The 124868-nt window shown below is 43.6% G+C and overlaps 1 protein-coding gene across 1 annotated transcript; it reads left to right on the top strand.

Annotated features, from left to right (window-relative positions):
* The first annotated feature begins 3325 nt into the window (after positions 1-3325).
* MSTN (myostatin) lies at positions 3326-107059 on the top strand. The gene is made up of 3 exons (XM_040439838.1): positions 3326-3764; positions 84750-85117; positions 106024-107059. Exons 1-3 carry the CDS (start codon positions 3380-3382, stop codon positions 106402-106404), a joined length of 1134 nt encoding a protein of 377 aa, XP_040295772.1. The 5' UTR covers positions 3326-3379; the 3' UTR covers positions 106405-107059.
* The last annotated feature ends 17809 nt before the right edge of the window (positions 107060-124868 follow it).

Here is a 124868-nt window from a genome sequence, read left to right as displayed (position 1 = left end):
AGACCTACTGGATCTTCAAGAACCAAGTGGGTCTGGGTCAAAAAAATGTAAAAAAAAAGTGAAAAAAGTAAAGATTAAAAAAAAAAAACATTTATCACTGAATAAAAATTAAAAAAATAAAATACACTACACATATTAGGTATTGCTGCGTCCGTAAAGACCTGATCTATAAAACGTTCATGTTACTTTCCCTGCACGGTGAACGCCTTAAAAAAAATAAAAACTCTATGAGGAAATTTAAATTTTGCCCACCTTACTTCCCAATAAAGGTAATAAAAGTGATCAAAAAAGTCACATGTACGCCAAAATAGTACCAATCAAACAGTCTTATCATCCCGCAAAAATCCTACCCTACCCAAGATAATCGCCCAAAAACTGAAAAAACTATGGCTCTCAGACTATGGAGACACTAAAACATGATCATTTTTGTTTCAAAAATGAAATCATTGTGTAAAACTTACATAAATAAAAAAAATTGTATACATATTAGGTATCGCCGCATCCATGACAACCTGCTCTATAAAAATACCACATGATCTAACCTGTCAGATGAATGTTGTAAATAACAAAAAAAAAAAAACGGTGCAAAAAAAGCTATTTCTTGTTACCTTGCCTCACAAAAAGTGTAATATAGAGCAACCAAAAATCATATGTACCCTAAACTAGTACCAACAAAACTGCCACCCTATACCGTAGTTTCTAAAATGGGGTCACTTTTTTGTAGTTTCTACTCTAGGGGTGCATCAGGGGGGCTTCAAATGGGACATTGTGTCAAAAAAAAAAACAGTCCAGCAAAATCTGCCTTCCAAAAACCGTATGGCATTCCTTTCCCTCTGTGCCCTGCCGTGTGCCCGTACAGCAGTTTACAACCACATATGGGGTGTTTCTGTAAACTACAGAATCAGGGCCATAAATATTGAGTTTTGTTTGGCTGTTAACCCTTGCTTTGTAACTGGAAGAAAAATATTAAAATGGAAAATCTGCCAAAAAAGTGAAATTTTGAAATTGTATCTCTATTTTCCATTAAATCTTGTGCAACACCTAAAGGGTTAACAGTTTGTAAAATCACTTTTGAATACCTTGAGGGGTTTAGTTTCTAGAATGGGGGCATTTTTGGGTGGTTTCTATTATGCAAGCCTCACAAAGTGACTTCAAACCTGAGCTTTTCCTTAAAAAGTTGGTTTTTGAAAATTTCTGATAAATTTCAAGATTTACTTCTAAACTTCTAAGCCTTGCAACATCCCCCAAAAATAAAATGTAATTTCCAAAATGATCCTAACATAAAGTAGACATATGGGAAATGTAAAGTAATAACTATTTTTGTAGGTATTAATATGTATTTTAAAAGTAGAGAAATGAAAACTTTGGTATTTTTTTATAAATAAAAACGAATTTTTTTGACTCCATTTTACCAGTGTCATGAATTACAATATGTGATAAAAAACAATCTCAGAATGGCCTGGATAAGTCAAAGCGTTTTAAAGTTATCACCACATAAAGTGACACTGGTCAGATTTGCAAAAAATGGCCTGGTCCTGAAGGTGAAAATGAGCCTGGTCCTTAAGGAGTTAATTTTTTTGCGTTGGAAAGGGTTATATCTGTGATTAAATCCACAGTATAAATGGGCATGCTGCAGAATTAAAATTTGCACCACAGGTCAGTTTCTGCTGCTAATTTCTTCTGCCCAAGTGACTGAGAATTGCTAAGAATTTGCTGGTACTGTACAACATTGCAGATTTACTGCACAAAAATACGCAACAGCAAATATAAAGCTACACCAAGCTCAGGAGTGGAACCTACATATGGAAAACTAGAATCATAAGATTAAGGCCTCTTTCACACGGGCGTTCCGGGTTTGCTACGGATGCATTGCGTGTGTATTGCGGGAAAACCGAGTGAGTAGGCACGCAATTGCAGTCAGTTTTGACTGCGATTGCGTTCCGATGTTCATTTTTTTCCATGCGAGTGCAATGCGTTTTGCATTCACGTGAGAAAAAACTGAATGTGGTACCCAGACCCTAACTCGGACTTCTTCGCTGAAGTTCGGGTTTGGGTTAGGTGTTCTATTAATTTCATTATTTTTTCTAATAACATGGTCATAAAGGAAAATAATAGCATTCTTAATACAGAATGCTTACTAAAATGTGCCTTGAGGGGTTAAAAAAAATAAAATAAAAATTTATTCACCTAATCCACTTGTTCGCGCAGCTGGCATCGTCTTCTTTCTTCATCTTTCAGGACCTGCAAAAGGACCTTTGATGACGTAATCGCGATCACCACGTGGTGACTGCGGTGACGTCAGCGCAGGTCCTGCTGAATGAAGATAGAAGATCCTTCTATCTTCATTCAGCAGGACTTGCACTGACGTCATCAAAGGTTTTTTTGCAGGTCCTGAAAGATAAAGAAAGAAGACGATGCCAGTTGCGCTAACAAGAGGATGAGGTGAGTACATTTTTTTTTAACCCCTCAAGCAACAGTTTAGTAAGTATTCTGTATTAAGAATGCTATTTTTTTCCTTTATAACCATGTTATAAGGGAAAATAATACAGTAAATTGACATCATCTCCTAGCAACCATGAGTGAAAATCGCATTGCATCCGCTCTTGCTTGCAGATGCTATGTGATTTGCACGCATCCCCATTCATTTATATGGGGCCTGTGTTGCATGAAAAACGCAGAATATAGAACATGCTGTGTGAAAATCACCACTCATCTGCACAGCCCCATTGAAGTGAATGGGTCCGAATTCAGTGCGGGTGCAATGCCTTCACCTCACACATTGCACCAGTGCGGAATTATCGCCCGTGTGATAATGGGCCTAATACTTTCTCCTGTTCTGGATCCATTCATAGGTCTGGTTAACAAAGACTGATGCAAAATACTGACCTCACTAGTTCTGTGTGAAACTGGCCTTAGTGTGTTTTGGAGCAGTGATTTAAATTACTTTTTTCATGAGAACGTTTAAAAAAAATATAAAGTATTCTAAAGTGTTAAGAAATATTTCTGATAAAGTAGCGCAGAGTTAAGAGACTTTTATTTAAATGTAATGATTTTAATTCATAGCTCATAAAAAATGCATAAAATTTCATGAATGGCTCTGCATTTTATGTGTTCAGTATGATTAAATAATTTTATGCTGTACTGAATATCTATCTCCTGACAGGAAGAATCTAAGCTCTGCCAGTTAGATTCATTGTCTGTGCTGCAGCCAATCACAGTCTCTGGTGAAAAAATCCTAGCCCAAGTTGGAGTATAAAAGTACACCTAAGAAATACATGATTTAACATTGCAGATAATTTTTTTTATTTTGCTGAATTATTTTTATTAGGGTCATTTGTTTTTCTAATATATCAACTAAACATATAGAACAAAACAAAATATGATATTGCTGAAAAGGATGATGATAAAGGCACGTGCTTGTAGTTACATTTACTTATGTATTCTGGTAGTACTTACTCCGGTGGATCTCAACGACAGCAATCAAGCATCAGAAAAGGACACTCTCTGCAGTACTTGTAACTGGAGACAGAACAGCAAATTTTCAAGATTAGAAGCTATAAAAATACAGATCCTAAGCAAACTAAGACTGGAACAAGCACCTAATATCAGTAAGGATGCAATAAAACATCTTCTGCCTAAAGCTCCACCGTTAGAAGAGCTGATTGATCAGTATGATGTCCAAAGTGATGACAGCAGTGAAGGATCTTTAGAAGAAGATGATTATCACGCCACCACTGAAACCATTATCACCATGCCCATAGAGCGTAAGTAAAGAATGCCAGTAACTAACAAGAAAACTTCCAGTTCTTTCATTAGACCAGGCAAATCCTGTGATTTCCTCTCTCTATACAACCATGCTTCTTTCCTAACATTGCATAACTTCACAGTGTTGAGAAAGTAATACATTGTTGTGGATTATATTACATATGTGTGTGCTCTAAAATCCTATTTGAAATCACTAAAAATCACATGGGAAAACATTTAGAAGTCACAGGATATAATATACAAGTTGCAGATTTTTTCAAGCAGATGGCTTCTTCGGGAAAACAGGTTGGTGTGTGCAGTTATTCTCCTATAGTTATGAATGCTGCAAGGCTCTTCATGTCAAGGTTCTTCATTTTCAAATGTAATTAATTGTGAAAATATAAACCCTGAATTCTTTTTTGCCTGTGAAAATAACATGTCAGTGTGTATGGTATGTGTGCCGAATGCAAATAGATTGCTTCTGGAAATGCTGCTGTGGCTTTTATTTCAGGTGGATAGTTGTGATTAATGACTGCGGTTTAGGGCTCATTCACACGACCGTGGCTAGGTTCCGCATCCGAGCTGCATTTTTTGTGGCTCGAGTGCGGACCCATTCAGATCATGTCCTATTCTTGTCTGTTTTGCGGACAAGAATAGGTATTTCTATAATGGGCCATCCATTCCATTCCGCAAATTGCAGAAGGCACACGGGCAGCATCCGTGTTTTGTGGATCTGCAATTTCTGGACCCAAAACATGGCACGTTCGTGTGAACAAGCCCTTACAATGCAAAACTTCCTGGTCCATTCTCAAAATGTAACATAAAATCGAGACATATTTTATTGAAAGACGTTACAGGGCATAATCTTTAAGTAAGAGCATAAGTAAAGAAACATTAAATACTGTGACCATTCTGTGGCTGAAATCTGTTATATATTAGGGCTCCCTTCAGGTTTCTGTTTTTCATGTGTGCTGTCTGCATTTTCTGCGGACCGCATGCATACCCATTGATTTTAATGGGGCACATTTGCTATAGTGTCTGCACCTGTTTTCAGGAGTAAAAAAGTTTTACACTGTCTCATTGTCTTATTTTTAAGTCTCATTTACCAACTAATTTTGCACCTGTTTATTTTCAGACTAATTTTGGAGTTGTCTTAGTTTTGCGCCTTATTTCCGATGGATTTGTGTTGATGCACTTTTTCCTACACCTCTATTAGGCTGCGTTCACACTTCAGTTATGTGATCAGTTATTTCCATCAGTGATTGTGAGCCAAAACCAGGTGTGGGTCAAAAACATAGAACAGGTGCAGATCAAATCCTTACACCTGATCTCTGTGGAGGCTTCACTACTGGTTTTGGCTCACAATAACTGATCGAAATAACTGACCAAATAACTGAAGTGTGAACGCAGCCTTAGGCATATAAGCAGTCTTAATTTCTACTCCATTCCTTACCAGGCTTGTTTTTCCTGTCTGTGTTGAGGTGGAACTTGCACAATTTTTAGCACTGAAAGAGATGGAGTTGATTTTTTCTTCAGGTCATTTGTGCAATATTTTCATGCGCAAAGCAACAACCACTTACAAGAAAACAACCACTAGAGGTCAGACTTATACCAAATGTGATTATGATTAAGCTGATTTATTAAGGGATCATAAATTTGAGGCAATTTAAAGACAGATGCTTCTAATACCTCTTTAGGTGTCTCAGATTTTATCATATCAGAGTGAGGACTTTGTCCATATATAATGCTTGCATCTACTTTATTAAGTGGTATAGAGCAGAAGGAGTCAAGCAGATTGATGCAAAGCTTTGTGGGATAGGATTCTTTATAACTTGTATTTTATTTATTCAGTGGGTTTGTGGCATGTTGAGGATAGGGGATAACTGATCCATGAGGGTCTGAATGCTAGTACCCCCACAATCCCAAATTTGAGGGTCGTTTCCCCCAGAGATCAATTATCTATCTCCTATACTGTGGATAGGGGATAGCATCAAAACTTGTCACAGCCCCTTTAAATCCCTATTTATTGCAAGGTATGAAATCAATGCCAGAAATCTCCAGCATACGTCAACATTCTTCAGATCTACAGTGCAGGTCAATTTATGCTGGAGATTTTTCAGCAGCATTGTGCTAAAATGTAATCCACTTTACTATTAGGCCTCTTGCACACGACCGTATGTATTTTGCGGTCCGCAAAAAACGGATGACATCCGTGTGCATTCTGTATTTTGCGGAACGGAACAGCTGGCCCCTAATAGAACAGTACTATCCTTGTCCGTAATGCGGACAATAATAGGACATTTAACCGACGTACTGTATATAGTGGCTCACTTCCCCCCCTCCTTTTTGAACTATGGTAGAGGTGCTCTGTTTTTTGGTGACTCACCATCAGAGAATACAGAAAATGTTTATAAAAGGAAAAAACAGGCACTCACGATCTGTATCACAGGTATAAAATATACAAATACATTTATTATAAACCACATCTAACAGTAGGAACCATATATTAAAATAAAATACTCAATAAAATGTTATTTTGCCACAGGGTAGATTATATCTATTCGTTCATCCAAAACCGTATTAAATCCAAATACACGTTTTTACGTTCACTAAATAGTGAATAGTAGACCCATATATCTTATATAATGTTTAAAATTGCATGATAATGATACTTTTTCAAAAACATTTACCTTTTTAAAAGATAATGGAGGATTTTTCCAAAAAAATAATGGAGGATATTTCCAATCCTAAGCGGTAAAAGGTTTAGAAGACAAAATGTTCCAAAGTGACAGTAACAAGATGGAGGATAGTCTCGTGTGTGATATTAAATTGTGATAAACACGTGACTTTATGTTAGCTGAATACATAAAAGCTGGATACATAAACGCTGAGTACATGAGAATATTTAGGGGTAATTATAACCAGATCAAGTTGTCCTCTTGTACTTGATCAAACTGAAGCAGGCCAATGTAACTTTAAATTGGCTAACTCAGTGTATTTAGGTATAATCTTTTATGATTATTTCAAGATATACTGTGTTCCAAAGTGACCGTGACAAAAGGAAGATAGTCTCTTGTGTTCTTATCAGATTATAATAAGCACATGTGACTTTGTGTTCGCTGATTATATAGAAGCTGAGTATATACACGCTGAGTGCATAGGGATATTCAGGGATAATTGTGACCACATCAAGGTGGCCTTTTTATAATTGATCAATCTAAGGCCAGCCAATGTGTCTTTATATTGGCTGACTGAAGGCTGAATATATGCAGGTCTAGTCTTTGTGATTAAGAATCAAGGATCGATGTATACCCACAGCAATATAAGGACAGATTCTCTGTCGTACTGAGAGTTGTTGATAAATTGATTATAAGTCTCTACTCACTAAATGACTGTTACATATATAGGCTAGCAGCGGGGGAGTCCCACCCGTTGTACAGCCACTCACTCGACCGTGGTGTTCCGTGAGGCAACACTTCTCTATGCCGGTCAGTCTGTGCTGCAGATCCTGCAGCGGGGATGGCGTTCCACGTGGTTTGTAGTGAGTCTCGTGATGCGGGGGTAGGTCATTTGATTATCCTACTCGTAGTATGCAGCGAGCAAGTAGTTTGTGGAATTTTCAAAAGAGAAAAAGATTTGCGTGAGAACTGACATCAGATGAATTTATGTTAGGTAGTTCCGTCCTATGGCTTTGCCAGACACGTTTTCGAGGTATTCCAACCTCTTCCTCAGTGGCCATAACGAGGACTGGACCTACCCCCTTTTTATACTTTTTTATCACAGGCTGTGTATAAGATCCGGAATGGATTTTTTGATGGGACATTAATTGTTATTTTATATTCATCCCCTTTTCCATTGATTGCTTGAATTTCACTATATCCCGGACATGCAAATGAGTAAATGAACAAATACATATAGAATAAAATAAACTAGAATAAAATAAAATTCCTCCTTATCAAGGTATCAAGGCCTCAATATATCTCATTTAAAGACATACGTACATAAAAGAAGAAATATAAAATGTAAGACCAAACTAAGTGTCCATTTTCCTAGTTTCTTTGGAGTTCTTTCTGAAGTTTGAACTTAAAAAGTGATTGTTCTGAAGTTTTGTTGAATGTAAAGGTTATTTCCCTTATAACACTATATAAAGTGAACTCTATATATAGCTAATAATAAGAAGAATCTTTATTTATATAGCGCCAACATATTCCGCAGCGCCTTACAATTCAGAGGTTCATGTACAAACAGTCATAAATAACATAGCAACAGACAAGTCGATTATTACAACAAGAGGAATGAGGGCCCTGCTTACAATCTATGAGGGGATAGGGGTGACACAAAAGGTAGAAGTGCTTGTTATGTACGATAGTCCAGCCATCTTGGAAGAATAGGGGAGCAGATATAAAGCCACATGAGCCGGTCAGCAGCCAATATACGAAGTGCTTCTGGGTGCAGTGGAGGCTCAGCTTCAGGGAATGATAAATGGGCTATGCGAGGTTAGATTAAGTGAGGTGATAGGCCACCCTGAAAAGATGTGTTTTTAGCGAACGCTTAAAACTGTGCATGTTGTGATTAAGCCTGATTTCTTGGGGTAGGGCATTCCAGAGAACCGGTGCAGCTTGGGAGAAATCTTGGAGCCGGGAGAGGTAGGTTCGGATTTTTGTGGAAGTCAGTCGTAAGTCATTGGCTGAACGGAGAGCACGGGTAGAGTGGTAGACAGAGATGAGGGAAGAGATGTAGGGTGGTGCAGCACTATGGAGGGATTTGTAAGTGAGGACGAGCAGTTTAAATTGGATTCTATAGTGTATGGGTAGCCAGTGCAATGACTGACACAAGGCGGAGGCATCAGAGTAGCGGTTAGAGAGATAGGTGACCCTGACTGCCGCATTAAGAATATATTGGAATGGGGAGAGTCTGGTGAGGGGGAGGCCAATTAATAGTGAGTTGCAGTAATCAAGGCGGGAGTGGATCAGGGCAACAATGAAAGTTTTTGTTGTTTCCATAGTGAGAAAGGGGCGGATACTAGAGATGTTTTTGAGGTGCAGGCCACATGAGCGGGAGAGAGATTGAATATAGGGGGTGAAAGAAAGATCAGTGTCAAAAGTCACCCTGAGACAGCGGACGTGCTGCTTAGGAGTGATGACGGTGTTTCTCACCGAGAGGCAGACATCAGGTTTAGGTAGGTTAGTAGATGGAGAGGACACAAGAAGTTCCGTTTTTGAAAGATTTAGTTTCAGATAGAGAGAGGACATAATGTTAGAGACGGCAGAGAGAAAGTCACTGGTGTTCTGTAACACAGCAGGTGTGATATCAGGGGGTGAAGTGTATAGTTGTGTGTCATCAGCATAGAGATGGTACTGGAAACCAAATCTGCTGATGGTCTGTCCAATTGGTGCTGTGTACAGGGAGAAGAGGAGATGGCCTAGGACTGAACCCTGAGGAACTCCAACAGTGAGGGGGAGAGGTAAGGAAACGGAGCCAGCGAATGATACGCTCAAAGAGCTACCTTAGAGATTTGAAGAACACCAGGAGAGGGCGGTGTCCTTTAGGCCGATGGATTGGAGCATGGCGAGTAGGAGATGGTGGTCTACAGTGTCAAAAGCTGCAGAGAGGTAAAGGAGAATGAGCAGAGAGTAGTTACCGTTGCATTTTGCTGTCAGGAGGTCACATGCTGAGTGAATAACCCAAAAAACACATTTAAAAAAAACTGCATAGGAATCGCGATAAAGACGCAATATAGTTTTTTATCCCTCAATGCAACCCTTTTTACTGTGGGTCATTGTATTTGTTCATTTCCTCATTTGCATGTCCGGGATATAGTGAAATGCAAGCAATCAATGGAATAGGGGATGAATATAAAATAACATCATCAAAAAATCCATTCCGGATCTTATACACAGCCTGTGATATAAAAGTATAAAAAGGGGGCAGATCCAGTCCTCATTATGGCCACTGAGGAAGAGGTTGGAATACCTCGAAACACGTCTGGCAAAGCCATAGGACGGAACTACCTAACATAAATTCATCTGACGTCAGTTCTCACGCAAATTTAAAGAGATTGGAAATATTTTTCTCTTTTGAAAATTCCACAAACTACTTGCTGGCTGCATACTACGAGTAGGATAATCACATGACCTACCCCTGCATCACGTGACTCACTATAAACCACATGGAACGCCATCCCCGCTGCAGGATCTGCAGCACAGACTGACCGGCATAGAGAAGTGTTGCCTCACGGAACACCACGGTCGGGCGAGTGGCTGTACAACGGGTGGGACGCCCCCGCTGCCAGCCTATATATGTAGAGACTTATAATCAATTTATCAACAACTCACCATACGACAGAGAATCGATCCTTATATTGCTGTGGGTATACATCGATCCTTGATTCTTAATCACAAAGACTAGACCTGCATATATTCAGCCTTCAGTCAGCCAATATAAAGACCCATTGACTGGCCTTAAATTGATCAAGTATAAAAAGGCCACCTTGATGTGGTCACAATTATCCCTGAATATCCCTATGAACTGAGCGTGTATGTACTCAGCTTCTATATAATCAGCGAACACAAAGTCACATGTGCTTATTATAATCTGATAAGAACACAAGAGACTATCTTCCTTTTGTGCTCGGGTGCTCGTGGGCTTGGTAGATATAATGGAAGTCAATGGGATAACCCGAGCATTAAACCAGGCACCCCCTGCTCTGAAGAGGGTAGAGTTCCTGGTTCATAGGAAAGGGTCAGAAAATGATGGAAACACCACCTAAATGGTTCGGAAACAGGATGGGGAGGATGTCTGGATGCATTTTGGACTCCCAGGTTGCTCCTGTGAACGATGTTGTCCGAGTAGTACGCCACTTTTGCAGACTGATAATAATGCACACCAAACCTAAGATAAAATCGATTTTAGAGGATTGTGGTACAATTGTTCATGTAGTCGGACTCCTACACTCATAAAGCCTATGAACTAAGTAAAAGGGCTGCCAAAAATGACAAGGAACCGGCACTCCAATAAACTCTTTGTCACACAGCCTTGAAAAATTATGATTGATGGCCTGCTGGTGACCCTCAAAAAATTTTGAAGCAAGTGCCTGCTGATCTCACCATCTAAAACATTATGGGCGAGAGCCTGCTGCCGCTTTGGTGACTCTAGATAACCTGGGGCCGATCGCACGTCTCCGTGATGGCGACGATCCATTCGGATGTCTGCACTATCAACATTCAATGTTATTTTCAGTGCAAACCATGGTGACAACGGGTAACGGGGGAATCATGGTTCGATTCCGGAGAGGGAGCCTGAGAAACAGCTACGGCTACCACATCCAAGCAAGGCAGCATGCGAGCAAATTACCTATTAGGTATAATTAGGTGCGGGCCTGCAGGTGAGCTGGCCCTGTAAAAGATTGTAGGTGAAGGCCTGCTGGTGAGCTGACCCTGTAAAAAATTATATGTGAGGGCCTACTGGTGAGCTGACCCTGTAAAAATTTATATGCGAGTGCCTGCTGGTCAGCTGACCATGTAAAAGATTTTAGGTGCGGGCCTGCTGGTGAGCTGACCCAGTAAAAGATTTTAAGGGGCAGGTGAGGGCCTGCAGGTGAGCTGACCCTCTAAAACATTGCATGTGAGGGCCTTTAGGTGAGCTGACTCTGTAAAAGATTTGAGGTGCAGGCCTGCTGGTGGGCTGATCCTGTAAAAGATTTTAGGTGCAAGCCTGCTGGTGAGCTGACCCTCTAAAAGGTTGTAGGTGAGGGCCTGCAGGTGAGCTGACCCTCTAAAGCATTATATGTGAGGGCCTGCTGGTGAGCTGACCCTGTAAAACAATATATGCGAGGGTCTGCTGGTGAGCTGACCCTCTAACAATTATATATGAGGGCCTGCTGGTGAGCTGACCCTGTAAAACATTGAAGGTGAAGGCCGACTGGTGAGATGACCCTGTAAAACATTATATGTGAGGGCCTGCTGGGGAGCTGACCCTCTAAAAAATTATATGTGAGGGCCTGCTGGTGAGCTGACCCTGTAAAACAATATATGCGAGGGTCTGCTGGTGAGCTGACCCTCTAACAATTATATATGAGGGCCTGCTGGTGAGCTGACCCTGTAAAACATTGTAGGTGAGGGCCTGCTGGAGAGATGACCCTTTAAAAAAAATTATACTGTATGCGAGGGTCTGCTGGTGAGCTGACCCTCTAAAAATTTATATGTGAGAGCCTGCTGGTGAGCTAACCCTGTAAAACATTGTAGGCGAGGGCCTGCTGGTGAGCTGACCCTGTTGATATGTTGGAAGAGGAGAAGGAGGATGAGAAAATGAAGATTCAACCATATACCCTTGTTTGTGGTGGAAGGGGTGCATGGGAATACAGTATATCCAGTACATTATAAACAACACATTTAAAGTGCCTTTATGTTCAACCGCTTTCCTCTGGTGGAGTCGAGAAGTCATGGTCAATCCAGGCCTTGTTCATTTTTATAAGTGTCAACCTGTCAGCATTTTCAGTTGACAGGCGGATACGCTTATCTGTTATAATGACACCAGCAGCACTAAATAGCTGCTTAGACAAAACGGTGGTGGCAGGGTAGGCCAGCACCTCCAAGGCGTAGAGCGCCAGTTCGTGCCACGTGTCCAGCTTGGACACCCAGTAGTTGTAAGACACTGAGGGATCATTGAGGACGCTGACACGGTCTGCTATGTACTCCTTCACCATCTTCCAAAATGTTTCCCTCCTTGTGACACTAGGCCACTCATCAGGGTGAGGGTGCTGGCGGGGTGCCATGAAACTGTCCCAGGCTTTGGAAAGTGTTGCCCTGCCTCTGTTGGAACTGCTGTGTGTTCCCCTTGTTTCCCCTCCTCGGTTGGCCAAGGAACTATGGATTCTGCCACCAGCGTTGTCAGATGGAAATCTTTGGAGCAATTTTTCAACAAGGATCTTCTGGTATTTCCCCGTTTTGCTCATCCTCATCACCCAAGGAATGAGAGATAAGAAGTTATCTTTGTAGCAGGGGTCCAGAAGGGTGAACAACCAGTAATCCGTGTTGTCTAAAATGCGTATAACGCGCAGGTCGCGGGACAGACAGCCTAACATGAAGTCAGCCATGTGTGCCAGAGTACGAACAGGCAAGAAATGTAGCGTCCCTGTGTTAAGGGTACCTTCATAGTAACTGCGTTGTTCAGGGCACATGTTATGTTAAGTGACATATGTTGGTGTAAGGCGGGCACGGCAAACCTTCAAAAATAATAGTGGCGGCTGTGGACTGCGTAAAGCGGGACGGCCGCTAAAATCAGGTTGCGGAAGGCCTCAGTGTCCACAAGCCTAAATGGCAACATTTCCAGGGCCAGTAATTCGGAAAGCTGCGCATTTAGTGCTATGGCCTGTGGGTGGCTGGGTATTTTCGCTTGCGTTCAAAGGCTGGGGTAAGGACATTTAGATGCTGCGCTGGGACACAGAAGTGGATGTGGTCGCTAATGGGGCTTGCGAAGGTCCAGGTGCAGGGGAGGAAGGCATCCGGCCCTGCGCCTTCGACAGGGGTATTCGCCAACAAGTAACATAGGGGAAAAGGAGGCAGTGGTGTGACCAGCAGACACTTATTACGTCTGCTTGGATGCCATGTGGCGGATCATGCTGGTGGTGGTGAAGTTGCTAGTGTTCACGCCCCGGCTCATTTTCGTATGGCACAGGTTGCAAACTACTATTCTTTTGTCGGCCGCACTATACTCAAAAAAGCACCATACTGCAGAACATCTACCCCTTGGCAAGGAAAATTTACGCAAGGGGGTGCTCAGTGGAACAATTGCGGGCCTGTTTGGTATGGCCCGCCTTCTCCCTTTTGGCACCCCACTGCCTCTTCCAGCCTGTTGCGGTGCTGCAGATCCCTCTCCCTCTGTACTGCTGTCCTTGCTCGGCTTTCTACCTTCCCAGGTTCGGTCAGTGACCTCATCGTCCACCACATCCTCTTCCACTTCCTCACTCTAATCATCCTCCTGATTTCTTGACCTAACCACAACCTCAGTGATTGACAACTGTGTCTTATCCTCTTCATCAACCTTTTGAGACAGTAATTGCAGTTGACTCATTAGCAACTGTGTCTCATCATCAGCCACCTCATTAAACACTAATTTCCATTCCCCATCGTCATCTTCTTGTGACTGTGGATGCTCAAGAGTTTGGGAATCAGGGCACAAGATCTCACATCTCTCTTCAAGCGGGCTTGTCGAGAGGCCCAAATAAAGGAATGGCTCTGAAAAGAGCTCCTCTGAATATCCGAATGTGGGATCACTTGTTTGGCAAAACTCTCCATGGTGGGAGGAAGGAGGATCAGGGTGAGGATTGTGTTGACCAGACTCTTGGCTACTGAGACTGGACTTGGTGGAGGACAGGGTGGTGCTTAACCGACTGGAAGCATTATATGCTGCAATCCAACCGACCACCTGGTCGCACTGGTCTGACTTTGAGAGTGTTGTCCTGCGCCGCCCTACAAACTGAGACATGAAGCTAGGTATCATGAATGTTTGTTTTTCTTGTGCTCTGGCGGCAGGCACAGTTTCTCCGTGTCAAGGGCCATGGCCTCTGCGTGCACCATCAGCATCACGGCCACTTCCCCGTCCCTTACTGCTCGCCTTCCTAATTTTAAATGTGATATATGCTTGAAAGTATGTCACACGTACAGTAGGATTTGAAAGTGTATGCGCAAAGAAATTTACAATGGTATTTGTGATGAGGAAACGTTATACAGGACTAGTACCACAGGTAATGTCACTGTTCGCAGTGTCTACAGAAAAAGTACACTAGATGTCACTGATATTTTAGGGATGCGCGAACTTTAAACAGGAGATGTGGCGCGGATAATTTAGCTGTCCGCAGCGGACACCATCTACGGAAAAAGTGCACTGGATTTCACTGATATTTTAGGGATTCGCACACTTTAAACAGGAGATATGGCGTGGATAATTTAAAGGGGTTGGCCACTCTTTAAATACTCTCCACTACAGTGTGGCAGGCAGGAAAAAAATGAAGTCCCTAATATACTTCATTAAACACATCTGCCTGCTTTTCTTTCAATTATAAGCTATGCCCCCTTATATATATATATATATATATATATATATATATATATATATATATATACAGTGGGATGCAAAAGTTTGGGCAACCTTGTTAATCGTCATGATTTTCCTGTATAAATCGTTGGTTGCTACGATAAAAAATGTCAGTTAAATATATCATATAAGAGACACACACAGTGATATTTGAGAAGTGAAATGAAGTTTATTGGATTTACAGAAAGTGTGCTATAATTGTTTGAACAAAATTAGGCAGGTGCATAAATTTGGGCACTGTTGTCATTTTATTGATTCCAAAACCTTTAGAACTAATTATTGGAACTCATATTGGCTTGGTAAGCTCAGTGACCCCTGACCTACATACACAGGTGAATCCAATTATGAGAAAGAGTATTTAAGGGGGTCAATTGTAAGTTTCCCTCCTCTTTTAATTTTCTCTGAAGAGTAGCAACATGGGGGTCTCAAAACAACTCTCAAATGACCTGAAGACAAAGATTGTTCACCATCATGGTTTAGGGGAAGGATACAGAAAGCTGTCTCAGAGATTTCAGCTGTCTGTTTCCACAGTTAAGAACATATTGAGGAAATGAAAGACCACAGGCTCAGTTCAAGTTAAGGCTCGAAGTGGCAGACCAAGAAAAATCTCGGATAAACAGAAGCGACGAATGGTGAGAACAGTCAGAGTCAACCCACAGACCAGCACCAAAGACCTACAACATCATCTTGCTGCAGATGGAGTCACTGTGCATCGTTCAACCATTCGGCGCACTTTACACAAGGAGATGCTGTATGCGAGAGTTATGCAGAGGAAGCCTTTTCTCCGCCCACAGCACAAAAAGTGCCACTTGAGGTGGGCTAAAGCACATTTGGACAAGCCAGCTTCATTTTGGAATAAGGTGCTGTGGACTGATGAAACTAAAATTGAGTTATTTGGCCATAACAAGGGGCGTTATGCATGGAGGAAAAAGAACACAGCATTCCAAGAAAAACACCTGCTACCTACAGTAAACTATGGTGGTGGTTCCATCATGTTGTGGGGCTGTGTGGCCAGTGCAGGGACTGGGAATCTTGTCAAAGTTGAGGGACGCATGGATTCCACTCAGTATCAGCAGATTCTGGAGACCAATGTCCAGCAATCAGTGACAAAGCTGAAGCTGCGCCAGGGCTGGATCTTTCAACAAGACAACGACCCTAAACACTGCTCAAAATCCGCTAAGGCATTTATGCAGAGGAACAAGTGCAACGTTCTGGAATGGTTATCTCAGTCCCCAGACCTGAATATAATTGAAAATCTGTGGTGTGACTTAAAGAGAGCTGTCCAAGCTCGGAAGCCATCAAACCTGAATGAACTAAAGATGTTTTGTAAAGAGGAATGGTCCAAGATACCTTCAACCAGAATCCAGACTCTCATTGGAACCTACAGGAAGCGTTTAGAGGCTGTAATTTCTGCAAAAGGAGGATTTACTAAATATTGATTTCATTTCTTTTTTGTGGTGCCCAAATTTATGCACCTGCCTAATTTTGTTTAAACAATTATAGCACACTTTCTGTAAATCCAATAAACTTAATTTCACTTCTCAAATATCACTGTGTGTGTCTCCTATATAATATATATAACTGACATTTTTTATCGTAACAACCAACGATTTATACAGGAAAATCATGACGATTAACAAGGTTGCCCAAACTTTCGCATCCCACTGTATATATATATATATATATATATATATATATATATATATATATACACACATATACAGTGGAGGAAATAATTATTTGACCCCTCACTGATTTTGTAAGTTTGTCCAATGACAAAGAAATGAAAAGTCTCAGAACAGTATCATTTCAATGGTAGGTTTATTGTAACAGTGGCAGATAGCACATCAAAAGGAAAATCGAAAAAATAACTTTAAATAAAAGATAGCAACTGATTTGCATTTCATTGAGTGAAATAAGTATTTGAACCCTCTAACAAAAAAAGACTTAATACTTGGTGGAAAAACCCTTGTTTGCAAGCACAGAGGTCAAACGTTTCTTGTAATTGATGACCAAGTTTGCGCACATTTTAGGAGGAATGTTGGTCCACTCCTCTTTGCAGATCATCTCTAAATCCCTAAGGTTTCGAGGCTGTCTCTGTGCAACTCTGAGCTTGAGCTCCCTCCATAGGTTTTCGATTGGATTAAGGTCCGGAGACTGACTAGGCCACTCCATGACCTTAATGTGCTTCTTCTTGAGCCACTCCTTTGTTGCCTTTGCTGTATTTTTTGGGTCATTGTCGTGCTGGAACACCCATCCACGACCCATTTTCAGTTTCCTGGCAGAGGGAAGGAGGTTGTCGCTCAGGATTTCACGATACATGGCTCCGTCCATTTTCCCGTTTATGCGAATAAGTTGTCCTGTGCCCTTAGCAGAAAAACACCCCCAAAGCAAAATGTTTCCACCCCCATGCTTGACGGTGGGGACGGTGTTTTGGGGGTCATAGGCAGCATTTTTCTTCCTCCAAACACAGCGAGTTGAGTTAATGCCAAAGAGCTCTATTTTAGTCTCATCAGACCACAGCACCTTCTCCCAGTCACTCTCTGAATCATTCAGGTGTTCATTGGCAAACTTCAGACGGGCCTGCACATGTGCCTTCCTGAGCAGGGGGACCTTGCGAGCCCTGCAGGATTTTAATCCATTGCGGTGTAATGTGTTTCCAATGGTTTTCTTGGTGACTGTGGTCCCTGCTAATTTGAGGTCATTAACTAACTCCTCCCGTGTAGTTCTAGGATGCTTTTTCACCTTTCTCAGAACCATTGACACCCCACGAGGTGAGATCTTGCGTGGAGCCCCAGAGCGAGGTCGATTGATGGTCATTTTGTGCTCCTTCCATTTTCGAACAATCGCACCAACAGTTGTCACCTTCTCTCCCTGCTTCTTGCTAATGGTTTTGTAGCCCATTCCAGCCTTGTGCAGGTCTACAATTTTGTCTCTGACATCCTTGGACAGCTCTTTGGTCTTTCCCATGTTGGAGAGTTTGGAGTCTGCTTGATTGATTGATTCTGTGGACAGGTGTCTTTTATACAGGTGACTAGTTAAGACAGGTGTCCTTAATGAGGGTGACTAATTGAGTAGAAGTGTCTAACCACTCTGTGGGAGCCAGAACTCTTAATGGTTGGTAGGGGTTCAAATACTTATTTCACTCAATGAAATGCAAATCAGTTGCTATCTTTTATTTAAAGTTATTTTTTCGATTTTCCTTTTGATGTGCTATCTGCCACTGTTACAATAAACCTACCATTGAAATGATACTGTTCTGAGACTTTTCATTTCTTTGTCATTGGACAAACTTACAAAATCAGTGAGGGGTCAAATAATTATTTCCTCCACTGTATACACAGTACAGACCAAAAATTTGGACACACCTCATTCAAAGAGTTTTCTTTATTTTCATGACTATGAAGGCATCAAAACTATGAATTAACACATGTTGAATTATATACATAACAAACAAGTGTGAAACAACTGAAAATATGTCATATTCTAGGTTCTTCAAAGTAGCCACCTTTTGCTTTGATTACTGCTTTGCACACTCTTGACATTCTCTTGATGAGCTTCAAGATGTAGTCACCTGAAATGGTCTTCCAACAGTCTTGAAGGAGTTCCCAGAGATGCTTAGCACTTGTTGGCACTTTTTGCCTGCACTCTGCGGTCCAGCTCACCCCAAACCATCTCAATTGGGTTCAGGTCCGGTGACTGTGGAGGCCAGGTCATCTGGCGCAGCACCCCATCACTCTCCTTCTTGGTCAAATAGCCCTTACTTTCAAAGTTTTCCCAATTTTTCGGCTGACTGACTGACCTCCATTTCTTAAAGTAATGATGGCCACTCGTTTTTCTTTACTTAGCTGCTTTTTTCTTGCCATAATACCAATTCTAATAGTCTATTCAGTAGGACTATCAGCTGTGTATCCACCTGACTTCTCCTCAACGCAACTGATGGTCCCAACCCCATTTATAAAGGCAAGAAATCCCACTTATTAAACCTGACAGGGCACACCTATGAAGTGAAAACCATTTCAGGGGACTACCTCTTGAAGCTCATCAAGAGAATGCCAAGAGTGTGCAAAGCAGTAATCAAAGCAAAAGGTGGCTACTTTGAAGAACCTAGAATATGACATATTTTCTGTTGTTTCACACTTGTTTGTTATGTATATAATTCCACATGTGTTAATTCATAGTTTTGATGCCTTCAGTGTGAATCTACAATTTTCATAGTCATGAAAATAAAGAAAACTCTTTGAATGAGAAGGTGTGTCCAAACTTTTGGTCTGTACTGTATATACACTCACCTAAAGAATTATTAGGAACACCATACTAATACGGTGTTGGACCCCCTTTTGCCTTCAGAACTGCCTTAATTCTACGTGGCATTGATTCAACAAGGTGCTGATAGCATTCTTTAGAAATGTTGGCCCATATTGATAGGATAGCATCTTGCAGTTGATGGAGATTTGAGGGATGCACATCCAGGGCACGAAGCTCCCGTTCCACCACATCCCAAAGATGCTCTATTGGGTTGAGATCTGGTGATTGTGGGGGCCATTTTAGTACAGTGAACTCATTGTCATGTTCAAAAAAACAATTTGAAATGATTCGAGCTTTGTGACATGGTGCATTATCCTGCTGGAAGTAGCCATCAGAGGATGGATACAGGTTCTCATTCTGTTTATGCCAAATTCGGACTCGAATTGAATGTCTCAACAGAAATCGAGACCCATCAGACCAGGCAACATTTTTCCAGTCTTCAACAGTCCAATTTTGGTGAGCTCGTGCAAATTGTAGCCTCTTTTTCCTATTTGTAGTGGAGATGAGTGGTACCCGGTGGGGTCTTCTGCTGTTGTAGCCCATCCGCCTCAAGGTTGTGCGTGTTGTGGCTTCACAAATGCTTTGCTGCATACCTCGGTTGTAATGAGTGGTTATTTCAGTCAACGTTGCTCTATCAGCTTGAATCAGTTGGCCCATTCTCCTCTGACCTCTAGCATCCACAAGGCATTTTTGCCCACAGGACTGCCACATACTGGATGTTTTTCCCTTTTCACACCATTCTTTGTAAACCCTAGAAATGGTTGTGCGTGAAAATCCCAGTAACTGAGCAGATTGTGAAATACTCAGACCGGCCCATCTGGCACCAACAACCATGCCACACTCAAAATTGCTTAAATCACCTTTCTTTCCCATTCTGACATTCAGTTTGGAGTTCAGGAGATTGTCTTGATCAGGACCACACCCCTAAATGCATTGAAGCAACTGCCATGTGATTGGTTGACTAGATAATTGCATTAATGAGAAATAGAACAGGTGTTCCTAATAATTCTTTAGGTGAGTAGACATTCAGGGAGTCTCCCGCTATTAGATAGCGGCTCCCTGACGGCCGCATGTGAAACATTATATCCCAGAAAGTGATGTCCGGTTCATGAATGAATCGTTCTTTTGAATCGATTCAGTTCACTGAACCGGAGGAGTCGATTCCTCTGACTGAGCTGATCCATGTGAAACAGCTCAGTCAGATAGCAGAGCAGAGAGATGCTGGCAGCAGGGAGGATCCTAGAGTGGAAGCCAGCCCCTTCCCTCCCCGGCCTGCAACCAATCAGATGTGAGGCAACCAGCTCTGAGTCTCAGGACACAGTACAGGGAGTCTAAGAATCTAATGAGTCTACAGGTTAAAAGACTCTAAAGATCCGACTTAGAGACTCATTCGATTCTTTGAGTTAAAAGAACCGTGAGTCATTCGAACAGTTTAGGCCTCTTTCAGACGGGCATTGCGGGAAAAGGTGCGGGTACGTTGCGGGAACATGCACGATTTTTCCGCGCAAATGCAAAACATTGTAATGCGTTTTGCACTCGCATGAGAAAAATTGCTCATGTTTGGTACCCGAACTTCTTCACAGAAGTTCGGGCTTTGGATCGGTGTTCTGTAGATTGTATTATTTTCCTTTATAACATGGTTATAAGGGAAAATAATAGCATTCTGAATACAGAATGCATAGTAAAATAGCGCTGGAGGGGTTAAAAAAATAATAATAAAACTCACCTTAATCCACTTGATCGCGCAGCCGGCATCTCTTCTGACTTCTTTCTTTGCTGTGTGCAGCAACAGGACCTGTGGTGACATCACTCCGGTCATCACATGGTCCATCACATGATCCATCACCATGGTAAAAGATCATGTGATGGACCATGTGATGACCAGAGTGACGTCACCACAGGTCCTGTTGCTACACACAGCAAAGAAAGAAGTCAGAAGAGATGCCGGCTGCGCGATCAAGTGGATTAAGGTGAGTTAAATTATTATTAATATTATTTTAACCTCTCCAGCGCTATTTTACTATGCATTCTGTATTCAGAATGCTATTATTTTCCCTTATAACCATATTATAAGGGAAAATAATAATGATCGGGTCTCCATCCCGATCATCTCCTAGCAACAGTGCGTGAAAATCGCACCGCATCCGCATTTGCTTTCGGATGCTTGCGATTTTCTCGCAACCCCATTCATTTCTATGGGGCCTGCGTTACGTGAAAAACGCACAAAATAGAGCATGCTGCGATTTTCACGCAACGCACAAGTGATGCGTGAAAATCACTGCTCATGTGAACAGCCCCATAGAAATGAATGGGTCGGGATTCAGTGCGGGTGCAATGTGTTCAACTCATGCATCGCATCCGCGCCGAATACTCGCCCGTGTGAAAGGGGCCTTTCACTGAGGCAGATGACCAGGCTGCAGCAGTGATGAGATTAAGGGACAGAGGGCAGTCAGCAGAGAGATAAGAGAAGTGACATGACACACAGTTTAGATTACAGGTTGAATTAACCCTTTAGGATTCAGTAGTTATATAACTAAGGGTGGGTTCACACTAGGTATTGTCCTGTGTGATGTCTATGCGGACTATTTTATTGACAATGCATTCTGTCCTGAGTCCTGTCCCCTTCCCTTCCTCACTCAGTCAGAGCTCAGACCAAGTGCCAAGAGCTGGCTCAGCTAGTCAGCAAGTGAATCGAAGCATCCGCGCATGCGCACCACCTAAGCTCTTCGATTCACTTGCCTCTCAGCTCAGCAGTCAGTAGACTCAGCGAGTGAACCGAAGATTCGATTCATGAAATGGTTCATTTGAATGAACTGATTCAAATGAACCGATTCATGTGAAAGATCCAAACTTCCCATCTCTAATCCCGGAAAGGTTTACTCGCAGTAAACCTTTCCGGCAACCTGTAGCAGTGTCCCCTTCTCGGCGCGTGCACACAGTGCAAGAAGAAGCCGATGCCAGCAGTCTGCAACGGCGCATCAGGCTGAGCCTGTGCGCACGCGCGGGATCTCAAAGCGGGAGGAGGGGGTGAGAGGGAGAGGCGGCACTGAGGAGTAGAAGGCGGCGCTGGGCACGAACAGCGATGCGTGCGGCCAGGCACCATGCATCCACAGATCTTCCCTGCTTGGGCACCTTAGTTCAATGATTGACAGGTTAGTAAAACCTGTTTATCCGCAGAATAAAGCCACAAATAGCTTTTATAAGGCCACCTTAGAAATCAGAATGCTACCCTGGACATGAGCATATGTTTAGCTCACAGGACTTATAGGTGGTGACAGAATCCCTTTAATCATATACATAAATATGATAATTTGGGGCAGGGTAATGAGCCCAGTCCTCCACACTATAGAGCAAAGTGTGCAGATACTACATATGTTTGGAAAATGAAATGAGTTTTTGCAGGTTGGGATGTCTGTATACATACACCTTTACCTTGGAGTGCTGCCTGGATTATAATTATATATATATATATATATATATATATATATTTATTTTTTTATTATTTATTTATTTATTTGTGGTCATGGCTACGGCCAAGAGGTATCCGAAGAACCCTAGGGAGAGAAACAACGGGAACAACCTAACCCAGCTAGGCGTGTCTTAGCTGACCTGACTAAATGGCTTGTTGTGTGCCCTAAGCCATGATCGTGGGTAGGCCTATAAGTGGGCAAAAACCAAGCCAAGTAGGGTTGAAAAGGAATTCGAATGGCATGCGCAAACTAATCCCCAAGCCAACTGCAAGGCGTCAAAGATCTAGAGCGAAAATTCGGGGTGTATGAGGCAAGACCAGTAGGAGACCTACAACCCATCTTGTGGATGACAAGGCCAGAGACATGATGCTCAATATTGCGGATACTGCCCCAAAGCGGAATGGAGGACCGGGAATACGTTGTGAAATGGATCATAAAAACCAACTGAAACTTGTAAAGTTTGGTTCTAGTGCGAGTACTGGCAATGTCCTAGCCTCAGGAGATCGTGGGACCGCAACCTAACTGCCTAGACTATGCAGGAATGAGGGCCAAAAAGAACCATGTAGATAGGAAGAGAATCCTTGAATAGTTCCCCAGACAACAGCTAGCTGCTAGCCATGGTCCACGCGTTGTTCTATTGTGTGCCCCTGAGAATTGTTTTTACGCTTGAGACGTGAAGACCGACCTACTATCTGAATCTTCTACCGTGAGGAAATGCTGGACCTTGTCCAAAATACGATTCAACGTGGTGGTAGGGAGTACGAGGTTAGTGCGGCAAGAAGCTACGAAGCCATAATATACAAGATTCTGTTTATGCCCTCCCATGAGTGAGGGAATGCAATGCAATGAAGCTACCGGCGAAAATGAATTCCTCGTCGTGGTAAAAAGGCAAAGACTTTGCGCGGGGACCTGGTTGACAAGATATGATCGACTACGATCAGAGACTGAAATGTTAGAGGGAATTGCCCTACTTGTTCTTCCTCTGGCCAACCTGAACGATAGCATGAACAATGAAAGAAAGACTAAATATCTGCGTAAGACATGACAATGATGCTGTAGGGCGAACCGGACCAGTTTGCGGTCAAAACATAAAGTGAGCAATCAACATGGATTATTAGGGAAGCATTTGCGATACATAGGGGCCAAATCAGCCCAGATGCACAGATGGATAACCAACCAGGGAATCAGCCCAGCGGGACTGAAAACAGTCATCGGGCCCCCGAAGCCATGGGGCCGAAGCTGTCATCGGGCCCCCAAAGCCATGGGGCCGAAGCTGTCATCGGGCCCCCAAAGCCATGGGGCCGAAGCTGTCATCGGGCCCCCAAAGCCATGGGGCCGAAGCTGTCATCGGGCCCCCAAAGCCATGGGGCCGAAGCTGTCATCGGGCCCCCAAAGCCATGGGGCCGAAGCTGTCATCGGGCCCCCAAAGCCATGGGGCCGAAGCTGTCATCGGGCCCCCAAAGCCATGGGGCCGAAGCTGTCATCGGGCCCCCAAAGCCATGGGGCCGAAGCTGTCATCGGGCCCCCAAAGCCATGGGGCCGAAGCTGTCATCGGGCCCCCAAAGCCATGGGGCCGAAGCTGTCATCGGGCCCCCAAAGCCATGGGGCCGAAGCTGTCATCGGGCCCCCAAAGCCATGGGGCCGAAGCTGTCATCGGGCCCCCAAAGCCATGGGGCCGAAGCTGTCATCGGGCCCCCAAAGCCATGGGGCCGAAGCTGTCATCGGGCCCCCAAAGCCATGGGGCCGAAGCTGTCATCGGGCCCCCAAAGCCATGGGGCCGAAGCTGTCATCGGGCCCCCAAAGCCATGGGGCCGAAGCTGTCATCGGGCCCCCAAAGCCATGGGGCCGAAGCTGTCATCGGGCCCCCAAAGCCATGGGGCCGAAGCTGTCATCGGGCCCCCAAAGCCATGGGGCCGAAGCTGTCATCGGGCCCCCAAAGCCATGGGGCCGAAGCTGTCATCGGGCCCCCAAAGCCATGGGGCCGAAGCTGTCATCGGGCCCCCAAAGCCATGGGGCCGAAGCTGTCATCGGGCCCCCAAAGCCATGGGGCCGAAGCTGTCATCGGGCCCCCAAAGCCATGGGGCCGAAGCTGTCATCGGGCCCCCAAAGCCATGGGGCCGAAGCTGTCATCGGGCCCCCAAAGCCATGGGGCCGAAGCTGTCATCGGGCCCCCAAAGCCATGGGGCCGAAGCTGTCATCGGGCCCCCAAAGCCATGGGGCCGAAGCTGTCATCGGGCCCCCAAAGCCATGGGGCCGAAGCTGTCATCGGGCCCCCAAAGCCATGGGGCCGAAGCTGTCATCGGGCCCCCAAAGCCATGGGGCCGAAGCTGTCATCGGGCCCCCAAAGCCATGGGGCCGAAGCTGTCATCGGGCCCCCAAAGCCATGGGGCCGAAGCTGTCATCGGGCCCCCAAAGCCATGGGGCCGAAGCTGTCATCGGGCCCCCAAAGCCATGGGGCCGAAGCTGTCATCGGGCCCCCAAAGCCATGGGGCCGAAGCTGTCATCGGGCCCCCAAAGCCATGGGGCCGAAGCTGTCATCGGGCCCCCAAAGCCATGGGGCCGAAGCTGTCATCGGGCCCCCAAAGCCATGGGGCCGAAGCTGTCATCGGGCCCCCAAAGCCATGGGGCCGAGTTTTTTTTTTTTATAATTATAACTATAAAAAGTGACCTGAATAAGGTGCAGGTGAAATTAAACCATGAGCCTGACCAATGTGGCAGGCGATACCCAAGATAAACTACGTCGCCTGAATAACATGCAAGGCGAAATATCGTTAGAAACGAGACCTGACCGACGTGAAAGGTGACCCCAATATGAGTTCAACTGCATGACCTGAAAAGACGAAGGGAAATGTGACAGGAAATGGAGATAATAACGGACATAAACTAAAATTAAACCTGAATAAAATGAGCTGCCAAGCAGGTAAAGATATGAGTCATTCAAAAGCATAGCTGCACAGGTGGACAGACATCCATTGGTCGGACCCCTGAAGCCATGGGGCCGAAGCAACCACCAGGGGCCCATGGGACCGGGCAGCCGCCTGGATGCGAACCTTAGAATTAAGGACGGCTGGGGAAAATATTGGGGCTTAACCCAATGGGTTTAGTAATCAACCGGGACTCTTTAACCTAGAAAGACAGACATGGGGTAAAGCTTCTTAACCCCTTAAGGACTCAGTCCTATTTCACCTTAACCACTTACCGCTAAGCTAACGCCGAAAGGCGTCATCTCTGCGGCGCCCCCAGGCTACGCTAACGCCAATTGGCGTCATCTCGCGTGAGCCGAGATTTCCTGTGAACGCGCGCGCACTCACAGGAACGGAAGGTAAGAGAGTGGATCTCCAGGCTGCCAGCGGCGATCGTTCGCTGGCAGGCTGGAGATGTGATTTTTTTAACCCCTAACAGGTATATTAGACGCTGTTTTGATAACAGCGTCTAATATACCTGCTACCTGGTCATCTGGTGGTCCCCTTTGTTTGGATCGACCACCAGAGGACACAGGTAGCTCAGTAATATGTTGCACCAAGCAACACTACACTACACCCCCCCCTGTCACTTATTAACCCCTTATTCACCCTTGATCACCCCATATAGACTCCCTGATCACCCCCCTGTCATTGATTACCCCCCTGTCATTGATCCCCCCCCTGTAAAGCTCCATTCAGATGTCCGCATGATTTTTACGGATCCACTGATAGATGGATCGGATCCGCAAAACGCATACGGACGTCTGAATGGAGCCTTACAGGGGCGTGATCAATGACTGTGGTGATCACCCCATATAGACTCCCTGATCACCCCCCTGTCATTGATTACCCCCCTGTCAAGCTCCATTCAGACGTCCGCATGATTTTTACGGATCCACTGATAGATGGATCGGATCCGCAAAACACATACAGGCGTCTCCCTGGAGCCTTCCAGGGGGGGTGATCACCCCATATAAACTCCCTGATCACCCCCCTGTATTGATTACCCCCCCCTGTCAGGCTGCATTCAGATGTCAGTATGATTTTTACGGATCCACGGATCGGATCCGCAAAACACATACGGACATCTGAATGGAGCCTTATAGGGGGGTGATCAATGACAGGGGGGTGATCACCCCATATAGATTCCCTGATCACCCCCCTGTCATTGATCACCCCCCTGTCATTGATCACCCCCCTGTAAGGCTCCATTCAGAATTTTTTTTGGCCCAAGTTAGCGGAAATTATTATTTTTTTCTTACAAAGTCTCATATTCCACTAACTTGTGTCAAAAAATTAAATCTCACATGAACTCACCATACCCCTCACGGAATCCAAATGCGTAAAAATTTTTAGACATTTATATTCCAGACTTCTTCTCACGCTTTAGGGCCCCTAGAATGCCAGGGCAGTATAAATACCCCACATGTGACCCCATTTCGGAAAGAAGACACCCCCAGGAATTCCGTGAGGGGCATATTGAGTCCATGAAAGATTGAAATTTTTGTCCCAAGTTAGCGGAAAGGGAGATTTTGTGAGAAAAAAATAAAATAAAATCAATTTCCGCTAACTTGTGCCAAAAAAAAAAAAAAAAAATTCTATGAACTCGCCATGCCCCTCATTGAATACCTTGGGGTGTCTTCTTTCCAAAATGGGGTCACATGTGGGGTATTTATACTGCCCTGGCATTTTAGGGGACCTAAAGCGTGAGAAGAAGTCTGGGATCCAAATGTCAAAAAATGCCCTCATAAAAGGAATGTGGGCCCCTTTGCGCATCTAGGCTGCAAAAAAGTGTCACACATCTGGTATCGCCATACTCAGGAGAAGTTGGGCAATGTGTTTTGGGGTGTCATTTTACAAATACCCATGCTGGATGAGATAAATATCTTGGTCAAATGCCAACTTTGTATAAAAAAAATGGGAAAAGTTGTCTTTTGCCGAGATATTTCTCTCACCCAGACTATCTTTATTGCCCTGACTCTGCCGTTTACAGAAACACCCCATATGTGGCCGTAAACTACTGTACGGGCACACAGTGGGCAGGGGCGTAGCTAGAAATGCATGGGCCCCATAGCAAAAAAAAATTTATGGGCCCCCCCCCGTGCCATCCACAGATCCCCCTCCCCTAAATAGTGCCATCAACAGATCCCGCTCCCCTAAATAGTGCCATCCACAGATCCCCCTCCCCTAAATAGTGCCATCCACAGATCTCGCTCCCCTAAATAGTGCCATCCACAGATCCCCCTCCCCTAAATAGTGCCATCCACAGATCCCCCTCCCCTAAATAGTGCCATCCACAGATCCCCCTCCCCTAAATAGTGCCATACACAGATCCCCCTCCCCTAAATAGTGCCATACACAGATCCCTCTCCCCTAAACAGTGCCATCCACAGATCCCCCTCCCCTAAATAGTGCCATCAACAGATCCCCCCCCCTCCCCTAAATAGTGCCATACACAGTATCAGGTGCCTCCCCCCCCCCCCCCCAAGTGCCAGTCAGTATCAGGTGCCAACCCCCCCCAGGTGCCAGTATCAGATCAGGTACCAACCCCCCTCCCCCCATGTGCCAGTATCAAGTGCCCCCCGCTCCCTTCATGGCAGTAAAAGTCGGGTATTAAAAAATAAAAAATAAACACTTCTACATCGCTGCATCAGCGATGCGATGCAGCCTCTTCCTGTGTCCCTCCCTGTATGTCCATATATGGAGTCACTGCTTGTATTTTAGAAAAGGTTTCTGCTGGGATTCGAACCTACGACCTTCTGTATCAGAGGCAGATCACCTAACCACAAGACCAAAAGAGCTGCTTTGCTGCTGACTGAAAAATTATGAGACTTCTACCGTTATAGCTGGCTAAGTGTACATCTATACACATGACAGCTGCTCATATATTGAGATATAGCAGAGCTGAGTGTGCTGGGATAGCTGTCACATGGAGATATAGCTGTGCTGGGTGTGTTGGGGCAGCTGTCATATGTATAGATGTACACTTAGCCAGCTATAACAGTAGAAGTGTCAAATTTTTTCAATCAGTTGCAATGCCTCCTTTATGGTTGTGAGGGTAAATGCTTTGCCACTGATACATTGGAGGTTGTGGGTTCGAATCCCAGACACATTAGGAGACTTGAGAATACAGTAAGATTAGATCACATTAGCGAGGGGGCCTGAACATTAAGACCGCTGCTGTGAAGGGGGCCCTGAACATTAAGACATCGATATTTAACTAACTTGAAAATAAACTGTCGGGCCCCGAAGCAGCTGCTTCCCCGGTAGTTACGCCACCTCCTGGCTGCCTGTGTGTGTGTTAATAAAAAAAAAATAATAATAATATGAATGCGGTCGGACGGGCCCTATAGCCACTGCTATGGTTGCTATGGCGATCCCTACGCCACTGACAGTGGGGCGTAGAGGGAAAGGTGCGCCGTATGGTTTTTGGAAGCCAGATTTTGCTGGACTGGTTTTTTTACACCATGTCCCATTTGAAGCCCCTCTGATGCACCCCTAGAGTAGAAACTCCATAAAAGTGACCCCATCTAAGAAACTACACCCCTCAAGGTATTCAAAACTGATTTTAAAAACTTTGTTAACCCTTTAGGTGTTGCACAAGATTTAATGGAAAATAGAGATACAATTTCAAAATTTCACTTTTTTGGCAGAATTTCCATTTTAATATTTTTTTTCCAGTTACAAAGCAAGGGTTAACAGCCAAATAAAACTCATTATTTATGGCCCCGATTCTGTAGTTTACAGAAACACCCCATATGTGGTCGTAAGCCGCTGTACGGGCACACGGCAGGGCGCAGAAGGAAAGGAATGCCATACGGTTTTTGGAAGGCAGATTTTGCTGGACTGTTTTTTTTTGACATCATGTCCCATTTGAAGCCCCCCTGATGCACCCCTAGAGTAGAAACTCCAAAAAAGTGACCCCATTTTAGAAACTACGGAATAGGGTGGCAGTTTTGTTGGTACTAGTTTAGGGTACATATGATTTTTGGTTGCTCTATATTACACTTTTTTGTGCGGCAAGGTAACAAGAAATAGATTTTTTGGCACGTTTTTTTTTTTTGTTATTTACAACATTCATCTGACAGGTTATATCATGTGGTAATTTTATAGAGCAGGTTGTCACGGACGCGGCGATACCCAATATGTATACATTTTTTTTTATTTATGTAAGTTTTACACAATGATTTCATTTTTAAAACAAAAAAAATGTTTTAGTGTCTCCATAGTCTAAGAGCCATAGTTTTTTCAGTTTTTGGGCGATTATCTTAAGTAGGGTCTCATTTTTTGCGAGATGAGATGACGGTTTGATTGGCTATTTTGGGGTGCATATGACTTTTTGATCGCTTGCTATTACCCTTTTTGTGATGTAAGATGACAAAAAATAGCTTTTTTTACACAGTTTTTTTTTTTTTTTTTTACGGTGGTCATCTGAGGGGTTAGGTCATGTGATATTTTTATAGAGCTGGTCGATACGGACGCGGTGATACCCAATATGTATACATTTTTTTTTATTTATGTAAGTTTTACACAATGATTTCATTTTTGAAGCAAAAAAAAATCATGTTTTAGTGTTTCCATAGTCTAAGAGCCATAGTTTTTTCAGTTTTTGGGCAATTATCTTGGGTAGGGTATGATTTTTGTGGGATGAGATGACTGTTTGGTACTATTTTGGCGTACATGCGACTTTTTTGATCACTTTTATTACCTTTTTTGGGAAGTAAGGTGGGCAAAATTTCAATTTCCTAATAGTTTTTATTTTTTTATTTTTATGGCGTTCACCGTGCGGGGAAAGTAACATGACCATTTTATAGATCAGGTCGTTACGGACGCGGCGATACCAAACATGTGTAGGGAATTTTATTTTTTTCATTTTTAATTAGTGATAAATGTATTTTTAGATTTTTACATTTTTTTCACTTTTTTTCACTTTTTTTTTACCCAGACCCACTTGGTTCTTGAAGATCCAGTGGGTCTGATGTCTGTATAATACAGTATAGTACAATATATAGTGTACTGTACTGTATTTTACTTACACTTGTCTGAACAGATCTCTGCCTTTAGCACAGATCTGTTCAGCACCATGGACAGCAGGATGCCTGAGACGGCGTCCTGTTGCCATGGGAACCTTCCCCGTCTGCTCAGTACTGGTCAGAACTTCGCAGACGGGGAAGGGTAAGGACGGGGCTGTCGGGGGGCTGTCTGGGGGCTCTCTCCCTCTCCATCGGGGGGCTGAAAAGGCACAGCAGCCCCACGATGGGAGAGGGAGGGAGCTCCCTCTTAACTGTTAACTTTTTCTATACAGCGGTCCGTGGTATGGAAAGGGTTAAACGACTGACATCTGCACAGATGTCAGCCGTTTATACCAGGGTGTCAGCAATGTGCTGACATGCTGGTATACCCACTAGACGCCAACGAATTTTCAAGAGGAGGCGGGCGGGGGATCGCGATGCCATGCGTGAGAGACCCTTATGGCGGGAGCCATGCGTGAGAGACCCTTATGGCGGGAGCCATGCGTGAGAGACCCTTATGGCGGGAGCCATGCGTGAGAGACCCTTATGGCGGGAGCCATGCGTGAGAGACCCTTATGGCGGGAGCCATGCGTGAGAGACCCTTATGGCGGGAGCCATGCGTGAGAGACCCTTATGGCGGGAGCCATGCGTGAGAGACCCTTATGGCGGGAGCCATGCGTGAGAGACCCTTATGGCGGGAGCCATGCGTGAGAGACCCTTATGGCGGGAGCCATGCGTGAGAGACCCTTATAGCGGGACAAGTATCAGATGACCGTGCGAACTACGAATGACGATGCCAGTCGTGAGGTCCTATAAGCGAAGAGCCACTCGTGCGAGCCCCTTATGATTTTTTTTTTTTTTTTATTATATATATTTTTTTAATAAACCACTTATGCAGCACCAGAATGCCTTGGGGACTCACATAACCATGACCCCCTCCAACAGCAAACCTGGAACACTAACCAGCCTACAACCATGTCGTACCCCTAACAAACAAAACATGAAAAAACGGTTATGGGGCCCCTGGAGCCATGAGGCTGGATCAGTCATAAGGCCCCCGAAGACAGAGGGATGACGTTGCGGTGACGATATATAATTAAAACGTAAGCCGGACCTGATGGCATATGAAGTGACTTGAATGATTGGATTGGCTAGAAGGTGGCCTAACTAAGATGACTGCCAACATGCGTTAAAAATATAGACATTAGTAATCCGAAGCACGTGCATACATAAAACACTAACCACCGTGAACCATAAACGTAAACATGAAATTGAAACAGAGATGGGAGAAAAAACAAGAGCCTGAGGCATTGCAAGTTTGCTAAGAGAAGTCTCATATCGTGACAAACAAACAGCTTGTAAAAACATAGCAGGAAACTTACTGGCCCACTGACCTCTGCTGAGGAGCTGTTTGGTGAACTGGGGCAGGAGACCAATCTGAGTGAATATGAACCAGAAGTAAAAGGAGACCAGTCTGAGTGAATGTGAACCAGGATTAAAACAGAAAGTAGCCTGAAAAGAACGCAGTTATGTTTGTCGGGAGAGAGGTACCAGAGCGGTGGGTGCAGACTGCCCAGGTGGGATTGAGCAAAACCATGACGTAGCAATGAACAGGAGAATGCAGCTTTGAGTGGGAGCAGAGTACAACACATGATGTAACAACAAATGGGTGAATTCAGCTTTGGATGTGAGTGGTACCTAAAAAACATGGTATGGGCACAGCTCTGAGTATAGGTAGCACATGAAAAGCATGGTATAAAGCATACGTATAAATGCAACCTGAAAGTGAGCAGAGTATTGACGTGATGCGAAAGCAGACACGTGGACGCAGCTCTAGTAGTGAAAGGAGTATAGGACAAGATGTGAAAGCAGACATGCGGACGCAGCTTTGGATGTGAACAGAATATTAACTTGATGTGACAGCAGACATGGAAAGCGGCTTTGGTGAGTGGGGTATACGACCTGGTGTAGCAGTAGAAGTGTGAACACAACTTTGGGTATAAGCAGAGCATGAAATTTGGTATAAACGCAGTTCTAGTTGTGAGTGGAGCAAGGTGGGAACACCAGGGTGGTGCGTCTAGAGCATGAAAACGGAGTAACAGTAGCAGCTATGGCTGTAAGCCGAGTATACAACATGTAATAACAGGCGTGTAATACGGATCCGGCTGTCGGCTGGGGACGGAATGAGATGTAACAGCCAACAGGTGAATGCAGCTTGAATCTAAGACCAATCTGAGTGAATACGAACCAAGAGTAGGAAAGTGCAGGACAGTAAGGACGTGCGGATGCAGCATAAGACATGAAATAAAATCCGAAAGTGTAAATGCCGCTCAGGATAACAGCAGAGCATGAAAGTGCGGCAGGGTTTTTAAGTACATGGAGCAGTGAAATACATTAAGTCTAAAGATGGTGGTAGCAGGGGGAGGGGGAGACACATGGCAAGAAACAGCTACAGCAAGAGGCCTAAACAATAACAGCTGCGTCCGATCTCCAAACATGACATCACGTGCAGCCCGGATAACTCTTTCTTTACAGCAAACCGGCTGAAGTAACTTTTCATACGAGATGAACGAAGCAAAGTGAAACTTGTAAGATTTATAGGAACTAACTCCTATTACCAACAAACAAAGTTAAAGAAAATAGAAGTATTTAGGCCCAACAAGCAAACCTGAGGTAGCAGATTCTGAGGCAAAGCCTCCCGTTTACTAGGAAAGTCGGTTCCGACCGGCCAGGAGAGACGGCCCCGGCCCAACCTACTTACATAGTATGGCGCGTGCACACCACGGTAGCAGAGAGCAAAATAACAAGCTCCATGCTGCAAAGAAAGACTCCTACCACCAGAGAAGCTAGTTTGCTAATGACACCCAGCAGCAGCTGTGCGCCTGAGAGTGAGGCTGTGGCTCGTATATGAAGAGCCTCCGCCCCTCCCACAAATGCAGGCTGACTAATCAGCCTTACCAACATATATATATACACAAACATCGCGTCCACATGGGTGAATAATCTTTTTTCTATTTTCATCTAATGAGAGTCCTGTTGTTTTGCTTTATATATATATATATATATATATATATATATATATACATATATACACATACATATTTATTTATCCACAAAATATAACACACGTGTTTAATATATTTATATGTGTATATATATGTATATATGTGTGTATGTATCTATATGTATATGTGTGTATGTATTTATGTCTAAGGGTCCATTCACACATCCGTGTGTGTTTTGCGGATCCACAAAACCCGGCCAGCGGCAATGTGCGTTCCGCATTTTGCGGACCGCACATTGCCGGCACTAAGAGAATATGCCTATTCTTCTCCGCTATTGCAGACAAGAATAGGACATGTTCTATTTTTTTCAGGATCGGAATTGCGGACCCGGAAGTGCATGGGTCCGCAATTCCGTTCCGCAAAATGCGGAATGGAATTGCGGATGTGTGAATGGAGCCTAAGTATGTGTACATATAAATATATATATATATATATATATATATATGAATATACATACACATATGTATATATACATATTTATATACATATATTTACACACATGTGTGTGTGTGTATACATTGCAATGCATGGGCGCCGACACTGTGTCCACTGTCTGCAGACATGAACCCATTCATTTAAATGGGGTCTGCAATCTGCATCCGACAGTACTTTTTCGCAGTGCGGAGGCATAGACAGAAAACCCATGGATGCACTCCATAGGTTTCCGATCTGTGCTTCCATTCCAGACCACACTGTATCTTTCGGATTTCAGACCCATCAGCCGTGCGCACACGGCTGGTGCATGTATATTGCAGACCCCCTGTTCGATGGCCACAAAACAGGCACAGGCAGGCTATGGTCATGTGCATGAGGCCTAAAGCATTCCAGTATCCGGCAGGACAGTCCCGGATTTCAGTAACGGTCCTGGTACGGGGGAGGTATGTCGAAAATTGATCAGTTTTGCCCTAATGCATTCTGAATGGAAAAGGATCCACTCAGAATGCATCAGTTTGCCTCCGATCGGTCACCATTCCGCTTTGGAGGCGGACACCAAAACGCTGTCCGCCTGATGAAACTGAGCCAAACGCATGAGCACACAATGTAAGTCAATGGGGACGGATCCATTTTCTCTGGCACAATAGAAAACGGATCCGTCCCCTATTCACTTTCAATGGTGTTCAAGATGGATCCGTTATGGTTATAGAAGACCTAATACAAATGGATCCGTTTATGACGGATGCATGCGGTTAGATTATGGTAACAGAACCGTTTTTGCAGATCCATGACGGATCCGCAAAAAACACAAGTGTGAAAGTAGCCTTCGGCACGTAGTATCCCTCTTCCTTCTATTCTAAAGTTGGGAGGTGTAAGGCAATTTGGACCCTTTGCTTATGGTATCCCTGATACCAGATTCTCGGTGGTCAGCTTGGATTAAATCTATCTGGCGCCAGGAGAATGAACTTATCAGATACAACAAAACACGGGTCTGTACAAATTCACTCTAATTTTATTGCCCCTTAGTTCAGCCTTTTAAAGAAGCAGAGAGTATAATTTACATAGTAACATCATTAACCAATCATGTGTAGACACATATATGCTTAGTATGCATTAAGCCGGGATGACCTTATAAGGTGTGACTGTTTTGACTCAGGAATTTCAAGGGTCTCAAGAAACTGTCCAAGGACAGAGGAAGTCTCCCAAATTCCAGTGCGGGGGAACTTGAAACAGTGCATTGACCAAGATATTATCACAATACACATTGTTAAAGCAGACAAAATGGAGTTACATATATCCCTTAAATCACCTCTTAGAACCTTATATATCTTATACTATATGGTTCTTTCTCTTTTCTCCCTTAGTTTGCTTGTAAGCCTTTAGGTATTCCATATACCCTTCAGGAGTACACTGCGTGCAGAATTATTAGGCAAATGAGTATTTTGACCACATCATCCTCTTTATGCATGTTGTCTTACTCCAAGCTGTATAGGCTCGAAAGCCTACTACCAATTAAGCATATTAGGTGATGTGCATCTCTGTAATGAGAAGGGGTGTGGTCTAATGACATCAACACCCTATATTAGGTGTGCATAATTATTAGGCAACTTCCTTTCCTTTGGCAAAATGGGTCAAAAGAAGGACTTGACAGGCTCAGAAAAGTCAAAAATAGTGAGATATCTTGCAGAGGGATGCAGCACTCTTAAAATTGCAAAGCTTCTGAAGCGTGATCATCGAACAATCAAGCGTTTCATTCAAAATAGTCAACAGGGTCGCAAGAAGCGTGTGGAAAAACCAAGGCGCAAAATAACTGCCCATGAACTGAGAAAAGTCAAGCGTGCAGCTGCCAAGATGCCACTTGCCACCAGTTTGGCCATATTTCAGAGCTGCAACATCACTGGAGTGCCCAAAAGCACAAGGTGTGCAATACTCAGAGACATGGCCAAGGTAAGAAAGGCTGAAAGACGACCACCACTGAACAAGACACACAAGCTGAAACGTCAAGACTGGGCCAAGAAATATCTCAAGACTGATTTTTCTAAGGTTTTATGGACTGATGAAATGAGAGTGAGTCTTGATGGGCCAGATGGATGGGCCCGTGGCTGGATTGGTAAAGGGCAGAGAGCTCCAGTCCGACTCAGACGCCAGCAAGGTGGAGGTGGAGTACTGGTTTGGGCTGGTATCATCAAAGATGAGCTTGTGGGGCCTTTTCGGGTTGAGGATGGAGTCAAGCTCAACTCCCAGTCCTACTGCCAGTTTCTGGAAGACACCTTCTTCAAGCAGTGGTACAGGAAGAAGTCTGCATCCTTCAAGAAAAACATGATTTTCATGCAGGACAATGCTCCATCACACGCGTCCAAGTACTCCACAGCGTGGCTGGCAAGAAAGGGTATAAAAGAAGAAAATCTAATGACATGGCCTCCTTGTTCACCTGATCTGAACCCCATTGAGAACCTGTGGTCCATTATCAAATGTGAGATTTACAAGGAGGGAAAACAGTACACCTCTCTGAACAGTGTCTGGGAGGCTGTGGTTGCTGCTGCACGCAATGTTGATGGTGAACAGATCAAAACACTGACAGAATCCATGGATGGCAGGCTTTTGAGTGTCCTTGCAAAGAAAGGTGGCTATATTGGTCACTGATTTGTTTTTGTTTTGTTTTTGAATGTCAGAAATGTATATTTGTGAATGTTGAGATGTTATATTGGTTTCACTGGTAAAAATAAATAATTGAAATGGGTATATATTTGTTTTTTGTTAAGTTGCCTAATAATTATGCACAGTAATAGTCACCTGCACACACAGATATCCCCCTAAAATAGCTAAAACTAAAAACAAACTAAAAACTACTTCCAAAAATATTCAGCTTTGATATTAATGAGTTTTTTGGGTTCATTGAGAACATGGTTGTTGTTCAATAATAAAATTAATCCTCAAAAATACAACTTGCCTAATAATTCTGCACTCCCTGTATAATCCTCAGGCTTTGTTGAGGTTGTGTTTGCCTCTTCCATCTCTACCGGAGTATAGAGGAATGTTGAGTGTACCCCTCTTTCGGCCACTTTTTGACATATGGCAAGAAGGGAGGGCACACACTGTAGACAACAACAGAGACACACTATTGCAGCGACCACGGCGAGTGCCACTCCTAAAACATACCTTTATTTGACCAAAGTCAGGTATCCAGCCAAAAAGCCAGTCCCACCATCCTTGGTCAACATCTTGTTTTATATGTTTAATCATCTCTTCTAGTTGGCCTATTTTATCTTTTATTCCACGGGAGTGATCTGATAAATTGAAACAACACATCCCTGCAAACGCTGAGCATCCTATACCATGTTGAAGCAATAAATAGTCAATAGTTGCCCTATTCTGCAAGATAGCCTTTTTGTATGATTGTATATCCAGCAGTATATCTTGCAGAATTGCACTAGTGACATTTATCTGTTTTACCATAAAACAGGCAAGTTTTGATATTGTCCTGTGGTTATATATGGCCAACCCTGGTACCCCTATCATAGATATCCCTAAACTCATGTATTCTGCTCTAGAGAGGAGATTCACATTATAGTCACAATTTTCTGGTAGCTGTAGGGAAGTGTCTCTCGTGTGTCGTGTCTGCATTGCTGGAAATAGTGGTATCATTGCTAACGTCAACCTAGCTATTGTACAGGGTCCCTCTGTAATATTGGCTGGTATGTATGTGTAACTAGTATTTCCACAGGCCAATACCCATCCTGTTGGTAGAGGTACATGTTTGTCTAGGGATGGTACTGTTTTTGTAATATTACATTGCATATTCTTTAGATTTATACATATCTTTAAGTCTGAACATTTGTGTTGCAGATCCCCACATTTTATGAAAGTACCATCCTAGTACATAATCTCCTTCATCCTGTTTACCAGAATTTTCTATTGTTAACATTATTTTCATGTGCGATGATCTTTGCGGACAATGACCTATATGAAGAGGTGTCCATGTAACAGGTCCCTCCTTCAAGGAGTGTCATTCTCTACTAATTGGTAAAATCAACAAGATTATTGAAGCAATCTTAGTCAGTACATTCAAGCATTTCCCAGAAAAGAGTGAGGAGCTCATCATGTTGGAGGTCAGGGCTGCCCCCGTTAGTACCTCTGGGCCTCATTGGAGGTCAGGGCTGTCTGCCCCCGTTAGTACCTCTTGTCCTTCTTCAAGGCCAAGGCTGTCTGCCTCCGTTCCTGCCTCCTCTCTTGCTCTCACAAGCTTCACTCGGGTGGCGTGAATCCAAATTGGAGATTGTTCAGTCAGCACAGCTGTTCTGGTTACTGCAACCACGGTAGTAGGTGGGCCATATACGAAATCACCTTGAGCTCTTCCTTTCTTCAGTTTTTCGTCCACCACCTCATCCCCCACCCTGTATGGGTGGGTGGGTTCCTGTGGAAGAGAGGGAGACTTACAAGCAACTTTTTTCTCAGTTTTGTTAAGTACCTGTATCAATTTGGTGACATAGTCTTCCCTTATTAAATCAAGGTCTCCTCCCTGCACTATCATTGGGCCCAGGGGGTAAGGGAAAGGTCTTCCCATGAGTATCTCAATGCTGTTATGTCCTACTCCATGGAAATGTGCCATTAAGATGGAAGCACTGTGTTGGGGAATGCATGGCTACCCCTCTTTGCAGACTAATCCTGTCTTAGGATTTTTCTGCAATACTGGATAGCACCAGTCTTGCTGTTCCTGTTCAGTGGCATACCTTTGAAGATCAGTAAGCATTTGCAACATCTCAGGGGTTGGAGGTGCCAGACATGGCATCTCCCAATGGTTACACAGACCTGTGGGGTTGCATTTGGCCACTGGTTTCATCACCTTATCTGCCAGCGCATTGCCCTGTGAGACATGATCCTTACCATCTGCTGCCGTGAATCCTCTTCTCTGCCAAATCAGACCATGGTCCCACACTACCCCATGTGCGTACCTACTATCAGTATAGATGGTGACAGGTCTGTCAGCATGTAGAATACATGCTCTAGTGAGTGTAATGAGCTCATCTGCCTGCTGTGTTGAGTGTGGATGCCCTTGAGTAGGCCTACAACATCATGTGTAGTGTGCAAAAAGGTTAAATGTCCCAGGGTGTAAGTAGCTAATTCTACCATCATTGCACAGGCTGCAAGGGAACGCAGACATGCCGGCATCCCCTGAACAGAGGTGGGCATAACCTTTGAGAATAACGCACAAGGATGCAACTTGCCTCCGTGTTCTTGTGTCAGTACCCCCGCCATGGTTTTACAATTTTGGCGTGCAAAAATGTGGAAGGGCATATTATAGTCAGGGAGGCCCAGCCCTGGACTCGACATGAGTGAACATTTCAGACAATCAAATGCATTGTACATTTCAGAAGACCATTTTATCAGATCTGGATTTTCTTCCAGAGTGGCTTGCCTCAAAACATTGTCATAATAGGAGCAATCAGGAATCCATTGTCTACAGTAGTTTATCATACCAAGGAAAGATAACATTTCTTTCTTGGTGTACGGGGTGACCAGACCCGCAATAGACTGGACTCTTTCTGTGCTGATTCTCCTTTCACCTTTTGTGAGGACAAAGCCCAAATATTCAACCTGCATTTTACACCATTGCATTTTCTTAAGTGCCACTTTGTGACCACATCCTGACAACCATTGTAACAGTGATAAACCATCCTGAATGCTGACCTCCACTGACATGCTACACAGTAACAAATCATTGACATATTGCAACAGCACAGAACCTTGGGGGGGGGGGGGTACCATGGTTTTAACGTGGCTTGGAGGACTATGCTGTACACTACAGGTGAATCAGCATATCCCTGGGGCATTCTGCACCAGGTCAGTTGACATCCATCAAAGGAGAAAGCAAAAAGTAGTCTGGTTGCCTAATCAACTGGGATAGAGAAGAAAGCATTCTTCAGATCTATCACACTGAAATAGACAGCGTCTGCAGGAATTGCAGAAAGAAGTGAGGTGACATCTGGGACAATAGGAGCAATAGGCACAATGATATTATTTTTTGCCCTTAAATCCTGTACAAAGCGGGTAGTACCATCTGCCTTTGTCACTGGATTCATGGGCGTGCTGTAAGGTGAAATCACCTCTTCCAGGTTTCCCTTTTGTAGGAATTCTTTTATCATTGGCCCAAGTCCATCAAGTTTCTCTTTTGAGAACGGGTATTATTTCTGGAACACTGAGATGACACCTGATTTTACAGTAGCTTTGTAAGGTGTGCAATCTATGAGCCCCGTGTCATATTAATTTGAAGATCATAATGCAGGATTAATGTTGTTAAGTTCTGGGTGGTTCTGTATGTTTGCAAGAATCAGTGACACTGGTGTAGAGATTGGAATGAGATCTGAGTGTACTCTTATGCCCTGATTCTTTGGTGATACCTGCAAGTCAAGCTTAATGAACAAATCTCTCCCTAACAGGCTGACTGGGCAATCTAGTATAATGCTAAATACATGATCTGTGATGTATTCCCTGTCCATGGTCTCGAGTGGTAGTGAGTCAGTTTTGAAAGGTTTTGTCAAAACCCCATTAATTCACATAGAAGGCTCAGACTCTCCTTCCTCCCACTCTCAGTCATCTAAGTCCACCCCTTTTAGTCGGACGCTGTGGTCCTCCTTCTGCCCGTCAATAGTGTCCCAGTTGTCCATAAGAACAGAGCTCTGATGTTAAGTACAACACTTAACATGTAACACGTAACTTCAAACATTAAAACAAACAGATCTGACAATACAGACATGAACACACAAAGGGCCCATATAAAAAAAACAACAACTTTTCATTGAAAAAAATAAATAAATCGTACAGCTTGATCAACACTGTTGGCACCAATAAAAACCAAAAAAACTTCCAAGAAAAATAAAATAAAATTCTCAATGCGCATATTATATGAAAACAAATATCGTACTCCATACGCATTCACATTCTCATGTACTTATTTTCACAAACAGCTCATAACCACGCCCTCATACATAAAAACTGAATTGCATACACAGCTCTGCTATAAACATCCATCAGTCTTCACACATTTTCAACCCCACTACAACTCAAAGCCACACCCATTCACATTCTACTGAATCATTTGTCTTCCAACCCAGTCACACAGTTTTCTTTGTTTTATTCCAAAACTTGCAGCACAGACAAACACAGCTTTCCTGGAAACAGATAGCCACACCACACCCAGAATTGCTGATGGTCTATGTCACTGTTGTGCTATGTTTTCCAATGTCTTCTGGTCTTCACTCTGTGATTAATCAACTCTTATAAGAAGACAATATACATGTTATAATCATACAGTAATTTTGTTAAACCCAAATCATCTTATATGCCAGGTGGTCTTATTATTTGCACATACAGTACAGACCAAAAGTTTGGACACACCTTCCCATTCAAAGAGTTTTCTTTATTTTCATGACTATGAAGGCATCAAAACTATGAATTAACACATGTGGAATTATATACATAACAAACAAGTGTGAAACAACTGAAAATATGTCATATTCTAGGTTCTTCAAAGTAGCCACCTTTTGCTTTGATTACTGCTTTGCACACTCTTGGCATTCTCTTGATAAGCTTCAAGAGGTAGTCACCTGAAATGGTCTTCCAACAGTCCTGAAAGAGTTCCCAGAGATGCTTAGCACTTGTTGGCCCTTTTGCCTTCACTCTGCGGTCCAGCTCACCCCAAACCATCTCGATTGGGTTCAGGTCCGGTGACTGTGGAGGCCAGGCCCATCACTCTCCTTCATGGTCAAATAGCCCTTACTTTCAAAGTTTTCCCAATTTTTCGGCTGACTGACTGACCTTCATTTCTTAAAGTAATGATGGCCACTCGTTTTTCTTTACTTAGCTGCTTTTTTCTTGCCATAATACAAATTCTAACAGTCTATTCAGTAGGACTATCAGCTGTGTATCCACCTGACTTCTCCTCAACGCAACTGATGGTCCCAACCCCATTTATAAGCCAAGAAATCCCACTTATTAAACCTGACAGGGCACACCTGTGAAGTGAAAACCATTTCAGGGGACTACCTCTTGAAGCTCATCAAGAGAATACCAAGAGTGTGCAAAGCAGTAATCAAAGCAAAAGGTGGCTACTTTGAAGAACCTAGAATATGACATATTTTCAGTTGTTTCACACTTGTTTGTTAAGTATATAATTCCACATGTGTTAATTCATAGTTTTGATGCCTTCAGTGTGAATCTACAATTTTCATAGTCATGAAAATAAAGAAAACTCTTTGAATGAGAAGGTGTGTCCAAACTTTTGGTCTGTACTGTATCTAATAAGTTTTGTTAAAAGCTGGATTATTACACATATAACATCACTTACTCTGCATGATTCCCTCCCCCTTTTTTCTTTGCCTGCTCTTCTCTTATCTTAGGAATGTTTCTGTGTTAAGGCAGGGGAAGTGAGTCAGTCCATTCACAGGACGTTCAACCGTCTTAAATATTCCTCAAACTTTTACAGATACTGCACCAGACAATACTGTGTTTTCTCACACTAGGTACAATACTTATCCATTAACTGACCATCTTTTACTGCTCTAATCTTCTAATGCTAGGGCTATGCATCTTCCCTATTTAAACACACACATATCATTAGGGTAACAAAACTTAACCAGTTCATTTCTGAACATTTAACACAAGCGCCTTTCTGATTGCAGACACTGAGGCACTTTCTTTCTTGCTAGTGCCATTAATTAACTTCCTGACACTGCTCTGTTTTCTCACTCATTAGAACCCCCCCTCAACATCACAGGAGTTCTGACATAAACAGTCTGTAAGCTCTAACTTCACAGATTCTTACAGATTTTCATCCCTGTTGCCAGCCGGGCGACCTACTGTCTGGGGCCACACTTTCTCAATAACATTCTTTTTCACATTTTAACTTTCAATTCTCCATTAATATCACATCCTGCAAAATTTTCTACCCATGGGTTAACTAGGTAATAGTTTGTTGGACTAACACGAGCTACATAGATTTTGCAAGTTTCTCCTGGTTCTGGTTTAGGGTATTTAGTTTTAGACCCTTGTCCTCCCAGGTTGGTATTTTCAGTTCAAATAATTAGTGAGACAATCGCTGTCTTGTGATGCCATAGTGAACCGTAAAGGCTCCGACAAAAATCCTGTCAACTGATCTGCGGATTCGTATCTTAATGTCTCTCTATACTCTTTGGACCCCTATCGACTATTGCTGTTTTGGACCGTCACTTGCGTTCACGTTTTCCGGGTCAGCGGATTACTCCTAGCCGAAAAAGTGGGGTGTCTTGCGGTCCTCCACAACACAAACAATTTTACACATTAACAGTAGTTAACCCAAAATACATCAATTTGACAATAACAGTGGGATGTGACCGTACACTTACCACCTGGTCAGTATCTCACACAAACAGATAATCTTATCACTTCTAAAATACTTATACCATATATATATATATATATATATGAGTTAATCCAAGCTTATAACCTTCTGTTCCCTAAACAGTATTTTTTAGTGCACTTTATCTATCTGCGGTGATGTGGACTCCCGGAGTCCCTTATAATCACCTTAGGCTCCCTGAGCCTTGTCTGCGTCCCTGACACAGCGACCTACCGAAATCATTTTTTTTGTATAATTGTCTTTTTATTAGAATAAGTACAATAATAAAAGTATACATGTACATTTTCTCGTGTGATCAATAGACATTCAGATAATCCATGTGAGAAAAACAACAGGAATGACATTACAGATACAGCACCAAAATGCCGTTCTAATCACTCCCAATCAAATAACATCTTATCTTAAGAAATCCCGAAAACCGGGAAAATTAATCACATACTCTATTATGGAATTGAATAGTATGAGAAAACAAATAAGAGACAAGACAAGACACAGGAGGAGAGACAAAAGAAAAGGGGGAAGAGGATCCTAGTCGCTCACATCAAAGAAAGTATCCCAGGGCTGCCAGATCTTATTAAATTTATCTACTGTATTATTAATACCTGCTGTCAAATACTCCATTCTTCTGACCTCCGCTATACTATTAAACAGCTCTAATTTAGTAGGTATGTCCCGTCTCTTCCAGAACTTAGCAATAAGGCGTTTTGCCGCCGACAGAACATAAAGTACCAAGTAGAGCACTGGCTTCTTTAGTATCATTGGAGGCATGTTCAATAAAAACATATATGGATCCAATGAGAAGGTAATATTAAAAATCTGCAATAAAAGGTTTTGGACCTCCTTCCACAATGGAAAAATAACTGGGCAGTCCCAAAAGATATGGAACAAAGACCCTTGGCCAGAATCACACCTCCAACAATTACCAGAAACAGTGGGGTTCAAATGTCTAAGCATCTGGGGTGTATGGTACCAAAACATTAATATCTTATACGAATTTTCCCTAAAGGTCACACAAGTAGATGACAGTGCGGCTCTACGCCAAATGAGCTGCCAATCACTTGGCGAGATATCTTTTTCAAGGTATCTCTCCCATTTGGACATATATGCATGTCGTAAGGCCTGAGGTGATTCAGGAGTTGATAGAAGGACGTAAATATCTGATATAAGACCCTTAGTAGAGGTCGAAAGCTTACATAGTCTTTCAAATTGTGTCGGGGTAGATACCTTCGTGTCTCGAAACATAGAACTAAGCAGATGTTTTATTTGCAAATGCTGCCATCTAGAGGACTCAGGCATATCATATCTCTCCTTAAGCAGGTCAAAAGACATGATCTCCAGAGTCCTAGATTCCACTATATCAGCGAATCTAAAGAGCTTGTTAGAAAACCATGGTTTAAAGGACAAACCCTGCAATCCCACTGGAAACACAGGATTAAATAGGAATGAGGTCAAGGAGGGTTTATCAGAGGCTAACGGAAATTTCCGCTTACAACATTTCCAAATGTTAAATGTGTGTAACATAGGGCCCAGCAGTTGAGCAGAGCAATCACCTGGAGAGGTCAACCACAAGAGGGCATTGGGATGAATAGGGGCTAGCCATAGCTTCTCAATCTCCATCCACCTAGAGAATGCCTGAAGTGAAGACCATGCCGGGATACGACGCAAGTGTGTCGCCCAGTAGTATTTTGTAACGTCAGGAAGCCCCAAACCACCTTGTGTTTTAAGGGCAGTGAGAGTGCTACATGCAATCCTATGTCTCTTTCCATTCCAGACAAACCTAAGGATGGAAGATTGTAATGCTCTCAGATCTTTTTTAGGTATCGGGACAGGAATAGTCTCCATCACATATAGTAACTTAGGTAGTATGGTCATTTTGACCGCTGCAATATGCCCTAACAGAGAGATAGGCAGAGGCATCCACTTAGCCATAAGTGCATTAAGTTCTTGAAATAGTGGAACAAAATTGTGATTATATAGGTTACCATACGTTTTTGTTAATTTCACTCCTAAATACTTAAGGGTGGTATCATTCCATCTGAATTGGTAATTGCTTTTTAAATTACTCAATATTTCCGGAGGGAGATTAATAGGCAGTGCCTCCGTCTTAGACCTATTGATCTTATACCCAGACAGCCTACCATATTCCTCCATGACCTGAAATAAATTTGGCAGTGAGATATGTAAATTTGTAAGCGTCATAAGAATGTCATCAGCAAAGAGTGACAATTTAAAAGCCACTCTATTTACTTCTACCCCCTGAATGTCTGGATGAGCCCGAATTAGCGCTGCCAGCGGCTCTATGCATAATACAAACAGCAATGGGGACAACGGGCAGCCCTGCCTTGTACCATTGTGGATGGGTTTCAACTTTGACTGTGCATGCCATTTTCACAAAGGCCGAAGGGCAAGTGTAAAGGGCTCGTATAGCGTTCAGGAAGGGCCCCCCTATACCAAAACATCTCAGTGCAGAGAACATAAAAGGCCAACTCAGGCGGTCAAAGGCCTTTTCTGCATCAAGGCCTAACACCAATGCCTGCTGTTTCCTTCTATTAAGAACATCTATCAGATCTATAGTTCTCCTTGTATTGTCTCCACCTTGGCGATGTAACACAAAACCAACCTGGTCTTTGTGGATCAGACTTGGAAGCAAGCTTACGAGTCTATTCGCCAAGGTCTTTGTAAATATCTTCAAATCTGAATTAAGGAGGGCTATAGGACGATAATTCGCACAGTCCATATGATCTTTGTCTGGTTTGGGTATAAGGGTAATAAAAGACTGCAGCATCGTGTCAGGTACAGGGGAACCCCCCATGAAGGAGTTAAAAACCCTAACTAAGTGGGGGAGTAGAGTGTCTATATATGTCTTGTAATAAAGGTACGGTAGACCGTCCGGACCTGGTGACTTACGATTTGGTAGGCTATTAATCACTTCAGCTATCTCTTCTGTGGTAATTTGGGTGTTAAGTGTAGCTGCTAAGTCGCTGGACAATTTAGGTAACCCACACTTAAGAAAAGCAGAGAGCTGGTCATGTTGTTGTACAGGATCCCTCGTCACCTGTAGAGGAAGGGAATATAGATTCTCATAATATTTCTGGAAGATGGACATAATTTTATTTGGATCATAGGTGATAGTGCCATCAGCCTGCCTCAAGGCCGTTGGAGTATTCACTAAAGTGGAGTCCCGTAATTGTTTCGCCAAAAGTGTGTGTGACTTATTCCCCCAGGCATAGTAACGCTGTCTGGAGTATAAGAGTAGCTTATCTGTCTTTATCAATGCCAAGTCTCTCAGCTTAGCTCTCAACAAAACTATACGCCTCAGAAGGTGACGGGAACTACGGGATCCCAGTTGACTCTCCAGATTATCTAAATCTTTCCTAATAGAGCAATATTGCCTATTCCTGTCTTTTTTTCAGTCTGGACCCAATGGCTATGCAATTACCCCTAAAAACAGCTTTATGCGCCTCCCATAGAATGGTTACCGAGGAAACTGACTGCTGGTTTATACTAAAATACTCCGATAGACCCTCCTGCAATTCCTGCCTAGATACTGGATTAGAGAGCAGGCTTTCATTTAACCGCCAGTGACAAATCTTAGTCACCGGGTGTTTAGTACTTAGTTTTAAAAAAATTGGCGCATTGTCTGACCATGAGATGGTTCCTATATCCGCATCCACCATTAGACGCATAGTGGGAACATTACCTAAGAAATAATCAATTCTAGAATGCGTACTATGCGGATGAGAGTAGAACGTATATGTTTTGGATGTGGGCAAGTTCACTCGCCATAGGTCAAATAACCCAAATCGCCTCACCAGGCGCCTGAAAAGACGCGAAAGCTTAGCCTGTTCTCTAGAAGGGGGCTTCCCTGTCAATGTCTGCCTGTCACATGTTTCAGAAAAAGAGACATTAAAGTCACCCCCCACAATGAGTGCTGCTGGTAACATATGAGATACTCTAGAGAGCACCTTGGTGATAAAAGGGATCTGCTTAGCATTCGGGGCATAAAGATTACATAACACAAAAGGAGAGCCATGTAGAGTGGCCTGTATAATTACATAATGCCCGTGAGGGTCAGAAATCTGGCTAGTCACCTGAAGTGGACAATTAGCAGATGGAAGAATCGCCACTCCTGCTTTTTTCTGCCCACTAGAAGATGAGTAAGCCCTTGGGAATAGGCCTTTAGCAAACTTAAACGACCCTGTGTTATCGAAGTGCGTCTCCTGGAGGAAGACTACATCCGCCCTCTGGGCACGACATTCCGTCAAGGGCAGTCTCCTTTTAACATTGGAGTTCAGGCCCTTGACGTTCAAGGACATTCACTTGATCATGGCATAAAAAATAACTGCGCCATATACTTGCTAATTTGACTATTAGCATCATTCCTCCAGCAGATCGCATCCCAATTCTCCCAGCAGAGCATCTGAAAAAAATCGTCATCAATATCATCAGATACAGTAGACAGATAACAGGATACGTGACACACAAGGGTACAGGGGAACACTAAGGACGAATACACAAAGAGAAAAAGAACAGGAATCATCCAAACATTGGACTGTGACGTCCAGATGGGGGCATTCAGAAAAAGCAAAGGACATATCAAATAACCCAATCTATTCTCCCCATCACCGTAGAGAGTTGAGGAAAGGAAGAGGGCAAGTAGAATCAATCCCCCCTGTGGTGACATGGTAGAACACATCCGACATAGATAACCAATCATTGTTTGAACAATATGCATAATAGCTGAGCCCTTTAAAAGCCCTATAATACGTTTCTTCTAGAACAATTAGGCACTGAAAACATGAGGAACATCTGCCGCCCATCATAGTGGCATAAACTGTAGGAAGTGAGCCTCAATATATAGCTCCAGTCCCAGTAGATCAGGTCATTTCATCTCTCATATTCAGTCCCCTGGGATCTTCTCACGATTGGGACCTACGGTTCTTGCTTTTCACCTGGCTCCAGATTGGGGAAGGTGCCAGCATCGGGTCGGGGACCTCCCAATCATCAATGGGAGGTTCCGAGACCCCCAAGGTTGCACAAAAAGAGGGTAAGTCCGCATGAGCACGCATGGATACGGCCTTTCCATTTTTATTAGCGATAAGTGCGAATGGGTATCCCCAGCGGTAGGGAATTTTCTTCTGCCTGATGGACAGCAATAGTGGCTGAAGATGGCGCCTTTTTTGCAGGGTAAGCCACGATAGGTCTTGATATAGTTGCACTTGCGCCCGCTTAAAGTCAATAGCCCGTAATGCCCGGGCTTTAGCCATTATGTCCTCTTTCACCTGAAACTCTGTGATACGACAAATGACATCCCGTGGCTGCGCTGTCACATTTTTGGGTCGCAGGGCCCTATGAGCACGGTCCATTTTGATAACATGGATGGACAGAGCCTCAAAAATAGAGTTAAATAGCTCATTTAAAACCTCATGCAGGTTCTCCTCAGAGTCCGGTTCAGGCAGACCCCGCACCCTAATATTATGTCTGCGACCCCTATTGTCCAGGTCTTCCAAGTGTCTAGTGTTATCCCTGACCACTTGGGTGCACTGCACAACAGTAGATTGGAGGTGGGCAATGTATTTGCGTGTAGTGTCATGCTCAATTTCCAGAGAATCCACCCTGGCTGTAACTTGTTGAAAATCCTGGCGTAGGGACGATATTTCAGCTTTAAACGTGTCCCTAACCTCTGCTATTTTTAAAGTCCTCCTTAGTAGGGAGATGTTGCAGCGACTGCCTTAGGGAGGCTGAAGCCTGTGACAATTGCAGAGCACCATCATCCACCTCATCATTGATGTCAGACTGTGAGTCCCAGGGCATATCATCTCCCCCACTTTTCTCCTTACCCTGGTTGTGATCAGGGTCCTCAGAGCTGTCTGTCCAGTCCCTCCTGCGCTGTGTTGGAGTAGCCGAGTGGTTAACGCGCTTCGGCGCCATTTTAGGCGGCATGGTAGCACTGTAAGCAGCCTCCTGCAGCTGTCTGACCTCCTCCAATGTCCCCCTTTGCTCCCTTGGTTTATGTGAGAGCGACTCACTGTTGAGGAGGCGCTGCCAGAAGCGCGCTGCGGTAGGAGAGCTTCACTTCCCTCCTCTGCTGTAATGGCTCCCGTTTTGCGCCTCAAGCGTCCCAGCGCCGCAGGAGCAGCAGCGCGGCGGTCCAAGAAGATCGCGATGTCCTGGGACTTCGGGTGGGGTGCCGGGCTACCTCTAGCTCTCCTGGTATGTAGCGATTTCCCCATGGGAACCGGGCACCGTGCTAATATGGCTCGTTTATGGCTTCTGGGCAGCGGAGCTCCTCACTTACACAGCCATCTTGTCGGACGGCCAAGCCACGCCCTACCGAAATCTTAAATAGATGGTTCAACTTACTTGGGTCGGCCAGTGCCCTCGGATCAGACGGAGGACAAAATCGATGTCTTTCTCACCGGACCCGAGGATGACCCTCTCGATCCCGCACACGAGCCCCCAAAGCCTTAAGGCAATTTGGACCCTTTGCTTATGGTACCAGATTTTCGGTGGTCAGCTTGGATTAAATCTATCTGGCGCCAGGAGAATGAACTTATCAGATACAACAAAACACGGGTCTGTACAAATTCACTCTAATTTTATTGCCCCTTAGTTCAGCCTTTTAAAGAAGCAGAGAGTATAATTTACATAGTAACATCATTAACCAATCATGTGTAGACACATATATGCTTAGTATGCATTAAGCCGGGATGACCTTATAAGGTGTGACTGTTTTGACTCAGGAATTTCAAGGGTCTCAAGAAACTGTCCAAGGACAGAGGAAGTCTCCCAAATTCCAGTGCATTGACCAAGATATTATCACAATACACATTGTTAAAGCAGACAAAATGGAGTTACATATATCCCTTCAGGAGGTATGCTAAAGCACTGATGAAATGACACCTGATGTGCTGTTGTCACTATGGCATCACAAGTAGGCAGAGATGTCATGTGACTGCTCCTCTGGAGACGCTTTGCTGTGATGCATGCTGGGATTTTTACTTTCACTTTGCAGCTGCTCCGCCCACACAGCCTCTCTTTAACCACCTCCGGACCGCCTAACGCAGGATTGCGTTCCGGAGGTGGCAGCGCTGCGCAGAGTCACGCATATACGCGTCATCTCGCGAGACGCGAGATTTCGCTCCAAGCCGGCCCGCGCATGCGCATCGCGGGCCGGCAAAATTCAAAGAACAAGTTCGTCACCAGCCTGCCAGCAACGATCATTGGCTGGCAGGCTGGCGATTTTCAAAAAATCCAATCCAAAGTCATATAACAGATCATATTAGTAAATATGATCTGTTATATGGCTTGTCTGCTCCTGTGCTGGTCCTTTTCGTCGGTTGGATCCAGCACAGGAGCAGACTGAACTGTGAGTACACCAACACTACACCTTAGCCCCAGATCACCCACCTGCACTCCAATTAACCCTTTGATCACCCCTTTGATCGCCCCTGTCAATCACTAGTGAAAGGAAAAAAAGTGATCAGTGTAAACTGTCACTTTTTTTTTTTCACTGGTATTGGCTGTTAGGTTTTAGGGATAGTTTAGGCCCCTTGGTTAGGTAGTTAGCGTCAGTTAGCGCCCACCCCACCGCACCGCAGTCACTTTTATTCGCTGTTTAGCGTATCGCTAATCAGCATTTGTACTTTTATAGTATCTGTAAGTGATCAAAACTGATCACGGTCAGATCTATAATAGTATTAGTGTCACCTTAGCTCGCCCTCCACCCAAAACGCAGTGTTTGCCCGATCAGGCCTGATCGGTCGCCCACACGTGCGTTCACCCACGCCCGCCCCACCGCAGTGACAAAAAATTATTATTTTTTGATCACTGCACATTCATTTTACACGCACTGCGGCGATAAAAAAATCAGTTTTGATATTTTTTATCAACCGCAGCAGCCTCCGGTACTTCGCTAGCCTCCCCTTTGTAAGACAGGTTTGCTTTTTTTCTTGGGTAGTCTCAGGGAATACCCCTAAATTTAGTAGTCCAAAATGTCAAACAGGGGGTATTCTTCTGAAGAGGCCTACAGGATTCTGACCCAGTCGGATGAGGAGTGGGAACCCTCATCTGACGAATCTAGCGGGTCAGAATATGAACCTGTGGAAAGCAGTGGCTCTCTGACCCAAAGTTCGGACGAGGAGGTGGAGGTCCCTGGCAGCACCAGGCGTACCCGGCCCCATGTCGCTAGACCACAGGTTACGCAGGATCCGCTTCAAGAGCAGCAGAGTGGGGCTGTCGCTGCCGGATCACGTGGTGAGGCATACACCAGCAGCGCAGCCCTTCCTGGACCTAGTACCAGCACTGCCGTACAACCTGGTGAAGTAGCGAGCACCAGAAGGGCAGTTGAAGCTGGTACGGTGGCACGTGCAATAGTTACCCCGTCGCAGCCACCGCAAAGACGGGCCCGTAGAGCCCCTAGAGTCCCTGAGGTGCTGGCAAATCCTGATTGGCAGTCACCAACTTCAGCCGCACCAGTAGTTCCCCCTTTCACCGCCCAGTCTGGAGTTCGGGTTGAGACGGCTCAAATCGGTTCGGCCCTGGGATTTTTTGAGCTGTTCTTGACTGCGGAGCTCTTGGACTTAGTCGTGGCAGAGACCAACCAGTATGCCACACAATTTATAACCGCTAACCCGGGAAGCTATTATGCCCAGCCTTTCCGGTGGAAACCAGTCCAAGTTTCCGAGCTTAAAATTTTTTTGGGCCTTCTCCTCAACATGGGCCTGACAAAAAAGCATGAATTGCGGTCATATTGGTCAACGCACCCAATTCATCACATGCCCATGTTCTCTGCTGCTATGTCCAGGACACGATTTGAGACCATCCTACGTTTTCTGCATTTTAGCGACAATACCACCTCCCGTCCCAGAGGCCACCCTGCTTTTGACCGGCTCCACAAAATTCGGCCCCTCATAGACCATTTCAACCTGAAATTTGCAGATTTGTATACCCCTGAGCAAAACATCTGCGTAGACGAGTCCCTAATACATTTTACCGGGCGCCTTGGCTTCAAACAATACATCCCAAGCAAGCGTGCCCGGTATGGGGTCAAATTGTATAAGCTCTGTGAAAGGGCCACAGGCTATACCCACAAATTTCGGATCTATGAGGGAAAAGATCAGACCCTGGAGCCGGTCGGTTGCCCTGACTACCTGGGGAGCAGTGGGAAGACAGTCTGGGACTTGGTGTCACCCTTATTCGGCAAGGGGTACCATCTTTATGTGGACAATTTCTACACAAGTGTGGCCCTCTTTAGGCATTTGTTTCTAGAACGGATTTGCGCCTGTGGCACCATGCGAACTAGTCGCGTGGGCTTCCCCCAACGGCTTGTAACCACCCGTCTTGCAAGGGGGCAGAGGGCTGCCTTGTGTAACGAAGAACTGCTCGCGGTGAAATGGAGAGACAAGCGTGACGTTTACATGCTCTCCTCCATTCACGCAGACACGACAATCCAAATTGAGCGAGCAACCCGTGTCATTGAAAAGCCCCTCTGTGTCCACGACTATAATGCGCTCATGGGAGGGGTGGACTTCAATGACCAGATGTTGTCTCCGTATTTAGTTTCCCGCAGAACCAGACGCTGGTATAAGAAGGTGTCTGTATATTTAATTCAATTGGCGCTCTACAATAGTTTTGTTCTCTACAGTAAGGCTGGGAGAACAGGATCCTTCCTCAAATTCCAGGAAGAGATCATCGAGAACCTCCTTTACCCAGGAGGTTCCGTGGCCCCATCCACCAGTGTAGTTAGCCGTCTACACGAGCGACATTTCCGCAGTGTCGTTCCTGGTACCTCAACCCAACCGTCACCCCGAAAAAGATGTCGTGTCTGTAGCAGGAGTGGAATAAGGCGTGACACCCGCTATTTCTGTCCTGACTGTGCTGACCACCCTGCCCTATGCTATGGAGAGTGTTTCCGGAAGTACCACACACAGGTACACTTAGCATAGGGATCACATCTCACCAGGACAGGCACACAGGGCTATTAGGGCCCTTTTACTCACAGCTGCTGCAAACCTCTCCTTTCACCTGGGATAAAGTGCATAATGTACTTCGCCACATCTTTGGGCGATTTGCGCTTTGCACATTGTCCCATGGGGAAGGAGAGGTTTGTTCTATAAAAGGTAAAAAAAACTAAACAAAAAAAAAAATACCGGTAAGTAAAAAAGTTAAATGTTCAGTTAAAAAAGTTTAAAAAAAGTTTCTATGTTCTGTTCAACAGTTAATAAAGTTATTGCTTTGCGGCCTGGTTTTTTCTTTTTTGTTTTGTTTTTTTTACCTTTCAGGTGGACCAACCGATCGACTAGCTGCAGCACTGATGTGCATTCGGACAGAAGCATTGCGCTGCTGTCAGATTACACGCAAGTCGGTGTATGCGGCGCTGCAAGACGAGATTTCTCCTCTGCAGTAAAAGATACGTTTGCCGAGGCATATGAGCTGAGGAGGTGGCGGTGTTCATATACTTTGGCAAACACTTTGTATATATAAAAAAAAAAATCCCGGCAATGATTTATTCATCCACATCGATTGATGTGAATGGAGAAATCTGGTTTGCCAGGGCATACGAGCTGAAGTGGGTATGGATGTTGGGCGGAGCTCCTATGTCCTGGCAGACGCCTTTCCCCTCCTTTTTCTTTTTTTGGCAGAGATTTTTTCATCCACATTGATCGATGCGAATGAAGAAATCTGTGCCGTTCATTTTTTTCTTTCAGCCCAGAGGCTGAACGGAAAAAAAAAATCTCATTACCCGTATGCTCAATATAAGGAGAATAGCAGAAACTCCTAATGCTGGGCATACATGTAATGATTGCGGAGACCCTCAAATGCCAGGGCAGTACAAACACCCCACAAATAACACCATTTTGGAAAGAAGACACCCCAAGGTATTCGCTGAGGGGCATATTGAGTCCATGAAAGATTGAAATTTTTGTCCCAAGTTAGCGGAAAGGGAGACTTTGTGAGAACAAAATCAAAAAAATCAATTTCCGCTAACTTGTGCCAAATTTTTTTTTTTTCAATGAACTCGCCATGCCCCTCATTGAATACCTTGGGGTGTCTTCTTTCCAAAATGGGGTCACATGTGGGGTATTTATACTGCCCTGGCATTTTAGGGGCCCCAAAGCGTGAGAAGAAGTCTGGTATCCAAATGTCTAAAAATGCCCTCCTAAAAGGAATTTGGGCACCTTTGCCCACCTAGGCTGCAAAAAAGTGTCACACATGTGGTATCTCCGTATTCAGCAGAAGTTGGGGAATATGTTTTGGGGTGTCATTTTACATATACCCATGCTGGGTGAGATAAATATCTTGGTCAAATGCCAACTTTGTATAAAAAAAATGGGAAAAGTTGTCTTTTGCCAAGATATTTCTCTCACCCAGCATGGGTATATGTAAAAAGACACCCCAAAACACATTCCCCACCTTCTCCTGAGTACGGAGATACCAGATGTGTGACACTTTTTTGCAGCCTAGGTGGGCAAAGGGGCCCACATTCCAAAGAGCACCTTTCGGATTTCACAGGTCATTTACCTACTTACCAGACATTAGGGCCCCTGGAAAATGCCAGGGCAGTATAACTACCCCACAAGTGACCCCATTTTGGAAAGAAGACACCCCAAGGTATTCCGTGAGGGGCATGGCAAGTTCCTAGAATTTTTTATTTTTTGTCACAAGTTAGTGGAAAATGATGATTTTTTTTTTTTTCATACAAAGTCTCATATTCCACTAACTTGTGACAAAAAATAAAAATTTCCATGAACTCACTATGCCTATCAGCGAATACCTTGGGGTCTCTTCTTTCCAAAATGGGGTCACTTGTGGGGTAGTTATACTGCCCTGGCATTCTAGGGGCCCAAATGTGTGGTAAGGAGTTTGAAATCAAATTCAGTAAAAAATGACCTATGAAATCCAAAAGGTGCTCTTTGGAATGTGGGCCCCTTTGCCCACCTAGGCTGCAAAAAAGTGTCACACATCTGGTATCCCCGTACTCAGGAGAAGTTGAGGAATGTGTTTTGGGGTGTCTTTTTACATATACCCATGCTGGGTGAGATAAATATCTTGGTCAAATGCCAACTTTGTATAAAAAAATGGGAAAAGTTGTCTTTTGCCAAGATATTTCTCTCACCCAGCATGGGTATATGTAAAATGACACCCCAAAACACATTCCCCACCTTCTCCTAAGTACGGAGATACCAGATGTGTGACACTTTTTTGCAGCCTAGGTGGGCAAAGGGGCCCATATTCCAAAGAGCACCTTTCGGATTTGACAGGTCATTTTTTTCAGAATTTGATTTCAAACTCCTTACCACACATTTGGGCCCCTAGAATGCCAGGGCAGTATAACTACCCCACAAGTGACCCCATTTTGGAAAGAAGACACCCCAAGGTATTCCGTGAGGGGCATGGCAAGTTCCTAGAATTTTTTATTTTTTGTCACAAGTTAGTGGAAAATGATGATTTTTTTTTTTTTTTTTTTTCATACAAAGTCTCATATTCCACTAACTTGTGACAAAAAATAAAAATTTCCATGAACTCACTATGCCCATCAGCGAATACCTTGGGGTGTCTTCTTTCCAAAATGGGGTCACTTGTGGGGTAGTTATACTGCCCTGGCATTCTAGGGGCCCAAATGTGTGGTAAGGAGTTTGAAATCAAATTCTGAAAAAAATGACCTGTCAAATCCGAAAGGTGCTCTTTGGAATATGGGCCCCTTTGCCCACCTAGGCTGCAAAAAAGTGTCACACATCTGGTATCTCCGTACTCAGGAGAAGGTGGGGAATGTGTTTTGGGGTGTCATTTTACATATACCCATGCTGGGTGAGAGAAATATCTTGGCAAAAGACAACTTTTCCCATTTTTTTATACAAAGTTGGCATTTGACCAAGATATTTATCTCACCCAGCATGGGTATATGTAAAAAGACACCCCAAAACACATTCCTCAACTTCTCCTAAGTACGGGGATACCAGATGTGTGACACTTTTTTGCAGCCTAGGTGGGCAAAGGGGCCCACATTCCAAAGAGCACCTTTTGGATTTCATAGGTCATTTTTTACTGAATTTGATTTCAAACTCCTTACCACACATTTGGGCCCCTAGAATGCCAGGGCAGTATAACTACCCCACAAGTGACCCCATTTTGGAAAGAAGAGACCCCAAGGTATTCGCTGATGGGCATAGTGAGTTCATGGAAGTTTTTATTTTTTGTCACAAGTTAGTGGAATATGAGACTTTGTATGAAAAAAAAAAAAAAAAAAAAATCACAATTTTCCACTAACTTGTGACAAAAAATAAAAAATTCTAGGAACTCGCCATGCCCCTCACGGAATACCTTGGGGTGTCTTCTTTCCAAAATGGGGTCACTTGTGGGGTAGTTATACTGCCCTGTCATTCTAGGGGCCCAAATGTGTGGTAAGGAGTTTGAAATCAAATTCTGAAAAAAATGACCTGTCAAATCCGAAAGGTGCTCTTTGGAATATGGGCCCCTTTGCCCACCTAGGCTGCAAAAAAGTGTCACACATCTGGTATCTCCGTACTCAGGAGAAGGTGGGGAATGTGTTTTGGGGTGTCATTTTATATATACCCATGCTGGGTGAGATAAATATCTTGGTCAAATGCCAACTTTGTATAAAAAAATGGGAAAAGTTGTCTTTTGCCAAGATATTTCTCTCACCCAGCATGGGTATATATAAAATGACACCCCAAAACACATTCCCCACCTTCTCCTGAGTACGGAGATACCAGATGTGTGACACTTTTTTGCAGCCTAGGTGGGCAAAGGGGCCCATATTCCAAAGAGCACCTTTCGGATTTGACAGGTCATTTTTTTCAGAATTTGATTTCAAACTCCTTACCACACATTTGGGCCCCTAGAATGCCAGGGCAGTATAACTACCCCACAAGTGACCCCATTTTGGAAAGAAGAGACCCCAAGGTATTTCGTTATGGGCATAGTGAGTTCATAGAAGTTTTTATTTTTTGTCACAAGTTAGTGGAATATGAGACTTTGTAAGAAAAAAAAAAAAAAAAAAAAAATCATCATTTTCCGCTAACTTGTGACAAAAAATAAAAACTTCTATGAACTCACTATGCCCATCAGCGAATACCTTAGGGTGTGTACTTTCCGAAATGGGGTCATTTGTGGGGTGTTTGTACTGTCTGGCCATTGTAGAACCTCAGGAAACATGACAGGTGCTCAGAAAGTCAGAGCTGCTTCAAAAAGCGGAAATTCACATTTTTGTACCATAGTTTGTAAACGCTATAACTTTTACCCAAACCATTTTTTTTTTACCCAAACATTTTTTTTTTTATCAAAGACATGTAGAACTATAAATTTAGAGCAAAATTTCTATATGGATCTCGTTTTTTTTTGCAAAATTTTACAACTGAAAGTGAAAAATGTCATTTTTTTGCAAAAAAATCGTTAAATTTCGATTAATAACAAAAAAAGTAAAAATGTCAGCAGCAATGAAATACCACCAAATGAAAGCTCTATTAGTGAGAAGAAAAGGAGGTAAAATTCATTTGGGTGGTAAGTTGCATGACCGAGCAATAAACGGTGAAAGTAGTGTAGGTCAGAAGTGTAAAAAGTGGCCTGGTCTTTCAGGGTGTTTAAGCACTGGGGGCTGAGGTGGTTAATGGGAGCATGCTATGCCGAATGCAGTAGAAAAATGATATATATACAGTATATCTGTCATGATACAAATTCTTCTTGGCTTTAGTTATTGTCTGGGGCACTTTATTGTTTTTTATACTTATGGTGGCCAACCCCTTTAACTGTCCGCAGCGGACACCGTCTACGGAAAAAGTACACTGGATGTCACTGATATTTTAGGGATGCGCACACTTTACACAGGAGATGTGTTGTGGAAATTTAACTGTCCGCAGCGGACACCGTCTACGGAAAAAGTACACTTGATGTCACTGATATTTTAGGGATGCGCATACTTTAAACAGGAGATGTGGCACGGCTAATTTAGATGTCCGCAGCGGACACCGTCTACGGAAAAAGTACACTGGATGTCACTGATATTTTAGGCATGCGCACACTTTACACAGGCCGCTGAGGACAGTTAAAGTATTTGCGCCACATCTCCTATTACACAGTATTTAGTGCAGGATGCGCTAAAAATATATATTGCTGCCGTCACACACACAATAGTCCTTAAAAGGACTTATGGGTATCTGAAAAGTTTTTTGTATAAAAATCTTCCTATTACACTCCCTACACTGTCTGTCCCTTCCTATGCACAGCTCTCTCTAACACTTAGCAATTTAGCGCAGGTTGCGCTACAAACATATATTTCTGCTGTCACGCACAATAGTCCTTACAAGGACTTTTGGGTCTATGAAATTTTTTTATGCAAAAAAAATATTCAATTACACTCCCTACACTCTCTGTCCCTTCCTATGCTCAGCTCTCCCTGACTACGAATGAGCTGATCATGCGTCATTGGGTGCTATATATGACCCGATGACGTGTTCCGGCCAGTTAATCACTGTAATGCCAGTAGACAACATGGCTACTGGCAGTACAGTGAGGGCAGTACTTACCAGCACGTTTATTGGCTGCATAGCAGCCAAGAAATGTGCGGGGAGGAGACTCGAGCATGGCGCTCGGGCACATGCGGTACTCGGCCGAGTACCGCCATGTGCCGAGCATCGAGATGCTCGAGCCGAAACAGGTGTTCGGCCGAGCATACTCGATCATTACTACTAATTGTATTAGCTGCTCAATACTAAGGAAATGCTAAAAACATGACCGGCAGGTAGGCCCCGGGCGTTGCAGTTCAGGAATTTTTTCATAAATAAATGAGGAAAGCATATTCATAAATTATATGAAAAATACATATATGATGTGAGATTTATCAGAACTGGTGTAAAGAAAACGGCTTAGTTGTCCATAGCAACCAGTCGGCTTGCAATTCATTTTTCAGAGCTCCTTTGGAAAATGAGAGGTGGAATCTGATTGGTTGTTATGGTAACTAAGGCAGTTTTTCTTTACACCAGATTTGAAAAATTCCCCCATAATGTTTTTATTATCTGCCAAATTCTACTGTTAGCTGTGACATATTACACTTGACAAAAGGAGGTACAGAACTTTATCATCTTATGAAACACAGGTCCAATGATTTTCTTGCAGTGTTTATATAAAATCAATATCCTACAGTTTGGGTTAACATTTTTGATATACATTAGAATCTGTTAACCCCTTTTTGATGTAGTGATTTTCCATTTCTTCTTTTTCGTTTTTTACTCCCAACCTTCTGAAAGCAATAACTTTTTATTTTTTCATTCACTTCTCCGTATGAGGGCTTGTTTTTGTGGGCCAGGTTTTACTTTCTAATAGTACCATTTACTATTACATACAATGTAGTGAGAAGCTGCACTAGTCTTATGGAATGGAATTGGAAAAGAAATGCAATTCCTCCCTACTGTTATGGGTTTCATTTTTACAGTGTTCTCTAAGCAGTAAAAATGACATTTTACCTTTATTCTGCAGGTGAGTATGATTTCATCAATACTACTTTACTTCTAATATTTTAATACTTAAAAAAAAAAACTGTATGACTTTTTGATCAATTTTTTTATTTAGAAAAAAAAGTAACCAAAACAGTCAATTGGCCATTTAGATTTTTTTTTTCCATTACACATTCTGGGATGCTGTGATGACAATGATCTTTATTTTTTTATTGTTCATATAGTTTTAAAATGGGGAAACGAGGTGATTAAAATTTTTGTAGATTTTTTGGTATTTTTAAAAACTTTCACAATTTTTGTTTTACATTTATTTTTAGTTCCCCTAGGGGACTTGAACATGCAGCAGTCTGACTTCTTTTCCCATAGACTGCAGTTATAGACCATCATTATGTACCTATGAAGTAGGGACTTTGCTATGGCAGGCCTTGGAGCCTTCAGAAGGCCCCAGGCTGCCATAGCAACCATTAGGGCACTGGGAGGGAATGCTCCAGGCAATTAACCACTCAGATACCATGGTCACACTTGACCATGGAATTAAGACAGTGATGAGCGTTACTGCTGATTGTGGACTCTGCCACCAAGTGTCTGCTCTGTAAAACAGCAGCCACTCAGTGGAAATGGCACTCCCACTCAGATCCTGAACATGGTCCGTCTTTAAATACCCAACATTCCGTGTACATGTTCACCCAAAATTGGGAAGGGGTTAAAATAATGTTATAAATTTTCAATAATTTCAAGGCTTACACCATACTAACATGGGTCAAGTCATACTCACATAGACCAAAAAAGAATAGTGACCATGTGCTAGAATGCTGCTTTAGCTGGCTCTGCATGTATAAAACCAATGATGGATCATAATATGGGGTGCTTTGGATGGATGATTGGGGTCCAACACCTCTGAGTAGCCTGCAGCCTCCAAAACCACCTACACAATGCATCAGATAATTGCATGATTTTGCTATTCCATGACGTAAAGTCATGATTTTATAAAAGACACGAAGGCGAGTATTGCTTAACCCTTTCTTTACTGTCCACCAATAGCAGCAAAGAATACAACAGTAAGAAAATGGAAAATTAATAGTGATAGACCACTCCCCTCCCCAATCCCAATATAATAGGCAGCACCTCCCCATACAATTCCTCTTTCTTTGGAGATGCGACATTGAAAAATCAACGAATAGTCCAGAACACCGAAGAATCAACTATCCCGAAATCCGGCTGGGTAGCTATCAGGAACCATCTGTGAACTGGGACTAAAGCATCAACCGGTGACGAAGCGTCAACAATCTGGAATACTTCTCAGCCATATCCATAGAACTCCAGTCAACATGATGAAGTCCTGGACGAAGTGAGAGTCCTTAAATGGCACGCACAGGGTAGGATCAGCCTGTAAAGACATAAAATAGGAGCACCAATGTTAAATCTGTACCAGAGACATTGCGCCTGCCAAGACGTAAAATTACCAGAGCAACTAGGGCAGAACGAGGCAGACAACAAACCAACAGAAAACGACATAATCTAAGCATATATAAGGCCATGGTAAGGAGGTAAAACAATACTTACCCACCTGAGATATATGTCAAACGACGGGCGGGAATTGGTAGAATCTAAATGGGTGGGACAATACTCGCCTCCATATCTTTTATAAAATCATGACTTTACGTCATGGAGTAGCAAAATCATGCAATTTTATATCAAGACACGGAGGCTCCTATTGCAAGTTTAAAGTCGGTCAATGACGGAAGAGAAAACAAGTGGCTGAGGTCGGAAGAAAAATTCTCTGAAAGTGGATTCGCGGGACCAGTCCGCCATCCTGTCCAGTCTTCCAAGCATGCACCTGAAGTCATAATAGAAGTGGCTGACACACCAAGGGCGGAATGCGTGCCAAAAATGGAAGTATCCACTCCGGCTAGCGACAGCACCCACTTCACCCAACGGGCCAAGGTAGTGCTAGGCACCGGAGCGAAGGGTTGGCGAATCGAGAGAAAGAGCTGCGGGGATGAGACCGAACGATGAGCCATCATCCGAAGTTCTTACTCCTTCAAATAGGCCACTGGGCACAACAACGGGGAAGACGGAAAACTGGGATATGAGACTGAACGTATCGTCGTTTTAGTGCGTCTGGAGATGTTAAAAATCACCTCTTCTGGGGTGAAAGACCTTGCATCATAGTCCAGGGCCTGCACATCCGAGTCCCGTTTGCAGGAAATGAGGCAGAACAGGGAGACCAATTTTTCAGACAGTTGACGAAGTGTGAGGTCTGAGTTAGGAGGCCAGGAAGAAAAAAGTGATAAAAACGCAGGAAACGTCCCAAGTTGCCAAATATCGGGGTCTGGGGGGACAGGCAAGGCACGAACCCCGAAGCAAACAGCACACCACAGGGTGTTGGCCCGCTGGCCGGCCATTGAAACCCTGGTGGGATGAAGATATAGCTGATCTGAATAGATTAATTGTGCGATACGCCCTACCAGCCTCGAACAGCGAAGTGAGAAATTGGAGTATCTCAGTCACACGAGTCGAAATGGGATCCACGTCCCGAGCCAAGCACCAGCGAGACCAAGCTCTCCAGGCTGCCCCATAGGCTCTACGGGTGCCGGGAGACCATGCGTCTGCCAAGAGGCGTCGAGTAGAGTCCGAAACTCCTCGGATTTCCCAGGGGTCCCTGAAATCTTCCATGCAAGAATCCACAAGGACCCGTCTAAAGGGAGGGGATGTCGCTGGCATAATGGACCCGACAGAAGATCCTGGTGGGTTGGTAGGAGTCTGAGTATGTCCACCGCCAGTTCCAGGAGTTGTGGAAACCAAGATTGGGTCCCCCAGAACGGGGTCAGTAAGATCAAGTTGGCCATCTGGCGTCGTACTTGGAGTAGCACCCGAGGGATCATGGCAAAAGGAGGGAAAGCGTAAAGGAGCGAGTCGGTCCAATCTTGCAAAAAGGCGTCCACTGCTTCCGTGTCACCGCCACTTCTGTGAGAAGGTCTGACAGACGTCCTTTCCTACCTCTTGCATGATGTTCTTTTTTTTGGTTTCACTTTGTCATCTCATTTCCTTCTCCCAGGTGTCACCTATTTAGACTAATCCTCTTTCCTTTATATTCCCTCCCATACTGCCTCACTTTGCGGTTTATACTATTTCCTGGATTGAAGTGTTCACTGCTTGAGACTTCTGTGGCTGCTTGTTCAAATAAGTCCTTTCATGTATTGTGTTTCCTTTCTGGCTTGATTCTAGGTGACCCTGACTCGCTCCGTATTAAGTGCAGGAAGCCGGTGGTGGTGTCCCCTCACTATTATAGGGTTTTCATCTGTCACACAGTCTAGGTACGAGGGCATGCAATCGTCTACCTCTGAGAGCCTTATATGTGCTTAGCAGTCAGGGTGAGCTCTTAGGGTTTTATAGGGGTCACCTTTATGCTCCTTAGTTTGGGATCAAGCCAGTCGGATTTTTATCCATAGCTTCCAGCTATCTGCAACATCATCTGTGACATTCCGCTGCTGGATCTGGGAGCCAGCTGTAGAACAGAGGTAATTGGGCATTGAGCCAGGAGGCGAAGAGGTCGATGGCAAAGGGTCCCCAGAGGGATGAAATAGCAGAGAACACCTCCACATCCAATTTCCAATCGCTGCTGTCCGATAGATAGCGTGAGCTCCAATCCGCATGGGTGTTGTGGAGACCAGGAAGATATTCCACCTGGATTACCAGATTCCTGGCTAGACAATAGGCCCAGAAGTCCTTCGCCAAGTGGGCCAGCATCGCCGAACGCGTGCCGCCCATATGGTTGACATAGCAGACTGCTGAGATGTTTTCCATGCGAAACCTGATGCACGCATTGGCGGTTTTGTTCGTGAAGCTCCGGATTGGGAAGGAGCCGCCCAGGAGTTCCAGGGCATTGATGTGAAGTCAGGATTCGTCCTTCAACCAGCGTCTCCCGATGGATACTCTGTTGCAGTGGGCTGAGGAGACTTGCGTTGGAATCAACTGTGAATTCCGGTTGAGACCCTAAGATGGCTTTGCCATTCCAAGCGGACAGATTGTGGATCCACCAGATTAGTTAGTCTCGGGCTTCCGAATCCAGGGAGACCGTGTCTGCATATGATGCCCCTTTGCAAAGATGCGCGGTCTTCAGGCATTGTAGGGCCAGGTAATGGAGGGGGGCTGGGAACACTGCCTGGATGGAGGAAGACAACAGGCCTATTATCCGTGCCAGGTGACGCAGCGATAGCTGGGGGCGCGTTAGAGTGCGGCGAAGTTCCTTGCAGATGGAGCGTATCTTGGCCGGAGGGAGGCTGAGGGACTCCACCTCAGAATCCACGGTGAACCCGAGGAATTCCATCCGACAAGAGGGGGACAGGCGTGATTTTTCCCGATTGAGGAGAAAACCCAGGCGAGAGAGGAGATCTATCGTCCACCAAAGGTGTGACAGGAGGACTAAGCGGTCCTGCGTCATAAGGAGGATGTCGTCCAGATATACTATCAGACGAACACCTCGACTGCGCAGCCAAGCCCTGACAGGGCGCATCAATTTGGTGAAACACCATGGAGCGGAGGAGAGTCCGAAGGGGAGGAATGTGAAATGCCAAACGCCGTCCCACCAGCGGAACCGAATTAGGTCCATGGAGGCTTCGGTCACTGGATCCGTCAAGTACACGTCCCTTAGATCCAATTTTGCCATCCAGTCTCCTTGAAGGAGCAAATCTTGCAGGAGATGGAAGCACTCCATTTTGAAGTGTCGTTAACGAACCAGAGTGTTTAGGGCCCGGAGGTTGATAACTGGTCGCATCTGCCCGCCTTTCTTTTGTACCAGGAAGATGTTGCTCAGAACCCCTGTGGGGAAGGAAGGCACACGTTCTACCGCAACTTTCAAGTTGAGGGCAGAAAGCTCCTCATCTATTAGGGTGTGGTCTGTACTCAACAGTACCATTGCGTGAGGAGGGGGAAGATGAAGCGGGGTCTCTACCAACTCTATTGAGAACCCTTTTATGGTGGATAGCCCCCAAGGGTCTGAGGTGATGTCCAACCAGGCATGGAAAAAATTACGGAGTCTGCCCATTACACAGATATTGGAAAAAACGTGGGGATGACAACTTACCATAGGGGCATCTGGAATCGGGGCTCCCTCTGAAGCCTCTGGAGCGCCATGGGACGGGAAGAAAGGTGATTGCTGTCTCGCCTCCTGGTAGGGTGGTCTCTGATTGTAGGAGCCTCGTCCCGAACCTCAGGAGTTGTAATTAGACCGTCCAGACAGGCGGCCCCTGCTACTGCCGGCCCTGGTAGAGACCAGACCCTGAAAAACCCTCTTCATAGAAGACTGAGCCTTGTCTAAGGCTATAAAAGTGCCAACAAAGCATCCCAGATCCTTAATAAAGGATTCCCCGAACAAAAGGCCTTGGGCATCTTTGCCAGTGAGGGCCAGGTTAGCCTTTTTGGATTAAATTTGAAAGAGAATGGCTTTACGCCTCTCTATAGACAGGGAAGTGTTAACACTGCCCGCAATGCAGATAGCCCTCTGAATCCAGCCTCGGAGCTCTTCTGGGTCCACCTGTTTGTTTACGGCTCTAGCTAATTCGGCCAGGTCAAATAATTTTGCAAACGGACCAAATATATCTAGGAATTTGTCTTGACATGACTTTAACACAGAATTCTGACCCTTGCGGGGATTCCATTCTGCGGACCTTGGGTAATCGAGAGCGTCCGAGTCAAACATGGGTTCCCCCGTAGGATCTATAAGAGTGGAGCCCGCAGAAGTGGAGAGGTCGTCACGAGAACCGCTAGTAGTTAAACCCGATATGGCAGGGGCAAAGGGGTCGGAGTCCTGTCCGCCATTATCCTCATTGGAGTCACCTACGGCCTCCACATCAGCCTCCTCATCAGACCCGATTTCTGAGTCGGCGTTGCTCTCAAGTTGTGCTCTAGCACGTTTCCACTGCAGTGCCCGGTCTGCCTGGTGCGGAAAGGCTCTTTTGCGTGATGTAGGCACTACGCTATCGTTTCTGGAGGCAGTAGAGTTTCCGTGGCCGGATTGGGCTGTAGTTATAGCCGAGATACCCTCTGCGGGGTTTAGCGCAGGACGCGGTAAGCGTGTTTGTGAGGTAGAGGCCTTTCCGGCCACTGGGTGCGTCCGAAAGGCATCAGATATAGTCTGGAACAGCACAGAGGACATGGATCCCATGGCCGCCAAGATGTCGTCCGAGACAAAGTGCTGTAGCACCAGGGTTTGGGTATCTGAAGGTACGGCCCTAGGATCATCGGCAGGGGAGCGGGGAATGGTCAGACATTTGGGGTATATCCAAGTCCCCAGGTAATAGTGTGGGGGGGGGGGTAGGCCCTTTGGATTTTGGCATGGCAGATGAAAGAAAATATCACCTGTTGCAGGATGAAGATTAAACTAAGGAGTAGGCTATAAGGACACAAGCCAGCGAGGGAATTCGCCCCCAGACTAGCCGCTTATAGAAGGGGAGCTCACAGGGCACAGACCTGAGGCAGAGGATGAGGAGAGAGACGGGAGGACGGATGTGGGAAGATGGCCGCCGAAGTCCCACTAAACTTGCGGCAACATGCTGGAATGAGATACAAGCGCAGCAGGAGGGGAAGCCGGCCGAACGGAGCAAGAAATCGCCGAGGCGAAACGGCAATGAGATGGAGCAGCAGGTAATAGACTGAAAAACCCAGAAGGGGCAGAAATCGTAGCAAGGCACCAAAGGTGGAAGAAGGGGAAGGGAGGATAGCGAACGATGCAAAAGGTCTGGGGCCCTGGAGATAAGAATATCATAAAATCAATTACACCAGTGTGGGCAACAAAACCTGAATAATAAAGGTTACACTTATCTCTCTGGGAGCAGCAAAGAAAGAGGAATTGTATGGGGAGGTGCTGCCTATTATATTGGGATTGGGGAGGGGAGTGGTATATCCCTATGGTTTCCATTTTCTTACTGTTGTATTCTTTGCTGCTATTGGTGGACAGTAAAGAAAGGGTTAAGCAATAGGTGTCTCTGTGTCTTGATATAAAATCACAAATTAATTGAGAAGTGGGCACAAGTTGCTGCTCACTTATTTTGTGATTGTCTGATGCAATCTGTCTGACCAGAATGCAATGCTCCCAAGGTCATGACTCTAGCATCAGGAAGTTCTGTGCCAGCCTCAAAGTTGGCTATAACAACTCATATTGATGGGCACAGGCCAGCCGCATCACAACCACAGCAAGACCACTCTGTGTATCATTTAAAGAGTTTGTCCAACATTAAATAAAAACGGCTGACAATCTGGAAAGAGGTTAAAAAAGAATTACATCTTTTGACAGTCTGTACTTACATGTAACCACTGCTGGGAATCAGTGGCCTCAGCGGTCGCGTGTATACGACTGGCTAATTACCTCCAAGTGGTGACATCACATGACATTCCTGCGTAAATCACTGGTGAGGCAATTGATTGCCATCAGTCACATATGTAAACTATGTCTATGTAAATGTAGACTGTTAAAAGGTGAGTCACAATTTTTAAATTTGCCATTAACATACAAAGAAATAATTCCATATAGTACAGTTTTGGTTAATATCTACCAGAAAAAAATTAACTAGAGGACTGAATGCAAAATGTGAATACGATGGTCAGGGGCAAGTGGAGGAGGAGGCCCAAGTTGGGTAAACCTATCATACACTTAATCCACCCTTGTATAAAACAAAAAATGATTCACACCCCATCTAGACTCCATGTTCATTCTTTAAGTCAGAAAATGCCCCTCTGGTCCAACATACCAGTAGAGTTCCTTTGGCATTGGAAGATCAATTAGCAATTGGCTGCATAACTTCCTGTAGGTATAACCGTTTAAAGGTATAATTTAAATGTAATATCCAACTGTAATAACACAACATTTCTTTGATGAAAAAAGGTGCCTCTTTACAATAAAAAAAGCATATTTTACGGGGCTGAAATCTACCCGTGACACCTCTGATCTTGTTTTATATATTGTTTTGTCATGAAATTATTTACTTAGGTTTACTTGATTAAAAACCTCTTTAAATTGCAGCCATGTTAGGGATATGTGTTATGTGGATTCTGATGGCCATGAGCGAATGAAAAACTAATACTGAGTGACCTATTATTGGTTACTGATACTCACCTTTATGTTTATGGAGCTCATTAGACTTCCCTGTTCATATAGCAATTTTGTTCTGTTTCAAACTGTAGATATCCTTGCATGTAGAGTAGCCTTTATACAGACTCAAGATTGGTGTAATTATGAGGGGTAAGGTGCATTCCCAATAATTGTCCTGTCTAAATGTGCCACAGATCACCCGACAAACTAGCAAAATGCTTGTTTGACAAGTGACTATATTTTTTGTGTCACACATAAAATTACCATTTGCCCGACAGCAGATTGTGTTGTATTAACACTGATTTGCTACTAACAAGCAATAAATTTGTATGGGAATGAGCGATCACAGTATTGATCACTCATTGCCATACAGATGAGATGATAACTGCATGTAAATGCACCTAACATTTTTGGTCAATATTTAGGCAGTGACTGGGAATGAACAGTTCATTCCTGATTGCTGCCTATGCATTAGCCTGTCTTAAATGGTCACTGACTTTTTACACAACTTTGCATAAATCAATAGTACCAGTGACCACAAGAAACTTTTTAATATGCCTTATCAGTGAGAAATGCATACTGACAATGGTTATGGAACCACTGTGCCAAGTAACTGGTTTGATCTTGGACCAAACCCTAAGGGCATTATTCTGGTGTCTCTCCAGTATTCACCCTTAAACCCCCAAAATACAAGGCATGGAGCACTGACAGACAAATGGATCAGGAAACCATACATACAGATATCTTGCAGATAGACACAGGAACTGACTTCAGTAACTTGCACACGGTTCAGACATAGCAGAGCTTGGCGGAAGACGGACTTTAAGAACTTGGACATTGTTCAGACAAAGCAGATACATACAGAAACTAGGTAAGGTCAATTGGACAAGAACTAGGAGGGAATGCAGACAACATACAGAACAGACTTTAACAAATTAACTAGAACAGGATTCATACTGTGACATGGATCAGACTATGGGCTGTTGCACACAAGCAAGTCCATTGTGGGAATCACACTATTGGCAATCAAACTAAGACATAATTCAGACTGTGACATAATCAGAACACTGCAGACAGAAATCACAAACTAGGATTATGACTAGAGCACAGAGACTCCAAAACAGAAAAAAGTAAGACAGACATGATAGACAAGAAAGTTGCTCAACCAGGCAGGTAATAGTGCTCAAGAGATATCCACCAAACTGACACAAAACTCAGAACTATATAGCAGACTTAAAGGGGTTTTGTCACTTCAACAAATAGCATTTATTGTGTATAGAAAGACATATCCCCGCCTTCACCTCTCCAGCCCCCCTGATATGAGCATTGGAGCATTTCATGTTCTGATGCTTTCCTTTGCCCTGCACTGAATCGCGCAGGACAAAGGCATTTTTTGGAGATCCGGTGATGTACCAGTCTCTCCATGGGGACTGCTAGGCGGAGGCTTCTGCCCAGCAGTGAGCCCGGTGACATCACCAGCACTGATGGGAAGACTTTAGTGCGGCCCTAGCCTGTAAAACGGCCACCTATCAGTGTGCTGCTGGGCAGAAGCCTCCACCTACCAGTGTGCCAATGAAAACAAAAAGGCCCTTGCCCTTGATACAGCACAGGGCAAGGGAGAGCATCAGAGCATGCCTTGGATTAACTTTCTCTACATGATAAATGCCACTTGCTGAAGTGACAAAACCCCTTTAACAACCTCATTAGGTGCAGACACAAACAGCAAGGGAAAGCTTAACCCTCATAATACAGAACTGATGCAGAGTACAAGCATATAGGCACAATTCACACCACAAGTAACTGGGCACTGCATACAAGGTGCAATAGCGCTAGCGAAGAGCCATACCGAGAGATGGCCCTAAATTGCTCCCCCAAGCAACCAACACTGTAGATGGTACAATGGTACAAGTGAATTGTTATGGTAACAGTCTACTTCTCATTTTATGAGTTATTTACCCTCCCCCCCCTGCTAATTGCTTTTCTCTTTGAAATGTGCTTTGAATCTGTCCAGGGGCGTAACTACCATAATGGCAGACCATGCGACTGCTATGGGGGCCAGAGCAAGAGGGGGCCCAGTTGGGATCAACCCCTCTTCTACTTGGGGTGAAAACTCGGTCAGGACTCTTCCCTCTAAAGAAACAACTTTTATCAATTGAGGCAGTGGAAAAAATGGCCCAAGGGTCATTGATAGGGGCTTAGGCAGAATCCATTCTGTCCTGTGTGGGGGGCCTGGTTTGATCCTCGCTATGGGGCCCTTACCTCTAAATGTATGCCACTGAATCTGTCCGTGAAGAATCAGCTACGCTGAAGGATGATATTGAGCATGTTAATACAAGTCAATAGGGGCAGAGTAAGCAGGAGCTGAGAGATACCATACACACAGCTGCAGATAAATAGGAGGTTTATATCTCAGCCCAAGTGCTTTATTCACAAGCATACAGGGCAATACTTCTCTGTTATGTCCTCCATGATCACGGGCAGGGCTGTCTTTAACAAGGGGCAAAAGGGGCAGCTGCCCCAGGCCCAGTTGCTCCTGGGGGGCCCAAAGCAGCTGCCTCTTGAGCCCTGCTAACCACTGCCCCGGGTGTCAGGCTGTCAGCTACACAGGGGGTGCTGCCATGCCATGCCTGCTGGCACTCCAGGCAGCGTACTGTGAGCTGTGATTCTCTAGGACCTTAGATGACATCATCACCATGTAACCAGTAACCTAGCAATATTACTGGTCACATGGCTATGAGGTCATCAAGGTCCTACCAGGAGTGTTGCTGTAGAAGTTTGCCTTAACTGTGGAGCTTTTTTTGTGAAGATTACATCAGAAAAAGGTGACAGGTGCTGTTATGCTAATATACTGTAAACTACTGTATAGTGGGGTGATGTATACTGTGGGGGGCCGTATACTGTGGGTGCTGTATATTGTGGAGTGCTATACTGCTGTACTGTATACTGTGGGGGGCTGTATATTGTGGAGTGCTATACTGCTGTACTGTATAGTGTGGGGTGCTGTATAATGTGGGGGGATGTATACTGTATACTGTGGGTGCTGTATATTGTGGAGTGCTATACTGCTGTACTGTATAGTGTGGGGGGCTATATACTGTATACTGTGGGTGCTGTATATTGTGGAGTGCTATACTGCTGTGCTGTATACTGTGGGGGGCTGTATACTGTGGGTGCTGTATATTGTGGAGTGCTATACTGCTGTACTGTATAGTGTGGGGGGGCTGTATACTGTATACTGTGGGTGCTGTATATTGTGGAGTGCTATACTGCTGTACTGTATACTGTGGGGGCTGTATACTGTGGGTGCTGTATATTGTGGAGTGCTATACTGCTGTACTGTATAGTGTGGGGTGCTGTATCGTGTATCGTTTGGGGGGCTGTATACAGTGAGGTGCTATACTGCTCTACTGTATACTGTGAGGTGTTGTATACTGTGGGGTGCTCTATACTGTGGGGTGCTATACTGCCCTACTATATACTGTGGGGTACTGTATAGTGTGGGGTGCTATACTGCATACTGTGTGGTGCTGTATACTATAGGGTGCTATACTGCATACTGTGGGTTGCTGTATACTATAGGGTTCTATACTGCATACTGTGGGGTGCTGGGGTGCACTGTAACACTAGGGTGAGCCGAGTCCTGGTCTCCTTCCTGCAGAGCGGTGCCCACTTCCAGCCGGAGCCCAGCTGCCCAGAGCACTGATCATGAGCCGCTGGAGTCTTCAGAACTGGAAGTATTTACAGTATTCACTGTACTCTACCAGATGTGTGGATTTTTTTTGTGTGTGTTCTGGTGGAGGGCGTGATTGCCTGCTAAGGTGTGGGAAGGTGGGATCCAGGGGGGACCAAGTAAATTTTTGCCCAGGGTCCAATCAATATTAAAGACGGCCCTGATCACGGGGTTGCTTCTGGCACCCACCAACTGCAAACTAGACATTCCAGCATGCACAGTAGTACTCACAGTCGCAATTCCCCCTCTATAGCTATACCTTGGTTAGCATAATGATAGGAGGTCACATCCTTTCTTCCCTCAGGCCTGGTCATTTGATATGAATAAATAAGCTTCTCTTTACTAAAGTGCAGGATAGTAGTAGCTGTACATTCAATAGTATCAAGGCACAGTTCTAAGCAGATCACATTGCAATTCTTCTTCACTAGCAATGTATAGATAGCAGCAATGATAGAGGTTGTGTACTCCTACACTTTGTGTCTCTCTTTAAAGTCTCTCTGCAGAAGCTTAGGCATGCAATTGAGGTGCTTGTAAGCATTTCCTTAATTCCCTGGTTAAGGGGTATAAAATTAAGGTAAAGATTTGTTAGCAATGTTTTCTATTACAGGAGCAACGTCTCTTTCTTCCATAAACAAGCACAAACCTTGCTGACTGACTCCAATGCAGCCTTGAAGAATCTGAACTTTCTAATGCCTTCTTTCTCTGCAGAATAACAGGCTGAACTGGATGGACAAATGTCTTTTTTCGGCCTTATATACTATGTTACTATATTGTAGCAATGGCTGTGAATGCCTCAGAGATGAAGATTCTCTGAGGTCAGGCCTAGCTATGAGTAAGCACATATAGATCCTCTCTGTTTCCCAGCTAGCAGTAGACTCTCTACAAACTGGCGTGAATTCAGGTCCATCTCCTGGCAACCTAAGGAGGTTGGGTCAAGGTGTTAACTCATGACTTATCCATACAATCCTGTTGGGTACACAAATATAGTAAATCAGAACATTTACTTACTGTAAACTGTAATTGTATTTTATTCTAATGTGTAGGGACAGTGGTCGGAAATGTTTTTGTAATATACTATATTTAGTGAATTTGTATATTTCTATGAAGTTGCCCCTTAGCAGCACTCTCTATATAACCATTGCTAAGGAAAGCGTTTCTTTTGATTGGACCACGCTGCCTCAGAAGTCACAGAAAATCCACAATCGAAGCCAGCAAGATAATCACGGACATGGGGAAGCAAACAGGCCAGTCAAAGCCTCTCCTCCTCTCCTTTCCAGGCTTCTATGGAACACCAAAATTGCATCCAATAGTGAAGTACCGTCATGCAAATTGGAGTAAAAAATGGTTTTATTCTACTCACAATGTACAAGTATATACAGGCAGTATACAATGGATCAATCACCCGACCCGGGTTTCGCTCAGTCGAGCTTAGTCAGGGGTATTCATCCCACCCACTCCAGGGCGGTCTTATAACAGGTCAGGTTGGTTTGCACCCGCCTACCCACTCACACATGATCCAATCAATTATAAATTTAGACATCAAATCACACAAATACATGTCCAATAAAACAATGTAAAATACATAAAATAGCAAATACATAAAAGACATAAAACAGGGACATTTCAAATAGATCTATCATACATCGGTATATAACCTCCTGTAGCGATCTATGACTACTCCTTTACTGTCAGTTTCATTCATACTACTCCCTCTTTACTCTAATAAGTCTCCTAACCAATCGCAGACCACATTATCCTTAACCCTCCCTCCTCCATTCATAAAGACGGCAACACCCCCATATCACATGATATCTCCTGGCCAATCACAGATCAAATTAGCCTTGGCCCGCCCTCCATTCATAAAAACGGCAACTCCCCCATATCACATGATGTTGTCCAGCCAATTCAATTCCACAACCTTGGAAGGTCCTAGCTCGATACAACACCACACTCACAGGTCCTAGATCAACCGAGAACACTTCATTGCTTCAGGTAAGACAGGTTTTTAAATCAAATTCGGCATTCAGTCCTTTTGGTTGTAACGTTCCCATTTTATATATCCATTCCACCTCACGTTTATTTTTCTGTTTTACTCCATCCCCTCCACGCCAGTGTGGCTTGACTTGTTCCAACCCCACAAAGAACAAACCACTTGGATTTTTTTGGTGCACCAATTTAAAGTGCATCGAGACACTATGGGTTTCCAACCCCTTCTTGATATTCCTCACATGCGCCTGAATTCTTATTTTAAGCTTCCTGAGTGTACTTCCCACATATTGGAGTCCACATGGGCACTCCAACATGTAAACCACCCCTGCACTCTCACAAGTAATTTGCCCCTTAACCTTTATATCCACACTTTTTCCATTAGAGTGCACAGATTGAATATGCATTTTTTTATCTTCCCTTTTCCGATTCTTACATGGCAAGCAGACCCCACACCAGCTAAACTTGTTCCCTTTTAACAAGTGCCACTATTACACCCGTGTTGAATAGGACCATGGAAGCTGGAGAATTGATAATATGGAGGAGATTTATCGATGATTGTCTGGTCCTGTGGAAGGGGGAGAAACAGGGCCTGCTAGATTTCATCAAGGGGTTAAATGACAATCAATGGAATTTATCCTTCACTAGTACAGTCAGCGATACCTCCGTAAATTTTTTGGGATTTGACACTTTTTGTTGAGGGCAATTTTTACATGGCAAGCAGAACCCACACCAGCTAAACTTGTTCCCTTTTATTGTCTTCTCTTGATGATTAGAACTATGTACTAGTTTAGTACGTAAACAGGGAGCCTTTTTGAAAATAACTACCGGTTTTTGTGGAATATCCTTCCCTAGCACAGGGTCATTTTTTAAAGTGGACCAATTTTTCCTAATGGCATCTTTTATCAAACCCACCTGCGCATTGTATTGAGTTAAAAAGGAAAAGCAAAAATCTTTCTCAGTCTTCACCTTTTTCTTCTTTCCATTATCTTCTTCCTCTATCATCCTGCTACATTTGGCTAATTCATCTGCCTGATACCCTTTCTCCCTGAACCGTTCCTTAATGACCTCGCTTTGTGTTCTAAAATCCTCCACTTTGGTACAATTTCTAAAGACCCTCTTTATTTGTCCCTTAGGGATATTTTTCAGCCACGGTGTATAATGACAGCTGGAGGTATCTATATAGCCGTTAACATCCGTCTCTTTAAAAAACGTTTTGGTTTTAAGCTGGTTGCCCTCAACAAAAAAAGTGACAAATCCAAAAAATTTACGGAGGTATCGCTGACTGTACTAGTGAAGGATAAATTCCATTGATTGTCATTTAACCCCTTGATGAAATCTAGCAGGCCCTGTTTCTCCCCCTTCCACAGGACCAGACAATCATCGATAAATCTCCTCCATATTATCAATTCTCCAGCTTCCATTGTCCTATTCAACACGGGTGTAATAGTGGCACTTGTTAAAAGGGAACAAGTTTAGCTGGTGTGGGTTCTTCTTGCCATGTAAGAATCGGAAAAGGGAAGATAAAAAAATGCATATTCAATCTGTGCACTCCAATGGAAAAAGTGTGGATATAAAGGTTAAGGGGCAAATTACTTGTGAGAGTGCAGGGGTGGTTTACATGTTGGAGTGCCCATGTGGACTCCAATATGTGGGATGTACACTCAGGAAGCTTAAAATAAGAATTCAGGAGCATGTGAGAAATATCAAGAATGGGGTTGGAAACCCATAGTGTCTCGATGCACTTCAAATTGTTGCACCAAAAAAATACAAGTGGTTTGTTCTTTGTGGGTTTGGAACAAGTCAAGCCACACTGGCGTGGAGGGGATGGAGTAAAACAGATAAATAAATGTGAGGTGGAATGGATATATAAAATGGGAACGTTACAACCAAAAGGCCTGAATGCCGAATTTGATTTAAAACCTTGTCTTACCTGAAGCAATGAAGTGTTCTCGGTTGATCTAGGACCTGTGAGTGTGGTGTTGTATCGAGCTAGGACCTTCCAAGGTTGTGGAATTGAATTGGCTGGACAACATCATGTGATATGGGGGAGTTGCCGTTTTTATGAATGAAGGAGGGCGGGCCAAGGCTAATCTGATCTGTGATTGGCCAGGAGATATCATGTGATATGGGGGTGTTGCCGTCTTTATGAATGGAGGAGGGAGGGTTAAGGATAATGTGGTCTGCGATTGGTTAGGAGACTTATTAGAGTAAAGAGGGAGTAGTATGAATGAAACTGACAGTAAAGGAGTAGTCATAGATCGCTACAGGAGGTTATATACCGATGTATGATAGATCTATTTGAAATGTCCCTGTTTTATGTCTTTTATGTATTTGCTATTTTATGTATTTTACATTGTTTTATTGGACATGTATTTGTGTGATTTGATGTCTAAATTTATAATTGATTGGATCATGTGTGAGTGGGTAGGCGGGTGCAAACCAACCTGACCCGTTATAAGACCGCCCTGGAGTGGGTGGGATGAATACCCCTGACGAAGCTCGACTGAGCGAAACCCGGGTCGGGTGATTGATCCATTGATCCATTGTATACTGCCTGTATATACTTGTACATTGTGAGTAGAATAAAACCATTTTTTACTCCAATTTGCATGACGGTACTTCACTATTGGATGCAATTTTGGTGTTCCATAGAAGCCTGGAAAGGAGAGGAGGAGAGGCTTTGACTGGCCTGTTTGCTTCCCTATGTCCGTGATTATCTTGCTGGCTTCGATTGTGGATTTTCTGTGACTTCTGAGGCAGCGCGGTTCAATCAAAAGAAACGCTTTCACCTGTGTGAACTGTACCCACTTCACCATTGGGACCTGCGACGCCACTAAGTAACGTACTTTTTTGAGGCTTATTTATTATTTATACATTGCTAAGGAAAGTCCATCTTCACATTTCAGCACAGTACAGAACTATGAAAATGCTATAGCTTACTGAGCTACTGTCTGGTGTGATAAATTCAAGATTGAACATATATCTGGAGGAAGCCAAGCACTGCTCATCACTAGGGATGAGCGAACCTGAGGTTTTCAAGTTCGGGTTCGGTATTCGGGTGGTGGAGGAATTCTGTTATGAATTCCATTAGCACGGAATATAACAGAATTCTATGACAGAATGCAAAATGGAATGCCTCTGCATTCAATCATAATAGAAGTCTATGGGCAGCATAACGGATCCCTCTGGTTTCCGTTATGCAGGACGGAACTTTGTTTTTAGTCCTGCATATCGGAAACCAGATGGATACGTTATGCTGCCCATAGACTTCTATTATGACAGAATGCAAAACGGAATGCCTCTTAAAGGCTTCCGTGCTAATGAAATCCATAATGGAATTCCTTCACTGCCCGAATGCTGAAACCCAAACGTCGAATTAGCTTATCCCTACTCATCACCTATCTAATATCATCTCTAGTGGGAAGACTGATCAGGGTTGAGGGAAAACTGAATAGCAAAGTAGAGATATTCCTAATGAAAACCTGCTCCAGAGTATTCTGGACCTCAGAATGGCCTAAGCACATAGTCAAGACAAAACAGGAGTGGCTTAGGGAGAACTCTGTGAGTGGTACTGAGTGGCCCAGCCAGAGCCCTAACTTGAACCCAATGAATGTCTCAGGAGAAATCTGAAAATTGTTGTCCAACAACAGCCCCCATCCAGAGCTTGGGAGAATCTGTAGAGACTAGAGACTGTAATTGCTGCCAACTGTGCTTCAACTAAGTACTGAGTAAAGGAACTTATGTAAATGCAATATTAAACTTTTTCATTTTCAATTAATTTGCAAAGATTTAAAACATTGTATTATGTATTCACCAATTTTGCTGTGGATTAGCCACATTTTATATTTTTGTACAGTATAGTAACTATGCCATGGATTTGGAAAAACCACAGCAAGCACTGAGTTCTAAACAGTTTTTTTTAAGCTACACGTGGTTTGGAATTTTAAAAGAAATGTTGCTTTCTTTTTGTGCAGAATGTCTGAACCTGAAAACACAGGACAAAAACTGTAATATTACACTGCTTGAGTGCAGAGTCACAGTACAAGGAGTGGCACTGTAGCTGCCAGAGTGGCATATTGGTGCCAATGGCATGACGATTTCTCATCCAGGAAAAGCTGGTTAAAAAAGAAAAGTCTGCAAAAGTTGGGCTTTTCTCTGTTCCTCAGGCAACTGGACTGCTTATGAGGCTAAATTAAAAGCCAGTTGAAAAGCTTATTTAAATATGGGCTGAGCTCTTCTAATAGTTAGGACTGTATTTACAATTAGGCATACCTAGGCACATGGTGCAGGGCCCCAGAAAGTATGGAGATGGTAATCTACTAAGTGTAGCTGCAAACTCTTTTCTGAATTTAACTGTATCACTGTTCTCAGGACAGCAATGCAGTTGAATACTGTGGGGGACACGGCAGCCAATTCACCCTCATAGGTCTCAGGCTTCAGGCGTACTAGGCAGTAAATCCCAGTGCAGGCAGGCTTGATGATGTAATCGCGCCTGCTTGCGCCAGGATGTAACATGGTTTCATCAGCAAGACTGCCTGCATATGTGCCAGCATCCCTGCGGCCTGCATTTCTGATGGTATTATTTTTTATTTTATTTCACTGGCCACTTGTGGACATTTCTAGGGGGGGGGGGTCACTGTGGGGGACATTACTACTGGAGGGGGCAACTGTTGGGGATATTACTACTGGAGGAGACATTAATGGGGCCCTGGGGGTCATAACTAGTGGACGGGCACTGTGGGGGACATTACTACTGGTGGGGGCATTAATGAGGGGCACTGGGGAACATAACTACTGGAGGGGTACTTTGGGGATCAATACTACTGGGTGGCACCAGACATATGGTATGAGCTGTGACACATGCTTTGGGGACACTGGGTGGTAGATCCAAATCTTGGTCATTAGGGAGAATTACTGTGTAGTTAGTGGCCAGATGGCTTAGAATTTGTTTTGTATCCTGTGTTGGAAATATACACTGACTGCTGTGGGAAGAACACTGTCTTAGTGTGACAAGAATAACAAAGCTGGTTGTGGCTGGTTGGCAGCAAATCCTACAGTGTAGGTGTGTCTTCTTGAGCTATGCTATCTAAATGGAGAAGACAGCTATCCCAGGACCCCTAAGAACCCCTAGGATATTACAAGAGATAATACCTACTATGTTATTATGGTCACCATGTATAGTGTCACAGCACATGAATCTATAATGAGCACAATGTTGGAATTCCATAATAATGCAAAAAGTAATACCACAGAGACAGGGCAATGCACACAGACTGTATACCCACATGGCTCCATAGTAAAACATAACATATTTTACACACAACTGTAGAATGGGGCTGCATTTAATTTTCTATCATTCGTAGTCATCACTGTACTTTATTGAATGTCGGAGTGAAGATGGACCCACGTTGTTGGTGGGCCCCAAAGCAGCGGATGTATCTACCCATTAGTTATGCTTGAGGCCCATAATAATTGCTGCCAAATAAGAAACTGAAGTAAATTGGCTCATATCAGCTATATCAGCCATACTGGAGAACAGCTATAGACAGCATTGCATCAGGGTTTGTGCACCGCAATACAGAGCAGAGTCTTACTGCAAAGTAAGAATGCTTTAAAAAAAAATTGTTAGGCCAGACACACATGAGCAAGTTCAGTGCTAAGTCTAAGGCATATTATTCAGCTAGCCAATTCAACGTTCTGTACTGATGAGGGGCAAGAACACCAAAACAGTGCTGTCTATATCTGGACCTTTTACTTGGCATATATAGTATTTGCTAATTTGCCTCCCTGTTTCAGATAAAGCATTAAAAGGGATCTTGACATCAAGATATTCGTTATTTAACCACATTACCCTATCTGTCCAGGCATGTTGTCCCAAATGGTGTCTTTATCTTAATTTTGTGTTTCCTGTACACAGAGAAAATAATTTTATATTCAGCTCCCGTCGTATGCTAATGAGCGCTTTCAGGTCAAGGAAGCTGGCTCTTGCAGCTTCCAAGTCAAGCTTGCCAGTCCCAGATCCTTCCTCCTGCACCTTGACTGATGTTTCAGAGTTGTGGTTATGTCCTCCCATTGCCTTTCCACATCTTGTGCAGGCACAGTCTTTCTCCTCCACAATGCCTGCATCTATCCAGGGGCAGAAGGCAGGATCTGGGAACAGCAAGCATGACTTGGAGGATGCAAAAGCCTCCTTAAATTGAAAGCACTCAGAATACGGTGGGAGCGCTGAATAAAGATGATTTTCTCAGTATACATAAAACACAAAACCATGAGAATTTGAGTATATGTCATGAGTTTCACTTTAATGCCCTACTTCTATAGTCAAATATGGTACAGTTATTGTGTGGTTCAGATTCTCATTTAATACACTATATGCCAAATGTACACCTAAAACGGCCTATAATCAAGCAAGGAATTAAGCAGATATTTTTGTAGTTAGAGATGTAGCCAAATGCACTTTACTGTGCAAAGGTTTTAGGCAGTTGTGGAAAAATGCTGCAAAGTAAGAATGCTTTAAAAAAAAGTGTTAGGCCAGACACACATGAGCAAGTTCAATGCGAGGAACTGCAGCATGTGTCAGTGTGAGGTCCCATTCTGAACTCTGCTCCTCTGACAGGATTGCACAGCATTATACTAACTTATAATGCTCTGTGACCTTGAGAGTCCTGAAATCTATTGCATTACACTGACAAAATTATGCCAGTCTAATTCAGTAGATTTCAGGACTCCAGGGTTTGCACAACATTATTAATCATTATAAGGGCTCGTGCACACAGCAGTTGCCCGGCCGTGGCCATATTGTGGCCTGCATACAGGGGGTCCACAATACACGGACATTGGCCGTGTGCACCCCCAACCACGGATCGCGGACCCATTCACTTCAATGGGTCTGCCATCACGGAGATGCGGAACAGAGGCACGGATCGGAAACCCACGGAAGCGCTACGGAGTGCATGCACAACTTTTTATGATGCAGATCGTCGGATGTGAATCGCGGACCCCATTCAAGTGAACAGCTCAGGGCTCATGCATACAGGGGTCCGCAATACACGGGCATCGGCTGTGTGTACCCCCACACCAATGGGTCCGCCATCCACATGCGGCTGCCCCACGGACGTGCCCATGCATTGCGGACTGCAATTTGCGGTCTGCAGCATGGACCCGGCCGGCACACAGCTGTGGGCATGAGCCCTAATGCTGTGCAATCCTGTCAGAGGAGTGAAGGTCAGAATAGGACCTCACACTAAGAGCTCATGCCCACGGCCGTGTGCCGGCCGGGCCCGTGCTGCAGACCGCAAATTGCAGTCGGCAATGCATGGGCACGACCGTGGGGCAGCCGCATGCGGATGGCGGACCCATTGGTGTGGGGTGCACACAGCCGATGCCCGTATATTGCGGACCCCTTGTATGCATGAGCCCTAACACACACACACACCGAGATCCTAGCATTGAACTTGATCATGTGTGTCTGGCCAAAAACTATCTTTAACGTAACAAAAAACAATGAGTCCTGGAAGTGAAGATATGGCCCCCACAGAATCCTGATCTGAAAATTATCCAATCTGTTTGGGATTACATGAAAGGAGAATTTGAGCAATCCTACATCCACAGAAGAAGATGTTTAGTTAGTAGTGTTGGGCCCGAATATTCGAATCGTGAACATTAATCGCGAATATTGGCACTTCAAGAATTTGCTATTATTTAGAATATAGTGATATATATTCGTGTAGCGCACCCGTGGGTGTGCCTTAGAAGTGGAATAGTAGGTTCAGATCTCTCTTTGCTCTGGTGAACTCCCTTTTTCTTCCCCAATACTCAGACACAGTTTATATGAACAATGGGCCCGTTTATTTTCAACAATGTGACCCTAAACAAAATAATGGTAAGCAGTCAAACTTGCACAGAATATTACTAGTTATAAAATTACTGCAGTATTACATGCAATGCGCGGTCAAACAGCTTCTTACACAAAAATCTCAATCAATTACACTTTTCTCCACACAGTGTCTCTATAACAAGTTTCACTGCAAAGATAAACTATGATGAGAATAAAATAAATGTTAGATATTGACTCTAATCAAATGAAAATACAACAGCTGAGTATATTAAACCCTGTAGAAGGCTTCCAACGCTTAAATATACCCAAAGGAAACACAAATATAGTCCCGGCGTTAGCAGAAAAGAAAAAATAGTTGGCAGCTGCATGCGTTGGGGCCCGTCTTCTCGGTTAAATATTTATAACAATGGCGGACAGTGTAGCTCACTTGTGCAGGAAAATCCTTAACTGGTGTCCAAGTCCAGAACCTATGATTCCCTGCACTTTACTAAGCTATATGATTCAGAACGGGGTCCTTAGGCTCTAAGCATTTGCCTTGTGAAGATTTCAATATCAGCATGAGAAATATACACTAGGAGAGTCCACACAGTGTCTTCCAGACAAACAGCTTATATCAATGCAGCTGGAGGTGAATGCAGGGTATTAGTTTGTGTTGATCTCACACTCTCCTGGATGCAATGTTCATAATACTTTAGTATGGTGTGCAGATCTGTTACCTCTGAGAGCAGAAAATGCCAGCAACTCACTACCATTTAGTCTTTCTCCTTCCAAGAAACAATACACTCTCTCTCTGGTCCCAGTGCAGTATACAGCTTGATCTTCTGTCTGGCCAGACAATCCAGTAACTCTATCTTGAACCGCATCCACAACATCCTTTTCCAACCTTCATCGCACATCCAACAAAACCCTCCCCCCTCAGGAACTGTCCTCTCCAAACTTGGTTCCTAGTGTGATGCAGCAATCTTTTCTAAGTACACCCCTAGTGGGCAGAACTGTGCACTGAAACTAATGAGGGAAAGAAAAGAAAAGGTTTAGCATTAATCATCATCATCATTGCACAAAAAGCTATGGGGTGTTACATTCGTAATTTCGAATATTCTAGATTTTTTTTTTCAATAGTAACCTACCTTCTTGCTTGTGGGCCAATGAGAAGGTTGCAATGTCTTTGTCTGAGCTTAGTAACATCCCTAATAACCAATAGGAAAGTTGTCTACCTCTTTAGTATATAAGAACCTCCCCAGCAGCCCTTGTATGCAGTATTTTGCAGATCTGAGAGAGACAGCAGTGTTATTGCTGTTCTCTCTGCTTTCCTGTGTCATTACATTAATTATATATATATATATATATATATATATATATATATATATATATATATATATATATATATATATATATATATATAACAGATAGTTAGTGGGAGATAGTCAGTGTACCGTAGGTTAGATAGTGATATAGTGTAGCTGATAGGTTCTGCTGTCCATACATTACATACATACAGTACAGACCAAAAGTTTGGACACACCTTCTCAATCAAAGAGTTTTATTTATTTTCATGACTATGAAGGCATCAAAACTATGAATTAACACATGTGGAATTATATACATAACAAACAAGTGTGAAACAATTGAAAATATGTCATATTCTAGGTTCTTCAAAGTAGCCACCTTTTGCTTTGATTACTGCTTTGCCCACTTTTGGCATTCTCTTGATGAGCTTCAAGAGGTAGTCCCCTGAAATGGTCTTCCAACAGTCTTGAAGGAGTTCCCAGAGATGCTTAGCACTTGTTGGCCCTTTTGCCTTCACTCTGCGGTCCAGCTCACCCCAAACCATCTCGATTGGGTTCAGGTCCGGTGACTGTGGAGGCCAGGTCATCTGGCGCAGCACCCCATCACTCTCCTTCTTGGTCAAATAGCCCTTACTTTCATTTATTAAAGTAAAGACTGACCTTCATTTCTTAAAGTAAAGATGGCCACTCGTTTTTCTTTACATAGCTGCTTTTTTCTTGCCATAATACAAATTCTAACAGTCTATTCAGTAGGACTATCAGCTGTGTATCCACCTGACTTCTCCTCAACGCAAGTGATGGTCCCAACCCCATTTATAAGGCAAGAAATCCCACTTATTAAACCTGACAGGGCACACCTGTGAAGTGAAAACCATTTCAGGGGTCTACCTCTTGAAGCTCATCAAGAGAATGCCAAGAGTGTGCAAAGCAGTAATCAAAGCAAAAGGTGGCTACTTTGAAGAACCTAGAATATGACATATTTTCAGTTGTTTCACACTTGTTTGTTATGTATATAATTCCACATGTGTTAATTCATAATTTTGATTCCTTCAGTGTGAATCTACAATTTTCATAGTCATGAAAATAAAGAAAACTCTTTGAATGAGAAGGTGTGTCCAAACTTTTGGTCTGTACTGTACATACATACATAGTGCTGTGAGGTCACAAGTTCACTACAATACTTAGTGCACCAATCACTAATAAGTAGTCAGACCTGTTAAAATGTGAAGTTGCAAGTATTCGCATCATTAGAGCTGATTTCGCAATCGCTAATATATTGGAGCACTCTATCTGCATATAAAGCTATTGTAATGTTCTGCTGTGCCAACCATTTTCTCCAGTCTTAGGAAAGTTCTAGCAGCTTGAAAAATGTAGCTATAGTGACCCACGCCTGTATTGCATGCGCATTACGCGCAGATTGCATTGACGATTTTCGCAATCAATACCATATTCGCTAATTCGTGAATATGATCAATATTCTACCAAATATTTGCAAAATATCCCAAATTCGAAAATTTCTCCTGCCGCTCATCTCTAGTTCTTCAAGATATTTGAAACATCCCTGCTGAGTTCCTTCAAAAACTCAAGAATTCATCCTGTTTTGAATGCAAAGGGTGATCTACTGTAGTCACACCAAATATTGATTTGATTTAGATTTCTCAGTTGTTCCTTCACTTTGTATGTTGTCAAGTGCTAAAAAAAAATAGCACTTCTAATTTTAAAAGCATTCTTATTTTGCAGTATTTTTTAATATCTGCATAAAATGTTTGTATAGTAATGTATATATTACATGCAATAACCCTATGCAATTATTATATTATTGAAGTGTTTTGTGATAATTTGTTCCTCTCTTGTTTTACAGCTGATTTTGTTACACATGAAAAGCAAAAATGCTGCTACTTCAAATTTAGCTCTATAATACAATATAATAAAATAGCAAAGGCTCAGCTATGGATATATTTTAAACCTGTCCAAAAACGCACCACAATTTTTGTACAGACCTACAGATTACCCAGATATTTGAATGATAATTTGCGGTCTACTGGAATCAGACCACTAAAGCTTGAAATTAATCCTGGAGCCGGGATTTGGAAAAGCATTGATGTGAAAACTGTTCTTCAAAATTGGCTTAAACAACTTGAATCCAATATTGGCATTGAAATCAAGGCTACTGATGAAAACGGAAGAGATATTCCAGTTGGCCATCGTGGCTCAAATGAAGATGGACTGGTAGGTTACAGAAAAATAATATGTTAATTATGGCAACTAAAACATGCAATGCTATATTTCTAACAGACAGATATAGATAAAACATAAGAAGGGAAATCCAATGCATAGGGTTGTGTGCAGGTGGCTTATATAATTAAATAGGTTGAAAAAGGACACAGATCCATCAAATTCAACCAAATCAATTATACAAAATTGTTAGAATTGTCAGATTTAATTATACCCTTCAATACAGTTCGATATTAGATAAGCATCTAGGACTTTCTAAAATGTTGATACTATCTGCCATTATTATCTCTTGGGGTTCCATAGTTTAACTACTCTGACTGTACAGAACTCTTTCCCGTATTAATGTCTAAGGCTACTTTCACACTAGCATTTTTGCTGGATCCAACAGGGCTCAGCAAAAAATGCTTACGTTACTGATAATACAACCATCTGCATCTGCTATGAGCGGATCCGGTTGTATTATCTTTAACATAGCCAAGACAGATCAGTCATGAACATAATTGAAAGATCAGTTTTCTATCGTGTTAGATTTCCCATGACGGAAAGTAAACTGCAACTTGCTGCAGTTTGCTCTCCGGTGTGGGAATGCAACCAAATGGAACAGAATGCTTTTTGGGGCATTCTGTTCTGTTCAGTTACGTTTTGTCCCCATTGACAATGAATGGGGACAAAACGGAAGCATTTTTCTCCGATATTGAGATCCTAAGATGGAAAATAGAAACGCTATTTCCGCCACACAAAATGATTGTCCTCCGGTCCTTTGAACAAATAAATCAGATGCTATGCCAGTTTCTCGTATTGATTACACATGTATTTATACATGTAAATAATATCACCTCTAAGGCATCTTCTATTCAAGATGAATAAGCCTCTCATTAGTGTTATGAAGTAGATGTGGATCTGCTGTATCACTTGAACAGATTTGGCTTAGGGCTTCTCCTAATGGTGTTAAGTGGCCCCTTGGTTTTCAACCTTTAACCCCTGTACAGGGTTCTGGACTTTGCAGGGAACCACCAGGCCACAACATAGTAACATACACTGCCTGTCCCCCAACAAAGTCTCCACCTGGATTTAACTAAGCAAATAGTAATGAGTCTCCTATTGGAAAATTACTGCATGGGTGATTATCTTTCAGCTGGCAATAAGTTATTTAACCCCAAATGGTGCAATGAGTTGCTTCTCATTTCTTAAAAAAAACATGTCGAAAGACATCTTGTGGTCATGGAAAAGATGTTAGTCTGTTTGAGAAGGGTCAAATCATTGGCATGCATCAAGCAGAGAAAACATCTAACGAGATTGCAGAAACTACTAAAATTGGGTTAAGAACTGTTCAATTATTAAAAACTGGAAGGATAGTGGGGACCCATCGTATTCGAAGAAGAAACGTGGCAGGAAAAAAATCCTAAATGATCGTGATCGTCGATCACTTAAACGTTTGGAGAAATCAAATCGAAGAAAAACAACATGTTTAATAGTGAAAGTAAGAGCATTTCCACACGCACAATGCGAAGGGAACTCAAGGGATTGGGACTGAACAGCTGTGTAGCCGTAAAAAAAAACACTAATCAGTGAGACAAACCAGACAAAAAGGCTTCAATTTGCTAGAGAGCATAAAGATTGGACTCTGGCGCAATGGAAGAAGGTCATGTGGTCTGATGAGTCAAGATTTACCCTGTTCTAGAGTAATGAGTGCATCAGGGTAAGAAGAGAGGCAGATGAAGTGATGCACCCATCATGCTTAGTGCCTACTGTACAAGCCTGTGGGGGCAGTGCTATGATCTGGGGTTGCTGCAGTTGGTCAGGTCTAGGTTCAGCAACAGTATGTGCTCCAAGAATGAGGTCAGCTAACTACCTGAACATACTGAATGACAAGGTTATTCCATCAATGGATTTGTTCTTCCCTGATGGCAAGGGCATATTCCAAGATGACAATGCCAGGATTCATCAGGCTCAAATTGTGAAAGAGTGGTTCAGGGTTCATGAGACATCATTTTCACACATGGATTGGCCACCACAGAGTTAAGACTTTAACCCCATTGAGAATCGTTGCGATGTGCTGGAGAAGGCTTTGCGCAGCAGTCAGACTCTACCATCATCAATGCAAGATCTTGGTGAAAAATTAATGCAACACTGGATGGAAATAAATCTTGTGACATTGCAGAAGCTTATCAAAGCAATGCCACAGCGAATGCGTGCCGTAAACAAAGCTAAAGGCAGTGTACTTTATAAGGCTGAAAAGAACTTACGTCCAACCAGTTCTATCATCCTGCAAAGTTGATCCAGGGGAAGGCAAAAACACTCATGAGGTTAAAACAAATTTTCCTCACCTGAAAGAAAAAAATAATAAATCCCAACTCTGACCCTTGCAATCAGAATAACTCCTTGGATCAAAAATCCTTTTGTAGAAATCTAGAAATTATTTGTAACCCCATGAGGTCAAAGGCAATCTTCCTCATTTTAGGGGAAAAAAATTCCTTCCCACCTCCAATCAGGCAATCAGAATAACTCTCTGGATCAATTACTCTTCTCTAGAATTCTTGTAGCTATAATCTGAAATATTACTACACTCCAGAAATTAATCTAGACCACTCTTTTTTCGTTTTCACCATCATCACTTCATTAGGCAGAGAGTTTTATAGTCTCACTGCTCTTCCAGTAAAGAACACCTATGCTGGTGTATAAACCTTCTTTAATCTTGACATAGAAGATGTCCCATCGTCACAGTCACAGTCCTGGGTTTGAATAGATGATGGGAGAGATCGATGTATTGACCCCTGATAGTTATTGGATATATTGATAGTTATACATAGTTATTAGATCTCCCCTAAGCTGTATTTTTCTAAACTAAATAACCGTAATATCGGTAATAATTTTGGGTACTGTAGTCCACCCATTTCACTAACTACTTTAGTGCATGGGTGTGCAAAATTTTACACAATACTCCATGTGTATGTAGTCTGACTAAGGATTAATAAATAGAGATGTCCCGAACTATTCGCCGGCGAACAGTTCCCGGCGAACATAGCTTGTTCGCGTTCGCTGATGTTCGGTCCGCCCCCTATTCATCATCATTGAGTAAACTTTGACCCTGTACCTCACAGTCAGCAGACACATTCCAGCCAATCAGCATCATACCCTCCCTCCTACCTCCTGGACAGCATCCATTTTAGATTCATTCGGAAGCTGCATTCTTAGTGAGAGGAGGAACCGTGTAGCTGCTGCTGATTTAATAGGGAAATCGATAGCTAGGCTAGTGTATTCAGTGTCCACTACAGTCCTGAAGGACTCATCTGATCTCTGCTGTAAGGACAGACCCCAAAAAAGCCCTTTTTAGGGCTAGAACATCAGTCTGCTTTTTTTTTTTTTCCTTTGTAATCTAATTGCAGTTTCCTGCCAGCGTGTGTGTCAGGCTCACAGCGTATACTGTGCCCACTTGCCCAGTGCCACCACTCATATCTGGTGTCACAGTAGCTTGCATTAAAAAAAATATATATAATAATAATCATTTTTGACTGTGAAATAATAGCAGTCAGTTACCTTAACGTGTGTGTGTGTTTCAGGCCCTGCCAGTGCACAGTGTCACACCAGTGCAACTCATATCTGGTGTCACAGTAGTTTACATTTAAAAAGAAAACTACTATTTTGACTGTAATAGATTGAATAGCAGTTAGTTGTCTGCAAGCGTGTGTGTCAGGCCTACAGCGTCTACTCTGCCAACTTCTGCCAGTGCACAGTTCCACTCATATCTAGTGTCGCAGTAGCTTGCACACGCATAGTACAACTAAACTAATCTAAAAAAAAAGGACAGGCAGAGGCAGGCCACCCCGCAGGGGCTGTCGTGGTCGTGGTGCTGTGATTCCCTTTGGCCCTAGAATAATGCCCAGTGTTCAGAGGCCACGTACCCTGAACTCAAAAAGTTCTGAGGACATAGTTGACTGGCTAACACAGGACACCCAATCTTCTACAGCTTCCGCTTGGAACCTTGACGCACCATCCTCCTCCAGCTCAGCTTCAGGCACCTCTCAAGTTAACACTCGCCCGCCTGCCGCCACCAACAACACTAGCACCACAGCCGCTTCACTTGATCTGTCAGAGGAGTTATTTACACATCAGTTGGAAGAAATGAGTTATGCGCAAACATTATTGCCAGAGGATGTAGATAACAGGGATATGTCTCAGTCAGGCAGCATTACACACATGGACGTACGGTGTGATGATGATGATGATGTTGTACCCGCTGCTGCTTCCTTTGCTGAGTTGTCAGATACAAGTGAAGCGGTTGATGATGACGATGTGTCCGTGGATGTCACATGGGTGCCCGCTCGAAGAGAAGAAGAACAGGGGGAAAGTTCAGATGGGAAGACAGAGAGGAGGAGGAGACAAGTTGGAAGCAGGGCGAGGTCGTCGCAAGGAGCTAGTGGCACAGTCAGACAGCATGCATCGGCACCCGGGGTCAGCCAGACAGCACGCCAATCAATGCATGCTGTTGCCACCACCAGAATGACGGCATTGCAGAGATCAGCAGTGTGGCATTTTTTTTGTGTGTCTGCCTCTGACACCAGCGATGGCATTTGCAACCTGTGCCAAAAGAAACTGAGTCGTGGGAAGTCCAACACCCACCTAGGTACAAATGCTTTGCGAAGGCACATGATCTCAAATCACAAACGCCTATGGGATCAACACATGAGTACAAGCAGCACACAAACTCAAAGCCGCCATCCTCCTCCTGGTCCAGCATCTTCAGCCACGTCAACCACTGTTGTCCTCCTTGCCCCCTCTCAACCATCCGCCACTCCGTCTCTCGCCTTGATCAGTTCCTGCTCATCTGCCCACAGTCAGGTGTCTGTCAAGGACATGTTTGAGTGTAAGAAGCCAATGTCACAAAGTCACCCCCTTGCACGGCGTCTGACAGCTGGCTTGTCGGAACTCTTAGCCCGCCAGCTTTTACCATACAAGCTGGTGGAGTCTGAGGCCTTCCAAAAATTTGTAGCTATTGGGACACCGCAGTGGAAGGTACCCGGCCAAAATTTCTTTGCACAAAAGGCAATCCCCAACCTGTACTCGATTGTGCAAAAGGAAGTAATGGCATGTCTGGCACACAGTGTTGGGGCAAGGGTCCATCTGACCACTGATACCTGGTCTGCAAAGCACGGTCAGGGCAGGTATATCACCTACACTGCGCATTGGGTAAACCTGCTGACGGCTGCCAAGCATGGAATGCGTGGCTCTACAGAGGAGTTTGTGACACCGCCACGACTTGCAGGCAGGCCTGCTGCCACCTCCTCTACTCCTCCTACTCCATCCTCTTCCATAACCTCCTCGGCTGAGTCCTCTTCTGCTGCTGCATCTTGCTCCACATCAACAGCACCCCCCCCAGCTCCCCAGGGGCTATTCCACATCCCGGATACGACAGTGTCACGCCGTCTTGGCGTTGACTTGCCTGAAAGCAGAGAGTCACACCGGACCAGCACTCCTGTCCGCCCTAAACGCACAGGTGGATCAGTGGCTGACTACACACCAACTGGAGATTGGCAAAGTGGTGTGTGACAATGGAAGCAATTTGTTGGCGGCATTGAATTTGGGCAAGTTGACACATGTGCCGTGCATGGCACATGTGTTGAATCTGATTGTACAATGCTTCGCGCATAAGTACCCAGGCTTGCAGGACGTCCTCAAGCAGGCCAGGAAGGTGTGTGGCCATTTCAGGCGTTCCTACACGGCCATGGCGCACTTTTCAGATATCCAGCGGCGAAAAAACATGCCAGTGAGGCGCTTGATTTGCGACAGCCCGACACGTTGGAATTCAACACTCCTAATGTTTGACCGCCTGCTCCAACAAGAAAAAGCCGTCAACGAGTATTTGTATGACCGGGGTGCTAGGACAGCCTCTGCGGAGCTGGGAATTTTTTTGCCACGTTACTGGACGCTCATGCGCAATGCCTGTAGGCTCATGCGTCCTTTTGAGGAGGTGACAAACCTAGTCAGTCGCACCGAAGGCACCATCAGCGACATCATACCATTTGTTTTCTTCCTGGAGCGTGCCCTGCGAGGAGTGCTGGATCAGGCCGTAGATGAGCGTGAAGAGGAAGAGGAAGAGTTGTGGTCACCATCACCACCAGAAACAGCCTTATCAGCATCGCGAGGAGTGTGAGGAAGAGGAGTCAGAGGAGGAATGTGTCTTTGAGGAGGAAGAGGAAGAGGAAGAGGAGGAGGAATGTGTCTTTGAGGAGGAAGAGGAGTCAGAGGAGGAATGTGTCTTTGAGGAGGAAGAGGAAGAGGAAGAGGAGGAGGAATGTGTCTTTGAGGAGGAAGAGGAAGAGGAGTCAGAGGAGGAATGTGTCTTTGAGGAGGAAGAGGAAGAGGAGGAGGAGGAATGTGTCTTTGAGGAGGAAGAGGAAGAGGAAGAGGAAGAGGAGGAGGAACACCAACCACAGTAGGCATCCCAGGGTGCTCGTTGTCACCTATCTGGTACACGTGGTGTTGTATGTGGCTGGGGGGGAAGAACAGACTTTCAGTGAGATCAGTGAGGACGAGGAACAGGACATGAGTAGCTCGGCATCCAACCTTGTGCAAATGGGGTCTTTCATGCTGTCGTGCCTGTTGAGGAACCCTCGTATAAAAAGGCTGAAGGAGAACGACCTGTACTGGGTGGCCACGGTACTAGACCCCCGGTATAAGAAGAAAGTGCCTGAAATGTTACCAAATTACCGCAAGTCGGAAAGGATGCAGCAGTTCAAAAATAAAATTTAAAAGTATGCTTTAAAGAGCGTATAAGGGTGATGTCACAGCACAACGGGAATCTAACAGGGGAAGAGGTGAAAGTAATCCTCCTACCACGACCACGCCGGCAAGGACAGGACGCTTTACAGACGTGTTGTTAATGGAGGACATGCAGAGCTTTTTAAGTCCTATGCATCGCCACAGCCCTTCGGGTTCCAGCCTTAGAGAATGACTCGACCGACAGGTAGCAGACTACCTCGCCTTAACTTCAGATATCGACACTCTGAGGAGCGATGAACCCCTTGACTACTGGGTGTGCAGGCTTGACCTGTGGCCTGAGCTATCCCAATTTGCAATAGAACTTCTGGTCTGCCCCGCTTCAAGTGTCCTGTCAGAAAGGACCTTCAGTGCAGCAGCAGGTATTGTCACTGAGAAGAGAAGTCGCCTAGGTCAAAAAAGTCTAGATTACCTCACCTTTATTAAGATGAATGAAGCATGGATCCCGAAGGGACTGACAGTGGGCGATACATTTGACTAATAAAGGCCTGGTGATGAGATGAGCTGCCTTGGGCTAAAAATGGTCCACACGCTGCTGTATTTAATCTCTGCATGCCGGAGGACTTGCGTGACTTATCTGCCACCAACTAGGGTTCAAGCCAAAATGTTTTAGTGCACTTTCTGCCTGGAAAACATCAATTTTTCAGGTCTCTGGTGCTGCACTGTGGCTGAAAAAACAAAACAAAAAAAAAAGGCACATACATGTGTCAATTCCCCTTCGTGATCGTTACCTTGTTGTGGTGAAGGGGCTTGCCTATCACAATGAAGCGACCACCTCTGAGTGTGTTGTCAATGGCAATGTTGGCACACCCCAGATGATAAGGTCGTTGCTTCATTGTGAACAGACCAAAAGCGATCGGCTGGAGAATTTTGCATAGAAAAAACATAAATTTTCTTTGTGATCATCTAAGGCGATCATTAAAGGCTACTAGGCCAACAATGGGCCCACACTGCAGAATCATTGTTTTCTGGGTCACTGAACTACCTCAGCACGACCATAGGCTTTGAAAAACTCCCAAACGTGCGCACGAGCACAGTCATCACTACACCAAGATTGACGCATAGAGGAATAAAATTTATGTCATGAGTGTGTCAACTATTGACAACTCTTTGCAGTTGTCTAAAATCTATTCCACACATGTCCCCTGATAGGGGATGTAACAGGGATTAAACTGATAAGAATAGTACTACTTAACACACCACTCATATCTGGTGGCACAGTACATTGCAAGACGTACGCGCAGTGCCCCAAATTGGAAATAAGAGGACCGACCAAACATCTTTTCCCATCTCCCGGTTCCTAAAATCTATTCCATACACCGGCCCCTGATAGGGGATAAAACAGAGATTAAACTGTTAACAGATTTTTTTTAAACCCAAGGCAACATCATCGATCTTATCCCATATGTGTTTTTTCTGAAGCGTGCCCTGCGAAGAGTGCTGGATCAGGCCGTAGATGAGCATGAAGAGGAAGAGTTGTGGTCACCATCACCACCAGAAGCAGCCTTGTCGTCGTCGATTGCTGGACCTGCGACAACGCAGAGAGAGGAGTCTGAAGAAGAGGTGTCAGAGGAGGAAGGTGGCTTTGAGGAGGTGGAAGACCAACCACAGCAGGCGTTTCAGGGGGCTTGTTGTCACCTTTTGGGGATCCTTGGTGTTGTACGTGGCTGGGTGGAGGAAGAGACCTTCAATGACATCAGTGAGGACAAGGAACGGGACATGGCTAGCATGGTATCCAACCTTGTGCAAATGGGGAGTTTGCGGTTGTGCAAATGGACTGTTTGCGGTGCGTTAAACGGGGAGTTTGGTCTGTCACTGTAAAGCGGGCGTAACCCTTACACTACCTGATCGATACAACATCCTACCTGATGTTTTAAAGCACGTTATTCCAAACAATTTAGGAATGTTAGGTGATTTATGCCCTTTATGGATTAAAACCCGACTCTGCGTCAACTATGTAATTTTCCATGGGAGTTTTGACATGGATCCCCCTCCGGCATGCCACAGTCCAGGTGTTAGTCCCCTTGAAACAACTTTCCATCACTATTGTGGCCAGAAATAGTCCCTGTGGGTCTTAAAATTCGCCTGCCTATTGAAGTCTATGGCGGTTCGCCCGTTTGCGAAAATTCGCGAACAGAAAATTTTATGTTCACGACATCTCTATTAATAAAGTGGCAGAACTATACTGTTTTCATGTGCATCTACAGTATGTCCCTTTTCATGCACCCCTCCATCTCATTAGCCTTGGTACCAGCTGTCTAACAATGTTTGCAACAGTTAAAAGGAATCTGTCACCAAAAAATGGAATGTAATCTTCAAGCAGCATGTTAAAGAACAGTGGGAGCTGAGCACATTTAGATATAGTTTTTTGAAAAAAGATTAAGTAAAACTTTTATCCAATTAACCTCTGCTCTGAGTAATTTGAGTGGTGCTGTCAATCACCAAGTGGCACCACCCAAATTACTCTGATGCATAAAAAGAGCAGAGGTTAAAATAAAAATTACACATTTTACAACAGGCAAAAGCCGGTACACGGGAAGACGAACATAGAACCGCACACCTTTACAGGACACTAGAACCTATTGCTCAGGCACCTTCCCATAGGGAAAAGTACCTTAAGCACCCCAAGCTGGCCAGCCATTGGCTGGTGCAGATTACATTGTGCTGGCTGGCCCCCTAAGAACCGGAGAGAGTGCACGACCCTATGGGCATGGGGATAGAGAGTTCTTTCCCGCAAGAAGCATCCTGTATGGTGGGACAGTGCAACTCTAGTGCCAGTGGCTGGGCCAATAGGAAGGTGGAGAGAGACCAGTAGGTCTGAGTCATGGGGAGTACCAGAGTGGGTAGAAGATATGGCATCAGTGCCCACCAGAGGGGGATAAGTGGGCTCGGACTGCCTACATAGCAGTTATGACAGAAACCTTTTATCTCACTGAATAATCTGGTCTCCCACCTCTGAACCTTATCTAGTTCTCCTATATCCTTTATAGCATGTGGAGTCCAAAACTGTATCCCATATTCAAAATGTGGCCTTAAGAGGGATTTGTACAGGAATAATATTAAATTGGGATCATGGATTTTATCTCTATTTTTATATACCCTAAAATCTTATATGCTTTTGCATCTGCTGCTTTGTAATTGGATACTGCTGATTAGCTTACTTGTACCCCGAGTAACCAAGTCCTTTTCTTATTTTATTGTCCCCGTTCAATTTCATTTAATCTGTATGCAGTCATGTGATAACTGTGGCCTAGGTGCATTACTGTATAGTTATCAACATTAAAAATCATCAGCCATGTTCTTGCCCGTGCTTTCAGCTTATTTAGTTATTTCTGTAATATTTGACAATCAAGCTAGGTTTTAAAGGACTTAACAAACCACTATAATTCCCCACAAAATGCCTGGGCAACTCATACAGGTAATACTTACCCAGGTTCTCCCCAGCACCTGCGTTGCTCCTGATGCCCACACGGCCGCTGCTGCATCTTCCCGTCGCGTTTATCAAAACATCTCTCAACGGGGAGGGGTGGGGACAGCCAATAGCCTGCCACGATGGGGACGAGCCTCCCTAGCAAAGCGGGTGATGCAGCAGCGTTTGTGCAGGCATCAGGAGTGATGTGGGTGCTGGGCAGGGGGTAAGTATAACCTGTATGAGGTGCCTGGGCAGAAGTCTCATTTTATTTTTTTTTCTTAAAGAAACTGGCTATGCATCTGTATAGTGTACTGGTTAACATTCTGGGCTGTAATGTAGAAGCTTGTGAGTTCAAATACAGTCAGAAACTTTACAGAAATAGAGGCTACATTAAATTGATATATTTTTTTTGTAATTGTAAAAAATGTGTACCGTAATTGCTATATATATATATATATATATTTCATACTTCTGATATATATATGAATGCATATATGGGAAACTGCTACTGATGTTTTAGCCATAATATATTTACATATATTATAATATATCATATATTCTAAATATATAATAATATATGTAAATATATTATGGCAAAAAACACATTATATATATATATATATATATATATATATATTTAAATTAAGTTTAGCCTCCATTTCTGAAAAGTTTCTGATGGGATTTGAACTCACAGCCTTCTACGTTACAGCCCAGAATGTTAACCACTAGAGTATACAGCTGCATGGCCAGTTACTTAAAAAAAAATAAAAAATTAATAAATATGAGACTTCTGCTATATAGGAATACTTACTACTAGTAACAGATTTTTATTTTATTTTATTTAACCGCTTCACGTCCGCCCATAGACTATAAACGTCCTATGGGTGGACGTCTATTTCTGACAGCACGTTTTAAAACGTCCTGTCAGAAATAGCAGCTGCACGCTAATCGTGCAGCTGCTGATCGGGTTGCCCGCTGTCAGTGACAGCAGGGCAACCCTAAGACAAGGCAGGGACAGTTCCCAGGTGTCCCTGCCTTCACGATCGCTGCAGACACAGCGCTCACCGAGCGCTGTGTATGCAGAGAAGGAAGCGCTGTGCGCTTCCTGTTCCGGCCCGGCAGTCATGTGACCGCCGTGACCGGAGTGTGCAGGGGCTGTGTGAGGTCTCTCAGAGACCTCGATCAGCCCTGCACTGAGGCTGTACAGCGCTGGATTGCTGCTGTACAGCCTCTATAGGGGTGCATTTGTCCTGTAACTGGGGCTACTATGTCAGCCCCAGTTACAGGAGAAATAAACAGTGAAAAAAAAATAAAAAAGTGAAACAAATATGTCCCCCAGAGGTCTTGTATGACCTTATGGGGGACGAAAAGTGTCAAAAAAAATCAAAAAAATAAAGGGTTGAAAAAAAAAAAAAAATAAAGTTTCACATGTAAAAAAAAAAAAAAGTTCCCAAGTTAGGAATAAAAAAAATTTTTAAATAGAAAATATAAAATAAAATAGACATATTTGGTATTGCCGCGTCCGTAAAAACCAGCTCTATAAAAATATCACATGACCTAACCCCTCGGGTGAACACCGTAAAAAAAAAAAAAAAGTCAAAACAAGCAATTTTTGTCACCTTGCATCACAAAAGGTGCAACACCAAGTGATCAAAAACGCGTATGTCCCACAAAATAGTACCAATAAAACAGTCACCTCATCCCGCAAAAAATGAGCCCCTACATAAGAAAATCTCTCAAAAAATAAAAAAACTATAGCTCTCAGAACATTGACACATTAAAACAATTTTTTTGTTTCAAAAATGCTATTAGTGTAAAACTTTAATAAATGAGAAAAAGTATACATATTAGGTATCGCCACGTCCGTAACAATCTGCTCTATAAAAATGTCACTTAACTGAACCCCTCAGGTGAACGCTGTAAAAATAAATAAATAGAAACTGTGCTAAAACAACCAATTTTTTGGTCACCTTGCCCCATAAAGTGTTATAATGAATGATCAAAAAAATCATATGTACCCAAAAATAGTACTAATAAAACTGGCACCTTATCCCCTAGTTTCCAAAATGGGGTCACTTCTTGGGAGTTTCTACTGTAAGGGTGCATCAGGGGGCTTCAAATGGGACATGGCATCTAAAAACCATGTGGAGTTCCTTTTCTTCTGCGCCCTGCCGTGTGCCCATACAGCAGTTTATGACCACATGTGGGGTGTTTCTGTAAACCGCAGAATCTGGGTAATAAATAGAGTTTTGTTTGGCTGTTAACCATCGATGTGTTAAAGAAAAAAATTGATTAAAATGGAAAATCTGCCAAAAAAGTGAAATTTAAAAATTTGATCTCCATTTTCCTTTAATTCTTGTGGAACGCCTAAAGGGTTAACAAAGTTTGTAAAATCGGTTTTGAATACCTTGAGGGGTGTAGTTTCTACAATGGGGTCATTTATGGGGGTATCCACTATGTAGGCCCCACAAAGTGACTTCATACCTGAACTGGTCCTTAAAAAGTGGGTTTTGGCAATTTTCTTAAAAATTTGAAGAATTGCTTCTAAACTTCTAAGCCTTCTAACGTCCTAAAAAAATAAAATGACATTTCCAAAATGATGCCAACATAAAGTAGACATATGTGGAATGTTAAATAATAAATATTTTATGAGGTATCACTTTCTGTTTTAAAAGCAGAGAAATTGAAATTTAGAAAATTGCGAATTTTTCAAATTTTTGGGTAAATTTGGGATTTTTTCATAAATAAAGGTGAAATATTTTGACTCAAATTTATGACTATCATGAAGTACAATGTGTCACGAGAAAACAATCTCTGAATGACTTGGATAAATAAAGGCGTTCCAAAGTTATTACCACATAAAGTGAGATATGTCAGTTTTGCAAAATTTGGCCTGGTCAGGAAGGGGGCAAATGGCCCAGATGGCAAGTAGTTAAGTAACTGGGCATGCAGCTTTATAGTGTAGTGTTTAACATTCTTGGCTGTAATGTAGAAGGTTGTGAGTTTGAATCCCACCAGAAACTTTTCAGAGGCTAAATTAGATTTAAATACACTGGGGTGTCCCCAAGCACTGACTCCATATATGGACATAGCTATATATGGAGTCAGAGCAGAGACTCCTAAGCCGAACTACAGTCCCGACACCCTCCCTTCTTCAGAGCAGCGGTGCCTGGTTTAATACTCGGGTTCTCCTATTGACTTCCATTGTGCTCAGGTGCTCTGTAGAGCACCCGAGCATCGGAAAGTGTTCTACTCGAGCACACAAGCACTTTGGTGCTCGACCAGCACTAACTATGTACAGTACCATTTACAAAGACTTTTTGTTTTTTGTCTCATAACACATTCTTTACCCATGTGCATAGATTGTCCTCTAGTTCCTGTATTTGTAGCTTCAGCACAAGGCTCTTGTGTGGTACAGTATTAAATGATTTTGAAAAATTCAGATATGTTACATCGGCCACATGACCAACATCCATATTTGCACTTACCTCTTTATGGAAACCAAGCATGTTGGTTAAGTATGATCTGTTTGGCATGAATTCATGCTGGTTGTTGGTAATAAATTTATTCACCACTATAGACTTTTGCAGCTCATCTCTCAGAACACCTTTAAATATTTTGCATACCACAAATATCAAATTTACCAGATGGGCGTTACTTTTCTCATATAATGGTACAACATCTGCCATCCTCCAGTTCTGTGGCACTGACCCCGTGTCTATCGATTACTGAACTCTGTTCCCTCAGTACTAGTGGATGAATGCCATCTGGGCCAGGGGCTTTATGAATATTTGAATTGCTCAGATGCCTCTTTATTTGAAAAAGGGATATTTGACCGAGAATCTATAAGATTAATATCTCCAACTTCCCTTTATCTTTTTCGATTATATTCCCTACTGTTAGAGGGCTAGTATTTAATTGTATTTTTTTTATTTATTTATTGTAATGTCAGTAGCAATTTGTTTTTCTTTGGCTAATTTAGCCAAATGTATCAAATTTTTACATTTTCTGTGGAACTCTTTGTAAGTCTGAAATCACACGACCGGGTGGGTTTTCCCATAATGCCTTGCTGTCAGCCTCAGCCTATGAGGACGGATGATATTGGTTTATGTATTAGATACCATGTAAGGTCCCAGGTAGACACTCATTTTCAGATCAGCCACTAATGTAATAGGATGTGTTACAGACACAGCAATTAGATGCACAAAGACATTGAGTTTAGGGTCATAGAGGGATTATGTTCGAGATTGGGAAGATAGTATTTAGTCAGGCAGATAGAACTACTTAATATAAAGGACATGTTTTAGCACTAGGGATAGGATACTGTTCATTTATATTCAGACTCTGTTTCCCAAAACTCTGTGGCAAAGCTTCTGCAGTTAACAAATAGTGATGAGCGGCATAGGCAATATTCGATTTCGCAATATTTTACACATTTTTGGACGAATATTCGCCATAAATTCACAAATTCGAGAATTTGTGATCTCTAGTCATAATTTTTTCTTGATTGCGAACATCAGCAATATAAAATATTCATGATAAAAATTCGCAATTAGAATATTCACAAGCAACACTACGGGGTAGGCAACTTTCCTATTGTTTGCTAGGGACAATATTCATGATAAATTCGCAATAAATTCAAAATAAATTTGCAATTAGAATATTCGCAATCAATACCATTTGCGAATACGAATATATAGCACTATATTCTAAATATTTGCAAATTCTCAAAGTGGCGATAATCGCGATTAAAATTTACGATTTAAATATTCGCGCTCAACACTATTAACAAATATAGCATAAGCTGTCATGTTTGTAATAGGGGAGAACACCAAAAGACAACAAGAAGGAAGGGGAAAGACACTAGGCCTCACCGCTAGGAAAGGAAAAGGGTCACCACCTATAAAAACCCTGCTCCTGGCCCTAACTCCTATCCGTATGGGCACCTCTCGATGGTAGAGATGCCCATACACAGGAACCTAGAAAACCCTGGTGACCCTCGGATGCCCTAAAGGTAATGACAAGGCAGGGACAACACGTTTCTTCCCTGGTGAAGGAACCAGCGTCTCACTGAGGCCTATTAAACAACCAGGAGGAGGGGAATACAAAAACACAACAAGCGGAACACTTAACTTCGGAGGATGATGGATGAACAGGACTTCAACACGAACCACACTCCAGCTCTTCCAAAACCAAATGAAGCTATCCAGAGCAAGGAGTGATGGGTAAAGTCAGACTAAATAGGGATGAGTAAAGGTCACATGATCCACACCTGAACAGGAGGTGTGGACATACCAGCAACACACAGACAAAGTGAAACCAAAAGAGGCTGTCAGATCACTAATGTGCAGATAATCTTTCAGACCTTCTAAGACCTGTCACAGGAGTGACATAAGCATATCTTTTAGCATCACCTGCTGTCTATATTTTGGCCACCTTTTCTTTCCAAAGCCCTGTTACAAAGCAAATGCAGTTACTGCTGCTGCCACTACTACCACCAATACCTGCACAACCCCTGCCTTGTCAATCAGGTTCCATAAAGTATTACAGCTGGTCCTGAAAGAGGGAGAATTTTTGGACCATATTTTCAGAACAAGTCATTGATTTTTCTAAGGCCCCTTTCACACGGGCGAGTTTTCCGCATGGGTGCAATGTGTGAAGTGCACGCATTGCACCCGAACTGAATCCTGACCCATTCATTTCAATGGGGCTGTTTACATGAGCGATGTTTTTCACGCATCACTTGTGCATTGCGTGAAAATCGCAGCATGTTCTATATTCTGTGTTTTTCAAGCAAGGCAGGCCCCATAAAAGTGAATGGGGCTGCGTGAAAATCGCATTGCATCCGTAAGCAAGTGCGGATGCAATGCGATTTTCACAGATGGTTGCTAAGGAGATTATGAGATGAGCCCCAGGATCCCATTAAAGTCCATTTACTTTATTATGTTCCATTATAACATGGTTATAATGGAAAATAATAGCATTCTTTATTACAGAATGCTAAGTAAAATGTCCTTTAAGGGTTAAAAAATAATGAAAAAATTACTTACCTCATCCACTTCATCGCACAGCCGTTATAGTCTTCTTTCTTCTTCTTGCAGGACCTGCAAAAGGACCTGCGCTGATGTCATCTGACTTCATTCAGCAGGACCTGCGCTGACGCGCGGCGCTCACCACGTGATGAGCGTGGTGAAGTCAGATGACATCAGCGCAGGTCCTTTGCAGGTCCTGCAAGAAGAAGAAAGACGATAACGGCTGTGGGATCAAGTGGATGAGGTAAGTAGTTTTTTTTATTATTTTTTAACCCTTAAAGGACATTTTACTTGGCATTCTGTATTAAAGAATGCTATTATTTTCCATTATGACCATGTTATAATGGAAAATATTAAAAACTAGAGAACACCGAACCCAAACCCAAAATTCAGTGAAGAAGTCCAGGTTCGGGTCTGGGTACCACATTCAGTTTTTTATAACACGCGTGCACAACACATTAAAACGCTTTGTACGCACGCTGAAAAAACTCAACAACGCAACGAAATCGCAGACAAAACTGACTGAAATTGGATGCGCACTCGTGCTGGTTTCCCGCAAGGCACCCGCAACGCATCCGTACCTCTTCCGCGATGCAGTGTGAAAGGGGCCTAATACTATTGAGTATAGTATAGTGAGTATATATTCACGGGACATTTTTGGGAATGTTTCTTAATTTTAAAAAGCATTACTAATCTGACAGAAAAAATATGGCTTAGGAGACCTTAGAGTGACTTGCACAAATTTTCAGGCCAATTGAAGCACTTTCGATTCAGGCCAAATTTTTGCATTACCAAATGGAATCTTCATACCAACGGACCCCAAAAAAAATTCACAGAATTTTATTTTCTTCGCATGTAGTATATCTAGATACTTCAGTATCCCTATTTACCAGAACATGGTTTTTACATCTCAAGTTACAGAATTTTCCCACATGAATCTGCAGTCAGTGGAGTCCACCTGTGGTAAATTCAGTTGATTGGATATGATCTGGAAAGACACACTCCTGTCTAATAGCTGACAATGCATGATAAAGCAAAATCCAGTCAGGAGGAAGTAACAGCCTGTAAAGCCCAGAGACATAATCTTGTGGAGAGACAGATCTGGAGATGGGTTAAAATATATATATATATATATATATATATATATATATATATATATATATATATATATATATATATTTATATATATATATATTTATATTTATATTTATATTTATTCGGTGGAAAAGTAGTCGCTGGTTAATCTTTAAAACATCCTCTGTGCAGATGGGAATAACTTCTAGAAGCTTACCTATCATGGCAGTATTCATCCAATCTGGACTTTATGGCAGAGCAGGCACAAATAAGCTTCTTCTGTGAGAAACAAGATTTTCTGGTCTGATGAAACCAAGATTGAACTTTTTTACCTTAATTCTAAGCGTGAAGTTTGTGGGAAACCAGGCAGTGACCAATACCAACCCTAGACTGAAGCATGGTGGTGGCCGCATCATACTGTGAGAGTGTTTGTCAGCGGCTGGGACAGGGAGATTGGTCTGAGCTGAGGGAAAGCTGAATTGTTTTTTCTGGACCTCAGACTGGGCTAAAGGTTTACCTTAAAACAAGACGATGACCCTAAGCACACATCCAAGACAACACTGCAGTGGCTTAGGGACAACTCTGTGAATGTTGCCGAGTGTCCCAGCCAGAGCCCTGATTTGAGCCCAATTGAACATCTCTGGAGAGACCTGAAAATGACTGTCCAATAATGGTCCACATCCAACCTGAAAGAGCTTGAGGGAATCTGCAGAGAGTAGCAGAACAAAAAATAAATAAATCCAGATGTGCAAACCATGTGGCATCATTCTCACGAAGACTGGAGACCGTAATCGCTGCAAAGGGTGCGTCAACAAAGTACTGAGTAAAGAGTATGGAGTGAAGAATGATGGGGAAAATTTTGAACTTCTTTTTATTTTATCACAAGTCTGTAGCATAAAATGTGCAAAAAGTTAAAGGGTCTGAAGACTTTCTGAATACACTAAATGCAGCTTTTTCTATAATTCCAGGTTTTTGTTGCTCCGTTTTGAAGAAATTGATTGCATAATAAATTAAAGTTTACCATATTATGGATGTTGTCCAAGTGCTCCTGGGTTTCCACATCTAATAGAGCAGGCATCCTCAAACTGCGGCCCTCCAGCTGTTGCAAAACTACAACCCAGGATGCCCGAACAGCCTACGGGTATCAACCTACAGCAGGCATTGTGGGAGTTGTAGTTTTACAACAGCTGGCGGGCCACGGTTTGAGGATGCTTGTAATAGAGTATAATTTCTCTTTGACAAGACAGACCGATACAGCAATTTATCTCCTTTGGTCATTTCCTCCACCAAAGAAGTAATTGTCATGAATTGTTGATAAAAACTTACACTTATAGCACAACTAGAGGACTCAATGTTCCAATTAATTTTGGAATAGTTAAATCCCATACAATAAAGTCACCATTATTTTTAACTGGCTTACCTATTTGTTGCAGTATTTTATCCTTGGCCTGTTTGGCAGTTAGGTTGTTTATAACAAACTCCAATTGATAGTTTACCACTGTTACCCATTCCATGGATATTCATCCATAAAGAGTCCAAACTCAGTGTCTTCCCCATTACTGTCATTTAGTTGGATTTTACAAACTTTTGCTTCTTTTCTGAAACCGTATACCCCCCCCCCCCCTATTTGTTACCCAGCCATTGCTTTTGTCCAGCCAGGTTATGCCCACTACTCACAATCTAGGTCATTAAAATTTCCAGTTCATCCGTTTTATTTTTCAGACTCCTTGCATTCGCCAGCAGACCTTTGATATCACCAACAGCTCTGCTTTTTTGGGTGTATAACTGTATACTTATTTCTAGTCACCTCCCTATATTTTGCAGTAACCACAGCCCCTACTAAATCCCCACTGTCCCCCCCCCCCCACTATATACCACTCTTTCTATTCTATCCCCAATTTGGTATAACCACTCTCCCTCTCCCCAGATCCTAGTTTAAAAGCTTAATCGAGCAATCTAACGACTCTTTCCCCACCACAGCAACACCCTACCCTGGACTGATCCCACTAATAAAAGGAAAGACTACACCCTGGAGTGTTTTTGTCTGCAGTGCCATTTCAGCCCATTAAAGAGGACTTTTCACCAAAATATGAAATACAATCTGACAGCACCATATTGTAGAGCAGGAGAAGCTGAGAAGATTGATAGATAGTTTTGTGGGAAAATATTCAGTAAAACCTATAATTTATACATTTACATCTCTGCTTTTTTCTACCTTTTGTGAGCAGCATCAGTACAGGAGGGACGTGTTATCAGTGACTGACTGTGCATAAGAGATAGCTGTCAGTCACTGGTAACTCCTCCCTGTAAAAGTTTTACTGACTTTTCTCAAAACAAAAATATATAAATCTGCTCAGCTCCTCCCGCTCTATAACATTGTGGTTTCAGATTGCATTGCATTTTTGGTGACAGGTTCTCTTTAACTATTGTTTAGTAGAGTGTATTTGAAGAAGTGATGGCAGATAAAAACAAAGCACAATTGTATCCTTCCTGCCTTCACTAAAAACACTGCAAAGAACATGATTGTCTTCCTTGGAGTTGGGGAAGGACCAAACAAAGTTTTCCCTAGTGCCAGTCCTAGAAGGGCCACCTGTACCACAACATCAGATTGGGAACAGTTTTAGACTATAAAATACATGCTTGCAGTCACTTTGCATTAGGTGTAAGTTTGGCTAGCAAAGTTTGAAACAAATAGAACATATCCCAAACAAGAGAATAATAATGGAAAGCTAAAATTATGTTCTGTGTGTCCATCTATGAAACAGCAGCAACTAAGTTACGTGACATTGTTAACACATCAATTCATCAGAGAGCTATTTCACAATATGTTATACACAAATATCTACTTTATATACTTCATTTATCCCTTATTTTTTATTGTTAATATTTATTTAGTTATGTATACGATATGATGTATATGATACACACATGATATATAATTATATATTATATAGCAGGATAATGAATATTTCTGTAGAAATGCATTTTTCATGTTCAGATGTAGCAGTTCTAAACTTGAGTGGGATATCATATCTCACAATACACATAAAATTGTTAAAGGGGTTGTTCCGCTTCAGCAAGTGGCATTTAACATGTAGACAAAGTTAATAGAAGCAATTTACTAGTATATTCTGAGTGCTGATTTGATACATTTTTCCATTGTATTATACTTTTCTCGTATCCAGGGCTTATGACCACTCTGCAATCCAGCAGTGCTGGCTGTGCTTACACACCATAGAAAAAGGTGCAGGACTCTCTGGTGGCTGGGTCCGCGGGAGTGTGCATAGGACAGAACTTTTTTCTATTGTTTGCAAACACAACCACCACTGCTGGATTAGAATGAAAATTGTATAATGCAATGCAAAATTGAATCTAGCCAGCAAATGTATAATAACAATACATTAGTAAGTGGCTTGTATTAACTTTCTCTACTTGATAAATGCCATTTGCTGAACTGAGACAACCCTTTTAAGAGCTATTGAAAAAGTGAGTCACATTTTCTTTACTTGTTAAGAATCAAGATGAGTCACTACATCTGTATTATAAATACTTTTCAAATGTGTACACTATAGTATAGAATGTTAATTATTGTTTTTTGCCATCAGAATCCATTCATAGAGGTCAAAGTTATGGACACTCCAAAAAGATCCCGTAGAGATTTTGGCCTAGACTGTGATGAGCATTCTACAGAGTCCCGGTGTTGTCGATATCCACTGACTGTAGATTTTGAAGCCTTTGGATGGGACTGGATTATTGCACCAAAAAGATATAAAGCCAATTACTGCTCCGGGGAATGTGGAGTTGTATTTTTGCAAAAATATCCTCATACACATCTGGTTCAACAAGCAAATCCTAGGGGTTCAGCAGGCCCCTGCTGTACGCCAACTAAAATGTCTTCGATCAACATGTTGTATTTCAATGAAAATGAACAAATTATCTATGGGAAAATCCCTGCAATGGTGGTAGATAGATGTGGTTGTTCCTAAGTATTGTATTCATTCTCCAATAATAAGATACATGTTTTGATTTACTTCAAAGTTAAGGAACTGTGGCAATTTGTAACGTCAGGAACAGTGGAGGATGTAAACTTTAAATGATGGGAGGGGTGGTCAAAGAAAGCGTTTATGCTTAGTGCAATTTTCCAGACTTTACCCCTGACAGAATCACACTATTTTAAATCCATTAGCCAAAACATTCCCTAAAGTATATATGTAAGTATCATGGTATAAATTGCCCACATATTAACACATACAGTTCTCAAGTGATAGAATCATATGGTAGTGCCAGCCATATTAACGAACTTACAATAGAACCATCCATAATACTTGTATTAGTGGCAGTCCCATATCATAAATGTGATAATAGTGTCTATATAACAGTTTCAGACACATCCACATCCTTGTAACAGCTATAGTTCCCATACAGTTAATCCACATCATTGTCCAATGCAAAACAGAAGGTCACATGTGGAGAGCATTGGCTGGTTGTTGCTCCCTTTTGATTTCCTCTGCCAGATATCAGAGATTAGCATTAGAAAAATAACACTGGAGGAATGAAATGATAAAATTTAATTATGGATACTAAAAGGGTTTTTGAGAATGTTAAATGACCGTGCATAACTTTGTATCTTAAAGAAGTATTGTAAGTAATATATTTTAGATCATGGTCTGACCAAAGTGCCTATCAATCAATAAAACATTCATAGTCTGCTGTGCTTTCCTCTACAGCCAATAAAACCTCGATTTAGATCAAGATAATACTCTTTTTTCTTCTTCTAACAGTCACATTCCGCAGTGTCTGCTCTTCCTGCTGTATAACACGCTGCCTACAGATTTGGCTACTTTTTATTGTGATAGGTTTGTTTTAAATAATAATAAAAAAAATTCTCTACAATTTATCACTGCTTTGGAACCTCTAGGTATAGTCATGCAAAAGATAAGTAAGCATGTCCCTTGCTGGAATTACGCTCTGTGTGAGAAAGGGATAGAACGTTCTGGACCTACAAAAGCGCGAAGCATTATCATGATTGACTTTTCTTCTACAGAATCATACTGACAGCTTTATGTCAATATAATTCTGTAGAAGAAAGGTCACGCAGAAGCACACAGCATTATCAATCATGATAATGCCATGCGATTCTCTCTCTCACAATGAGCGCGATTCCCGCAAGGGACATGCTCGTGTGAAAGAGCCCTTATAGGAGATAAAAGTAAGGCCTAGTCCACACTTCAGGTGATTTTTAAACCAAAACAATGAATGAAGCCTCCATTGATAAGGTAGAATTAAAAAATCTGCGCTCGCTCTGTGTTTTGGACCCATAACTTGTTTTGGCTGGAAATCACTGATCAAACACTGAAGTGTAAACTAGGCCTAGTAATGGTGCCAATATATTTTCAATAGTTGTCAGCTAAACACTTTTTTGGCCTATAGCCAACTCCCTCATATATAGTGGTTCTTGTTTAAGAACCTTTCGGAATTCTCTTTAGTTCTGCAAGATTTTGACCTAAAAAACTACATCAAGTCCTAAAAGTAGATAAAGGTAGCCAAATCGAACAAATGAGTAAAAAAGTTACAGTTGGCCATTTATTGAGGAAAATTTTCTAATATCACATGTGAGTAGCAAAAATATGTGAACCTTTGCTTTCAGGATCTTGTTTGAGCCCCTTGTGTAGTTCATGAGTCCTGCACACCAGTTTGAAAGAATTTTCTTTTGCTCATTTCTCTATACAAAGCCTCTTCAACTCTGTTGTTATGTTGGTGGTGGGTTTCCTGCACTACACTGGGCGGCTTTTCTCTTCTTCTCCCGACGCAGTGAAATCCCGCGCATGCCCAGTACTATCTTCTACTGGAGCTGGAGGGTTGGACTTCAATGACCAGATGTTGTATCCGTATTTAGTTTCCCGCAGAACCAGACGCTGGTATAGGAAGGGGTCTGTATATTTAATTCAATTGGCTCTGTACAATAGTAAGGCTGGGAGAACACGATTAGGGATGAGCGAACCCGAACTGTATAGTTCGGGTTCGTACCGAATTTTGGGGTGTCCGTGACACGGACCCGAACATTTTCGTAAAAGTCTGGGTTCGGGTTCGGTGCTTTCTTGGTGCTTTTTGAAAGGCTGCAAAGCAGCCAATCAACAAGCGTCATACTACTTGGCCCAAGAGGCCATCACAGCCATGCCTACTATTGGCATGGCTGTGATTGGCCAGTGCACCATGTGACCCAGCCTCTATTTAAGATGGAGTCACGTAGCACCGCACGTCACTCTGCTATGATCAGTATAGGGAGAGGTTGCAGCTGCGACGTTAGGGCGAGATTAGGCAGATTAACTCCTCCAAAAGACTTCATTCTGTGATCGATCTGCAGCTGTGGATCATTGAAGTGCTATTATTGACTTGCTCACTTTTTTGAGGCTGTCCAGAGCGTTTTTAGATCACTTTTCTTCTGGGGTGATCGGCGGACATTTGTGACTTGTGGTGCGCCAGCACGAGCTATCACCAAGTGTATTTAACCATCGATAGTGTGGTTATTTTGTGCTATATCCTACATCAGCTGCAGGCTGAGCCTGTGTCACCGAAGTGCATTTAACCATCAACAGTCTGGTTATTTTTTGGCCATATACTACATCAGCTGCAGGCTGAGCCTGTGTCACCCAAGTGCATTTAACCATCAACAGTCTGATTATTTTTTGGCCATATACTACATCAGCTGCAGGCTGAGCCTGTGTCACCCAAGTGTATTTAACCATCGATAGTGTGGTTATTTTGTGCTATATCCTACATCAGCTGCAGGCTGAGCCTGTGTCACCCAGGTGCATTTAACCATCAACAGTCTGATTATTTTTTGGCCATATACTACATCTGGTGCAGGCTGAGCCTGTGTCACCCAAGTGCATTTAACCATCAACAGTGTGGTTATTTTTTGGCCATATATTACATCAGGGGCAAGTTGAGCCTGTCACCCAGCGCCTAAAAAATAGACCTGACATTTCTATTCAACCAAATCTGTACTGTTTTAGCTGGTCAAGTTATTTGTATTGACCGTAAAAGCACACTTTTTTCCTGGGTTAAAAAAGCATTCCCAAATTTGCCATTCTCAAAATAACTAGTTTCTGGTATTTGAGGCCTACTTGAAATCTATCCCAAAAAGAAAATCTTACATTGAAGGTATTGATAGTGTCATTCAGAAAAACCTAAGACACACGCTAGCGTGCTGATAGAAGTGTGATTCTGTGATTAAACCTATACCTGTCACACAGCGCAAAAAAAAAAAAAACAGGTCTCACATCTCTATTCAACCAAATCTGCACTGTTTTAGCTGGTCAAGTTATTTGTAGTGACCGTAAAAGCACACTTTTTTTTCTGGGTTGAAAAAGCATTCCCAAATTTGCCATTCTCAAAATTGTGGTGAACGGGAACAATGAGGAAAACATCTAATAAGGGACGCGGACGCGGACATGGTCGTGGTGGTGTTAGTGGACCCTCTGGTGCTGGGAGAGGACGTGGCCGTTCTGCCACAGCCACACGTCCTAGTGAACCAACTACCTCAGGTCCCAGTAGCCAGTAGAATTTACAGCGATATTTGGTGGGGCCCAATGCCGTTCTAAGGATGGTAAGGCCTGAGCAGGTACAGGCATTAGTCAATTGGGTGGCCGACAGGGGATCCAGCACGTTCACATCTCCCACCCAGTCTTCTGCAGAAAGCGCACAGATGGCGCATGAAAACCAAGCACATCGGTCTGTCACATCACCCCCATGCATATCAGGGAAACTGTCTGAGCCTCAAGTTATGCAGCAGTCTCTTATGCTGTTTGAAGACTCTGCTGCCAGGGTTTCCCAAGGGCATCCACCTAGCCCTTCCCCAGGGGTGGAAGAGATAGAATGCACTAACGCACAACCACTTATTTTTCCTGATGATGAGGACATGGGAATACCACCTCAGCACGTCTCTGATGATGACGAAACACAGGTGCCAACTGCTGCGTCTTTCTGCAGTGTGCAGACTGAACAGGAGGTCAGGGATCAAGACTGGGTGGAAGACGATGCAGGGGACGATGAGGTCCTAGACCCCACATGGAATGAAGGTCGTGCCACTGACTTTCACAGTTCAGAGGAAGAGGCAGTGGTGAGACCGAGCCAACAGCGTAGCAAAAGAGGGAGCAGTGGGCAAAATCAGAACACCCGCCGCCAAGAGACTCCGCCTGCTACTGACCGCCGCCATCTGGGACCGAGCACCCCAAAGGCAGCTTCAAGGAGTTCCCTGGCATGGCACTTCTTCAAACAATGTGCTGACGATAAGACCCGAGTGGTTTGCACGCTGTGCCATCAGAGCCTGAAGCGAGGCATTAACGTTCTGAACCTTAGCACAACCTGCATGCAAAGCATGAACTGCAGTGGAGTAAACACCTTAAAAACAAGAAAGTCACTCAGGCTCCCCCTGCTACCTCTTCTGCTGCTGCTGCTGCTGCCGCCGCCTCGGCCTCTTCCTCCGCCTCTGGAGGAACGTTGGCACCTGCCGCCCAGCAAAAATGGGATGTACCACCAACACCACCACCTGCGTCACCAAGCATCTCAACCATGTCACACGGCAGCGTTCAGCTCTCCATCTCACAAACATTTGAGAGAAAGCGTAAATTCCCACCTAGCCACCCTCGATCCCTGGCCCTGAATGCCAGCATTTCTAAACTACTGAATGCTGTCATTTAGGCTGGTGGACACACACAGCTTCAAACAGCTCATGTCACTTGCTGTCCCACAGTATGTTGTTCCCAGCCGCCACTACTTCTCCAAGAGAGCTGTGCCTTCCCTGCACAAACAAGTGTCCGATAAAATCAAGTGTGCACTGCGCAACGCCATCTGTGGCAAGGTCCACCTAACCACAGATACGTGGACCAGTAAGCACGGCCAGGGACGCTATATCTCCCTAACTGCACACTGGGTAAATGTAGTGGCGGCTGGGCCCCAGGCGGAGAGCTGTTTGGCGCACGTCCTTCCGCCGCCAAGGATCGCAGGGCAACATTCTTTGCCTCCTGTCTCCTCCTCCTCAGCTTCCTCCTCCTCTTCTTCCACCTGCTCATCCAGTCAGCCACACACCTTCACCACCAACTTCAGCACAGCACGGGGTAAACGTCAGCAGGCCATTCTGAAACTCATATGTTTGGGGGACAGGCCCCACACCGCACAGGAGTTGTGGCGGGGTATAGAACAACAGACCGACGAGTGGTTGCTGCCGGTGAGCCTCAAGCCCGGCCTGGTGGTGTGCGATAATGGGCGAAATCTCGTTGCAGCTCTGGGACTAGCCGGTTTGACGCACATCCCTAGCCTGGCGCATGTGCAGAATTTGGTGGTGCAGAAGTTCATTCGCAACTACCCCGACATGTCAGAGCTGCTGCATAAAGTGCGGGCCGTCTGTTCGCGCTTCCGGCGTTCACACCCTGCCGCTGCTCGCCTGTCTGCGCTACAGCGTAACTTCGGCCTTCCCGCTCACCGCCTCATATGAGACGTGCCCACCAGGTGGAACTCCACCTTGCATATGCTGGACAGACTGTGCGAGCAGCAGCAGGCCATAGTGGAGTTTTAGCTGCAGCACGCACGGGTCAGTCGCACTGTGGATCAGACCCACTTCACCACCAATGACTGGGCCTCCATGCGAGACCTGTGTGCCCTGTTGCGCTGTTTCGAGTACTCCACCAACATGGCCAGTGGCGATGACGCCGTTATCAGCGTTACAATACCACTTCTATGTCTCCTTGAGAAAACACTTAGGGCGATGATGGAAGAGGAGGTGGCCCAGGAGGAAGAGGGGTCATTTTTAGCACTTTCAGGCCAGTCTCTTCGAAGTGACTCAGAGGGAGGTTTTTTGCAACACCAGAGGCCAGGTACAAATGTGGCCAGACAGGGCCCACTACTGGAGGACGAGGATGAGGAGGAGGTGGAGGAGGATGAGGATGAGGATGAAGCATGTTCACAGCGGGGTGGCACCCAAAGCAGCTCGGGCCCATCACTGGTGCGTGGCTGGGGGGAAACACAGGACGATGACGATACGCCTCCCACAGAGGACAGCTTGTCCTTACCTCTGGGCAGCCTGGCACACATGAGAGACTACATGCTGCAGTGCCTGCGCAACGAAAGCAGAGTTGCCCACATTTTAACGTGTGCAGACTACTGGGTTGCCACCCTGCTGGATCCCCGGTACAAAGACAATGTGCCCACCTTACTTCCTACACTGGAGCGTGATAGGAAGATGCGCGAGTACAAGCGCACGTTGGTAGACGCGCTACTGAGAGCATTCCCAAATGTCACAGGGGAACCAGTGGAAGCCCAAGGCGAAGGCAGAGGAGGAGCAAGAGGTCGCCAACGCAGCTGTGTCACGCCCAGCTCCTCTGAGGGCAGGGTTAGCATGGCAGAGATGTGGAAAAGTTTTGTCAACACGCCACAGCTAAGTGCACCACCACCTGATACGGAACGTGTTAGCAGGAGGCAACATTTCACTAACATGGTGGAACAGTACCTGTGCACACCCCTCCACGTACTGACTGATGGTTCGGCCCCATTCAACTTCTGGGTCTCCAAATTGTCCACGTGGCCAGAGCTAGCCTTTTATGCCTTGGAGGTGCTGGCCTGCCCGGCGGCCAGCGTTTTGTCTGAACGTGTATTCAGCACGGCAGGGGGCGTCATTACAGACAAACGCAGCCGCCTGTCTACAGCCAATGTGGACAAGCTGACGTTCATAAAAATGAACCAGGCATGGATCCCACAGGACCTGTCCATCCCTTGTGCAGATTAGATATTAACTACCTCCCCTTAACAATATATTATTCTACTCCCGGGCACTTCCTCATTCAATACTATTTTTAATTTCATTTTACCATTATATTGCTGGGCAACCCAAAGTTGAATGAACCTCTCCTCTGTCTGGGTGCCGGGGCCTAAATGTGTGACAGTGGCCTGTTCCAGTGGTGGGTGACGTGAAGCCTGATTCTCTGCTATGACATGAAGACAGATTCTGCGCTGACATAAGGCCAGATTCTCTGTTACGGGACCTCTCTCCTCTGCCTGGGTGCCTGGGCCTAAATGTGTGACAGTGGCCTGTTCCAGTGGTGGGTGATGTGAAGCCTGATTCTCTGCTATGACATGAAGACTGATTCTGCGCTGACATGAAGCCAGATTCTCTGCTATGGCATGAAGAGACTGATTCTCTGCTGACATGAAGCCAGATTCTTTGCTATGGCATGAAGAGACTGATTCTCTGCTGACATGAAGCCAGATTCTCTGCTATGGGACCTCTGTCCAATTGATATTGGTTCATTTTTATTTTTTTAATTTTAATTTTAATTCATTTCCCTATCCACATTTGTTTGCAGGGGATATACCTACATGTTGCTGCCTTTTGCAGCCCTCTAGCTCTTTCCTGGGCTGTTTTACAGCCTTTTTAGTGCCCAAAAGTTCGGGTCCCCATTGACTTCAATGGGGTTCGGATCCCGAACATTTCCGGGAAGTTCGGCCGAACTTCTCGAACCCGAACATCCAGGTGTTCGCTCAACTCTAAACACGATCCTTCCTCAAATTCCAGGAAGAGATCATCGAGAACCTCCTGTATCCAGAAGGTTCCGTGGCCCCATCCACCAGTGTAGTTAGCCGTCTACACGAGCGACATTTCCCCAATGTCGTTGCTGGTACCTCAACCCAACCGTCACCCCGAAAAAGATGTGGTGTCTGTAGCAGGAGTGGAATAAGGTGTGACACCCGCTATTTCTGTCCTGACCACCCTGCCCTATGCTTAGGAGAGTGTTTCCGGAAGTACCACACACAGGTACACCTAGCATAGGGATCACATCTCACCAGGACAGGCACACAGGGCTATTAGGGCCCATTCACTCACAGCTGCTGCAAACGTCTCCTTTCACATGGGACAAAAAGCATAACGTGCTTCGCCACATCTTTGGGCGATTTGCGCTTTGCACATTGACCCATGGGGAAGGAGAGGTTTGTTCTATGAAGGTAAAAAAAAAAAAAAAAAAAAAAAACACCAGTAAGCAAAAAGGTTAATGTTCAGTTCAAAAAGTTAAAGTTTATATGTTCTCTTCCAAAGTTAATAAAATTATTGTGTTGCAGCCTGGTTTTTTCTTTTTTTTTTTTTCCTTCCAGGTGGACCAACCGATCGACTAGCTGCAGCACTGATGTGCATTCTGGCAGAAGCATTCTGTCAGATTACACGCAAGTCGGTGTATGCGGCGCTGCAAGACGAGATTTCTCCTCTGCAGTAAAAGATACGTTTGCCGAGGCATATGAGCTGAGGTTGTGGCGGTGTTCCTATGCTTTGGCAAACACTTTGTATATAAAAAAAAATAAAAAATCCCGGCAATGATTTATTCATCCACATCGATTGATGTAAATGGAGAAATCTGGTTTGCCAGGGCATACGAGCTAAGTGGGTATGGATGTTGGGCGGAGCTCCTATGTCCTGGCAGACGCCTTTCCCGTCCTTTTTTTTTGGCAGAGATTTTTTCATCCACATTGATCGATGCGAATGAAGAAATCTGTGCCGTTCATTTTTTTCTTTCAGCCCAGAGGCTGAACGGAAAAAAAAAAAATCTCATTACCCGTATGCTCAATATAAGGAGAATAGCAGAAACTCCTAATGCTGGCCATACATGTAATGATTGCGGAGACCCTCAAATGCCAGGGCAGTACAAACACCCCACAAATAACACCATTTTGGAAAGAAGACACCCCAAGGTATTCGCTGAGGGGCATATTGAGTCCATGAAAGATTGAAATTTTTGTCCCAAGTTAGCGGAAAGGGAGACTTTGTGAGGAAAAAAATCAATTTCCGCTAACTTGTGCCCAAAAATTTTTTTTAATATGAACTCGCCATGCCCCTCATTGAATACCTTGGGGTGTCTTCTTTCCAAAATGGGGTCACATGTGGTGTATTTATACTGCCCTGGCATTTTAGGGGCCCCAAAGCGTGAGAAGAAGTCTGGTATCCAAATGTCTAAAAATGCCCTCCTAAAAGGAATTTGGGCACCTTTGCACACCTAGGCTGCAAAAAAGTGTCACACATGGTATCTCCGTATTCAGGAGAAGTTGGGGAATGTGTTTTGGGGTGTCATTTTACATATACCCATGCTGGGTGAGATAAATATCTTGGTCAAATGCCAACTTTGTATAAAAAAAATGGGAAAAGTTGTCTTTTGCCAAGATATTTCTCTCACCCAGCATGGGTATATGTAAAATGACACCCCAAAACACATTCCCCAACTTCTCCTGAATACAGAGATACCACATGTGTGACACTTTTTTGCAGCCTAGGTGGGCAAAGGGGCCAGCATTCCAAAGAGCACCTTTCGGATTTCACAGGTCATTTACCTACTTACCACACATTAGGGCCCCTGGAAAATGCCAGGGCAGTATAACTACCCCACAAGTGACCCCATTTTGGAAAGAAGACACCCCAAGGTATTCCGTGAGGGGCATGGCGAGTTCCTAGAATTTTTTATTTTTTGTCACAAGTTAGTGGAAAATGATGATTTTTTTATTTATTTTTTTCATACAAAGTCTCATATTCCACTAACTTGTGACAAAAAATAAAAACTTCCATGAACTCACTATGCCCATCAGCGAATACCTTGGGGTCTCTTCTTTCCAAAATGGGGTCACTTGTGGGGTAGTTAGACTGCCCTGGCATTCTAGGGGCCCAAATGTGTGGTAAGGAGTTTGAAATCAAATTCTGTAAAAAATGACCAGTGAAATCCGAAAGGTGCTCTTTGGAATATGGGCCCCTTTGCCCACCTAGGCTGCAAAAAAGTGTCACACATCTGGTATCTCCGTATTCAGGAGAAGTTGGGCAATGTGTTTTGGGGTGTCATTTTACATATACCCATGCTGGGTGAGAGAAATATCTTGGCAAAAGACAACTTTTCCCATTTTTTTATACAAAGTTGGCATTTGACCAAGATATTTATCTCACCCAGCATGGGTATATGTAAAATGACAACCCAAAACACATTCCCCAACTTCTCCTGAATACAGAGATACCACATGACACTTTTTTGCAGCCTAGGTGGGCAAAGGGGCCCACATTCCAAAAAGCACCTTTCGGATTTCACCGGCCATTTATTACAGAATTTGATTTCAAACTCCTTACCACACATTTGGGCCCCTAGAATGCCAGGGAAGTATAACTACCCCACAAGTGACCCCATTTTGGAAAGAAGAGACCCCAAGGTATTCGCTGATGGGCATAGTGAGTTCATAGAACTTTTTATTTTTTGTCACAAGTTAGTGGAATATGAGACTTTGTAAGAAAAAAAAAAATTCATCATTTTCCGCTAACTTGTGACAAAAAATAAAAAGTTCTATGAACTCACTATGCCCATCAGCGAATTTCCGAAATGGGGTCATTTGTGGGGTGTTTGTACTGTCTGGGCATTGTAGAACCTCAGGAAACATGACAGGTGCTCAGAAAGTCAGAGCTGCTTCAAAAAGCGGAAATTCACATCTTTGTACCATAGTTTGTAAACGCTATAACTTTTACCCAAACCATTTTTTTTTTACCCAAACATTATTTTTTTATCAAAGACATGTAGAAAAATAAATTTAGTGCAAAATTTATATATGGATCTCTTTTTTTTTGCAAAATTTTACAACTGAAAGTGAAATGTCATTTTTTTGCAAAAAAAATCGTTAAATTTCGATTAATAACAAAAAAAGTAAAAATGTCAGCAGCAATGAAATACCACCAAATGAAAGCTCTATTAGTGAGAAGAAAAGGAGGTAAAATTCATTTGGGTGGTAAGTTGCATGACCGAGCAATAAACGGTGAAAGTAGTGTAGGTCAGAAGTGTAAAAAGTGGCCTGGTCTTTCAGGGTGTTTAAGCTATGGGGGCTGAGGTGGTTAAACTCATAACCCCACCCAGTGCACTTGATGGGAGGCGGATCTAGCATGGCTCCAAAACAAAACACTAAACTCGTGCTGCTATTCTGGCCGACCTCCGCCCACAGTCAGGACGGGGCATGACAGTACCCCCCCTCCCCCTTCTACGGGTGACCTCCAGACACCCCGGACCAACCTTATCCGGATGGGACCTAATAAAAGCCCTCACCAGTCGGCTGGCGTTGACATCTAGTGCCGGAACCCACATCCTCTCCTCAGGGCCGTATCCCTTCCAGTGCACCAGGTACTGAAGAGAACCCCGAAGAATTCTAGAGTCGAGAATCCTGGATATCTCGAACTCCAAGTTTCCCTTGACCAGAAGAGGAGGAGGAGGCAATGGCGATGGTTCCACTGGTTTCACATATTTTTTTAGTAACGACCTGTGGAACACATCATGGACCCTCCAAGTCTGTGGAAGATCCAGCCGAAACGCTACAGGATTGATCACCGCAGAAATTTTATACGGACCAATAAATCTTGGACCCAGTTTCCAAAATGGCACTCTCAACTGGATATTCCTAGTGGACAACCACACCAGATCACCCACACACAGGTCCGGACCAGTCACGTCTCTTGTCAGCCATTCGTTTATACCTCTCACCCATCTTCTCCAAATTCCCTTGAATCCTCCGCCAGATGGAGGATAAGGCAGAAGAGAATCTCTCCTCTGGCATCCCAGAGGAACCAGTCCCAGAAAAGGTACCAAACTGAGGATGGAAACCGTATGCGCCAAAAAATGGCGACTTACCCATGGATTCCTGCCTACGGTTATTCAAACGCAAATTCTGCTAAGGACAAGAATGAGGACCAGTCCTCCTGATTCTCAGCCATAAAACACCTCAAGTAGGTCTCCAGGTTTTGATTAGTACGCTCCGTCTGACCATTAGACTGCGGATGAAAAGCCGAAGAGAAAGAAAGTTGAATGCCAAGCCGAGAGCAGAACGTCCTCCAAAACCTGGAGACAAACTGCATGCCCCCATCACAGACCACATCTGAAGGAATACCATGCAATTTCACAATATTATCCACAAAAATCTGCGCCAGAGTCTTAGCGTTAGGCAGACTAGTTAGTGATATAAAGTGAGCCATTTTACTGAAACTGTCAACCACCACCAAAATCACTGTTTTCGCAGAGGAACTCGGCAGATCCGTAATGAAATCCATAGACAAATGCGTCCAAGGACGAGACGGAATAGACAATGGAAGAATATGAGCAACCTTTGACCGAGCGCAGGTTTCACAGGCTGTCACGTAATTCTCAATGCTCCTATGTAACCCTGGCCACCAGAACCTCCGGGACACCAGATCACAGGTGGACTTACCACCAGGATGTCCAGCAAGGACAGTATCGTGATGTTCCTTGAACACCTTGTATCGCAGGCCCTCAGGAACAACCAACCTCCCTGGGGGACAAGAACCAGGAGCCCCCTCCTGGGCTCCCAACACCTCCATCTCCAATTCAGGGTATAGAGCGGAGACCACCACACCATCCGCTAAAATCGGCGCAGGATCCTCTGAATCACCTCCCCCCGGAAAGCTGCGAGACAAGGCATCTGCCTTGACGTTCTTGACCCCTGGGCGAAAGGTAACCACAAAATTGAACCTGGTAAAAAACAGTGACCATCTGGCTTGCCTAGGGTTCAGACGCTTGGCAGATTGCAGGTATGCCAAATTCTTATGGTCTGTATATACCGTAACGGGGTGAACTGCCCCCTCCAACCAGTGGCGCCATTCCTCAAAGGCCAACTTGATAGCCAACAACTCTCTATCTCCAACATCATAATTCCTCTCGGCGACCGAGAGCTTCTTGGAGAAAAAGGCACACGGGACCCACTTGCCCGGGGATGAACCCTGTGACAGTACCGCTCCAACCCCCACCTCTGATGCATCAACCTCCACTACAAATGGCTGACACATCCGGCTGCACCAGAATGGGAGCGGACGCAAAACGCTCCTTAATAGCCGAAAAGGCCTGCAATGCCTCATCCGACCAGACAGACATCGGCGCCCTTCTTGGTCATATCAGTGAGAGGTTTTACTATGGTAGAATAGTTTGAAATAAATTTTCTATAATAATTCGTAAACCCCAAGAACCGCATCAAGGCTTTCTGATTCTCTGGTCGGTTCCATTCCAGAACCGCCCGGACCTTCTCGGGGTCCATACGAAAACCAGAATCAGAAAGCAGGTATCCCAAGAACGGAAGCTCTTGCACCGCAAACAAACATTTCTCCAATTTAGCATATAATTTATTCTCCTGAAGGATCGTCAAAACCTGTCTCACCTGATCCTGATGGGTCTTCAGATCAGGAGAATAAATTAAAATGTCATCCAGGTAAACTACTACGAACCTCCCCACCAAATGATGAAAAAGGTCATTGACGAATCGCTGAAATACTGCTGGTGCATTCGTCAACCCAAAAGGCATAACCAGGTTCTCAAAATGACCCTCGTGCGTATTGAAGGCAGTTTTCCACTCACCCCCCTCCTTGATTCTGATCAGATTGTAGGCCCCTCTCAAATCCAACTTGGAGAACACCTTGGCTCCAACAATCTGATCAAAAAGGTCAGAGATCAAAGGCAGGGGATATGGATCCCGGACTGTAATACGGTTCAATTCCCGGAAATCCAAAACAGTCTCAGTGATCCATCCTTTTTCTTCACAAAGAACAACCCCACTGCCACTGGAGACTTAGATGGTCTAATATGCCCTTTTGCCAAACTCTCTGCGATATACTTTCGCATGACCTCTCTTTCGGGTTGAGAAAGGTTATAAAGCCGAGACTTTGGCAACTTAGCCCCTGGGACGAGATTGACTGGACAATCAGTCATGATGAGGGGGCAATTCATGAGCCCCACCCTCCGAAAAGAGATCAGCAAAATCTGAGAGATACGGAGGTAAAGCCGAAGTGGACATACCAGAGATAGAAGTGCCAAAACAATTATCCGAACAAAACTCACTCCAACCGATGATTTGTCTCGCTTGCCAGTCTATAATTGGGTTATGTTTAGTCAACCATGGCAACCCCAAAACTATAGGAGCTGGCAAAGCCTTCAAGACAAAACAAGAAATAATTTCCACATGTGACTCACCCACCCTTAAGTGAATACCATGAACAATGTGAGTAAGGCTTCTTTGAGAAAGAGGGGAAGAATCAATTGCAAAAACACGAATCTCGTTCTCTAAAGTGCAAGTACTTAGTCCTAAATCTTAAAGGAAAAGAAAGTCAATTAGGTTTACACCATTCATGCTACCAAGTGTCAGGGAAGTTTTTTTTTTTTCTTTTTCTCTACCACCTGTGGTTTAACATAAGGACAAGCAAAAACAAAATGACCACCCTTTCCACAATAGTAACAGTTTTCCTAAAGTCTCTACTATCCAAATGGAAAGAAATCTGACCCAATTGCATGGGTTCCTCCGCTACCCCCGCGTTACCTGTAACATCACCCGGGGAGGCAGTAGAGACGAAACCACTCACAGAAGGGATACCTCGTGCAGGAGAAGCCCTATACCTCTCTCTGATACGTCTGTCTAGCCGTACTGCTAACGACATGGCGTTCTCCAAAGAGTCTGGGTATTCATGAAAAGCAAGACTGGCTACGCAACGCAGGATCATTCCACTCTGATTCAGTAGCCCATCTCCTGAATTCAACACAATAAGCCTCTGCAGTATGTTCCCCCTGAAATAAATTACGTAATCTCGACTCTGCCATCGAGACACGATCTGGGTCATCGTAGATTAATCCCAGAGCCTTAAAAAATTCCTCCACCGACCGGAGGGCCCGAGAACCAGGCGGCAGAGAAAAGGCCCAGGATTGCGCGTCCCCTTTAAACAGAGAAATAATTATTCCTATCCTCTGACCCTCATCACCTGATGAAGATGGACGCAGCCGAAAGTACAATTTGCAGGACTCTCTAAAGCGGACAGTCATCCGTACCCCCTGAAAATCGATCAGGAAGAGCCACTTTAGGCTCCACACAAACTTGACCTCCTCCTGATGCCAGAGCACTCTGACACCGTGCGACCGAACCACGCAGCTCCGCAACCTCTAGTGATAGCCCAGCACGGCTCCAAAACAAAACACTAAACTCGTGCTGCTATTCTGGCCGACCTCCGCACACCGTCAGGACAGGGCATGACAATGATACAGATAGTTAGTGGGAGATAGTCAGTGTAGGTTATATCCTGATATAGTGTAGCGTTTGCAGCACAGTGTGTTAGGTTCTGCTGCCCTGCTAAAATGTGAAGTTTCACGTATTGCACCAAAATATTCGCATCATGAGTGCCGATTAGCGCAATTGCAAATATGTTGGAGCACTCTAACTGCATATAAAGCCATTTTTAATGTCCTGCCATGTCAACCATTTTCTCCAGTCTCAGGAAACTTCTAGCAGCTTCGAAAATGTAGCAAAAGTTACCCACGCCTGTATTTCGCACGCATTACGTAAATATTACATTGCCGATTTTTCGCAATCAAGAAAATAAATGACAAATTCGTGAATATATGACCAATATTCACCCAAATATTTATGAAATATCTCAAATTCAAATATAGCCCCTGCCATCACTAATAGACTCCCAGCTAGTTACCTCTCACCCATATAGTTACAAAGATGCTGCCTCATCACTGCCCTTGTTGCTGCTTTGACACTCCCAAGGACATAACATCACAGGAAATAGGAAAAAACTGCATGGACATGGTCTTGGGACCACAGTCCACAACATAAAAGAAATGCATGACAAAATTACAGCTTACAGCTACGTTCATAATTGATTATTTCAAAGAATGTTGATGTAAAATGGAAAACTCTCCTTGTTGGAAACATATTGCATATCTGAATGTCCTTTGTATGGTGAGAGGTAGAATTTTATAGCCAAACAGTTGAAAACAAACTATAAAACTAAGTTAAATAACTGTAACATGAACTGAGATAATAATTGGTGATGCATCCAAGCTCCTGCATACAAAACAGAAGAAAAAAATAAAAATTAGGAAATTTATAAAGATTGGCATTTCTAACACCAATCTTGATCTATATAGTTTGTAGTGGCATGAAAATGATTAAGAGGTGCATGCTCTTAATAATTTTTGTGTATTTTGGCAGGTCTGTACACTAGATTTCAGGTGTAATATGCATAAATTGCAGGTGTTGCAGACGTAATGCATCTTTAATCTGTTGGGCAGCATTAGTCCTGCCCCTCCTTCCCACAACCTAATGAATTTTTTTTAAAAAAAGTGGCGACTATGTTGGATAAACCTGTGACTTTTCAGCACCAGGAAACTGGTATGGAATTACTTTCAGCGTTTCTTTGTATTTAGTGGACGCAATGCCAGGGAATGGCAATTCCCGACATTGCCCAGTCATTGAACCCCTCAAATGGTGTGTTCATAGCGGATTCGGGCATCAGAGATTAAAAATGGAGGGCTTTTAGGGGTTAATCAGTAAAAAAAAAAAAAAAAAAAAAAAAAAAAAAAAAAAAATCAGCGAAGAGCCCACCACAGCCATCTTGCTTGAAGACACCGCAGTGACGTGATGTCATACTGTATATCACTGCGCACAGAGATTTCACTTGCAAATGAATGAGGTTACTATGTTTTTTTTACCAGTATTTCAGGTAAAATTTATTCATTACGACAAAGCGCAAGGAAATTCGGTTTCATGGTAAATTTCATTTTTCCTGAAATTCGGATTGAAGTCCACTTCGGATACTTCAATACGCTCAACACTATAACACTTTTCTCAAGTACAGAATGCAACAAAGGACCCTGAGTGTTTGATGTACACAAGCTTATTGCCACCAAAATGCCTGTAATATAAATAATCTTTATTAGACAGCAACATATTCTATGGCACAAAGATTAAAAGCCAACAAAAATCAACATCAACAGAAAAAAAAAAAATACTCGTTTATAGTATTCTCATGTAACAGAAGGGGGTTCCTCATAGTGTTGATCGCGAATATTCTAATCGCAAAATTTTATCGCACAAATATCTAGAATATAGTGCTATATCTTCGGAATCTCGAATATTCTAGATTTTTTCTCATCAGTACCCATGATTCCTCACTGCTTCTTGCTTGTGGGCCAATGAGAAGGCTGCAATATCTTTGACTTTAGGAGTAGGGTTGATCTTGAATTTGCTTATCGCAAATTTTTATTGCAAATTTTCCGATTGCCGATTTTCACAATTAAGAAAATAATGACTGGAGATCACGAATTCTCGAATATACGAATATATGATGAATATTCGCCCAAATATTCGCAAAATATCACAAATTCGAATATTGCCCCTGCCGCTCATCACTGGTCCCTCATTCTGACCCTACATCATTTTCTTGAAGACCAGCCTTAAAAGACTGCTTCTTTAAATGAGCACTTTACACCTTTGTCAGGCAATTTTTTTATCATTGTACTTATTTAGAGCTAAAAATAATTTTTTCATTTGGTCTTTGTTAAAGAAAATATCCAAGTAGAAGAAGAAGTGGATCAGCACTCACCCTTTGATGCTTATAAATCTTCACTTTATTGCCATAAACAGAATACAGGCAAATGTGACGTGTTTTGGTTAAACAGCATTTTTTAAAACAAACATGTCACATTATACAACATAGTACATATATAGAAAAAAGAGGCATATTCAAGATGGAGGCCAAGTGTAAAAGACACTCCCCTATGGGGAGTGTACCCCACCGATTGGTCCTATAACATGTGACTAGACTCCAGCATAGATCACGTGCTTCAGGTCATGTAAACATAAGTAGTAACATGAAATCTACATAAACAGATTTTTTTTTTTAATTATCACATAGGATCCGAATTTGGCTACATCTGTATCTACAAGGAATCATTGTAACATGTTAGCCTAATCAATCACAAATCGTGGTATGGGCAATAGAAATGTCTTCAGAGCTTTGTAGCCATAGAGATAAACATGTACCTGGTTATGAACAGTAGATGCTAATCTGACGTGTGCAAATCATTGCTGAGGAACAGTTCATTGAAAAGTAAAGTAGTGTGCTAAATTGCATTCTTTCTAATATAAGTGATACGATTCCTAGGCCAAAAATGGACATAAAAAAACCCTGTGTCAGTACACACTGCAATGGCTGTTCTATTCATGCTGTAGACTAAGATTGCAGTTAAGGTCGAGCGAACCGGAACTGTAAAGTTTGGGTTTGTACCAAACTTTAGGATTTTTGGATCCCATTCCCGAACTCGAACTTTTCAGTAAAAGTTTGGGTTTGGAGAGTTAGTTAATGGCGCTTTTTGAAAGGCTGCAGAGCAGCCAATCAAAAAGCATTTAACTCGTGTGCCCTTAGAAGCCATCACAGCCATGCCTACTAATGGAATGGCTGTGATTGGCCAGTACAGCATGTGACCCAGCCTATATATAAGCTGGAGTCACGTAGCTCTGCACGTCACTCTGCTCTTATTAGTGTAAGGATAGGATGCTGCTGCTGTGAGGGAGAGAATAGGATAGAATCTTTTATCAGAAGTACTTGTTAACTCTGCGA

This window comes from Bufo bufo, chromosome 7, assembly GCF_905171765.1.
Source record: "Bufo bufo chromosome 7, aBufBuf1.1, whole genome shotgun sequence".
NCBI lineage: Eukaryota > Metazoa > Chordata > Amphibia > Anura > Bufonidae > Bufo > Bufo bufo.
The sequence above is the reverse complement of the archived record's forward strand: the minus strand, read 5'-3'. Positions and strand labels throughout refer to the sequence as shown.

Coding starts and splice junctions, on each gene's coding strand:
- MSTN (XM_040439838.1), top strand. CDS start 3,380: ATGATATTGCTGAAAAGGATGATGATAAAGGCACGTGCTTGTAGTTAC. Junction 3,765..84,749: donor TATCACCATGCCCATAGAGC/GTAAGTAAAGAA, acceptor CTTGTTTTACAG/CTGATTTTGTTACACATGAA. Junction 85,118..106,023: donor GCTCAAATGAAGATGGACTG/GTAGGTTACAGA, acceptor TTTTGCCATCAG/AATCCATTCATAGAGGTCAA.